At 39.3% G+C, this 121,896-nt stretch overlaps 1 protein-coding gene across 4 annotated transcripts; it reads right to left on the bottom strand.

The window, feature by feature from the left end:
- Nucleotides 1-1,116: 1,116 nt before the first annotated feature.
- Nucleotides 1,117-77,094, bottom strand: GK (glycerol kinase). 4 transcript variants are annotated; one of them, XM_070291475.1, is made up of 21 exons: nucleotides 76,465-77,094; nucleotides 64,575-64,648; nucleotides 62,106-62,212; nucleotides 54,521-54,598; nucleotides 47,102-47,185; nucleotides 43,280-43,356; nucleotides 40,612-40,749; nucleotides 38,427-38,536; nucleotides 37,483-37,549; nucleotides 34,573-34,608; nucleotides 34,130-34,197; nucleotides 27,984-28,026; nucleotides 27,185-27,265; nucleotides 13,103-13,181; nucleotides 11,791-11,887; nucleotides 10,928-11,012; nucleotides 9,714-9,834; nucleotides 9,462-9,605; nucleotides 7,161-7,241; nucleotides 4,092-4,178; nucleotides 1,117-2,268 (listed from the first exon to the last, which is right to left on the bottom strand). In XM_070291475.1, exons 1-21 carry the CDS (start codon nucleotides 76,855-76,857, stop codon nucleotides 2,258-2,260), a joined length of 2,061 nt encoding a protein of 686 aa, XP_070147576.1. In that variant the 5' UTR covers nucleotides 76,858-77,094; the 3' UTR covers nucleotides 1,117-2,257. The 4 variants fall into 4 exon arrangements, with proteins under 4 accessions (XP_070147576.1, XP_070147577.1, XP_070147578.1 ...); XM_070291476.1 differs by lacking the exon at nucleotides 4,092-4,178; XM_070291477.1 differs by lacking the exon at nucleotides 47,102-47,185 and having other exon boundaries at nucleotides 76,465-76,805.
- Between the last annotated feature and the right edge of the window lie 44,802 nt (nucleotides 77,095-121,896).

Below are 121,896 nucleotides of genomic sequence, written 5' to 3'. Positions count from 1 at the left end.
GGCATTTTCTGGATGCTGAGATGGGACAATGTAGTCTTTTTTGACAGAACAAGTAAGGTGCTCATCATCCCAGAAACTGCTTCTTCAACTGTTGGTTAATTCTTCAGTGTGTGCCTTATCAAGGGCTAACAGCTGAGCTGAACGTTTCCTGAACCATCTTTCTCAATTAACTTTGATCTAAGTTCTAGTCTGGAAATGAGAAATGCAAGTAAGAATGAGGGTCAATTTATTTTAAGTAAATTTATCATTAAATATCAACGTGTATCATTTCAAACATTTATAAATATCACAATTTATAGAAAATTAATGTAATCTTAAAATTATTGGAACAATGCTTTTCACAGTTATTTACATTAACTCAAACTACCTTTGTAGAAACAAACGATGTTTAAAAGTGTCCTTGCCACAAAGTAATAATTTCATAGTACCTTTCTATAACATTTATGTCACTAAAGTGGCAGCTGCACCAATAAAACCCAGAAGATTCAATAATTTACAAACAGCATAATCAGAACTGAAAACGCAAGCTACCATTCATTCCAAACAAAACAAAACCTTTTATATTAATATATATAAATATTTTTCCATTTTCATTACTGAAGAAAATAATTAGGAGGCAGTATTTTCTTGTTTGTAGTAAAAAAATTAATCTTAAGATTATTTTAAAATTGACATTGAGAAGCTAGATTAGGTAAGTTGTTATAATGCCTCACATTAAATTTTTTGAGAATTTCTTGGTTGTGGGTACAGCGAGAAGGAAATTCTTGGGTTTACTGGAAGCTTTTTCTATCAATTAAACCATTTTTCTGTTGTATTAATAATATGTCCATAAACAGAGATAACTACTTGTCATCTCAAATAGAAATTTTAATTGCCTATCAGCCATTTATAACACACTTAGATGGAAAGAGATTCTTGGCTTTTTTTTTTCTACTTAAGTTTGTAAACTTTTTTTGATATCCCCTCAAAAGGATCCTAAATAGATCTAAATATATGTCAAAGGAAAAGCAAACTTTATATGGACTCAGTGCTTGTATTTGAAAACAATATATGCTATACTATTCCACAGGTTTTTTTAAGCATATAAAAGTATGGTATAAGAAATTATAGTCACAATAAAGTACATTTTCTTTTATTCACATAGAACATATACTTAAATTTTAAATGTTGGCTCTTCAAGAAAGCCTCTCCTGGTAAATAATATGTATAACCGTTGCCCAAAAATGTATACAGCTGTTTTCCCCAAAATATTTATACACATAGTGGTCCACTTAAGACCAGCCCCATTAGAATCTACTGAATACAATGTGTTCTTAATTTATAAATGGGCTACCCTCAGTATATAAAATATAAACGCATGTATGTTACACATACAAAGTAAGGAATATAAAAAGGAGAGATGAAAAGAAAAGGAAGTGTTCTTCCCTATAAGATCCTGACAGAAACTCAGTGTAATTAGTGAGAACATGTACTCTTAATTTATAAATGGGCTACCCTCATTATACAAAATATAGAGGCATGTATGTTATACACAATGTAAAAAATATAAAAAAGAGAGATGAACAAAAAAAAAAAAGGAAAGTGTCCTTCCCTATAAGATCCAGATAGCAGCAATTCAGTATAATTAGTGAGACCATGTAAAATACATGAAGAATTTTCAGTTTTGGCAAATACTTTCTAGAAAAATGCCTAAGGAATGAGGGTACTAAATTTCTATATTAAGAATTTAGTAGAGGCTTCCATTTAAGCATTTAGTGAAGATGTTGTGGTCTCCCTAATAAGCAGAAAAGAGGACTTTGGGTAGGGGAGTCTGTTAAAAAGAAGCAAACAAAAAATCACAGATTTTTAGCCGATTAGTAATAGCCCCTTAATGAAGTGTGTGTAGTGCAGGAATCAAATCCTGGCCCATGAGAGTTTGAATATATGTGATAAAAAATTCCAATGAACAGGATCTGAATTCTTCTTAGATCTTACAGGGGATGAGGCAGGAAATGATTGCAAAAGAGGGGGTCAGCCCCAAAGGTGGCTGGTCCAATCTTAACTAGTGCTGTTAAAAAACACACCAAATGTTTCTATAGCATTCTTTCTGCTGCATTTTCTTTATTTCAAGCCACAGGTCTACTTGGAGGATCATGCAGCAAGTGGCTTATAAATAAAATCAGTCTATGAATAGTGTCATCACATTAAGAGACAGAATCACTGGACTCTCTCCATAGGTAAAGAGCTCGCATCTTTGGAATCCATGAGTTGGTAGTATTTACGGCATACCTAAAATGGGACAAAAATCATATATGTCAATAATAATATACATGCAATTTAGGAGTTAAAGCAATGAAGATGATTCAATAATTACTGAGCTAGAAATTCCATATGGTTCCTAAATATTGCTTCACAGGTAAAATGCAACAAATACAACTGGGCCAATTTCAAAATTAGCAAATGAACACTACTGCTAACTGTTTACCAAGACAAGTCATTCCAATTTTTCTCAAATCTCAGCATATGTTACCAAGAGAGATCCTAAAGATGGCAATCATATCTATTTTGGAAGTCTAGGAATTTGGACATTTACTGTATCCTTCAGCTTAGAGATATGTTATATATCCTATTTTTTCAAAGACTAAGCTTTTTCATTCTGTACTGGTATCAAAGGGAAACAGAAGGGAAAAAAATATCAATGAAAACATTCAGCTGCAATGCTATTTTCTTTCCTTTTCCAGACCAACATAATGCAGCCAAAAAACAACAAAACAAAAACAAAAACAAAAAACCTCAGGATAAAGAAAAAAATAGAACTTTTCCTAAAACAGAATTTTTAAAAATTTAAATTACAGTTCTTCTGGGGAATAATCAGACTCTTCCACCAAACATTCCTGAGAAGCAGAAAGAAAATAAGCATCTGCTAATTCTGTACAGATTTATGAATACAGAAGCCTTTTGTAGTGTATAAAGCACTAATACCAACATAAGGAATGGGTATTATGGAAGAAAAATATTTGAACAAATTTATTATAAACATGAAGAATACAGAAAATGGTAAATCTAATTTTAAATTCTCATGCACATAACTGAAATTTTATCATGATTTAAAAGATAATTTAATGTTCTATTAATGTAGATAATTTTTATTCCCTTTCTGCTAATGTAAATAACTTTTCATTCCATATTTATATATAGTGCTTTAGTGATGATGCCAATCTGATTAATGCTTGTCAGACTTCTAAAAACAGATGTTCTCCCATATCAATAAAAAATTTTTACATTTTAAACCCAGGTCATCTTGTAATTAATTAAGAGAAATAATTCAACTCCCTAATTAAGAAGATTTTTTAAGTGTTTCACTTTCTTGGCAACATATGAAATATGTCATTTCCATTTAGGCCACTAATTTGAAGAAAAACTGAACTATCATTAGCAACAACTTCCAAAAATGATTATTATATTTAAATTAATGCTGGTTATGCAGTGAGTTTTATAATGTACTGAGCAATTTTACTTTTATAAGAATATTCAGAATATGTGAAAATAATAATTCAGTTTGAATTTCACCGATTTATTTCAGCAATAATTTTTAAAAAATTTCAGTTCACCAATGTATTCTCTTAACTAAAATAAAAGTGACGATAACTTTTCCCCAGGTTTAGAGTTTTACAGAAACTCTGCTAACATACTCTGGCCAAAAGTCTTACCAGGATTGAAATATTAAGACTTCTGTAGCAGATTTTCATAAGTATGAAAAACAACTTAGGTACATTTGAAAGACAGTTCAATTGATTTCAAATACTATACATTTCATCTACCACTCTGAACATCCTTTCATTTAAGCATGAACAGTAGTACTTGTGCTTACTGCTGCACTTGCCAGCAGAATGTAGCCCCTCAAAGAAAATCATCTACTAAAAATCAAAGAGAATAAAAGCAGAGTCACAGTCCTTAATTCTGAATTAAATAGTCTATTAACTAGACCTTTAATAGATTTTCCAGGTTCCTAAGAACAGGAAGAAGGAAAAATACTGAAAACTTTCTGTTCATTTATACACAAAGACATTAATGCTAACTCATATAATTGTCTAATTTAAAGAGGAACTGACCTGAGAGGTACCTTGCTCCGATTAACATTACCACGCTACTCACTATAAAAAAGCCCAAGGGTAGACTACAGAAGATACTAGGGTCACCTGTTGTCATCCGAGTAGGAGGGAATTCCAGTCAAGCAAACCAAAAGAAAGACACATAATTACAATATTTGTGTTAAGAATCACATGATAGCAAAAAAAAGTTATAAAAATAGTATATTCATAAAAGCTAGCAAAGAGTTATTACTTTAAATCAAAACCAGAATCAAAATTGAGGGCTTATGACAGTTAACAAACAATACAGATAGCATGCCACAAATAGCAAGAACATAGAGCATATAGACCAACATAAACCTTCCACTGGCAAAGCCAAAGAAAGCTGAAGGAGAACTTTCTTTTTGGGAGGCTGCTGATTTTAGCTTTCTTGGTTCTTCCCCAAAAGATACTAAGTGAGCAATCCCATTCCCCATCCAGATTAAAATTATAGATCCTTTGGCTATCAGAGAAGAGTTATATTAGTCCAACTCATTAGCTTGAAAATAAATTTCAAACCCTATTGGTTTCATTTTCTTTTTTACACACAGTTGGTATAACAAAATGACCTGAAAATTAATGTTACTATATAATTTAAAAACTAAACTGTATTAATCTATATTTTAAAATATTGTCTGAGAACACAATTGTTTTGATATTTTCTAACCTGACTGAAAACATTTCCTTTAAAGAATAGCTAGAGAGATACAGACATAGGCTTTTCTTGAATTTAAACATTATGTATCTTGAACATTTAACACTTTTTGGAAAAAAATGTTATTTTGGTGGGTTTGGAGTACAAAGTCATGAAGTCATTATTTATCATAAGCTCTCTCCAAAAAATATTAAATCCCCAATCATTCCTATATTTTAAACATATTAAATGCATGTTAAAAATTCTTTACAGTCCATTCAAATATAGTTACAAACAAGAAAATAAATATGAATGCTTCAAAATTGGCAATATGCTTTGGAAATTAAGCTAACATAATATTCTTCCCATAAATTAAAACTATTTAAAGAGGATCAGAGGCCAGGTAGCAATTTGAATAGATTTATGAGATCATCGAAATAGGATTCTATCTGTACTATTATTACATAGCTTACATTGCTTGAGGAACAATCAGCATTTCACTAATTGATTGAATATTGTTATCTGGATCATTATACAGTTTTAGAGACTCTCAAAATGTTGTACATGAGTGCTTTTCATAAATCTGCTACAAATTGTTTTCACACTTTGCCTTAAATACAGTGCAGCCTAACTGAAACAAACACCAAGTTTGGAAAATCGAAAGCTCTCAAAAAATCAAATTATTTTATCATCAATTCTGAAGGCAGAAACAAAAAAATCATGTAATTTTCTTTTATCCACTTTTTCTTGGCATTTTAAGTTCCCTGACAGTAAGGTAAAGAAAACAGAAAATGATCAATTGGCTTTGTGGGAACTTGGCGATCAAAATTGTATCCTCAACTGCAAGTAAGGAAGAAGTATGTGTGGCATCGACATGGAGGCGGATATGGCAAGGGAGGGGAACAGGTTGAATTGTGCCATTTTATTTATTTATTTGGCCATCTAATCTTTTTTTGGCCATAAAATAAATAAAATACATTTTATTTATTTATTTTTTGGGAGCATGCGGGATCTTGTTCACTGACCAGAGATGAACCTGTGCCCCATGCATTGGAAGTGTGGAGTCTCAACCACTGGACTGCCAGGGAAGTTTCCGTGCCATTTAAAAAAATACAACTAGTCAACAAAATCAGAGAACTCATTTTCATCAGCTTTTAACTGAGGGTAACCAGAAAATAAATCAGGGTGCACAGCTGCTGCGTCCTTCAAAGCAACTAGCACTGTGCTACAAAGAATACCTATGATTGAGAAGTTTAACTATAAAAGGTCTCAAAACTGCAAACTGTCTTAGCAAGAAAGGCTTTGTCACCATCTTAGAAAGAAAGGTGGGTCTCAGAACAAAGGATTTAAAGACAATGGATATTAAGCCTAAAGCTTATTTAGGAGAATAAACAAAAGCTTCAAGTAGAAACAGGATGATCCCAGAAGCTTCTCTGAAAAGCTAGATACATTAAAAGTGGTTCTTGGGACTTCCCTGGTGATCCAGTGGCTAAGACTCTGGGCTTCTAATGAAGGGAGCCCGGGTTTGACCCCTAGACCGGGAACTAGATCTCCCATGCTGCAACTAAGCACCGGTGCAGCCAATAAATAAATAATTTTTTTAAAAAGTGGTTCTATACTCACTTTGGGGTTGGAAGGCAGGCTATATTTCATTTATAAACTCTTCTCTCTTAAATTATATGCTTCAAAATATTATTGGCCATTGTTTCATTCATTAAATTCCAAATCTTATATTTAGCAAAGGATTACAATATCAAGCCACATTAAAGGTATGTTAAAGGCTGTTTCAATATTAAAGGCAGCTCAGAGCTGTTTACAACTAAATATTTTATTTATGGTAGATACCTTCCCATCTAAGTGATTAAAAGCAAAAATTCTCTAATTTCTGCCAAGAGCATTTCCCAATTATGACATTTCTAATTTACTATGTTTGGTACTTTTCTTCCTCTGATTTCAATGAATTCTTGCAACATACACTCACTAAGGACTTGGGAGCAGTCTAGGAAGTAATGAAATGTATTCTGAAATCAATATAGCTTTTGGTCAGTTCAGGTCATGAAGACAGCCCCCCAAAAAGGCAAAGTCAGTCACGAAGAGGATAAAAAAAGTTTAGTTGATTTTTTTTTTCATTAGGAAGAAACTAGAAATACTTTTACTTTTAGAAAACTAAGTTATCAATCGAAGTACCAGAAATAAACTAATAAGGAAAGGTATGGCAGGACAGAGTTAAGCACATATATCAATCTGATAATTTACATTTTATGTTTAGAACTTTAAAGTGTTTTCAAAATGTTAAAAACTATGAGCATTATGATAATGCTATTCTTCAGAGCAGCCTTGCTAAGTATAAACAGATACTTAAAGAAGCTATTTAACATACTAGGACAAAGTGGCAATAACAATAAAAACATTTTTACCACTTTCTGAAGACTGAGTTGTAACCCAACCCATTGATTTCATCACAGCTTTCTTCCATGTAGAATAACGAATTTCACTTTCTAGAAATAGAAGGTAGGAAAACCATACATAAGAAAGGCAGTTTACTCAATGTTATGTGGCAGACTGGCTGGGAGGGGAGTCTGGGGGAGAATGGATCCATGTACATGTATGGAATAATCTACCAGGAGACCCCAGTTCGATTAATAATCTACCAGGAGACCCCAGTTCGATTCCTGGACTGGGAAGATCCACTGAAGAAGGGATAGGCCACCCACTCCAGTATTACTGGACTTCCCTGGTGGCTCAGATGATAAAGAATCCACCTGCAATGTGGGAGACCTGGGTTTGATCCCTGGGTTGGGAAGATCCCCTGGAGAAGGGAACGGCTACCCACTCCAGTATTCTGGCCTGGAGAATTCCATGAACTGTACATGTACAGTCCATGTGGTCACAAAGAGTTGGCCACGACTGAGTGACTTTCACTTTCACATGTATGGCTGAGTCACTTTGCTGTATACCTGGAACTATCAATAACAACTGTTAGTTACTATACTCCAATACAAAATAAGAAGTTTTTTAAAAAAGAAAGACAGTTTACTAAGATGTTCTAAGTATTATACTTATATTCACTCATCATTCTTGATAAATTGTTTCACTTATTAAACTGACGCTTGTTACACTGTATTTAACTGACATGGAGCTTTACCAGGACTCAGATCCCGGTATGGTTGCCAAAGACTGCCAGTGACTGCAGAGAGAAGCTTGTGTGGAAGTTGGGGGGAAATTTAGCCTGCTCTGCAAAATGAAAGGAGATGCAGAGACAGGCTATCTGTTAAGACCAGGTCATTCATAAGCAGGTGGTGATGAATTATAAAGGAGAATCCTATTTGATCTGTTTTCTCTTTGGAGGAGGGCAGAGGACCTTGGAAAGTGAAAGTCGCTCAGTTGTGTCTGACTCTTTGTGACCCCATGCACTGTAGCCTGCCAGGCTCCTCTGTCCATGGAATTCTCCAGGCAAGAATACTGGAGTGTGTAGCTGTTCCCTTCTCCAGGGGATCTTCCCAGCCCAGGGATCAAACCCAGGTGTCCCTCATTGCAGGCAGATTCTTTACCATCTGAACCACCACAAAATCCACTATGATGCCATTTTTTTTTACATATAAATTTATTAATTTTAATTGGAGGCTAATTACTTTACAATATTGTATTGGTTTTGCCGTACATCAACATAACCCTGTATGAGAGACAGCAAAAGAGACAGAGATGTATAGAACAGTCTTTTGGACTCTATGATGCCATTTAATACACAGCTTTTTAAAAAGGTTTAAAACCAAATTGAATACATAAAACCTGACTTTTGTACACAAACTTAATTACAGGTATTGGGGCTTCCCAGGTAGCACAGTGGTAAAGAATCTGCCTGCCAATGCAGGAGATGCAAGAGACACGGATTTGATCCCTGGGTCTGGAAGATCCCCTGGAGGAGGAACTGACAACCCACTCCAGTATTCTTGCCTGGAATAGTTCACGGACAGAGGAGCCTGGCGGGCTACAGTCTATTGGTCTGGCTTGTGGCTTAGTTTTGTTTGTTACAACAGTGAGTCAAATATTTAATGCTCATTGATTTAAATTGTTGCTGATTTTGTCAGGCAAGCCCTGCTGTGCTTAAAAGTTACCAGAATGGTCCTTAGCCAAGTAAATCCTGTCCTAAAACTGGTCATTGGCACTAAAGATGACCCAATGCAGACACAGTGGGTCAGTGGTCTATATATCTCCCTTGTCACTGTCAGCAAAGGTTACACTAACAGGCTATTAATAAAACTGATAATGTGGCAGTGTTATCCTCGTACATGAAGAGACTATAAACAGTAGAAGTGAATGGTAAAAAAGTGATTATAGAAATTTGTTTTTTTAAAAAATAGGGAACTATTTCTCTTATTCACATTCATTCAGATATGAAGCCAAATATGTTTAGCAGCTGAATATGAAATTACCTTCGCATTTGCAATCTTATTTCATTTCTTGATTTGTGACTAAACCACCAAACTCTCTCTCCCTTTTCACAGTACACCAATCTTCAGTCTTTACGAGTACCCTCACTGAAAAAGATAACTGTAGAGCACAGGGAACTATACTCAATATTATGTAATCACCTATATGGGAAAAGAATCTGAAAAACATAGTATATATAACTGAATCACTTTGCTGTACTGCTGGAACTAACACAACATTGTGTTAGAAATCAACTCCACTTCGATTAAAAAAATAAATAAAAGTACCCTCAGCGTTGATCTGAGGTTCAAATCGCTCCATTGTGACAGCCGACAAGTCCTCAGGCTCCAGACTCCAGACGCCAACCCCTTCTGCAGCCCCTGCAGCCATGGCAGCTCCCAGGGCAGTTGTCTCGGGCATGGATGGCTTCACTGAGGGGAGCGAACAACATCACTCTCTTAGCAGTGACATATGCCTGAAAAATCAGTTCTCCAGAAAAACATGACTCTTGGGGTTTGAAGGAATGAGGGCTTACTGACCTACTGGAATATACAGAATGTCTGCTTGTAACTGCATAAGGATTTTGTTGTTGGTCATTCCACCGTCTACCTGCAAATGGCTGAGTGGAATTCCACAGTCGCGGTTCATGGCGTCCAAAATCTGAAAGAAAAAAAAAATGCAATGAACATCATCAAAGTACCACACAGTAATATCCAGAAAATAGTCATCTTCTACTTAAAAACACACAAAAGCTCCCCAAAGCCTACAGAAGAAAAAAAGAGATTTCTTCTAGGTCCTCCTTGATTTGGTTACCACCAACCTTTTCTCTGGGGAACTTCCCTGGTGGCTCAGACGGTAAAGCATCTGCCTGCAATGTGGGAGACCTGGGTTCAATCCCTGGGTCAGGAAGATCCCCTGGAGAAGGAAATGGCAACCCACTCCAGTACTCTTGCCTGGAAAATTCCATGGATGGAGAAGCCTGGTAAGCTACAGTCCATGGGATTGCAAATGGTCAGACACGACTGAGCGACTTCACTTATTCACTTATAACCTTTTCTCTTACCACTCCTCTGCGCTCACCTCTATATCCAGGCAAGCCAGACAACTCTATTTTGCACCCTGATTTCCTGCCATGGTGCCTATGTTTGTGCTACTATTCAAATCCTTTACCTAATATGTGTTGCTCAACATCCCCTCAACTGTAAAATGCCCAGTGCCCAGCAGCTAACAGGAACTTAGACAGTAATGACAGCTGGGAAAAGAAAACAAACTTGCATTTATTACATTACTGTTTAGGCAGGCTTAACTAAATTTTTTTTTCTTTTGGCCTTACTGTGCAGCCCATAGGATCTTAGTTCCCTGACCTGGGATGGAACCCAGGCCCACTGCAGTGGAAACATGAAGTCTTAATCACTGGACTGCTAGGGAAAGTCCCCAGGCTTAATTTCTGATTATGCTGGGAAGATTGAAGGCAAGAGCAGAAGGGGGCGGCAGAGGATGAGATGGTTGGATGGCATCACTGACTCAATGGACATGAGTTTGAGCAAACTCTGGAGATGGTGAAGGATAGGGAAGCCTGGCGTGCTGCAGTCCATGGGGTCGCAAAGAGTCGGACATGACTTAGTGATTGAACAACAAGAACAAGCTTATAAAATTTTCATAAATTTCTGGCATATATAAATATATATATATATAATTTGTATAGGAATAATAAAGGTGGATTAAGTACAGGAAAAAGGCCCATATTGATTACCTCTCGAGTTTGGAAACAAACAGCTTCTAATGCAGCAAAAGCAATATGGCATTTATTGGTGAACTGAGTGAGCCCACAGATGATCCTAAAAATATACACAAAGATTTTTAAGATTAGAGCAGAATAAATGAGTCATTAATCGGGAATGTTCTAAATGTGGAAAGGTTGAATTTGGTACATAGAAGTGTATGGGGGGGAAAAGACATTAAAAAGCCAAAACTGGACACAAACATTAAGTAGCTGGCAAAATCCTTACAGTCTACAATGTTGCATCCAAATATGAAAAAGTTCATGATCTATCTGAATAGATGACAATAATATAAAACCAAATCAATACTCATCTAGATGATGGCCTTTTGATATATAACTTATAGGTGCCTTGATAAAAGATAATAATACTAACATGAATAGGAATATAGCCGGGGCTTATTGTCAGATGACATAACTTCATGGAATTTTTTCTAATATTTATTTATTGATTTGGCTGAACCAGGTCTTAGTTGTGCCAGGTGGGATCTAGAACCCAGGTGCCCTGAACTGGGAGGGAGGGCAGAGTTCCAGCCACTGAGCCACCAGGGAAGTCCCTGGAGTTCTTGTTTATGTCATGCCAAGGGGCACGCAGTGCAGTATCTTAGTTCCTCAACCAGGGATCGAATCCATGCCCCCTGCAGTGGAAGCGTGGAATCCTAGCCACTGGATAGCCAGGGAATTCCCAACTTCTAAAATTATACTTCCCAAGTATAAAAGGTTTCCTCCATACTTCAAAATCATTTGAAAATAGAAAACTATTAACCAATAAGTTCTTAGCTAATATAGTAAATAAATCAAGACTGACAAAAGCATACCTTATTTTCAATTCTTACCCTCTTGCACTAGGCTCCCAATAAGGTGCATACAGCCCCGAAAATGCTGGGACGAAATAGCAGCCATAAGAAGTACCTACTTCTTTAGCAAGTTTTTCTAATGTTGAAAACAAACAACAAAAACAAAAAAAACACACACACACAAAAAAAATCATTCCAATATATACTACTTCTTTCCAAAAACAAGCACACATGTTTAAAAAATTAGGACAGGACTTTTGGTTTCCTAATATGCAGTACAGCAAAATGTTGCTAATTGTAGCAGAATACGAGGAGCAACAAAAGCAAATTTCTCCACAAAATATAACCCAATCTGCATGTACACCCGTGGTGGATCCATGTCAATGTATGGCAAAACCAATACAGTATTGTAAAGTAAAATAAAGTAAAAATAAAAATTAAAAAAAAATATATATATATAACCCAATCCAAGAATGAAAGGAATTGGATTAGTTTTGTTAAGGTATTGTAGTTCATTTCCACTATTTTTTTTCCACTATTTTTTTAAAAAATATTTATTTTCTGATGTGCTGGGTCTTTGTTGCTGTGCACAAGCTTTCTCTAGTTGTAATGAGTGGGAGCTGCTCTCTAGACATGGGGCACAGGTTTCTCATCGCAGTGGCTTCTTTTTTTGTGGATCACGAACTCTAGGGCATGTGGCCTCAGTAGGAGTGGTATAGGGGCTTAGATGCCCCACGGCATGTGGGATCTTAGTTCCTGGACCAAGGATTGATCCTGTGTCCCCTGCATCGGCAGGCGGATTCTTAACTACTGGACCATCAGGGAAGTCCCCATTTCCACTATTTTTAAGGTTGCTGACTAGCAGATGAAGAAGTGGCCTTCACTGCATTCCTAATCAGAAATGCGTCCCTGATTGTCTCACCTTCAGGTGAAATGAAACAAGCAGAAGGAGAGTGGGTAGGGAGTTCAAAATAATTACCTATCGCTTGAAAATAGCCATAGTAATACTTAAATTATAGGTACTGGAGTTTTAATTCTCACTCTAATAAGAGTTAAAGCTCTTTCTTATCAGATAAATTTAACTGCAGATTCTGGCAATCTTCGGTGTTCAATTTTACACTTGGGTAATTTTTATGCCCTACCGTGCCTATTTATGAATAAGCACCACTAATTATGTCAATTTGTTGTTTTATAAATCTTCACAAAGAGTCTTTTATATATATATCAAACTCATAATAGGGATCCATATAGTTTAATGTCAAATACAGGGCAAAGCATTAACAGACTGCAAGGGTAAAATATTTACAATTTTCATTATTTAGATTCCAGCCCTTTGTTAGAACATACTCACCAATTTCCTCAGAGCTTTTTATAATTCCAAGATTGTCTCTAAGCCAGCGAATAACAGCACCAGCTATAGCTACTGAACCCTATGGGAAATAAGGAATCCAAGAGAGAATATATTAAATATGTTATCAGTATATAAAGTTCTTATTGAGCATATTCTCTGTGTATGATTCTACCAGATGGATACGATTCCAAAATTTCAACTTTGGGACTTCTACAAACGTCATAAACCAGGTCTTTCAATATAAACATGGTTTTATCTAAGTCATTGTAGAAATTTTTCATGAGGCAGAGAAGCGAGCCCTCCAGTAGATCTTGGACCTGTTCCCATAGATGGACATCACTGTGGTGAGCAATCTGTTTCTTGTACAATTGTTCTGTTGCTAAATGACAAAGGTATATTATCACCCGGAATACATTCCCATTGTAGCCACAGAGTTATTGGGAAATGTTATGCGAAGAGTTGACTCATTGGGAAAGACTCTGATGCTGGGAGGGATTGGGGGCAGGAGGAGAAGGGGACGACAGAGGATGAGATGGCTGGATGGCATCATGGACTCAATGGACATGAGTCTGAGTGAACTCTGGGAGATGGTGATGGACAGGGAGGCCTGGCGTGCTGCAATTCATGGGGTCGCAAAGAGTTGGACACGACTGAGCGACTGAATTGAACTGAACTGAACCCTGAAAGTTTTTTAAGCCCATTTCCCAAATTAAACAGTATATTAAATCTAGCAACCACACACAAAAATAGTCAGCAAAAGGCTAACTGCAAAGTAATTATTCTTAGATAACTAATGAGGACCTAACTGTATAGCACAGGGAACTCTACTCAATGCTCTGTGGTGACCTAAATGAGAAGGACATTTTTAAAAGAGCGGCTATACGTATAACTGATTCACCTTGCTATACAGCAGAAACTAACACAGCATTGTAAAGCAATTATACTCCAATAAAAATTAATTTAAAAAAATAATTATTCTTTATAACAAAATCACCAAGGGATGGAGTGGAGGGGGAATGCATGGCTGTGGCAATAAGGAAGAAAACATACAATTTGTAGTCAGATGAACCGGGTTTAAGGCTGAATTCTATTTTTTAATAGATACATAATTTTAGGTAAATTAGTTGGGCTTTCCAAGACTCCATTTATTCGCCTATATAAGGGTAATGACTATAATAATAGTTACCTAAAGAAATTACAAGGAGGCTTAACACAGGAAGTATACAGGAAAGTTATTACTGAATGTAAATATTAGTTTCACTAGTTAGGTGTTAAAAAAGCATATCAGCCAAATTCCATTGTCCGATGTATGGATAAATGTAGTAAACCTACACACTGGAAAATTATTTGACCATGAAAAAACATGAAATTCTGCTACAACATGCGTGAGTGTTGAAAACATTATGCTAAATGAAAGATCACATATTGTATAACTCAATTTATATGAAATGTCCACAATACACACATCCATAGGCACAAAGAGTTGATTAGTGCTTGCCTAGGGTTGAAGTGATAGAGTTAGTCTTTGGGGAAATAAAAATGTTCTCAATTTAGACTGTGGTGATGACTGCAAAACTCTGTGAACATACTAAAAACCACTGAATCATACACTTTAAAAGAGTGAATTGTGTGATATGGGAAGAACATCTCCATAAAGCTGTTTATAAAAAAAAAAAAAAAGATTCTGAGACCAAAAGAAGTATTAGCACAAACCACTAGGAGTTCCAAAAAAGGTTTTTTGGTTCTTATGTTTCATTCATACACATTTGTTCATCTTCCGTGTTTTTTTTCCATATAGATTATTAATGTAAATTACTTGATAGAGTCGCTCCAAACCAAAACATCAGATAATATAGTTAAGTATAGGAAACATAATTTTTTTTATACGTTGCTTGCCTCTCTACCCCTAGTAAATAGAATTGCAAATGGTCATCCCTTCTTGCCATCAGTTTTCAGGATGTAAACAAACTAGACGCTGAACATGTTGCTATTAATACATTCTACCATTCATGGCTGCTATGAGAACAAGTCACTATATTCTACTGAAAAGCTGGCAAAACACCAGTCGCTCTTTTTATACAGTGAATTTTCAGCTATGAAAATTATTTGAGGAACTGATTCGACATCTCTGTGAAGATAGAACCAGATTTTAAACGTGGGACAACGACAATTTAGTAAACACCTGACAAGGAACCCTAACCCAATGCCTCTCCTCAAAGAATACACTTCCTAACTTTGATATATTATATACTTAGGTAGGGAGTAGGACTATTAAGGAGAACTAAGTACATTTTTTGCTTTTGGAGACAATTCAACTCTGAAACATCCTTTGGAAGCAAACAATTCAGATATACTAGTTGCCAAAGACTAGAAAACACATAAGATTCTCTAGACCAGTGCTGTTAACAGAAATATAATGTGAGTTGCAGATATAATTTAACTTTTTTAGTTACCATAGTTAAAAAGGTTAGATTAATTGTAATATATTTTGTTTAACTCAATATATTAAAAATATTATCATTGCAACATTGAGATATGTTTATATATATATAATTCACTAAGTCTTTGAAATCAGGTATATATTTTCCACTTACAGCACATTTCAATTTGGACTAGCCACATTTCAAGTGTTCAATAGTCAGGTGTGGCTAGTGGCTACCATACTGGACAGCACAGTTCTAGATCTACATGGAAATACAGATGTTCTTTCTCCTTATACACTCAAAAAGACACTGGTCCTACATGGCACCTAACCAAGAAATGTGTATGTTTCCAATGGTTTTAGGTGAGTAAACAACAAATTTTAAAAAGCCATTGAGCTGGAAGTCTAGTGGAGTGGTCTTATGGCTATCAGCTAGTGGAACTTCATATTTTGGGAAATCAAATGTTGGTGTACCTCCTTTCCACTGATGAGGGCAATATGTTACATGCTCAGATAATTTTTTTTCAGAGGAAGCAATGTGGTTGTAATAAAAGGAAAATCAAGATTTTTCATTAAAGGTAACTGATTGAGAACATTATTGAGGACATTATTTAAAGCCACTGTCAAGCTTCCAGGAGAAAATTATTTTAAATTTGGTCATCGGGAGTATACAGGAGTGTTCTATTGTTGAACAAAGAAGTAGGTTTAATACGAAAAACACGTATCTGAAATAAGTATATAATTTTGGTATCATGATATAATACTTGGTATAGCTCTTTACAAATTAATAAAAATAAGAGAAACCTCCAAATTCACAAAAGATGTAGTCTGAATCCAAAGGCAGGAGATAAACTGGAAGGTGGTATAATGCTTTGAAGATGGGCAGGGAAAAGAGTACAGGAATGGAAACCTAAAATGATAGTTAGAAGGTGACTGTCTACTTGTGATCAAATAAGTTACTGTCAATTATATCATAAATATAAAGATTCAATACTTCAGCTCATCAACTACAAATATGAATCAACCCTTATCCTAAGTCACGATCCACTGGGAAAGCTACACAGAAGCCTAACTGAGGTTTTCTAAGAAAAACAAAAACATAATAGAAAAGAGAGGGCTTTTCCAGTGGCTCAGTGGTAAAGAATCCACCTGAAATACCGGAGACATGGGTTTAATCCCTGGGTCAGGAAGATCCCCTAGAGAAGTAAATGGCAACTCACTCCAGTATTCTTGCCTGGGAAAACCAATGGACAGAGAAGCCTAGCAGGCTAAGGTTCATAGGGTTGCAAAGAGTCAGATACAACTGAGTGATTGAGCATGCACAAAGAAAAACATAATAGAAATGAGGGGTAAAAAGAAGAAGTTCAATGATAACTGGACAAAAGAAATAAATTACTAAAAACTAGACAAACAGCCTGGAAAGTGAAAAGCTAAGGAAAAGGCTATGTGAAGATTAGATTAAAAATAATCAAGTAGCTCTGATATAATGTCATAGCAGGCAAACATACGTACCCTCAAAAGTTCCTTGAGATGAATGTTACTGCCATGAACAGTATTATAAAGTAGATTATTTTAGGATGTAGGATGTGTCTTACAATGCAATTATGGTTAAAATCAGTACATGTGGAGAAAAATTATGTAAAATTTAGGTTATCCTTAAATTGCTCAAAATCAACCATTAGGCACAGGAAACAGTTTTGTGTATGCTACAGTAATACACAACACTATATAATTTATACTGTACTTAATTTATATATGATAACAAATGCAAAAATCTAAGTACAGCATTTTTAATTGCAAAGAGAAGACAATAGGAGCAGAGAGGTGAATTGGGGAAGCATTTTTGAAATGTAATCTGTATCATTAATACTTTGGTAACCAGTTAGAGAATTAAAATTAAAAGCAATCATTTGTCAGAAAGTATACACCCGTGGCGGATTCATGTTGATGTATGGCAAAGCCAATACAATATTGTAAAGTAATTAGCCTCCAATTAAAATACATACATATACATATACATATATATATATAAAGAAAGTATACTTTCTAAGAAAGTACATTAGAAAAGTCCATAAACAATGTTTATAGGCCCCCATGATCCTCAACTACTGCTATTCATGCTCTTCCATGATCCTTTCCCTTTAAGCAAGGTGGGATCTATGACTTGCTTTTAACCAACAGGGCCTGTCAAAGGTGACAGGATGTATGTGGCAATATGTATGTGATTACGTTGCATAAGATTATCACACCCGTTTTCTGGACTCTCTCCCCGCCTTGTTGGTGTTAAGTCTTCACATAGGAAGGAACTGCAGGTGGCCTCTAGGAGCTGAGGACAGCCTCTTGCTGATTGCTGGTAAGAAACTGAAACCTCCAGTTCTACAACCATAAGAAACTAAATTTGGTCAATAACCTGAGTGAACCTAGAAACAGATGGAGTCTCAGATGAGACTGCAACCTCAGTCTACACCTTGTGCAATCTCAGTCTAAATCTTTACTGCAGCCCAGTTAGACCCTGAGTAGAAGATCCAGCTAAGCTTTGCACGGAATCCTGACCCAAGAAAACTGTAAGATAATAAATGGGTATGGTTTTAAGCTACTTGCATCAGTGGTAGGATTGTTATGCAGCAACAGTTAACTAATAAATAAGGTTTATACCTAAAATGAATATCTGGCTCAAGAGAGATGAAAAACTCCAAAAAAATAAAAATTTGACACCAAAATCACAAATCACATCAAAGAGATGAGAAAAGGGACATTTAAAGAAAACAACGGGTGGGGGGTGTTAGCCCCTATGAAAGATGGTATGGAGATTCCTTTAAAAACTAGGAATAAAACCATCATATGACCCAGCAATCCCAGTCCTAGGCATACGTCCTGAGTAAACGAAAACTAAAAAGGACACACATATCCCATTGTTCATTGCAGCAATATTTACAATAGCTAGAACATGGAAGCAACTTAGATATCCACTGACAGATGAATGGATAAAGAAGTTATGGTACATATACACAATGGAATATTACTCAGCCATAAAAAGGAACACATTTGAGTCAGTTTTAATGAGATGGATGAACCTAGAGCCTATTATACAGAGTGAAATAAGTCAGAAAGAGAAAGATAAATATCATATACTAACACATATACATATGGAATCTAGAAAGATGGTCTTGAAGCATTTATTTGCAAGGCAATAATGGAGGAACAGACATAGAGAACAGACTTATGGACACGGGGAGAAGGGGAGGAGAGGGTGAGATGTATGGAGAGAGTAACATGGAAACATAGATAGCCAATGGGAATTTGCTGTATGTCTCATAGAACTCAAACAGGGGCTCTGTGTCAACCTAGAGGGGTGGGAAGGGGAAGGAGATGGGAGGGTGGTTCAAGAGGGAGGGGACATATGTACACCTATGGCTGATTCATGTTGAGGTTTGACAGAAAACAAAATTCGGTAAAGCAATTATCCTTAATAAATTAAAAAAACACAATGGGGGTGTTATAAGGAACCCTCTTTGGAGCTCATGTTTAAATAGGCAAAAATGGCATAATATAGGATTTGGTATATAAAAAATACCTGTTGAGTGTCTACTATATGCCAGATTCTGGGATAGAGTGGTGAACAAGACAGGTAAGTCTTCTGACTGCAGGGAACTTATATCCTAGTGACAAAATACAGAACATGGAAGTCTCAAACCCATAGTATGCTCAAGTTCATAATCAGATCAAAGCTCCCCAAGAGCATTTTGTTTTGGGAAATAACATTTAGAAAAAGAAGATGAACGAGGAAGGGAGAAGCACAGCTTGGGGAAGATGGCACACAGATGGCAGAGGGAAGGCAGAACTACTCACTCTATTTTGGTAATTCTTGCTCAATTTTGTTTCAGTATCTTCCACCACTAAGGAAAATTTCCAACTAGCAACAGTAGGACAAATTTAATCAGTTTAATATGAGTTTAAAGTCTCGAAACAACTGAAGGATCATGTGTCCTACTTCCTTTTTACTAACAATGAAATAGGGACCCAGAGATGTTAACATTCTTAGTGATAAAATCCTATCAACAGAGATGGTTGAGTTTGCACTTTAAAAATCACCTGTGTCCGTAACAGAGGATAACAGGCAAAATATAAAAAGAGAAAAACAAAACAACACATGATAACTCAAGAAGAAAATAGCATCAGTGTGGACAGAAACAGAAATGCACAGCCAAATAGGGTTTGAGGCCACAGGCATGAAGGATTCTGGTTCATTGTTCTGTATGTGTCAGGCAGCAGGAGGGGCTGGAACTGACTCCTGCAGAGGCAAAGAATTCAGAGTGCTTCATGTAAGACCAGGAAGAGTGTCAGTGCTTGAAGCCAGGGGCTTGGTGGTGCTCTCCTGCTTGTGTAGGGGTGTTGGAAAACAAGCAGTTGTCTACCTGCTGACTCAGGCTATTGGCTTAATGGAAAATGAGACCAGAAGGGAAAATTTCAAAATACATGAAGAAATTCAGTATTAAAACATCAGACATAGTGTTCAGAAAACAGAACACCTACATGCAAAAGAATCAAACCAGACTACTTTCTCACACCATATATGAAAATAAGCTCCAAACAGATTTAAAATTTAAATGCAAGATCTGAAAGTATAAAACTTCTAGAAGAAAACACAGGCTGTATGCTCTTTGACCTCAGCAATATTCTTTTTGTACTGTCTTCTCAGGCGAGGGAAACAAAAGCAAAGATAAACTAAAAAGCTTTTGCACAATGAAGGAAGCTATCGACAAAATGAAAAGGCAGCCCACTGAATGGGAGAGAATATTTGCAAATGGGGTTAGTATACAAAATATACAAAGAACTCATATACCTCAATGTCAAAAACTATCTGATTAAAACATTGACAGAGGACCTAAATAGACATTTTTCCAAAGAAGACATATAGATAGTAAATAGCCCCATGGAAAGGTGCTCAACATCATGAATCATCAGGGAAATGAAAATCAAAATCACAATGCAATCTCCTCACACCTGTCATAATGGCTATTATCAATAAGACAAGAAATAACAAGCGTTGTGAAGGATATGGGGAAAAGGGAACCCTTGAGCCCTGGTGTCCACTTCTGAGTAATTTTTCAAAGAAAACAAAAACACTAGTTAGAAAAGATATATGCACCAGCACGTTCATTGCAGCATTATTTACAATAGCCAAGATATGAAAGCAACCTGAATATCTCTCGATAGATGAATACAATGGATACTTTTATAATATATAATGGAATATTACTCAGCCATAAAAAGGGGTGACATCTCGTGATCTGTGAAAATACGGGTGGACCTAGAGGGTACTTGCTAAGTGAAATAAGTCAGAGAAAGAAAATATAGCATGGTATCACTTGTATGTGGAATCCAAAAAATAAAACAAATGAACAAACAAAATAGAAATAGGCTCACAGAAACAGAGAACAAAATGTTGGTTGCCAGAGGGGAAGAGGGTAGGAGGATGAGTGAAAGAGATGAGGGAGATTAAGAGGTACAAGCTTCCAGTCATAAAATAAACAAGGCGTGGGACATCCCTGGTGGTCCAGTGGTTAAGACTCCATGCTTCTAGTGCAGGGGGTATAGGTTTGATCCCTGATTGAGAAGCTAAGATCCCACAAGTGGTGTGGCCAATAAATAAATTAATTAAAAAATAAACAATCACAGGGATATAATATACAGCAGTGGGAATATAGTCAATATATTATAATAATTTTGCATGGTGACAGATGCTAACTAGACTTATTGTGGTGATCATTTTGTAATGTATAAAAATACTGAGTCACTATGTTGTACACTTAAAACTAAGTTAAATGTAAATTAATTATACTTCTATTAAAATTTTATTAAATTAAAATATACAGACTTTTAGTAAATTAGATATTACTGCACATCATATGCTAGCTTAGAAGCATCACTTCTAGTAAAAATGTGTGGAAGGGGAAGAAATGACATCCGTCAACAAAACTTAACAGTTGGAACAGAATTCATTCCAGTCTGAGAAGTAAGTCTTTAAAATAAGTATGTGCTAAATATATTCAAAGGAGTGCATTAGAAGACTTCCCTGGTGGTCCAGGTTAGGACTCTGAGCTTCCACTGCAGGGGTACAGGTTCAATTCCTGGTTGGGAAACTAAGATCCCGCATGCCATGTAGCATGGCCAAAAAAGAAAAAAAGAAACAAAAGCCAAAGAGGTAAATTAAGGTATGATTTCCACAAAAATAAAATGAATTACAAACCAAAAGAAAGAGGGAAATAAAACAAAATCAGGTGAAAACTAACCAATTAAAGATTCTAGAAATGAAAGTACTGAGTGAGATTTAAAAAGGTAGTAGTTGAGATAAACCATAGAACAGACAAGAGAGAACAGGTAAATTATTGTTCTTATACACTGCTGGTGGTATTACATATGGTAATGAAAAAGAATGAAATAATAGCAGTGAATCTCACAAAGTGAATGTTGAGTGAAAGGGACCAAAGTTTGCATACTGTATTACTCAGTCTCACTCTTTTGTATTATTAACATATAAACTATGAAAAACATGCAAAACTAACTCTGGTGTTCAGGGTTGCACATTTAAGTGTTAGAACTATAAAGAAAATAAGAAAGTGGCTATAATAAAAAGCCAAGGCAGTGTTACCTTAGGGGAAAGGAAAGAAGCTGTGATTGGGAGTGGCACATAGTGGGTTCCTGGCAGTTCTCTGTTTTTTGACCCGGGTGAGGTTACATGGGTCTTCATCTTTAATATTTCTTTTTTCTGGCTGCACAGCATATGAAAACTTAGTTCCCTGACCAGGGATCAAACCCAAGCCCCTTGCAGTTAAAGTGTGGAGTCTTAATCACTGGACTGCCAGTGAAGTCCCACATGGGTCTTCTTTAATAATAATGTGTTAAGCTGTACAGTGATGGTTTATGTATTTTTCTCTACATATTTTACATTTCACAATTAAAATGTTTTTGTTTTGTTTGTTTTAAAGAGAAAATCTTGAAATGTAGATACTGAGAAACTCACCAGGGATACAGCACAGAGAAACAAACAGATTAAAAACATATAAAATGGCAGTTAAGAGACATGGAGGGTGGGTTGGAAAGTTCCAATATCCAGACAATAGCAAATCTAGAAGAGGATGGAGGCAATGGTAGAGAAGCAATATTTGAAGAGATAATTGCTGAGAATGTTTCAGAACTGAAGACAGACTTGTATCCAAGTACCTAACAGAATAAGTAAAAATAAATCTAAACTAAGGCATATTATAGTAAAATTATGGAATGTCAATGATAAGGATATAAAGTTTAAAAACTTTTATATCAGGGCAGCCAAGGTCTGATTGGCAGCAAAAAAATGGCCAAAAGGGATGTAGCTACAAAAACTGAGATTTTTTTATATCCACTCCAGAGAGAGGGCACAATAAAGAGAAACCTATAAAGAATAGGCTTACTACCCCAGATTCTATGAACTTTCAAAGGTTGTCCCTCAGCAAGAAAATCCTGGGGGTGGTGAATGGGGACATAAAAGGTCTGGGACCAAAGAAATGATACTGGACACAGAAATTGATAAATATGTCAATTAATATGATTTATGATGGACTGAAAATAGTATCAATTACTGTATGTTTAAGAAAAGGGGGAAATGAAAATTGTAAATTCCATAACATGACTGCTGGTGGAGGTGGTAAGTATAAAGCATTCAAGGTCCTCATCGTGGTTGGATGGTTATTAAAAATATTAAACAATTATAAACACTCTTGGAAAAATATATACTATTATTTTGAAAGTACTACTAAAAAACCCTCAAACAACAATTAGAAATGCCTTATGTTGCTTCCTAGTCAGCAGAGGCATAATGAAAGAAGACTAAAATCTAAGAGGGGTAGGCATAGTTTCTGTTTTCAAAGAGGGTACTTAAAAAAAAAATTATTTATTTATTTATTTTGGCCTCACCAGGTGGCTTGTGGGATCTTTGTTCCCTGACCGGGGATTAAAACTCTGCCCCTGGCAGTGAAAGCATGGAGTCCCAACCACTGGACCACCAGGGAATTCCCCACAGAGAGTACTTTTGAAAGTAAAGAAAGTTACTTTTTGACACCTCAGAGTGCAAAGCCTAGCCAAAGTCTGTCAAATTACAGAAACGAGTATTAAATACCTGCTTTATAAGCACTTTCCCCCAAAATGAAGCAGGGCAACTAGGTGGAATTTGCATGAATTCACTGAGAAAAAGTTATACCAACCTGGCTTGATTCTCTGCATTCTTTTTTGATTTTTAAAAAAATTTTACAAAATTTTTGTGAAAAGAATTAGAAAACATGGAAAAGAAATTGTGTTGTTAACAAACTAGTGTGTGTGTGTTATGGCTGAGCTGCTAGGTTAGCAGAAGGGTGTGACATATGGGGGATGCAGGGAGAAGAACACTAGACTGAGGAGACTGAAGCCCTGACTATTCAGATATATAAGGAAGGAGATGGTCCAGTGGGGCAGCCCAGGCATCTAGACTCTGATGTCCAATAATGTGGATTTGCATCAAACTACCTTGGCCAAATGACTCCAGTTTCACTTGCCTTCTTCACGCATGAAACAAGGGGATAGCAGGGTGTAGCGAAGCCTGTTGTCATCTAATCCACTGCTTCCCTCAGCTTTAAAATTCTATGAAACTAAAAAAAATTACATGAATCAAAAACAAAATCATATGGTAATATATATGCTGGTGCTCTGTGACCACACGGAGGGATACAGTGGGGAAGGAGGTGGGTTCAGGATGGAGGAGATGCATGTATACCTATGGCTGATTCATAGTGATGTATGGCAAAACCCATCACAGTATTGTAAAGTCATTATCCTCCAATTAAAATAAATAAATTAAAAAAAATCATAAAGCTAATGTGTTAAGTCTCCAGAAAAGACAAAACTGGAAGAGTAAGGGTGAAGAATGAAAAAGCATTCAGACTTGTGTCAGAATTGGCTGAAAAATCACTATCATGAAATTTAATAGGAAGAAACAAAGACCTCAATTTAGATGAACAAAAGATCGTCTCTGCAAATATTAATACAAAATGGCATAGACGTGGCTTGATAATTCATTCAAAAAGAGCTAGATATTTTAATATATGCTCTTGGAGCCAATGATATGGTGGGATGATTAGACTAAATGAATGAACTCACAGGCTAGAGTAGCAGAAACAGTGTTTATGGTCATGGAGGCACAAATCCCACAATGGGCATATTTCATTTTATTATTTTTTAAACACTTATTTGTTTGGCTGCACAGGGTCTTAGCTGCAGCATGTGGGATCTAGTTCCCTGACCAGAGATTAAACCTGGGCCTCTGGCATTGGAGCTTGGAGTCTTAACCACTGGACAACCAGGGAAGTCCCAGGAATACCTCATTTTACTGTGCTTTCCAGATACTAGGTTTGTTTGTTTGTTTCCCCCACAAACTGAAGGTTTGTGGCAACCCTGCACAGAGCAAGTCTACTGGTACCATTTTTCTAACATTTGCTCACTTTGTATCTCTGTGTCACATTTTGGTAATTCTAGAAATATTTCAAATTTTATTATTATATTTGTTAAGGTGATCTGTGATTAGTGATTTTTGGTGTTACTACTGTAATTGTTCTGGGGTGCCACAAATTGTTCCTATATAAGACGGCAAACTTATAAATGTATATGTTCTAATAGCTTCACTGACTGGCCATTCCCCATTTCTCTACTTCTCCTCAGACCTCCCTATTCCCCGAGATGTAACAATATTGAAATTAGGCGAATTAATAACCTTACAATGACCTCTAAATGCTCAAGTGAAAGAAGTGTCCCATGTCTCACTTTAAACCAAAAACTCAATAGAAATAATTAAACTAATGATGAAATAATATCTAAAGCTGAGACAGGCTGAAAGCTAGGCCTCTGGCACCAAATGGTTAGCCAAGTTGTGAATGCAAAGGAAAACCTGAAGTAAAGTAAAAGTGCTATTCCAGTGAACACATGAATGATAAAGAAGTGAAACAACTTTATTGCTGATATGGAGCAAGTCTGAGTGATCTGGATAGGAGATCAAATGAACCACAACATTCCCCTAAGCCAGAGCAAGGTCCTAACTCTCTTTAATTTTATGAAGGCCGGAAGAGGAGAGGAAGCTTCAGAAAAAAATCTGGAGCTAGCAGAGGTTGGTTCATGTAGTTTAAGAAAGGAAATTGTCTCTCTAACATAAAAGTGCAAGGTGAAGCAGCAAGTGGTGATATAGAAGCCACAGCAAGTTATTTAGAAGATCTAGCTAAGACCATTAATGAAGGTGGCTACTAAACAACACATTTTCAATGTAAACGAAATAGCCTTATATTGGAAGGAAAGACATCGGAGACTTTCACAGCTGGAGAGAAGAAGTCAATGTCTAACTTCAAAGCTTCAGAGAACAGGCTGTCTCTCTTGTTAGGGGCTAATGTAGCTGGTGACCTTAAGTTGAAGCCAATGTTTATTTACCACTCTGAAAATCCTAGGGTCCTTAAGAATTACAGTAAATCTACACTGTCTGTGCTCTATAAATGAAACAAGAAAGCTTAGATGACAGCACATCTGTTCACAACATGAAGTGCTGAATATTTTAAACCAGCTGTGGAAACATAATGCTCAGAAGAGGATTCCCTTCAAAATATGAAGGGAACTGACAATGTATCTGGTCACACAAGAGCTCTGATGGAGAGCTACAGTGAGATTCATGTTGTTTTCCTGCCTACTAATGCAACATATGGGCTTCCCTGATGGCTCACAGATAAAGAATCTGCCTGCCAATGCAAGAGATGTGTATTCGATCCCTGGGTTGGGAAGATACCCTGGAGAAGGACACGGCAACCCACTCCAGTATTCTTGCCTGGAGAATCCCATGGAGAGAGGAGTCTGGTGGGCTACAGTCCATGGGGTCATGAAGAATTGGACACGACTGAGCGACTAGACAACAACAATGCGTATACATTCTGTAGCCCATGAATCAAGGAGTAATTTGAATTTCAACTCTCACTGTTTTAAGAAAGACAACTTGTATGGCTATACTTGCCATAGACAGTGATTTCTCTGATGAATCTATCCTGGGCAAACTGTAATGAAAACCTACTAGAAAGGATTTAGCATTCTAGATGCCAAAAGAACATTTGTAATTCATGTGAAGAGGTCAAAATTACATTAACCAGTCCAACCAGAGTTTAGAAGAAGTTCACTCTATCCCTGATGGATGACTTTGAGAAGTTCAACACTATTTCTAGGAAGTAACTAAAAATAATGAGAACTAGAATTGGAAATGGAGCTTTTTTGTGACTGAATTGTTGCAATGTCATGATAAAACTATAGAGACTGAGAAGTTGCTTCTCATTCTTACAGATAACACTGTGATTTTCATTAGCTTTGAACGTCTGCTTCCCTGGTGGCTCAGACGGTAAAGTGTTTGCCTGCAATGTGGGAGACCCAGGTTTGATTCCTGGGTCAGGAAGATCCCCTGGAGAAGGAAATGGCAATCCATTCCAGCACTCTTGCCTGGAAAATCCCATGGACAGAGGAACCTGATAGGCTACAGTCCATGGGGTCACAAAGAGTCAGACACAACTGAGCGACTTCACTTTCACTTTGAATGTCTGTCATATTATCTATACTGATTGAAATGTACTTACTTCTAATGCATAATATACAGGTTTATCTCTGCCGAGTTTATAAGCCACTGTGGTCAGAAGGCCATGTTCAGAAAATACACACTGTAGAAAAGAGAAAAAGAGTTTATAGCCAGGAAAACAAAAAGACAGCATAAGATTTTTAAAGCAAAAATGATCTAGTTATAACTCAATAAACATAACAATTTAGAAAATATATCTTAAAAATCAATATTACCAGTTTTAAGAACAATACACTTGGCAGACTGGGATATATATATATATATATATATATATATATATACACACTACTATATATAAAACAGATAACTAATAAGGACAGGACACTCTACTCAACACTCTGGGTTGGGAAGATCTACATGGAATGACCTACATGGAAAAAGATCTTAAAAAAGTGGACATTCTTTGCTGTACACCTGAAACTACCACAACATTATAAATCAACTATTAACTCCAATAAAAATTATTTTAAAAAAGAATAATACACTCAAATAGTACAAAAAGTTTATCCCTTGTTGGAAATTGGACTTGAATTAAGAATCTGACAAGCTCCTAGTGAGATATTCTACTAACACAATTAAAAACACACATATAAAAGTTAAAGAACCTAAAATGGTTCTTACAAGAATGCTTAAAATGTAATGATACTCATCATTTTTATTGAGCTCTAAATTAAACCCTGATAAAAAATTTTTAAAAAGCTGCTGACTCAAAAGTTACTTAATAGCAAATTATGTTGAAGTATTATTTATATGAAGTTAAAGAAGACTTCCATGAATCTTTTAATTTGAAAAACACCAACCTTACGGCCTGTATTACATAGTAAGAAGCAGCCTGTTCCATACCTACAGTTAGGGGAAGAATGAACAGTAGGACAATTTTATTAAAAGTAAATGCTGAAATGTTAATAATACAATATTGACATTTAACATAGAACAATAAAAGAAATGAAATTTTTAGAAAAGTTTCAAAAGTTAACAAATATCACATACACTCTTGGAATAATGTTTTAAAGAACAGTCTAGGGATTTCCCTGTTGGCCCAGAGGTAAAGAATTCTCCTGCCAATGTAGAGAACACTGGTTTGATCCCTGGTCTGGGAAGACCCCACATGCCACAGGGCAACAAAGCCCATGTGCTACAACTACTTAGCCCACATGCCTCAAAGCCCGTGCTCTGCAACAAGAGAAGCCACCACCATGAGAAGCCCAAGCACCACTAGAATGTAGTCCCCACTTGCCACAACTAGAGAAAGCCTGCACAGCAACCAAGACCCAGCATGGCCAAAAGTTAACAAACAAATATTTTAAAAATATGTGCTTCCTTAAAAAAAAATGTCTAGAAGAAAATGTACTTAGTGGAATCCTAATGGAAAAACTCAACATTCAAAACACTAAGATCATGGCATCTAGTCCCATCACTTCATAGCAAATAGATGGGGAAAAAATGGAAACAGGGACAGACTTTATTTTCTTGGGCTCCAAAATCACTGCAGATGGTGACTGCAGCCATGAAATTACAAGATGTTGCTCCTTGGAAGAAAAGCTATGACAAATCTAGACAGCGTATTGAAAAGCAGAGATATCACTTTGCCTACAAAGGTCCATATGATCAAAGCCGTGGTTTTTCCAGTAGTCATGTAGGGATGTGAGAGTTGGACCATAAAGAAGGCTGAGGGCCAAAGAATTGATGCTTTCAAACTGTGGTGCTGGAGAAGACTCTTGAGAGTCCCTTGGACTGCAAGGAGACCAAACCAGTTAATCCTAAAGGAAATCAACTCTGAATATTCATTGGAAGGACCAGTGCTAAAGCTGAGGCTCCAATACTTTAGCCATCTGATGCAAAGAGCTGACTCATTGGAAAAGACCCTGATGCTGGGAAAGATTGAGGGCAGGAGAATGGGGCGGCAGAGGATGAGATGGTTGAATGGCATCACCAACTCAATGGACATAAGTTTGAGCAAGCTCCAGGAGCTGGTGATGGAAAGGGAAGCCTGACGTGCTGCAGTCCATGGGATCGCAAAGAGTCGGACATGACTGAGTGACTGAACAACAATGAAAAAATGCAAGTATAGTATTTGGAGTTTAGTCGTAACCCAGGTTCCTGTTTATATTAATAAAATAGCACTGAGTTACAATAAATCCTAAATTCTCTCACAGTTACATCTCTACTAATCCACGTATAGTGCCATTCAGCAATGGGGCAGGCCGGCCTAGCTCCATCATTAGGCAGCCGTAAACCTCTGGCATGGAGAGGGTGTAGGTCCAGCGTGGGGGAAAAGTGTAGCTGGACTTTGGCACAGGAGTAGCTAGGAGGGAAAAGCTATTGCTGGTCTATCTTCTCCCTTCCCTTCGCAGGATAGGGTGTTCTAACAGTGCTCAGAGAGTCAGAGCCAGCACGTAGCACAGCTGCCAGGGAAGAACTGAATTTACTTTGTGGCGGCCTTATCAGCAAAAGCTTTGGACTCTGCAACAAATCTGGCAGTTGGACATGCATGAGTGGTTCTGAATTGTGTGGAGCAGATAAGTGGTTCAAGCTGATATCAGCAAGGGTCTCATGGCAACACTTTTCAAATGAGTTGGCTATCATCCCTGGCTCACCACAGCTGTCCTAACTTGCCTGGGATTCCCTCCCCACAGGCCTTGCTGCTCTGCTCTGTGACTTTCATTAGCCCAGGTGGGAGAATGGGGATGGCTCAGCCCAGGGGTGCGCAGACAGATCCCAGCAGATGCTGCTATTAATATTAGTCAGTGCTAAGCCAACAGACCCCTCTGTGTTTGTCTTATGGAGCAAACAGAAAGGGGGCAATTTTTTTTTGAAAAACATCTTTCCAGGAACCACTGATGTGAAGAAGAATTCACCCAAGACCATCCATCTCTTTTGCTTGATTCAAGCATGATTGTGGGCTGCTTGATGACCAGCCAGCACATTCAGGGAGCACGGCATCCATCAGTATCTACCTCAGTTTTCAAAGATACCAGTCAAATAACACTAGGTTCAGGTAATAATACATTTATGAAGTCAAAACACATAAATCTCTATACCTTTTTACTTCTGTGATGCTGAAAAAGCTACATATTTTAAGTCAGTCTCCATGAATAAATATTCATAAAAGTGGAAGTTAATTATCTGTTCCACACTTTATAAAGGAGAAATCTGTACTGATTTAGTCCCCATATAAACACTATGTATACTGAACAGTAGTGTACAAGTCCTAAATTATGAAATTGACACAGAGGCTCAAGGTACTTCATAGAAGTAAATTCTTAAGTTCATGTACACTTAATAAGTAATTAATGAGCATTATCAACACATGAAGAGACTTCTTTGCTACATTTAGGCCACAGCAATTTTTTTGTGTGTGTGTGTGGTCGAACAGTATGTGGGATCTTAGTTCCCCAACCAAGGATAGAACCCATGCAGTAGAAACTCGAAGTCTTAACCACTGGACCACCAGGGAAGTCCCTAGGCTACCACTTTCAAAGCCATATATAGGCAATTATTTTCTTCTTAAATTTTATTTATTTTTTTCTTCCCAGTCATCAAAAATATATGGGTTTTTCAGCATTTATATGGTCTACCAATCCTTTCTCAAGATTCTACTGTGTTCAGACAGTGGGGGTGGTGGGGTGGGGGTGTGTGAGTGGTCCTAGTTGAATCTGTGGAAGAGGCAGGAGGCCTCTGCTACTACACTTAGAGCCTCTGGGAGAGAGGAGGCACTTAAAACACAAGCTTAAATTAAAAACACAAACGAACAAAATTCCCCAAAGTTGGAAAGATCCTATTAATCTAACAAACTGTCTACTTCACTCCTCCTTCCTGGATGGTTGCCTGTTTGCATAGCACATTCTGTCCTGCTGTCTCTATCTTCTACTTACCTGCATCTCTTCTGACCATTTGTAACCTGGCTTCCATCTTGAGCATTGTATTAAAGCTTCATTCTTGGAGGTCACCATCGAAGACCTGATTTCTATGTCCTTTTTGTTCTATTTTGCACTGCTGACCAGGCCCCTCTCTTAAAGAGAGACCCTGGTAGAGTCTTAAATAGAGACCCTGAATCTCCACATTAATGACTCACTACATTCTATTTGTCTGAATTCTCCATCCAGTCATCGCTTCCTTCTTCTAAATATCTCCTCTACCTATACACTTTTTCTTGGTAATTTCATCAATTCTTATTGCTTCAAAAATCACCTCTAAATATGGGAAACTCAAAATCTATACTTTTATACTACATTCATTCCCCATGACCATGTATGTATAATGTATAGCCTACCAGTATCACCAACGTATCCCAAACACAAAGTCTTGAACCCATTCCATACTTTGGCTACGTCTAACCACTGGGACCAGGTAACTAGACTCCATAACTGCTTCCTGTCTCGTGTTCCTCTGCAGTGCCATGGACATCCACCCATATCTCCATCTCAGTCCTCCTCATCCTTCTTAGTCTTTGTTGCTGTTACTGAGTTGCTGTAGCCGCCTCCATGTCCTCTCTGCCTCTAGTTTTTCCTTGCTTTATTTTTTTTAATTTAGTTGTTTATTTTTGGCTATGCTGGATCTTCACTGCTGAGCGGGCTTTATCTAGTTGCGGCAAGTGGGGGCTACTCTCTAGTTACAGTGCTAGGGCTTCTCATGGTGGTGGCTGCTCTTGTTGTAGAGCACAGGTCTAGGTGCAGGAGCTTCAGTAGTTGCAGTATGTGGGCTCAGTAGCTGTGGCTCCTCAGCGCTAGAGCACAAGCTCAGTAGCTGTGGCACAGGGGCTTAGTTGCTATGCGGCATGTGGGATCTTCTGGGATCAAGGATCGAACCGTGACTCCTGCACTGGCAGGCAGATTCTTTACCACAGAGCCACCAGGGAAGCCCTCTCCTTGCTTTAACCCAGGACTGCCATATCATTAATGAACAGCTCCAGTCATCTCTGAACAGCAGCCCCCAAACCTTCAGGAAGTATCCCATTGCCTTCCAGAAAAACAAACAAACAAACAAAAAACTCCTTACTCTGGAATTTAGGGTGTCACACCACCTTAGCCTTATTTCCCCACAATCACTTCCCTACCCAACTGTCCTCTACATTCTCTAAATAAAGTTTTCCATTTCCTTATTTGCATCTTAGTTCAGTGTTTCACGTGTTCACCAATACTGCTCAGTCTTTAAAACGTCTCACTGCTAACAATCTTTGTGATTTTTCTTCCCTCCCTTTGAAACCCAACAGCAGTACTTCCAAGTTTCTTATGGCACATAAGTTCTGATCTATACTATGATGAACTGTATATCTGTGATCTTTTCCTTCAGGAAGAGAAACATGAGCCAAAGATCTTAGAATTCTTCCCCTCTTTCAACCTGCAGGGGCTGCTGAGGTACTCAGACTGCCCTCCCTAACTTAAATCCCGCATTTCCGGAATTGGCTGATAATGCTTAAGAGGGAGGGGAGCATAAACAGAAACAAAATAAACTTTGTGCAACTTTACTGGGCACCTCCCATGTGCTCTACAGTGTCAGGTACCTGCCAAAGAGAGATAGCATCTGTTTTACTAGCATTAGGGTGCCAGGCAGAGGAGGAAAGAAGAGGGCAGTGGGGATAGCCTACTTCTCTATCATTTCTCTGACTCCTGACTTAGCTACCTGGAATCCAGAATTCAAAGAATATGTTTCTAGACCCACAGGATACCATGACCTGAGAAGAATTTTCCTATCTCTCCTCTCAGAAAAACTGTCACCCAAATGTCACACTTTTGCATGAGGACTTCTGACCCTACTAGAGTATAAGAACACTACATCTAAACTATAGAGACATTCCGTTACTGACAAAAAGGAGAATGTAAGCACTGAAGTTAACATTAATGAGAGAATTAGAAAACAGGACTTCCCTGGCAGTCTGGAGGTTAAGACTCCACACTGTCACTGCAGGGGGTGTGGGTTTGACCCCTGGTCGGGGAACTAAGATCCCACATACTGTGGGGTGTGGCCAAAAAAAGAATCCTCAAGATAAAAACCATTAAAGGTAGACAGCCTGCTGCCAGGGCTATGGAAATCTTTTCCACACAGGGGACAGTAAAGTATAAAGGTCAAGTGCCCTAAATTGAATCAGCTGGATTCGGATGCAAAGACTGCCTTCCTCACTTACTAGCTTAACTTCTCTGAGTATCTGTTTTTCTCATCCTAAAGTGGGAGTCATCTTATCACTCTTAAATATGGGGCTTGTTATAGACTACATGTGTGACTATTAAGAAGACGAGATGAGAAGAAAAATGCACAAAATCTCTACTTCTGTCATTCCTTCTGCTTTGTGTTGAGGCAGAAACTTCAAATGATGGGGAGAAAGCATAGTGCCAGAGAAATAACTTTGAAAAATCCCACAAAAATATGACTTTGAAATTAGTGAGAAAGTCTTGTGCAGGAACAATATGTTGAAAATTAGAGTTTCATCATGGCTTTCTTCCCTCTGCTCAGCCTCCCTCCAACAACCTCTGCAAAGGGCAAGAATACTTTATTTTTTATCATTTAAATTTTTTTAAAAAATTGTATTCATTTTGGCTGCCTGTATGGCATGTGGGATTGTCACATTTCCTGACTAGGGATCGAACCCATGCCTCCTACATTGGACATGTAGAGTCTTAACCACTGGACCACCAGGGAAGTCCGTCCCAAGGCAAAAGTACTTTAAACCAGCATTTAGTTTCTGTATGGGAAAGGTTTTGAATTTTATAAATTAAGATTTTCACAAGCTTCATCAGTGTGTTTACATATGCCATGGTTTGATTTACGTGAAGGAGATGAAGAAAAACAAATGGCAAAAAGTGTAAACATATATAACTGTATTGGCACTCTTGAACTATTAATTTTCAGTCTGGAGAAACTTCAAAAGCTTTTCCTCATTCCAAACACCAAAGGGAAAAACAAACAAACAAGACCCCGTTGGTTTGCAGGTCTGTTTCTTAAAACTCACGTGTTTTTGGCTTGTCCATCTTGGAAGCACATTTGTCCCACCAATGCAGCAGACTGGTCTCCCAAACACTGAAAGGATATATGACAATAAAGAATACTAAGATAATATTATCCATTTTCTTTTTAGGAGAGCCATAAGATTTATTTTTCCTTCTTCATTTAAGAAGGAGCAAACTGTCTTATATTCTTTGCATTACCTCCATTTGGCCATTGCCCTATGTGTTAATGCTCCAAACAGGGATAGGAAGGGAGAGTTAGAATTAATTTACTCAACAAAATTCTTAATAGCCCACATTGCATCCCGTCAAAACAAGAATTAGCCAATCCTTCTGCTCTTACTTATTTTCCATAGTTAAAGGAGGAACAGATTGATTAAGGCAAGCCAGAACATGAAAGGGGGTGGGGTAGGGAGGTGGTAGGGAGATGTTTGGTGATGAAACTTACCCCAGATATTGGCACACCTTCCAAGGCCCCAGCTTTCTAATGAAATTTTAAAAAAGGATTATGAATAATCACAAATTTGGCTCTAATAACATAACTGTAATAGAAATGAACACAAATAGCAACATGCCAGAGCATGTGGGCAGACAAGACAAAGCAAGTGTTTCAACTACATGAGTGGTTCAGAGAGAGAGATACTAGCAATATTCCTTGAAGAGACATGGACATGAAACACTGGACAGGGAGCCAGGAGTTGCAGGATCTACTCCCGGTTAGTTAGTTAGTTAGTCACCGAGCAGGCTGCTGAAACTTCTCTATACCTCAATTTATTCATCTATAAAATGGGCCTGAGCTTATATGAATGCCACAGACCATTAGTTCTTTGCTATTATTGCTGTTACTATGAACAGACTAACACATCCTTCACAGAGCTATCAAACTAGCATGGAACATGTTTATTTTGGAAGGCTGAACTTTACCAACTGTTCTTCCTACCCAAACTGCTCTTGATAAATAAGAAACAAGAGAGAGGTTCAGGTATGGGGCATTATTTGTTCATAGCCAACATCATTCTTCACGTTTTGATAAGCAAGAGTTAATTTGTGTCATGAATAGTGGTTTTGATTTTGAACCAGTATGGCTAGCACTCTAAGGAAAAAATGAGATTTAAGTGACTGACTGTGAACTTTACCAAATTTAATTTTGAAAAAAATACTTACACTAATACAAACCAACATGTATTGATATCAAGGAATTAGGGGAAAGGAATATGATCCCCAAAGTACTTGTGATGTATTGAATTGGCTTAAAAGTTCATTCGGGTTTTTCCATACCATCTTACAGAAAAACCTGAACAAACATTATGATGAACCTGATATTAGGAAGAGGACCAAACAAAAGCTTTCATCTGACCTTTCAGTCTGCCATTTCTCTGAGAGCTTTGGGTTCCCCCTCTGTGATAGTGAGGGGAAGAAGAGAAGCCACCTCACACAGCTATGGTTAGGAAATAAGAGCATGCATGTGGAAATCATTCACAAAATAGAAAATACCCACTAGATAGTGGGGCAATATTTTATTTCTTTTATGCTTTTGGGTTAATCCAAGACCTTTTATTTACTGTACATATTCTTGGACAATCTGAACCTGGCTTATAAGTGAAGTGAATCAGGAAACTTAGAGGCTGGATATGTAAGGTATTCAGATACTGTAAGAAGTCTTTGCTTACACTATTCAAGTTATTATCAAACTACCAGCAGAATCTACTATGTGCGGTCAGGCACGGAAAGCGCTCTTTTTTCTTTACAGGGAGGGGGTCCCTGGAGGATTCCTGGGAATATTCTCTGGTGAAGCATGCAGAAAAAGTGACAGTGCATTTCCAACTAACTGGTCTGAAAGGTTGGGCAAGATGTCATTTAAGAGACGTAGAGAACATCTAAAAACTATACCTCATTTTCCTATTATGCTACAGCCCAAAAGCACATCACAACTGTACTTTGTAATAGGGACTATCACAATTTCTCATTTCAGAAAACTATCTTAGTCTTTTATTTTGAAACATCATTCCTAGTTTTATGGAGGACTTAAAAAGAAACAAATAAGATTATGTTTTAATAATAACTAAAGCTTCATTAGAGCTTATAATAATTTGCAGGGTCATGGAAGAGTCTGGATTAATTTGCTGAGTAAATGGATTTCTGCTTATCTAAAACTAAATGGAAATGCACTGTATCTTTTCCAAATGAATGGGTAGCATCATTGGTGGGCAACCTACTCACCGGGCTATGAGAGATTTTCTATAGTCAGCAAGGGGGAGAGAGGGGGACAGAAGGATAATATTTTAAATGCAAGAGAAAACTAGGCCAGTTAAATGTTTTTTCAACCATTCTCTGAAACTGTTTCTCAAGAACAGTTTTTTTTTTCCTCTGACCCAAGTCAGTTTATAGGTAGCTATGAAATTATCAAAGCACTTTTAAACTGTAGATAAGCAATGATTATGCTTCCCTTAAAAAATGCCATGTTGCCTTAAAAGGCTTTATTATAAATGAAACACTTAAGACTTCTTGCTTAAGTTTTAACCAGAACACTCGGGTATTCTAGTGTATTAAGTCTATAAGTAGACTAATACTTTTTATGAAATGTCCAAACATTATTTTTTGGTAATTAATCTTAGACTTTTCTTAATTTTTACCATACATTCTAGATTTTTGAGCTTAAACACCAGTTCAAATCATCCTAGAGGTTTTCATTCCTGGTGTGTAATCAGAAATACTCAGCGATGCTATGTGTAATTTGTGCTTAGACTACTTCTTCTGTGGGTTTCAATGAAAGCAACAGTAAAAATGCCTATGATGAAAACCAGTTTAATTAACAATCACAAATCAGAACAGACTCTTTGCTTTCAGCTTCTCTGCTAAAGTTTTGTTCAGGCTGACAAAGAATCTAATATGAGACATGGTCTGGCCATTAAAGGAGATTCAACAGGAAAAAGAATGCCACTACAATGTGAAGAGACCTTCCTATAAATTAAAAGCAGGCAATGCAACTACTAAACAGTTATTTGGATTAAAAGAAGAAACTGGCTCAAATATTCCCTTATTACCTACCGCAGTTAGATTATCTCATCAATACTTCAAAATACTCAAAGAAAAGCCAATAAAGTTCATAGCATATAAAATTTTATATGTAGTTTGATATAAAGTATACATAAAACATAAATTGGCAAGAAGGACTCAAGAATTTGAAGTTATAAAACTATTTGACAATACTAAATTATTATTTTACATACTGCCAACATTCATAAAAAATTCATGGGTCTCAAAATATAAAACATAACACAACTGACTTTTGAATTCTGAATAGTAAGGTTTTTATTAAGATAAAAATTAAATTAAAAAAATTTCTTTTTCTTTTTACCATTAGGCCATAGATCTCTGAAGAACTCCGGACATTTGGAAGAATTTTCATTGGAATTTCAAAAAATCTAAAAAAAAAACCAGTAAAATAAGATTGGGTATATAATGCTATTTTAACTAAATATCTAGAAACATTTATATGAATTTAAAGGCATGCAAACAAAAATTAAAAACAGGCATATTTGAGAGTTGAGTTAAATGGGAAGAAATAAATAAGCCAGCAGTAGGCAACTCCGGTACTCTTGCCTGGAAAATCCCATGGACGGAGGAGCCTGGTGGGCTCCAGTCCATGGGGTCGCTAAGAGTCGGGCACGACTGAGCGACTTCACTTTCACTTTTCACTTTCATGCACTGGAGAAGGAAATGGCAACCCACTCCAGTGTTCTTGCCTGGAGAATCCCAGGGACCGGGGAGCCTGGTGGGCTGCCGTCTATGGGGTCGCACAGAGTCGGACACGACTGAAGCGACTTAGCAGCAGCAGCAGGCTTAGATATTTAACACTAACTTTACATAAAGAAATCAATACAAAAGCAAAAGTACACAAAAAACAAAGTACTTTTATAAAGGAACCTAATTTTCCTTGAAGAATCATTGAGACAATTACTTAATTTGGCCTATTTATTATATATGCAGTAATAGTCTCTTACAGGGAGCCCAGTCTTGTGCTCTGTGATGACCCAGAGGGGCAGGATGTGGTAGGGGAGGGAGGCTCAAGAGGGAACGTGTATATATACATATTTGCATTGTTGTATGCCAGAAACCAACACAACATTGTAAAGCGATTATCCTCCAATTAGAAAAAAAGAGTATACAACATAGACTTGTATATTGTAGTTAAATATCAACAAAGTTTGGTGCTCCACTGACAATCTGAAAAAAATTAAGATTTAGGTTATAGACAGGCAACAAATTGGAAAACTATCATGAGGGCAAAACACAACTCACTCGCAGAGCTCTTTATCCCATTCCAAAGAATGGATGTTGAAAAGCATCGTCCTGCTTGCATTCGTTACATCTGTACAATGGACACCTCCACTGGCTCCTCCTGTCAAGCTCTGGACAGAAGAACATGACATGTTAAATCTGTACTTATTTGCAGTTGAATTTCTACTTTGTCAAGAGCCAGAATCTGCTGCAGAGCCCATACAGCAAGAGAATGGAACGTTTTAACCTTTCAATTACTTCATCTTCTAGTGTTCCTTGGTGTCCAACGGAAATACAATGTAACAGAACCACATTGACCCACACATGTAATTGGATATTTTCTAGTTGCTACAATTAAAAAGCATAAAGAAGCAGATGAAATGAATAATACTGTAAGTTTTATTTAACTTAATATATTCAAAATATCCTTTCAACGTATGAAATTATTAGTAAGACATTTTACCTTTTTTTGTATTAACTCTTTGAAATGCAGTGTATATTTTACACTCATGCACATCTCAATTCAGACCCGCCACATTTCAAGTGCTCCATGGCCATATGTGGTCAAGTGGCCATCATAGTAGACAGCAGTTCTGGTTGATGGTTAATGAAAACAAAAAAATCAGCTTTGCTTTCATCCTTTTATCTTTGGAAGATGCAGAGTCTTATTAAATTTGATGTGCCTACCTCGTGGGATGTTATTGACCTGTGTTGCTCCTGTTCTTGCTATATGTGTGCGCACGTGTGTGTGTGTGTGTGTGTGTGTGTGCCCGTTTTGAAGTAACAATTCTCACCGGGCTGCACTGCACTGACCCAAGCACATATCCTGAAAGCAGAGCTTTAAACTCTCTAATGTTAATACCCTTGGACCTGAACTACAAGGACTGCTGCTTTCTTTTATGTAGAAGCAGTGAGGAGTAAGAAAGGAACAGAAGTGCAGTAATGGCATCATGTGGGAACAGGGGAGGAAGGGGACAGCTCAACGTGCTCCCTCGAGTGTCCTACAGCTCACAGTTCAACATACTGCCTTACTCTGGCTCCAGGCAATGGTGAGAACTATTGTCCGAATTATTTCAACTGTGATTAAAACATATGAAAACTGCTAGCCATGAACACAAAGCATAACGTGCCCTGGCCAAGACAGGGAGGGCTGGGGAAGGCACCACTTCCTGATAGAGGGTTTTGTCTGATCTGCTCTGTGGATCTGGCAAGCGACAAGAGAGGCAATGTTCCTTTAACATTCCCCTGAATGTTGGAAAAAAAATAATAATCCCACACTTACAGAAGTGTTTGCAAATGAAATTATATGTCTGGTATTTGCTTTAAAATTATCCATGGGGAGAAGGAGTGAGTATAGTGGGAACAACTTTGGCCATAGCCAATGACTGTAGCTGACTCATTATTTTAGAGGTTCATGACACTATTCCCTCCACGTTTTGGGTGTATTTGAAAATACCCTTGAAAATAACTGAGAATAAGAAAGGCAGGGAGATAAGGAGAGGGAGGGAAGAGAAGACATGTATGTGCCTGGGAAATGTTTGCTTCTACTCATTCATGTTCAATTTAGGCAAGAAGATTATACATCAGTAATTTCCACTATGATTTTTCATATTGTGGCCTAACTAAGTAATAGACACCTATGCAATGTTGAAAGCAAATGCTAAAAAGTAGTCCCAGGTGTATTACCATGTTAAATAGTAGAAAATAGAAGAGATAATTTCTTCTAAGAAATGGCTAGTGGAAAAGAAATACAGTTAACCCTTGTGCAACACAGGTTCAAACTGTGCTTTTATGTAGATTTTAAAAATAAAAACTATAGTATTACACAATCCGTAGATACAGACTGCTAACTATCTCTGGTGGGTCCTAGAGCCAGTCCCCTGCACGTACCAAAGGAGTGAATAATAGGCAAGGGATACAGGCGACTGAAATTTACTACTTGATAATTACCTAAATTAGTTATGCTAAAGGTAACAGACATGAGATATGGTTTTGGCAATCATCCTTCATTTTTACTGAAATAAGGCAAGAAAAAAATAAAAAGGAGGTAGCCAAAATTGCCTCTCAAATGGCAGCTGAAATTTTCTGCTGTTTCGTGAGTGGCTTTTCTTAATGATGCTGCCAACTAAAAAGTTTGAAACTCTCCATAGAAAAAAGATAAGCAATTTAAAAATGTTTTCCATACATACATGATTTTTAAACATACCCAAATAAGCCATGAATCAATGGTCCCAAAAAGAGCTCTATCTTCTTCAACAGCCTTTTGAACTTTTCTCACATTGTCAAGGAGCCAACGAAGCTTCACCGCACTGAAATAAGTGCTAAGTGGAAGGCCTGTCTTGGACTAAATACAGTTAAGACATTCAGCCAGGAAATGAAATTCTTAACAGCTTAAAATAAACCACCAAATCAAAAAGGTCAACAAATTATAAAATATGCAATGACCCTAAAGGCAATCTCAAAGTATTATGTATAAAAAACACTTTTCCTATCTCATGGCACAGGAAAGCATGTTCATGAACAAAAATCAGAGTGATATGTTTGCAGTTCAAAGAGCATCCATGTAGCAAGATAAAGAGAAAATTAAATGACACATACCCTGAAACCTAGATAGCTCAGCCACAGATGTTAACTTTTGTGATAAGTTAGTATTACACACAGAACCTAGTCCAAAACCCTGCCTTTTATTTTATATTCAGTGAAATTAATATTTAAAACTATTGAAAATCAGAGAGTGCAAGTTTATCAATTCATAAACTAATCACCACAATCAGAAGATTGTTTTAAGATAGATAAGACTTAACAAAAACAATATGTTTGTGTGCTAAAAATATAAGAAATACATAGTCAAACACACATACATATTTAAATAACATAAAATTGGTGGACAATAGAGCTCAAAGACACGCCAGATGAAAGCAACCCAAAGTTGTTCTATTTAAGAAAGTAGTTGCCAGTTGAAACACAGTGTTGTACACATGAAACTTATATGATTTTACAAACCAATGTCACTTCAATTAATTTTAAGTGTGTGTGAGTTTGCATAAATTCCACAAATACATTCAACAAAGGGAGGGTTAACTGAATAAAGGATAGAGGGTAAAAATGAAACACAGGTTTCCTTGAGAATGGATCCAGTCCACTCATTTTAGTTAGCATATTAAACACTATATTTAGAAGGGCTGGTGAAAGTGATTAAAAAACATACATCAAAATAATGCAACTATCTTTTCCTTCTTGATCCCCATTCTCATTTAGCAACTCACCTAACTGCAGGAAGTGATCCCTTTTCCTTCTCACCTCCCATGGATACGCATAGTAAAAAATCTCTAACTGTTTAACACTGTAATGCAACCTTGTAAGTTAAGAATCTTAGCTCACAGTTTACTTGAAAAGATCCATGCTCAAAAATTATAATAGAAATGACATATGGGCTTTAGAAACAATAGAAATAACATATGCTTCTTTCATTTGAGGAACCAAGGGTCATCCCACAAACCAAAGAGTATGGTAGCATATTAAAAAGCAGAGACATTACTTTGCCAACAAAGATCTGTCTAGTCAAAGCTATGGTTTTTCCAGTAGTCATGTAAGGATGTGAAAGTTGGACTATAAAGAAAGCTGAGCGCTAAAGAATCGATGCTTTTGAACTGTGGTGTTGGAGAAGATTCTTGAGAGTCCCTTGGACTGCAAGGAGATCCAACCAGTCCATCCTAAAGGAGATCACTCCTGGGTGTTCATTGGTAGGACTGATGTTGAAGTTGAAACCCCAATACTTTGGCCACCTGATGCAAAGAGCCAACTCATTTGAAAAGACCCTGATAATGGGAAAGATTAAAGGCAGGAGAAGGGGACAACAGAGGATGAGATGGTTGGATGGCATCACCGACTCAATAGACGTGAGTTTGGGTGGACTCTGAGAGTTGGTGATGGACAGGGAGGCCTGGCGTGCTGTGGTTCATGGGGTCGCAAAGAGTCGGACATGACCGAGTGACTGAACTGAACTGAACTGTGGCTCAGCCGGTAAAAAATCCGCCTGCAATGCAGGAGACCTGGGTTCAATCCCTGGGTTGGGAAGATCCCAGCCCAGAATGGAAAGGCTATCCACTCCAGTATTCTGGTCTGGAGAATTCCACGGATTGTATTAGTCCATGGGGTTGCAAAGAGTCAGACATGACTGAGTGACTTTCACTTTCACACTTTCACTTTCAGAATCAACAACCACAAGAAACTACCATTTAAGAGTCCCACTGACAAATATAAAGGGAATAAACCAAAAGCCCCAAACAAACAAACAAACCAAAAATCAAACAAACAAAAAACTCTGGAATTTCCTTTTGGATACTAGGAGAGCTTGACCTTGCTAACAAAAGTACCTCACCTGTTTTAAAACTTTTCTCCCCATTTGTCTGAAGAGAGATCTATATAAGGACCAAAAACTAGGCAATTTTTTGGCATCTTCATATGAAGAAAATTAGAAGAGGAATTCACGTAAAGGCTGGAGTGTCTTCTACTTTCGCTCCCTGAGTCCAGATGTCTAAAACCTCAAAAGCACCCAGAACTTTCTTTGATGGATGGTGAAAAAGCAAGAGAGAAGGATTTGGAAAGCATGTGGAATTACAGAAGCACTCCCTAGGAAGTATGGCTTAAGCCCACTGGGACACTTTATCATCCCCTCCAGCCTATTTATCTTGGAACGTTATTTCTCCAATTCACCACAGGGCAAGGAAGACAGGTAATTATCTGTAGAGAAATATTCTATAAATTGTATCAAATAACAATTGTGCAATAAGACAGAAAGCCTGGTGAAATCTCCAAGCATTTTTTCTGTTAAATGAGAATTTCAATAGCATATTTTTGAAGAGATCTCTTACCTTGACAAAGTTATTATTTCCTGGGATTCTTTTACTAAGACTCTCAACAGTAGACTGGGTTCTTAGGTCAAGCCACACTATAGATCAAAACACAATAATAAATATGAAAAGCTTGATTTAAAAAAAAAATCAGACCTTAATGAAATCACTATCAAGGATAGGAGACCGATTAGTTTCTATAAGCAATTAAAATGCTGTAGCTTACCAAAGACAGATATTAGAAAATTAGAAATGAATGGGCATATTGTTAGAAGAGAGGATAAATTTATGAGGGAGAATTTAAAGCTTTTATGCAAAATTATAGACCAAGTTAGGAGAATAATACATACCTTAGGGTGCTGATTTTGTATCCTTTTTATAGAAAAAGATGAAAAAACTGTTTTGGATATGGACTTTCTATGCATACACGAGTGCAGAAAAAAATATAAATGCAAGGCAGGCTAGTTGCCAGGGCAAAATGTACAGCTCAGGATGACTGTACTAGGTATAAAAGGCTGTACCTTGGAAAAACTGGGTAGCAATTTGTGACAAAGTAGAGAACCTGACACTATTATAGAGGGAAAAAATTAGATTCATTTGCTTATGTACAGAATGCTTATTTATATTAAACTCTTTCAAAGTAGACTAGAATCCAGAATCATTACACGAATCATTTAAAGGTCACCATTCTTTCTCCTTGCTAGATTATAAAGTAAACTCTCCATTTTAACAGATCAACCTTGTTTTTACTGAGTAACTATCACTCTCTTTCTGATCTCCCTAGTAGGAAGTTGTGTTCTGCTTTACGACAGAAGGCTTGAGAAAGAGAACGCATTAAAGGGTATACAAACCAATTGTGAAAGATAAACAATAGTATCATCTGAGCTTTATTTGTCAGATTTCAGTTCTGAGCCAAACTTTTGTAACTTTGAATATGTGAGTGCTCACTCGATATTTTTAGGCACTGACTATGCTCAGACGGCTCCTGAAAACAGTCTATTTAAAGGGCACCAGGAAGATCATGCATGCTTCTCTGCTACCTATGTGAGTGCTGGCCGTTACTGTCTAGTTTGGTTCACCCTTAACTATACTATGCCTTTCTCTTCATTTAAAAACCAGTTACTTCCTGTTGTGGATTTTAATCAATTCTTTTTAATTACTTAAAGCATTATTTCCCTTGAGGGCAGTCTGTGCTTGATTTTGATGGTGGCTACTTTGCAGGAGAATTGAATCAGGGACTTCAGGATACTATACTGCTGTGGTCCCCAATCTTTTTGGCACCAAGGACTGGTTTCGTGGAAGACAATTTGTTCCAGGACCAGGGATGGGGAGAGGGGTGATGATTCAAGTGCAGTAGAGTTTGAGCTCCTACGAGAATCTAATGCTGTTGTTGATCTGACGGAGGCAGTAATGTGAGGGATGGAGAGCAGCTGTAAATACAGGTGAAGCTTTGCTTGCTCGCTTGCCCTCCATTCACCTCCTGTTGTGTGGCCCAGTTCCTAACTGGTCACAGACTGTCACCAGTACTGATCCATGGCCTGGGGGTTGGGGACCCCTGCTATACCGGTTTCCAAAGTAAAAAACAAGGCTCTTCATCACCAAGGAAACAGGAGGCAAAGAGGAAGCCCATGGAAATACACAGCCAAGCAATGACCCCTGCTCTTTGCTGCCAGGCATCCATTCTTCCTGCTGCCGGGAGCTATCGCTTTGATTCTCTTTAGGAAACCACCCCTCCTTCAACCTTAGCCTGAGATTCCACCCTACCCTCGGCTCTAGAATCTTGTCCCCAGTGATTGGTTCAGGTGTAGTCAGATTAGCCTGCCTGAGATTTTTGTGCTTAGTCCACAACAGTCCCTGTTCTCAGCTCAGCTTGGGAGTGTGCAGCTGGGACCTGCTGTGCCCTGGAAGAGAGCTGAATCGGCCACATCTGGAGTGAACCTCAAAGAGACAGACTGGTGGGGGACCCAGGCGATACTGTCTGACTCAGGAATCAAACAGCACCTGAACAAAACTACTAAAAGAATTCCTGGTTTTTTCCCCTTATAACTTCATTTTAGTTGGGGCTGACTTTTCTATGACTTGCCCTGGGATGGATACAAGCCATTAGCAAAAGCATCATGGAGTCTCCAAGGTCTCCTGTGTCCAGGGAACATGGCAATCTATCCACTTTGTCCACAGAGGCAGTGGTGTGTGACTGTGACCCAAGGGGACCTTCCTCATAGGCAAGCAACCCTAGCAGGTGTTAACGGCTGGACCAGAGTAGTTGGGCAAAGTAGAGGCATTCTAGAGAAAGGTTTTACATCTGTGACAGGTAGAATTCACAAACACATCTCAATCCTCCATGTTTCAAACTACAGTGGGCTAGGGGTTTAAAAATCAATGTAACTTTGACTACCTATGCAAAAAAAAAAAATGAAATAAGATGGGTTAGGATGGAAAATGTCAACATTCACTGAACTCAGCAGGATAAATATTGACTTGTGAAACTTTGTTTTAGTTATGCTGGTTTGCTGAATCATGAGGTAAAATTTATTTTTTATCAAGGGAGACTGCTAGGCTTTAGGCTTTATTTGCTTACTGATCCAAAGCCTTCCAGATCAGCATTTTTCTATATTTTAATGGACATAAAAATTACTAGGGAGTTTAAAGATAAATCCCACTGCCAGAAATTCTAGGACAATAGGTCTAGGGAGGGGGCCCAGAAATTATACCTTTTAAATAGATGTCCTCTTTTTAAGAAACACTGCGAGATTCAACAGCAGTGGTTCTGATCCAGAAAGCACAGCTGAACCACCTGGAAAACTTTGAAATCACACATCCTGGTCCCTACATCAGAGGATTCTTATTTTATTTTTTTCCTTTTGTGGCCATGCTGCATGGCATGTGAGATCTCAGTTCCCCAACCAGGCAAATGAACCCACAGCCCTGCAGTGGAAATGTGGAGTCTTAACCACCAGGGAAGTCCCTGCATTGTAGGAATCTGGTTGCGAGTCCAGGCAAGGAGAGCCTGAGTCCTCCCACCTGTGTTATTCAATGGTCTGCTCAAGCTTGAGAACCTCTTTTTTAGGGCACGTTCTTTAGGACACTGAATCTGTTCCAATTGTTAATTTCAAAACAAAACTAGACACACACTGATGATCAAGTGGCTCTGTGATTCTATTGCTCTTGGACAAGGACTACTTAAGTTAACAGAGCACCATGCTCCTCATTTAAAAGCTTCAAAGTACCCACAGTACTGGTATCTGGTACCAGTATCTGGTATCCACAGAATGAACCCCTCATCGAAGAGAGTCAAAACACTAGAGGTGAAATCTACATTTTTGACTTTGCCGCCAACAAGCTATGTGACTCAAGCAAGTCTCATTTCCCTTTAGGGCCTGGGTTTTCAGAATATAAAATAAGGCAGTTTAGACTAGATGGTCTCAGAAATCCCTCTCCTTCCATTATCCCATGATCACGGAAGGCTGGCAGAATTTTTGTTTTTATAACTCGAGTCTAAAGTGATTAGAATACATGGAATGAATTAGTAAAACTGCCAAAGAGGAAAATGTCAGTGGTCGGTACACTACCAAGCAATACACAAATGCTTGAAATTAATTGAATTAAGAACAAAGGAAAATTAGAAAACTCATTAAAGGAGCTAAGATGGCAGAATTACATGAGCAGAATAAGAGACCAAAAGCCAAAGAGAAGATCCCGAGCAGGAGGACTAAGCCCCATGTGGAGGTAATTTCTGAGAACAATCAGAAGAGGTGCTAGATCCAGAACCAACAGCAGCAGTCAATTTTCCCCAACACATCTGAGTTGGAAGCTGGGGGCGAGCAAGAGCCAGAGCACCAATACCTGAGCAAGTGCCAGCAGCTGGAACTGAAGAGCCAGAGGGAACAACGGCAGCTGGATCTGAAGGACCAGGAGAAACTGGAGCAGCTGGAGCATTAGGAGAAATAATGGCAATTCATGCTAGAAATGGCCAGGTTCAAGATTTGTGTTCTCTTCCTGACCATTTAGGACATGGTGGCTCACATGGGCAAGTTCATCAATGAACAGTTTTCTACCCATTTGAGTGTAGAAAAAGATAAGGAAGAGACGTGGAGCAGAAGGGTAACAGGCTGTCCAGTCAGTCTCTGGTTCAATAGCACTTCCGGCTGGACAAAGATCAGGTCAATTCCTGCTTCTTGTTCAGATGACTCTTCCCTACCTGGCCACACAGTCTGTGTCCCAGTTAGGAAAGTGGCTCAGTTGGTTATTGACTGCTGACCTGACCGCAGAACTGGAATGCTGTGTGATGCAGTGAGTGCATCACGAGGGGATGTATGAGTGGAATGTTAAGGGAACTGCTAGTCTCTGCAGAAGTGGGCAGGGCACCCATAGGAAGACAAGTGGCTTTGGGAAGGCAGTGCCCCAGGAAAGCACTTCCCTGGAAGGGTGGCCGGAGGTACAGTCCACAGAAAGCAACAGCATGTCTAGAGGGAACAGGGAATTGCTCAGTCCCAAAGTGATTCAGATAAACATTGGAAGGAAAACAGAGTCCAGAACACCATACAGCCTGTTTCTAGAAAACACGTCCCTTACTTAGACTAAATAAACTGGATTTAAATGGTTCCCACCACCAAACGAATAGGTTCCAAAAACCCAACTTGGGTGACCTGGAATTTGTCTTTGTATTAAATGAAGTCATATCCAATATATGTCTCATTGATTTAGTTTGTTCTGAAAAACAAAGTTTTAAGAGTAAAGAAAAATGCAGTTGCCTCAAAGCCCATGGGTCAAGGTTAATTGAGTGATGTAGTAAAGAGTATAGGGGAAGAAATCTGTTTTAGAATATTTAGAAATTTGAATCAGTTTTAGTTAGTCATAACAATAGAAGGAAAATGTACCAAAGAGGGGGGAAAAAAACCACACTAGAGATCATCTAAATTATTTTCAGTTGACTAGAAGCAAAGGCAAATAATACAGCTCCTAGGGATGCATTGGAGAAGGAAATGGCAACCCACTGCAGTGTTCTTGCCTGGAGAATCCCAGGGACGGGCCAGCCTGGTGGGCTGCCGTCTATGGGGTCACACAGAGTCGGACACGACTGAAGCGACTTAGCAGCAGCAGTAGCAGCAGCAGGGATGGTTTGCTACTGGCCTGACAGTGAGATAAGGTAAGGCCACAGGTTATGGAAGAACTAAGCAAGGACTGCTGACAGTTAGTTACACTCAATGTTACTGGGTTGCTTTCCCCACAATGGACATTAAATCTAGGAAACCAGATTTAACTGCTATGTGTTATGGTAATTAGCCAAAAGTTAAGCTATAATAATTAAGCTGGGTATGAGGTCATTTGCAAAGGGGAAGAGACTGTCCCTCAGCTGATGACATTTTCTGAAATCAGGTGGGGGCCAAAAGAAAAATGGAGAGTTGGGGGAGGAGGCGGTGAATGAAAACATGTATGTCAAAATTTGGGGGCTGAAACCTATTTCAGCTTTTAGGTGCATAAATGTCAAGATGCCAATGGCTGATGTGAGTGCGTGTGACCCCAGGTAGGCTCTGCGATTCCCATAAGAAAGAACACCTGTTGTTTAAACCAGCCATTTCATCTGGCGTTCCTGGACTGAACAGGTCATCAGCCAATTCAGAATAGGCATCTGTGAGACCATGTGGCCATGTTCTGAACACTTACTGAAGCCTGATAGTCTGCTAGGCATTAAGTGTCCTATGTGTATTAATTCATTGATCCTCAAGCCTATGAGGGCTGCTATAATTTCTCCAGCTTAATCACTCAGGAAACAGGCACAGAATGGCAGGCAATAAGTGGAAAAGGCAGAATTTGAACCCAGAGTCTGAGTCCAGAATTAAATCTCTATGATATAGATGTAACCAAGAAGAAGTCATAGCTTTAAATAGAATATGAAAAAACATAGCTCCAAGTTGAATTCTAATTTCGTTTCTTTTTATTTAAACTGGCAGAGTTGAGGAATTCAAGCACCACAAAATATGGCAGTACTTCTTTACCCAGGATTGAAGGAGATGTAAGGCATTCAAAGAACAATGTAACAATAGACATGACAAAATGAAAAATAAGGGGATTGTGACAGAGTGGAATACTCCATATTTTAACAAAAAATAACAATCTGCTCCCTTCCCAAGAAAAACAATACAAAAAAACCCACACCTTTGTTGTTTAAGACCAAGTGTGCTTAGGAGTTTTAGGAGGTTTGCCAGCTATGGTTTTCTTTCATGTTGATATTCTGAAACATATCCCAGTTCCCAAAAAGATAAAAGAATTGAGCTCAAGGTTCCTTCAGATCTCAACAGATGACTAACCAGATTTAATCATTGGCCTGGGGTGAACTAATATGCAAAAATTTTTTAAAAAGGCAAAGAGAATGACCAATGTCTAAAACTGTCACTCTCTGCATAAAAAGTCATGTGTCACAGGAAACTTTCAATCCAGTACCTTAGAAAAAATGTTTGTAATACCATTTAAAGAAGGAATAATGGCTGAGAGACACATGATTTTTATTTCTGTAATATACTACAGGGCTCACATCAGTGACTGTGGCCTCCCTGGATATTAGTCCTTACTATGAATAATATTTTGACATTAAATCATGAATTGTGTTCAACAGAAAGCTACCATGATGAGGGTCCTGTTGCACTTGGCTTGCCGTGCATACCAAGCAACTTCAGTAGTGAGTGACGAAACTTAGCCAAGAAGTGGGGAAAGAGCTGGGCCATCGGAGTCAAGCCAGAATGTTTCCCTGGCAGCATCAGTGAAATGTGTATATGAATTTGCAAAAATATCAGTTGATTCAAGCCTTCCCCCACTCAACCTCTGAACTACCTGTGGAGCTTTGTGCTTCTTTATCGGTTTAGTCTGTGGTACATTTGTCAATCCAAACTTCCTTTTCAATACTATTAAGAAGACAGCAAAGCCTGTAGACCACTAAAAAAAAAAAAAAGGTGATTCTGGAAGAAAAAGGCTTAGAAAAATGGTGGGGAGAGGAGTGGAGGGAATTCTTTGGAAAATATTGATGAAGATAATGCTGAGAGGGAGAGAGAAAAGTTAGAGGGATGAGGAAAATGAAAGACAAGCAAGAGAAGGCAGAGGGCTGCTTCAGATCCAGGGCCACAAAGCTGCTGCAATCCATCTGTGAGACCATCACAGTAAATGGCTGCATCATGGCCCAGGGACTAGGAAGGAGGGATATGTTTTATCTCCACCTTGGGTACCATACCAATGTTCACCTCACCAATCACACAACTAACATAGAAACGCTAAGACAATATGAAGCTTCTGAAACAGACCATCTGTGCCTCAATGGATACCTTTGCATGTTTTTCTATCTCATAAGCATACCGTTACAAAAGATGTCAAATGACAAACACACCCTAATGACAAGGAAGAACAAATAGCCTTTCTTGGTCTTCAAGGTCTTCCCCAAGCCTATTTCATGTCCACTAACAGGACCCCGAATTTCTCCTCTCTGTTATTGTACAGGGGCTGAGTGAGTAGATTACCTATCAAGGACCCCATAAAAATGGTGACATAATAAAAAGCAATTAAAAAAAGAAGACTGGCCCTCTCTTGTGCTTGCCTATTACAAATACTGTTCATCGGTTATATAATTTACTAAGTAAACAGAAAAATGAAGAAGCACAGGATAGGCTTCGAGTGAGAAAAGGTTTACAAGAGGAAGGGACAAGGAAGGAAGAAAATATATAGATAGAGAAAGAGGGGAAAAGTGAAAAACCCACTGGCCATGATATAAACGAAGACAAAGAAGCTCAAAGACAAAGATATGTAAAAAGCTGATTCTGTTTCATGTTGTTTCAAGATAAAGCTGCTAAGGATTTCATATTGTGTTCATATTCTCAACTGAAAATTTGCATGGACATATACCACTTTAGTATTTCCTGGGTGGAAGAATATTAGAGGCAGCATTTATCCTTGCCATGACTTAGTGGCATCTCCTCCCAGCTAATTACTCTCTGACCTCCTTTTCTATTCTCTTTCCTTGTCTAGCCTCCAAATTTCTACACCTAGCCTTCTGTGTCACCAAGGCAAGCATAGTAACTGCCTGGTTTGTCACTATTTGCCTAGGGGTCATCACAGAACCTGTCTACAGAAAGGCACTTAAACTTCAGTTGCACAAATTAATGTAACCTTCATTCTTATGGTGAATTCATCTATAATAAACTGAGACTATATTAACAACTTTTTTTTTTTTGGATGCACCACAAAGCATGCAGTGCCTTCAAGTTCCCTGTCTTAGTTCCCTGACCAGGGATCAAACCTGCACCCCTTGCATTGGAAGCACAGAGTCTTACCCACTGGACCACCAGGGAAGTTCCTGTTATCAACTTTTAAGTCTACATTTTGAAAGAGCTCTTTATAACAGAGCCACAATTCTAATTGTCCAGAAATGAGCTTTAATTCCAAGTCCCATATTCAGCTTGGCCAAGAGAGGAAGTCATTTTTCTCTCATGTTGGCACTCTTTAAATATTACTTAATTTCCTTCTGTTTTCTCAGGCTAAAAATCTTATAGCCCTGTTTTATTTTTGCCTCATGTTTATGCCCTATTCAATTTCCAAACATACCAGTTGTATCTTTCCTCTGAAAGGTCTGGCCAATTTGTCTCTCCAGTCTTACTGTTCTAATCCCATCAGCTCATTAGCAGTTTCAATTAACTCCTTTGCTAGATTTTACTGAAGAGAGTAATCTTGTCCTTTTTAATATAATTACTTACATGGTAGGATTTCAATGCTTCCTATTTGTTCTTGCTTCCTGGTTCTATTTCTTTTTCTTTCTTTCCTGCCTTCTTTTTAAAAGTCATTCTATTTTCCCTCTTCAGTATACATTATTTAGTCTTTCACTGCTTAGCCTAGAGACCACAACATGCATCCTTGACAGTACTGGGACCACAAGACACTTTAATCTCATCTACTACATATTCCTTTCATGTACTATTGTTGCCATGTAGTATTTAAAATTTTAATATATTTTGAACATCATAATACATTATTTCATACAGTCAAAATTCAGTTAGAATGACCTACGTATTTTCTCTTTCTTGGCCTCTGTATTCCTCCTTGCATTGCCTAGTTTCCACCTGAGAACATTTTTTTCCTTTTACCAGAAAAAAACTAGTTTTTCTTTCAGTAGGGGTTTGCTTGTACTGATTTTTCTAAGTTTTGGTTTGTCGTTGCCTTTATATTTTACCTTCATTTCTTAAGGATATTTTCACTAAATATAGGATTCTAGGTGGATATTATTTTCTTTCAGCACTTCAAAGATTTCATTCCACTGTACTCTGTTTCCATTGAGAAATCAGCTAGAAGTTTTAGTGTTGCTCTCTTCAAAGTCACGTCCTCTGGCTACTTTAAAATTCTTTTTATCTTTAGGTCTCAGCCTATGTTTGTGTATGGCTTTCTGTGTATATATCTTGCCTGGGGATTCATAGTGCTTCTTGAATTGGTGGCATATTTTTCAACAGTTTTGAAAAACTTTTCTCTCTCTCTCACTTTCCTTTTCTTCTGGGTTCCCAATTAAAAATATGTTGAACCTTCTTATCTTACTCTATATTTCTCTTAGATACTTTTCTACATTTTCTAAACCTTTGTGTGTCTGTGCCTCAGCTGTGTCTAATATGATGCAAAACTCATCAATGAAGTTTAATACCATTATAAAATTTCTATCCTTAAATTTCTAATTGTTTGCTAAGATTATCAATCTTCCCCATGAATTTCTTGAACATGCAGGTCATGGTTAAAGTCTGATAACTCTAATATTAGGATTTCCTATGGGTCTGTTTGCAATGTCAGTTGTTTCTTTTGGTTTTCAGTCATTCTTATTTTGAACGCCTGCTATTTTTTAAATAGAAAATTAGAAATTGTAGAAGAAAAAGGAACGAATAAATAAGCACATCACAAAAAGTCTTCCTGGTAAAACATTTACTGAAATCCTTCACTATAAGTATAACTTCAACTAACCTAGTTGCATTATTTTAATATGACAACTCGAAGTCCAAAGCTGCATTTCTACAATTCAAAGTTTAGGGTTTAACAAGAACTTTCTGGTTTCTGTGAGTAGGCCCTTCCTTTCATGAGGGGGAAAACAAAAAGTAAAACCCTATAGGGTACCCTAAAAGGTATAAAAAGTTGGCTAACATTTGTCTGTGAAAGAATACTCTCCTAGTCACTAAAATTGCAATATCCTCCTTATATTCAAAATGAGCTGCTCATGAGAATGAGAAGAAAATAAAGATTCAAAAGAGGTACTTTGTCTAATTGGACCTTTGGCTACAATTCTTTCACCTTTTCTTTGCATCTTTAGTTTTTTATCACAAGTACAGAAGACATACTAAATATTTTCTTGTAACACCTTAATTTCTTAAACACCTTAATTTTTTATAAAGATTCTTTCCAAAGGATTCAAGCTACTCTTACAAAACACTTTTAAAGCACATTTTCTGCTTGAACGTCACTTTTTCCAATCTATACTAAAGTTAACTTCAAAGTAAAAATTGCTCACTCCATAAATCATTCCATCTCTGACAACCTCTGTCTCCACTCCCCAACCCACAACCTGTTACTTTATTGACCAAAGAATGGTGCTTTTCTATTTGTGACAGAACGATGCCTTTTAGTGACTATATATTTAGAACAAAATCTTCCTTTTAGTAAGTGAGAGTGTCATTCAGTGCTCAATTGTCATATGCTGCTAAGAGTGAGACTAAAATATACATGGTTATTTCCACTGAATAAAGCATGATATCTAATGGTGGTATGTTTGAGATTCAGCCTTTCCACCCTGTGGACATAACCACATTTATAGCAGAAGGAGCTAAAATGATGAGATTGTTTTCATAAGCTCAGTAGAGTCGATTCAGGTGCCTATATGGGAAGAACAAGTACACAAGTACTTTACAGAGAGGTGGACATGGGACTGGGAACATGTGTAATCTTGAGTTTTGAGGGGAGGAGGAGGTAAAATCTCTTTTAGGTGTCATAAACAGCAGGGATCACGAAAAGTTCTAGCCATACTGATTCATTTATCTAATACAAATTATCAGGAAGGGGAGAGCAAAAGAAAGAGTTAATTCAACATGGGAATAACTATCTGAAATTGGTAAATATATAACAACCCATTTCTTAGAAGACTCTTTGAGATTATAGGAAACATGACTACATGCTTTTTGAGCCAGATGTTTTAGCATGACCACATCTGCAAGTAGAAAAAGGCCTTGCATTTGACATCCACGCACAACAGCTTACCTACAGCATTGTAGAGAGGTTCTCCAGTTAACTTGTCCCAGACTACAGTGGTTTCCCTCTGGTTACTGACACCAATAGCTTGCAAGAGAAAATTAAACAGAAAAGAATTAAAAAAAAAAACAAGCAAAAAATCTGAGGATAGTTCTCTTTTTTTTATATATAGGCACAAGTAAACATAACAATGTGGGGGAAAAAAAGACATTTGAAACATTAGTAGTGGTATTGAGTTGATTTTCTTCAAATGGCCCCAGGAAAAACAAACCTCCAAGTCAAGCTTCTTTTTCTTTCTTACAGACTCCTTCCCTCTTTACTATCAGCACACCATGACAGAGACCCAGATCAATAGTGAAAAGAAAGACTCCCAGGTTGGCTTATAAAAAGGGAACGCAATAACTTCCCCAGTTTACAACACCCTATTTATTATGCTGAGGCGACCAACAATAACCTCATTCATTTATTTACTAACTGCTACAAGAAATTTCCCTCTGTGTGCACACACACATCTGCATTTTAAAAAAACAGCCACCAATAGAATCCTTCATGCTGGGTAAACTCATATTATGTTTAGTTAGAAATTCAATTTTTTTCATGTATTTTAATAATAGTTTACGAGACATAGAGTTTGAATCAGGCATAAGTACAATATGTGATGGCAATTACCTCATACTAACCTATATACAACTCAAGGGCTATAGTTACAGTAAGTTACTCTAAGTAAAATACCATTCCATACCATTTTATTCAGTTTAGCTTGATTCAGCTAAATTGGAGGTTTTCAGACTTGGCTGTACATTAGAATCAACTGCAGAGCTTTTATAGAATTCTAGTGCCCAGGGCCTGGAGCAAACATTTTCATTTAACTACCTGGGGTAGCATCGGAACATTGGTATATTTTTCTTAATACTCCCCACATGTATAGAGTTGCATATGCTGGGCTAAAGGGCTCTTTCAGAATTTAACCTTAAAGGCAATATAATCAACCCATCTTATGCTCAAATCTCTGGAATTGCCTGTTACGAGACCATTCAGACACCTTCTAGTGAAAAGATACTACCTTTCACGAGGCAAACCAATCTATGCCACACAGCTTTTCTATTTGAAAAAAATCCTTTTCCTCGTCGTTTCTGCCTGTCGATCTTTGCCACACTCTTTGGAGATACAAGAATAAGGTGACTCCTTCCACAGGTCAGCCTTTCACACTTGAAGCAGTTCTTCTGTCCCTCCAGGCTTCTCTTCCCTTGCCGAGGCTGAACAATCCAATTTCAATCCACTGCCCTGACCTCCATACGGCATGGTGTAAAGTCCCTTCACCATCTCCCCTAGGAATATGCAACTATCTGTCCAAATTACTCACACTGTACCCCAGAATAAACATACTAGCAACGTTCTGACCAGCAGAGATCTGAAGGGGACCAGCAGCTCCCTTGTTTTAAATCACCTTCATCCAACGCAGAGTTACTCATTGTAACACCTTGCCTAGACGTACAAAGATGAATGAGATTCCATTACCAGGAAACTTAGAGGCACAGGGTGAAAGGAATAGATTTGGGGGTGATTTTATTTTTTTTAACAAAAGGAAGATAAAAATGTTTGCAGGGATACAGGAAGAGAAAGAAGAATATGGGGGTAGGGGAGGAAGGGGTCTGGAAATGAATGGGACACCGTCCTGATTCTTACAGTAACAGAGGGGATGAGATTAATACCCAGGGAGGAGCTTCACTAGGTCAGAAGCTTATTCGCTGCCCTTGTGATGGAGGGAAGGGGGCAAGAGATACAGACATTAAGAACAGGGACAGGAAGTTGAGGAATTTAGATGCCAGAACCGCGACTTTCTCTATGAAGTAGCATACAAGGCGATCTGCTAAAACGGGGATTGTGCAATTGGGCACTATTCAATAGAGCTCAGGCTCCAAAGCCAGACTTCCTCTGCTTTCTAGCAGTGTAACCCTGGGTCTCAGTTTTATCTTCTGTAAAATGGACATCACCAGTAACTCCCACCTTGAAAGTGCAAGTGTTAGTCACTCAGTCTGTCTGACTCTTGCAACCCCATGGACTGTAGCCCTCCAGGCTCTTCTGTCCATGAAACTTCCCAGGCAAGAATACTTGGAGTGGGTTGCCATTCTCTTCTCCAGGGGATTTTCCTGACCCAGGGATCGAACCTGGGTCTCCTGCATTGCAGGCAGATTCTTCACTGTCTGAGTCACCAGGCAAGCCTTACCAGGTTCCAAAAAGGGAAACTTGAATTGATGCCTATTGAAACAGTGCCTGAGAGGACACACGTATATCCATGGCCAGTTCATGTGGCAGAAACCAGCACAAGATTGTAAAGCAATTACCCGCCAATTAAAAATAAATAAATAAATAAAAAACAGTGCCTGGCACACAATATCTACTCCATACATGTTACTTACGGCTGCCGTTCAGTGTCATCATTGCTATGCAGACACTGGAGTGTCAGTCGCAAGGAATGGGACTGAACGAAGTAGGACACTCAAAGGTAGAGGAATTCCCTAGCAGCACTGTGGGCACAGCAGAGGCTAGAGACCTCAGCGGGACCTTGGCAATGGTTGTTAAGGTGAACTTCACAATGAGGACCATCAGGAATTCATGCTCTACTAAACTCTCCTGTTCTTCCCCACTGCATTAATTAACGGTTAACTAGTTGTCTGTTTCCTGAGTTGCAATCCTGGAGTTTCTATTCTACGCCCTTCAGGCTACCCTTCTTTTTTGGTTCATTCCCTGGTGGTTCAGATGGTAAAGCATCTGCCTACATTGCGGGAGACCCAGGTTTGATCCCTGGGTCGGGAAGATCCCCTGGAGAAGGAAATGGCAACCCACTCCAGCACTCTTGCCTGGCAAATCCCATGGATGGAGGATCGTGGTAGACTACAGTTCATTGGGTCGCAAAAAGTCAGACACGACTGAGCAACTTCACTTTTTACTTTCTTTCACCTGGTATTTAGAACATCTAGAACTATTGCCATCTGAGTCATCAGTCACAAGTTCCACTCTGACCACTTCTTTCCCCTCTCTCTCAGTTTGGTTCCTTCGTGCCAAGCAAAAGTGCTTTTATTGCAGACAAAGTCCAGAGAACCAGCTTTCTCAGGACTCTTCCACACAAACACATCTGGCACTGGTTTCTCTGATATAGGTCTCTGAACTTCTGAACTTCTTTCACAAGCTGATTACTTGCCATTTTTACCCTAAAATGCTCTAGGTTTTCTATGCTCCTGAAAGAAACTTTTATTGACTGCACAGGTACTTATCTTAATAGTTTCCAATTTTAATTCCTTCTTTTTCAGAATAACATGTTTAGGTTTCATAATTTGCCACCCTAGTCAAGCTACAATAAGAGCATATGACATACAAGTCTTTTAGCTATAGATATTATAATCATTGGCATATATAAAACCCCATGTATAAAAAAACAAAAACAAACAAACAAACAAAACACCCAATGTATTACTCTTGTATCTGGCAGATACTTTTTTAGGATTTTGTTTTCCTCAACACTGAGTATAGCTATAAAATTAACTAGTTAAATGCTACATTTAAAATCGGGTTAAATTTTGCTTAAGATTGCCTGTGAAAAGTTATAACTGCAGTTAAGAAAATATAATGAGGAAAAAGCCGTTGGAAATAGTCCAGAATATTATAATTGTTGTCTTCATAGAATTATAGATGACATGCATCCTTATTTAAAAATAAGTTATAATTTATAATTGGAACACATTTCTGGAAAAAAAAATGAAAAACACACATAGTAAAAGAAAATGGCTCCAAGGTAAAGAGTATGCCTGCCAGTGCAGGAGACACTGGGTCAGGACTATCCCCTGGAGGAGAAAATGGCAGCCCACTCCAGTATTCTTGACTGGAGAATCCCATGGACAGAGGAGCCTAGCGGGCTATGTCCATGGGGTCGCATAGAGTCAGATACAACTGAGTGCACACACACAAGATAATACAATCCCTAGAGGAAGGCTCCGGGACTACTGGAAGTTCCATGTAGGAAGCAGTATAAAGCTTTTTAAGAAAGTACCATCTGGAAGATGTGTGCTTATGGCAAGTTGTAACAATTTCAAATGATAGCTGGCAACTGCTGAGAAGTGCTTTGGGACCAAGAATACCTTTTCTGAGAGGCGATTTCCTTGTTTTGCAAGAACTACTATCTAATCATTTAGGATTTGATGCTCTCAACTTTGTAACAGTGTATTTTGTGTTCTGTTTGTACCTCCTGACAGAGGATGAATGAGAGAGATTATCTGGTTTTGTCACTCTGTATACTTTTTATTTACATTTTTTATTGGGGTATAGCCAGTTAACAATGTTGAGCTAAGTTTCAGGTGAACAGCAAAGGGACTCAGCCATAGATATACCTGTATGCATTCTCCCCCAAACTCCCCTCCCCTCCAGGCTGTCACAGAACATTGAGCAGAGTTCCCTGTGCTATAAGTACATCCTTGTTGGTTATCTCTTTTAAATACACCAGTGTGTATATGTCCGTCCCACACTCCCTAACTATCCCTTCCACCTATCCTTCCCCTTGGCAACCATGAGTTCGTTTTCTAAGTCTGTGAGTCTCTTTCTGTTTTGCAAGGAACTCTACTTGCACCATTTCTTTTTAGACTCCATATATAAGGGATGTCATACAATATTTCTCTTTCTCTGTCTTACTTCCTTCACTATGACAATCTCTATGTCCACCCATGTTGCTGCAAATGGCATTATTTCAGTCTTTCTAATGGCTAGTCAGTCTGCATACTTTGTATTTCCTTCAGTCCAGTGACAGGCAAACAGAGCTGCCCAGCTCTCTAAGCCAAGAAGGAAAGCAGCAGCCTATTCGCTTGTCTTGGGCTCCTGTGAGCTGTTAAACTGGAAGGTGAACTCTGATTTTAGAGACCTTGTTTGTAGGGACCTGAAATCAACACACTTTGGCTGATGAGGACGACTAAAACCAATGAAACTGGAGTTTGTAAAAGAAATACAACCAGCTATGATGAACTCAGTGATTGCCAGGTAAGTGATCAATGAGTCACTCTTTAGTAGGGAAAAAAAAATCATTTATTTGCCACACTAGAACTCAAAACTCAAGCCATTTTGAGGTTAACATCTGTGTGGCTCAGGAAAGAGAGGACTGGACCAGGAGACAGGGCGGCTGAGCATGCATGTTATCCACCACTAAAGAGCTCCACAACCTGTGATGGCTTCCTGCCCCCTCATCCGCAACTAGGTTCGGGTGATGGAAAATCCTTTACATCACGAGGCTTCTGTGACCTAGAGCTCTAGCCAAAGCTTGGCCCTTGACAGTGCCCATTCAAGAAATTATCTGGGAACAAAATTTTTTTAGCACAATCGGCCTGATATGGATGGGCTTGTGGAATGTTCTCTTCCTCAGCCATAGGCTGAGAGTTGTTGAGAAGGAAGTGCTGGGTCACTTTGGTTAGGGTATAAGTTTCACAGTGGCCAGACACGAAGGCGCAGAGAGCAGGGAGCTATGTGTTCAGTGCTCTTGCAGACAGTGCGAGTGGAAGACAATTCACTTGGACTGCAGTTATGTGTCATCTTCAGGAACACCACAAAAACAAGAGAAAAAAGAACCACCTGAGTAGGTCCAGAAGGCTAACACACTGCAGCCTGCCTCACCTGTACGGGAGGTAGAATGAGGTCAAAATCATGGCCAGTGGCTCTGGAGTCTACATCCTGAACATGGCGTTCAGCCACCTAGATGATTAACGTCACTGGTAATGGGTATTTTGACAACAGGGTGTGCTGCTGAATGCCTCATATGTTTACACTGTTTAGACTGTGAAAGCTGCGAGGACAATTCAAGAAAACTGACCAACAATCAGTTTCACATGCAACTCATCTAAAACTTGGTGAATGCAACTCTAAAAGAAGTGTGAAGCTCTTCCCTTAGATGTAGGAATAAAATGAGGGTAGGATATTAAAAAAACTGTTAACCTATATCAAACTGCCCGTGGGTATTTCTTGTAAAAATCTGCAGTAACAGAAATATCACTGTTAACAGTATCCTATGAATTTGTAATGGGATTGACATGTTTCTCCCATTTGACAGCTGTACAACCCTATTTGTGCTCCACTGTGTCCCAAGGGCACTTAGCACGTTGTAGGCATTCTGAGTTTGCTGAATGACTAGTTTTGATTGTGCTTAGTCTTTTTTTGAAATGACTTTTATTTAGGGAAATAAGGGAAACTCTGGGGGGAAAAAATCAATGTTTCAACTTGGGAGTACAAGTCAATTTAAGAACCAAGATGACATGACTTAAGGAACCACCACCAACAACAACTAATTATTCCCTCTACCTAGAGACAAATTAGCCAAGGAAGAAACAGAATAGCCCTTGAATGATGAGCTAGAAACATTTGAACTCTAAGGAGATGGCAATAACCACATTATGCTTTCACCCTTTACACTAGCAGCACATCAATTTTAGATGTCTGGGTTATTTTTTCCTCCCTGTATGAATGGAGCAAAGTCAAACATAGGCAGACATTCTATTAAAACTACTAGGAATGCACAGAGGCATCTATAATAATCTCACACTCTCAATTATTTTAGGGAAACTTCATACATGAAGTGTTTTGATTTCAAATAATCTCTGTCCACTCCAAGCTGTTCCTATTCTTTCTCTCCTCAGTAAAGAGCATCTCTATAACCATCCAAGAGCTCCAGGAAAAAAAAAATCAAGTCTCAACTGTGACCCATCTCTCCCCCTCACCCCAGTACTCTCTCTGCTCCCCTGACATCCAATTCATCAGCAAGGTCTGGCCCTTTCTCCTCACTTTCACTACAACCACTGTTGATCAAGTCATCGTCCTTTCTCTCTCAGGACTTCCAGAGTGGTCTCCACACTGGTCTCCTTGAGTCCACACTTATACCTTTCCTATCCACTCTCCACGCAGCAGTCAGGGAGTTGTTTCTAAACTGCAAGTCAGACCCTGTTATCCTCTATCAGCTCACTTAAAGCCTTCTCATGGCTCCTTGTGACACTAAGAACAACATCCAAACTCCTAACTGACCAACAAGACCCTATCCACTTTCCAGATTTCAATTCCTACTGAAAGCCTTTCTCAGGTTGTAAGAAACAACACTTCTTTTACGTTGTTTTTGACATGCTGGCCTTCTTTCTGATCCAGGAATTGGCCAAGCTTATACCCACTCAGGGCCTTTGCAGATGCTACTTTCTTTTCCTCACACACTCTTCCCCCAGATATTTGTATGGCTGGCCTCCGAGACATCAGAAAAAGTGTCACCTCCTCAGAGAGGCCTTCTCTGGCCTTCTAATCTAAAGGAAGCCTTTCTCCGTATACTCTACCATATCACTGGGTTTTATTTTCTGCATGGAACTTATCCATATCTGAAATTAGCTAATATTTCTCTGCTCTTCTTGGTGGTCTCAAATGCACCAAAAGCAAAGAGAAAAGGGGCCTAATCTTCCTATTTATTGTTGTATCCTCAGTTCTTGAAGAAATGCTTGCCATTGCACAGGCACTTGAGTATGTGCTGAATGAATGAATGAATTTAATTGAGATAATCACAGAGAGAGTAAAACATTAAAAATACCTTTTATGTTGGAAATATCAATATTGAGCTGCCCGAGTTTCTCACACGTTTTCTCTATACACTCATAGACAGACTGCAGAATTTCCTTAGGGTCCTGCTCCACCCATCTTCAAACAAAAGAAAGTATTTTGGTTAGTCCACAAACAAGCAAGACAGATATAATTTATTACTCTAGAGATGTTCACTTATGAGGGTGTGGCTGCATAAACTGAAGAAAATCAGATAAGCAAAGCATATCCAATATTCTAAAGAAAGGACTTAAAGAAGGGCCAATTTCCCTTACATTTTTATTATTCTTCATACAGTAATTAACCATTTCAAAGGAGGTAATACTAGGCCACAAACAGCAGATATTCTACCGGTTTTAAAATCATTTTTTCAAATCCAGTAAGAAATAAGTTCCCCTATTCTTTATATCTTGTAGGTCTGATGAAATCCGATAGTATTCACATTTCACTAGTCATTAGTCATTTTTAAACAGACTAAATACAGATATTATTCTTTGGACACACTAACTGATTTCCTTGCTTATATATTTGTTTGTTTATTTATTTATGAAGCACAACAAATTCTGAAGTCAAATAAGTATATTAATCACTTTTGTCATCATTTTTCCTAAAATGTTATGTTAGAAAGTAGGGAAAAAAATTTTTAATTCCTTCCAAGAACTATGTCATGTAGACAAGTGACTGGTCCAAGTTTTCAGACCAAATCCCAGGGCAATTGTACGTAAGGTACAAGAACCACAGAAGGATGAATGGCTCATAATAAATGAGAATGGTGAATATCTGGGAAAAACAAATGGCATACCTTATCTATGGAAAAGTAGAAATGACACAAGTTAAAAGAATCCTACGCTACAATCTGGAAGTAGCAAGGGAATGCCAAATGCCTTTCTTTTCAGCCTTCCTCCAGGTCTGCCCAGCTTTCCCCCAGGCCTGCCCAGCTTTCCCAAGCTATGAATTCTGTCTCTAAATTTTCTCTTTCCAAAAACCCAATCTCCTTCCACATATTTCTAATTTCTATCCCTCCAAGACTAACTATCCTCTCTCTTAAACTGCAATGGGATCAGGTATATGGACAGTCATTCCAATGCTAGTAACATGTCAATAACTTTTATTATTAAACAAAGGAATTTCCTGAAACAGAGGAGAACATTTTTAATGGAAAATCTGGTAAGGCACTGCTTTGTTTTCCTCTTTCTTAAATTGAAGTAAACTTTACAATATAATGAACAGATCTAAAGCACACACATTTGTTGAGTTTCAACAAATGCATATACCAATCTAACCCACATCCAGATATAGAATATTTCCATTGTACCAGAAAAGTTCTTTCATGCGTTCAAGTCAATCACACACTCACAGGCAACCACTTTCGGGACTCCTATCATCCTAATCAGTTCAGCATCTTTTTAAATTTTAGATAGTCATATAGGATGTAGTCTCCTTTGCCCAGCTTTTTTTCATTTTCCATGATATCAGAGATTCAACCATGTTGTTGCATGTATCAGGCCACTGTTTTAAACCTGCCGAACAGTATTCCATTGTTATTGTTTACTGCTGAATAGTATATTCATTGTTTACTGATGGCAAACATTTGAGGGGTTTCCAATTTTATTATGAACAAAGCTACTATAAGCATTCATGTAGATAAGCCTTTCTATAGGCATATGCTTTCACTTCTCTTGGATGAATTCCTAAGAGTGGAATGCAGCAGATATATGATTTACTTGATAAGAAACTGCCACATAGTTTTTAAAAGTGGTTGTATCATAAATATCAAATTTTGAACACTGTACAGTACATGTATATGTACTATATAGAGCATATATATTATTAATACAATTACTACATATGAACATTATTTCCCAAAAGGATGATTTAGTAGCAGATGTTAAGATATATGAATTAAAAAAAAAAACAACTCGTTTCTTTGTTTAAGGAAAAGACCTTCATGTGCAAATCAGGAGAGAAGCAGCTTGACAATAATGAAGACATAAAACTAAATGACTTCAAAGTCAATGTGGAATTTCTGACATCTAATCTACCTTTGCTTTATTACCTTACTACTCCTTTTCTGTCCCTGAATTTCTAAGCCATCAGTCACATTTTTGCTGACCTACCAAGTTAGTGCTTCTTTTTCAATATATTTATTTATTTATTTATTTACTCTTTTTGCTAAGCCAAGTCTGAGTTATGGCACATGGGCTCAGTTGCTCCTTGGCAAGTTAGATCTTAGTTCCCTGACCAGGGATAGAAACCAAGTTCCCTGCACTACAAGGCAGATTCTTAACCATTGGAGCATCTGGGAAGTCCCAAGTTACTGCTTCTTTTCTTGACTAATACCTATTCCTTGTCTTCTCAGGAGGGTGTTTGGTCAAGCTTACTTTACAGAGACATAGGGCAGGTGGGTTGAGATGGACTAATAAATATGAGGTATCTTTACATATTAAATTAGGAAACATACCCTTCTCTTGGAAACTCTTGTTTTATTTCCACTTGATGATGACTAAGTAGTTCAGCTGTTTTTGAATTGAAAACCTGAAAAATATATTGCAAGAGTAGAGTAAAAAATGCAGGTAGACAGCAAAGATGTTCAAAAGTTATTCGGCAACTGAAGTTCTTATTCACTGATAGAAAAAGCATTTCAGAGGAAATGCCTGACAATGCTCTCTTCAGATAGAATCATGCAAGTTACAAGGTAGCTTCAGAAATAACTTCTTTTTAAATAAATGAAAATCTGTTAAAGCTGAAGAGGCAATTCTTCATTCTTTAAAAAAATGGTTCCAGATGTAGGAAATTTAATACATCAACCAGTGAATAGTATGGATTTCTTTTAGAGATTAGGAAAACCAAAAATAAAAGAGCTGGATCAGTGCTGATAGTGATAGCGTCAGGTTCCATTCTGCATCCATCTTGCATGTAGAAACAGGAATCATAGACGCCCAGGCAGGAAAGCAGCCTGTGTAAATTCTTTTGAAGGAAAGTGTAACAATGCATCTCACTCTTACGAGAGCCAAGGAGAGTCATTATCAGAAAGGAGAGAAGAGGACCGACCGTGGCATCAAGCTGAGTGCTCTCTGTGACATGAATTGGTGACTCTTGATTATAAAACATTAAAACTCGTGGAGGAAAGCTACCAAAAAATAAGTGCAGTACTAGCCTCTGCAATTTTAACACCATTAAAATAACGCTTCCTGAAAACCTAACAACTTCTTTTCCAAGTATTATTTTTCACCTGGGTATATCTATATTTAAGTATCACATGACTTAGTCTTTCAGAGTTAAGAGTTCATATTTTAATTAAAATTAACTTCCCCAATCACTTTAATTGCAGCAGTAAAGTCACCTCCAATTAAGAAAATGTTTCCAGGCCTACGTTTCCTGTGGGAGAAAATTCCTCGCTGAAGACAGACTCAGAAAGACAAAGTAGTAAGGGGAAACACATGGTGAGTCTTGTTGCTGTTCGCCTCCCTACTCCCCACACACATCATCTTTTGGGGAGGAAGTGATAAACATAATGAAAGCAAGAAGGCAAATTCTCAAGTCCTCTGAGGAGATAAAATATCTCACAAGTCAAAGGTTAACCTGACACATCATAAATAAAAGGCATTTGGCAGAAACCGGTATAATATACCAGTAATTTACAACTTTAGCATTAGTGTAAGTTTCTAGGATGTCCATTCCATTTGTCCCATTTTATTTTCTAAAGTTTCTCTAGGGCCTGGAATAGTGCCTGGCCTAAGGTCGGTAATTAATAAATATTTGTTGAATATCTAAAACACTGTGGTCTATCAGGTACTTATTAGGAGATACATTATTAAATAAAATGGGAAATGGTTATATGGCATAAACTCTTAATAGGAAGCCATAGTTGTATGTTTCCTCATATTACTCCTGTTCTCAAAGTCTGCTGTTGCTGCTGCTGCTGCTGCTGCGCCACTTCAGTTGTGTCCGACTCTGTGTGACCCCACAGACAGCAGCCCGCCAGGCTCCCCTGTCCCTGGGATTCTCCAGGCAAGAACACTGGAATGGGTTGCCATTTCCTTCTCCAATCCGTGAAAGTGAAAAGTGAAAGTGAAGTCACTCAGTTGCGTCCGACTCATAGTGACCCCATGGACTGCAGCCTACCAGGCTCCTTCATCCATGGGATTTTCTAGGCAAGAGTACTGGAGTGGGGTGCCATTGCCTTCTCTGTCCCAAAGTCTACAAGTCCCCAAAGGACCCTGGAACAAGAAACAAGAGAGGTGGGATGGGAAGGGGGAGGGAGGCTTAAGAGGGAGGGGATACACATGTAATTATGGCTGATTCGAGTTGTTGTACAGCAGAAATCAACACAATATTGCAGAACAATTATCCTCCAATTAAAAAATTTTTAAAAATAAGGTGTGCCTTTTTGGTGGATGGATTCATAAAAGACTTTGACAGTGGACCTAGGGAGCTATGAATGGAGTAGGCTTCCTCTTCCATCACCCCCTAGTTTTAAGTAGGCTAATGTCAGGACCCTTATGCACACACACACAAATGGGTTTAAAGGTTGTTGAAATAGGCACAGAAAAGGGAAGTAATTTGGAAAATCCTATGTGGCATATTAGAGCGTGATGTCTGATCACAGAACATGTAGATGTAAGAGGATGAAGTCTGGACCTCTCTACTTCTTTAGAGCTCTGACTCTGAGGGGAAAATGGACATCACCTTTAGGTGTTTAGGATCTGACCTTGTGCATCACTCCCCGGTATAGGGGGCACGTTTTAGATTTACTATTTTAGAATCTGCAACTTGCTTCATGGATCATCATCCAACAAAAATATAATGCAAGTCACAAATGCAAGCCACATATAATTCATAACATAATTTTGTAATTTAAAATTTTCTCACAAAAAAAGTTAAAAAAAAAAGCTGGTAAAATTAATCTTATTAACATTTTTAAACCAATATATCTAAAATCATTTCAACAGGTGATCAATACAAAATTGATTAGCTTGTCTACTTTTTTAGTACTAAGTCTTTGTAATCTGGTATAGACTTTATACTTCTGGTCCAACTCAATTCAGACTAACCACATTCAAAGTGATCGATAGCCACCTGAGACCAGTGGCTGCCATATTGGACAGTAAAGTTGTGGAGTAGTGCTTTTCTCATATACCTAGTTCATGTGAGGAACTGTAATGAAGCCTCCTGATTATCCATTTGTCTGCAGGTGAACAAGTATCCAAAGTGAGCTAAGGATGTTTCCATAAGACTCTATGGCTGGTGGGTGAAAGTGAAGTCGCTCAGTTGTGTCCGACTCTTTGTGACCCTGTGGACAGTAGCCTGCACCAGGCTCCTCCATCCATGGGATTTTGTAGGCAAGAGTACTGGAGTGGGTTGTCATTTCCTTCTCCAGGGAATCTTCCCGACCCAGGGATCGAACCCAGTTCTTCTGCATTGTAGACAGACACTTTACCATCTGAGCCACCAGGGAAGTAGGTAACTCCAATGACAACACATTGCTGCTGCTAAATCGCTTCAGTGGTGTCCGACTCCGTGCGACCCCATAGACGGCAGCCCACCAGGCTCCCCTGTCCCTGGGATTCTCCAGGCAAGAACACTGGAGTGGGTTGCCATTTCCTTCTCCAATGCATGAAAGTGAAAAGTGAAAGTGAAGTCGCTCAGTTGTGTCCAACTCTTTGCGATCCCATGGACTGCAGCCTACCAGGCTCCTCTGTCCATGGGATTTTCCCAGCAAGAGTACTGGAGTGGGGTGCCACTGCCTTCTCCGGACAACACATTACCCAGGAGCAAAAATGCTAGTCTGTTCTTTTCAGGTAGATTTCAAAAGCCACTGTCACTGAAAGATGGCAATGGCTATACAATTTGCTTTATAAAATGAGTAGCATGGTCATTCATGTAAAAACTGTTAGATGGCAAGGGAGAAACACCCCTGAGATACAGATGCTCCTCATCTTTTCACCCTTTTCAAGTTTGAAACTCAGTTTAAAGATCAGTCCAAACTGCAGACGCAAAATGACACAGAACAGAAACTCTCTTTTAAAAAATTCATGTTAAGAGAATTTATTTAAAGGAATACACAAAAGTTTATGGGATCTGGAAGAGATCTGAGCCAGTGTTCAGCGTCCTCCCCACATCTCTGGGACCCTTCAGAAGCCGGGAGGGAGGGAAGGACAGAGCGTTTTAACTCAGTCTCTGGACCACACCCTACCTTAGATTTCATATTTTACTGACTTCAGCTTCCAGATTTAAACTCTTCTAGAAGTGCACTTAACCATGGAGTTCCAAGGCAGAAAGCAAAATGACAATACAAGCTGAGACCCATTGACCTAATGGAATGGTCTCTTACTTACCAAGTGAGCTCTGAGAGATGGGATAGGACTGACAAACAGGGCTAAGCTCTAGGTTTTCTAAATACCAGAGCTTTTCCAGTACAAAATCATACTGGGACTAATTATGATGTTTTCATCCATTAAGTGACAGCAAATATGAAGAGGTTTTCTAACATAGGGCTGCCTATGCTATCAAGAGGAGGAAGGACATCCAACCCAAACTTGGGGGGAGTTGGAGAAGGGCTCTCAGAAGATGTAATTTGCAGATGAAGACTGGGAACAGTGGGAAAGGTAGGCTGAGGCAGGCAAAGCAGCTGAGGATGTGTGTGTGCAGTGATCCATGTAAGATGCCTAGAGGTGTCTTGGCAGCTGTGGGTACTGAATGAAGTGCATTGCTGAGATATTCAGTTTAGGAGGTATAAGTATTTAGATGCCTCAAGGGGCTTGGATAGGGAGGAATGACAAAAAAGGAGGAATATTCAAGGATGACAGGTTACAGGTTCCAAGTTAAGAGCAGGCAGTGTTTTGCTATATTCAAATGGATAACCAACAAGGACCTACTTACAGAACAGGGCACTGTGCTCAATGCTATGTGGCAGCCTGGATGAGAGGGTAGTTTGGGCGAGAGTGGATACATGTATATGTGTGGCTGAGTCCCTTTGCTGTTCACCTGAAACTATTACAACATTGTTAATTGGCTATACCTCAATATAAAATAAAAAGTTACAAAAAAAAAAAAGAGTAGGCAATGTTACAAAACAAAGGTATGGGAAGGAGCAGTAATTACAGTATGGAAAGGAGTAAAGAGATTGCCAATTTCATTCTAAACAACCTCTGTTGGAGTGAAGACACCAGCAGTCAGTTGCTAATGTTTGAGGACACAGCTAAGAGAAAGAGATCCATTAAGGGCAGAAACTTGGAACTAGTGGATAAATAAGTCCTGGAGAGCTGATGCACAGTAGAGTAATTAGAGTCAATGGTAATGTACCAGAAACTTCAAAGTTGCTAAGAGACCCGATCTTAATGGTTTCCACCAAAAAAAATGAGTGAGAATTATGTGACAAGGCAGAGCTACGGAGATAATGCTACGGTGGTAATCATATGGCAATATACAAATATATCAAACCACACAGTGTTCATCTTAAACTTATACAACCTTCTGTGTCAACCATATGTCTATTAAAAAAGAGAGAGAGTTTTAGAACTGCATGTGAGCCAGAAAAGCAGTTGAGAGCGTCATGCTTGATGTCATATGGGGGCAAAAAGCACAGGCCTGGGGGTCAAGTTCAGCCCTGTCCATATCAGTTTTTTGGTTATGTCTTTTTGTCTTTTTTCTGGCCATGCAGCACAGCATGTGGGGTCTTCCTTGACCAAGAACAGAGACTGAACAGGTGTCCCCTGCAGTGGGAGCATGGAGTCTTAACCACTGGCGGGCGTGCTAAGTAGCTTCAGTTGTGTCAGACTCTTTGGGACCCCATGGACTGTAGCCCCTCCAGGCTCCTCTGTTTATGGGGATTCTCTGGGCAAGAATACTAGAGTGGGTTGCCATGCCTTCCTCTAGGGGATCTTCCTGACCTAGGGATAGAACCTGTGTCTCTTACGTCTCCTACATTGGCAGACAGGTTCTTTACCGCTAGTGCCGCCTGGGAAGACCTTAACTCCTGGACCACCACGGAAGTCCCATGACAGCTGTCTGACTTTAACTTTTCTAAATTGCTAATTTTTCCATCTGCAAAGGACTAAGTAATGTATGAAAAGTATTTCATACAGGGCGAGCCCATAACATGTATCCAAAAGATGTTACCACTACTGCTATCAGTGCTACTATTTTGATTACTGTTCCTATTATTACTACTACCACCAGCACAGCAGATAGGTGATAAAGAGTTCAGATTTAAAAAAACAATCACCAGTTCTGTATTCATCTCTAAGCGCAAATCACGTCTCAGTTCCAGAGTTTGTTTTTGGTGGGGGAGGGCAATGAAAACTTGAAGAAGCAAGTTCAGGTAGGAAAAGAAAAGTTCAGCATAGTGCTGGCACAGAGTAGAAACCCAAAAGATGTTACCACTACTGCTGTTGCTACTATTGCTGCCACTTACTACTACTATTTCTATTATAAGCAGGAGAGTTAGAAGTCATCAGTCTATATTCACCACTGTGCCTAAATTATGATCAATTTCCAGATTTGGAAGAGGGGGACATTTAAAAACCGAAAAGAAGGAAAATTACTTCTATAAGAACTGTTTAAAAAGAACTTTCTGAAACAATGCCCACCTTTTCTGTCTCAGCCAAAGGGGAGTAGTGGAGACACGAAATACAGTCCTTACTAAGTAACTGTCTTTCAGGCTTGCCTCACCCACCCTGTGACTAACTCAAGCATCCCATCATAAACATGCATTCACCTCCCTCCCCACGTGATTTCCCCACTAGCCTACTCATGCCACACTCTACTGGGTAAGTAAGACATTTTTCAGGAATGCAAACTCCCTCTCTAAAACACCATGATATTATGTAAATCTGTAGCATCTAAAATAAAAATACTAGCTATGAACATGTTACACTGCAAACTTGACCACAAATGGCATCATGGCATCTTCCTAAAGCCAAAGTGAGGTTATATTCAATAGCATATATTTATACATACCTCTAATATAACTATAGTTGTTAAATCCAACTTTTCCCAAGACCCCACAAGTTTTCCCTTTCTAGTTTTTCAGTCCAAGAGTTCTAGACAACACATCAAGCCCTGGAGGCCTCTCTCTGCTGGTGTCTATTCAAGTAACAAGCACCTCTGTTGCTGCTGTTGTTTAGTTGCTAAGTTGTGTCCAACACTTTGCAAACCTATGGACTCTATGTAGCCCACCAGGCTCCTCTATACATGGGATTCTCTAGGCAAGAAGCCTCGAGTGGGTTGCCATTTCCTCCTCCAGGGATCTTCCTGACCCATGGATCGAACCCATGTCTCTTGTGTCTCCTGCACTGGCAGGCGGATTCTTTACCACTGAGCCACCAGGGAAGTCCAAGGAACACCTATCAGATGCCAAACGTTGTATTAAGCTTTGGAGAAGCGGAAAAAAAGATAGCTCTCTGCTCCTCATGGAAGTCCAAACTGAAGGCTCTAAACATTTATGTTTATGAGACAAGAGGACAAGAGAGGGTGGCAGCCCTCTGATGAGATGTTCTTACCATTTCTGTAATGTGATGGGCAAGAAAACCGAGTGGGGTTTGGAAAACACAGTTACATTTATTATAAGAGGGGTCTCATTCCAGCTGTGGGCCAAATTCATTTGACCAAATTCACTGTTCATTAGTTCCTGTCCCCTAATGGGTGATTAATATTTATGCGTTGAATACATAAACGAAAGAAAGCGGAAACCCATCCCTTAACCTTGAGATCTCTAAGTATGATGAGACAACCGGGGCCAAGGCAATGTTTCCTGCCAAAATAAGCATGGAGCTACAATTCAAGTCATTCTTCACAGATGCTGGCTATTGGAACAAAATGGTTATGCAACCATTATCCACGGTGACTACACCTAAGCCCTGCCCAGGCCCCACTTAATCTGAGTCACAAGATGATCAAAACCAGCAGTACTTATTCAAAGGCAACCTTTTTTAAAAAAAACAGTGAAACCAGTGTGTAAGTCTGTTTTACTTGGTGAAGATTCATCTGTGACCATAATCAGAACTGGTAAGTGCCCAGCCTCCTATCTTCCCTCCACAGTCAGTCTTCCACATCCACAGTTCCGTTTCTATAGATTTGAGCAACTGCAGATCCAAAGTGTTTTCTAAAAAAAATTCCAGAAAGTTCCAAAAAGCAAAACATGAAGTTACCCTGTGCCTGTCACCTATGTGCATGGCATCTACACTGTATTTACAACTCTTTACACAGTATTTACATTGTGTTAGATGTAAGCATCTAGAGAGGATTTAAAGCATAAGGGAGGATGTGCCTAGATTATATGCAAGTGATATGCTACTTCATTATATAAGGGATATGAGCATCCTACGATTTTAGTATCCATGGGGGACCTGGAACCAATCCCCTGGATACGGAGAAACAACTGTACTCAGAAAACTGGGGAACCTACTGAAGGCAGGAGGATTTAGGACGATAGGCTTCTGACTGGGAGAAACCTGGATTTGAATCCCAGTTCCATCAGTCACTCTGCAACCTTGGGCACATTCCCCAACATGTTCTAATCACCTGTGTAAAGGAGCTCAATAATACTACCTACATCACAGCTGTTATGAGGATTAAATGAGATAATGCTGGGAAAGTCCTCAATAAGTACCTGACACATCACAGGTACAACACAATCCAAGCCTTTGTTTTTTTAATGTATTTTTAATTGGAGGATGATTGCTTTACAATGTTGTGTTGGTTTCTGCCATAGATCAACACCAATCAGCCATCAATATACACACATCCCCTGCCTCTTGAGCTACCCTCCCACCTCCTACCCCATTTTACCCTTCTAGGTGCAGTCTTTTTTTTAACAGTCAATCTAATGGGGAAACAACAAAGCTACCAAATTAAAGAAGGAAGTTGACTGTTTCAGCTGAAGCTTTTGTCTTATAAAGAAATGGCCCCTCCTTTAAACCTGTTACACTAATTCTCTTTCCAAGAAGTTCCTACTCTGCAATCTGGGTAAACCCTTGCCAAGCCCAGCTCACTTTCCTATCAGACAAGTTGGAAATTTTCTTTTGGTGCAAAACATATGCCTAGGGTCCCCAGGTTAAGTCTTTGACTACTAGAGGAAGAAATGAACACATTCTAAATTTGCAGTTCTACTACTAAAAGAGAAGCAATTAAGTAATCAGACATACCCGAGTCAGAGAGCTTTAAGATTTTTTGACAAGATAAAAAGGAGAATCCGAATTCAAATTCAGTTGACCTATAAAAATCTTTTCAAGAAATATGTGTAAAGCACTCCCTGGAGAGAAGACAGGTGTTCATTTGTCATGTTGACCAAGATATTTTAAGGAATACAAAGATGAACAAGTCTCCAAAAGGAGGTTCCTGCTTTAAGTCAGCAGATATATAACAACACAAAGTAAAGCTGATAAGAGCTATTAACAGAGACATAAAAAGAATGCTCTAGGAAGGGGGAGAAATTCTGAGTAAGGGTTTGAGCAAAGACTTCCACCAAGAGATGGTAACTGAGCCACTATTTGGAGGTAGAACAGAATTTCAAGGAGCAGATATGGGAAAATGGGGGGGAGGCATTTCCCTTGGATGAGAGAACGTGAATAAACACATCTTGTGTCCCTTATGGGAGAAAAAATGTAACTGGCATAGAAAAAGGGACAGGGAAGCTCAGTGAGGTGATTGGTCCTGTGAACACTGAATGAGACACGCAAATACAATGAATAATGGCCAGGAAACTATTTTAATACTTTTCACTTTATAAGCTTCCTTATGACAGTTCTTATTTGTTGTATTCTTTCCTGAGAAGAAGATAAGCAATTATTTCCGAGTCATAATTACGACGTGGAACAATATGACTGGTACAACCCCTGGGGATCACTTTGTGACTGTAGCACTTGTTCAGCAAATCTATTATCTGAATTTTGCAGACAGTGGTTTAGCAACTTCTTTCCTTATAACCAAGGGAGAAAAAAAAAAATCCCTTTCTAAACCATTGCCAGATTTTTCTCTACTTCACCCAGAATCTCTTTACACAGGTAGTCTTCTGTCTACCTCTGAAGCTTTCTTGAAGAGTTGTTTCTCAAGGAGCAGGAAACTTTACTGATCAACTTTTAAACATCACTCTGTAAGCAGGATGGGAGCCTTTTGAATGTGCACCTTAGCTTACTCATTGATATCAAGCCACAGTAAACAGCAGCCGACTTCTTAAAGGCTCCTGCTATTCATGTCAATCGCTGAACAACCGACTGTGATAATATAAAGTTGATTCATTCCTTCCCCACCAACTCGGAAAGACAACCCTCGGGCAACAGAATCTGAGGGGCCAGGAACAACCTGCAGTAGATAAAGAAGACTGCTGGGCTACATGCATGGCAACAGTGTTAGTCGCTAAGCTGTGTCCGACTCTGCAACCCCATGGACTGTAGCACTTACCAGCCTCCTCCGTCCATGGGATTCTCCAGGCAAGAATACATTCCCTTCTCCAGGGGATCTCCCCGACCCAGGGATTGAACCTGGGTCTCCCACATTGTAGGCAGATTCTTTACCATCTGAGCCTCCAGGGAAGCCCCATGTACAGCAACACTGACAAGTCAAAAGGAAGACCAGCACGGTCAGGCTGGCAACTCAAAAGGCAGCCTACAGAGTTAGGAAATATTTTACCCACTTTCAGAGAGGGCAAAGGCTGTATAAACTTGGGAACAACTGCCATGTTTGGTTTGGCCCCTACAGTCTGTTAGCAGCTAGTTGCCAACGTTTAAGGACAGGAAGATTTCACTGAAAACGCTTGACTACCAATTTTTCTTAAAGAATCTGAAGCTTGTGCAACATGAGGCGAGTGTTCCTGCCTGGCAGCTAGAGGCTGTCCTTTTAGCCTGAGTCCGATCTCCAGCCTTCCTCCTCCCTCTACCTGTCTGTCCCCTGCAGGCATTTGTGTGGGCAAATCTTGAATGTGGCTTCAAAACTCAACCCACAGTTAGTCAACACACATGTCTTAATAGTCTTTCTTAGTTTGGGAAGATGGTAGTGATGACTGCATACTTTATTAATCAAATCTAGTTAGGTGAACTTTCTTATGATTCAGGGTTACTTTATAAATGTTTATATGAAAATAAGACAAAGTAAAACCTGCCCTGTCGATCAAAAGATAAACAATGTAAGAAACAGGAGAATTAGGTCTTGGCAGCTCAAACCAGTGTAAGTCACTAAATAAGAACCAAGCTAAAACTGGACTGAAAGCTTCTGACTTTAGACAAGAGAGATGAGTATCAAAATGAAGGTACAGATGCAGGTTTTAGTCAAGTGGTCAACTAAATAGAGTTCTGAAAAAAATATGTAAAAGGTATATACAATGTATACATACATATACATACTAAAGAAGACATGAAAACATGAATTGAGAGAAAGAAGTGAAGAGGGAGCTAAGCAATCATTAAATATTTATATCAACTTGCCAGGTTAGTCAAATGTCCATTGAAAGAATGAGCTCTTAACCAACAACAGTTTACTTCAATTACTTTTAAATGATCTTACTTAACTCAGTACTAGCAGTACCAGATTACTTTAAGAGCAAGTTTCCTAATGGCCCCAAACAAATCAATCAGCAGAGAGTCATTTAAATAGCACTCCATTATGGCAAAACTCTGCTGTCACACATGGCAAATAAAAAGAGAAACAATTTCCCTGTCACTTTATGTTGTGAAGTGCCGAGAGGACAGTCATCTTTGTAACAGGCAAAGTATCGGAACTGAAATTTACGAAGCTTCGAAACGAAATCAAGATTCCGCTAAAAGCAGTGTAGTGTGACTTTTCCCTAACGTGTTATGCCACTCGCCAGCCCCTGAGCATTCTACCTTCTGCAATGTCTGTGGGAGACGATGACAAGGCATCATCACGCAAATACTATATTTGTTTGCTCCACAGACTCTGTGTTAGGCTCCCACAGCCGTGACACAGCTTCCCCCCATCCAAGGACGTCCTGAGCCGGGCAGGCCAAATGCTTCTGGGGAAGACTGCAGCAGCGGTCAGTGTGGCCACCTGTCCCCGGCGGCAGGCGGGCCGCTCTGCACGGATGCTCGATGAGTCCTAGCTCCCTTCGGGGGAGGAATCCCCCCATCAGTAGGCGGCCGCGCTCCACCACCGAGGCCAGGGGGCTACTCAGCTCAGCCGCGGGGGTCGCGAGAGGCCGCGTTGCCCCAGGCCCGGGCGGGGCGGCTCCAGCGTGGCAAGTCCCACTACGGAGCTCTTGGCCTCCTCCTCTTGCCCCGTAGCTGGGGCCCCGGGCCGTGGGAAGAACGGGATGGGGACGCGACACCCAGCCCTGGCGTTCCAAGGCTCTCGCCCCGGTTCAGCACCTTCTCAAGTGGCACCCACCCCGGGCTCACCAGAAAGCGCGTCGAGCTGGTGCCCTGGTCCACTGCTCCCACCAAGGGCCCCAAAACTGCTTTCTTCGAGGATGCCATGAAACCAGCTTTGGGTCGGCAGGCGGTCTGGACCCGTTTCCCTGGTGACGGCGACGGGCGGGGAAGGGGCGTGCGGCTAGCCTGGAGGGCCTGCAGGCTGGCGGCAGTAGATGGCTCGGACCGCGCTTCGAGCGGCCCCTTTACCGGCGCGGAGCCTTCTCGCCCCGCCCCTCCGGCCCAGGCCCCGCCCGCACCCGCGTTCCCCACGACTTCGGGGGCGGAGCGAAGTGGGGGGGCGCTGTCTGCCAGGCCGGCCAATGACCGAAAGCGGAAAGAGAAGGAACGTTCAGACAGTCTGAGGGAGTGTGACGTCATGGGGCGGGGCCTGGGCGCGGCGGAGGCGGTGTCCCGCGCGGCAGGTCACATGGGCCCGGCGAGCCGGCCGCCGAGCCTGCTTGCAGCAGGGCCTCAGGGGGAAGCTGGTGCTGCCCATTGCAGGGAGCATCACTGGCCCGCAGAAAGGGCACAGGCCCACCTACGCCCCGGGGCTTCGGCTCTCGGATGGGTTCCAAAATGCGGAACTGCTTGCTCCTGTGGTGGGCTGTGCAGAGCACGGCGTGAGTCACTCTTTGGAATGACCCCGCCGGGCCTTCCCGCGCTTCCGATGCCCCGCCCACTTACCCGTTCCTCGTCCCACTTAAGAATAATCTCCTTCACTGGGGCTGACCCTAGGTAGTGTCACCTTCAGGGGCAGCGCGAATCCTGCGCCTCTGGAGGTTTTTTAGGGATAAGGAACTCAGAAGTTCTTTCGGTTTAGCGTATAAGGAAAGCGCTCACAAATCAACCTCCTCAGGTCATCAATTGACTATGCAGAAAGTCCCGGGGCCCCTCCCTGTCCTGATGCGCCCTTGCTCCTCGCTTGACCTCCGTCTGGTGTCCTCTCCCTTACCCGCTATTTCCTCTCCCTCCGTTAAATGCTGTGGACAGCAGAAGGAAAGGAAAGGGGCCTGCTCATTTGACCTTGAATTTACTTTGCCGGGTTCTTTGGGATACTGTTTTTCAGGAATTTTCAAACTCTGGACCGAGACCTACTATGAGAAATAGCTAACAAAACAACCCCAGGCATATGTTGGAGTGTGTGTGTGTGTACACGCGCGTGCATTTATATTTATATAGTTACATGTTATATATATTTTATATATCGTTACATATATTCTAAATGTTTCCAAAACAATATTTATCTTTCTATGCATTCTGTATATTTGTTATTCTATTGCATATCATCTTGTTAAAATGCTGGTTGAAAACATCACTAAATTGATTTTGTAAACCAGCATGCTCTATCAATTTCAAAAGCATTGTACTATTCCTACTCACATTTTCCACCCCATTTCCTCAGTGTTCCTCTCAGTGTTCTGAAACATCATTTCTGTTTTTTCCCCTTTTGCCTTACTCTCCACCACATCACTTATTAATCTCCTGTGTTTACAGTTTTCTCACTCTTGCTCTGGAAGCAAATTTTCCTATACTCTGTTTAGAAAATCAAATTCTAGTGTTCCAGATGAGGCCTACTTCTGGAGATGCTGGACTTGGTAAGTACTGATAAACTGACTTGCTTTAGGAGTGCAGATGAAACAGTATTTCTGAATTTCCTGGAAGAGGAAAAGACACAGACAGGCATACCGGCAAATGTAAAGGAATTAAGCCAACTTGCCCCAGATGGAAAACCCTGAAAAATGTTAATTGACTGATACGGATAAAGATTTCCTTGACTCTAACAGGCAGTAAAAAGAAAGTCACCAAACCTACCACATTGATCCATTAAAGAAAAATCCCTGAGCATGTGTGAACTTTCACACACTTTTGACTCTCAGATTCTAACAGGACAGCAAATCATTTGTTCAGCAGTATCGTGTGATCAGAATTCAGACGTTTCAGAAAAAGTAGGACTAGATGTACTCGAGAGATTCTGAAACTTATTGATCTTGTGGTTCCCATGATAGTCTGTGTGTTCCACATTGTCATTCCTTTACCAAAACAGAACTTATGTCTTTGAGGAAAAGTGACTTATGCACGTCTTATCCTGGATAGAATCTAAACTTTGAACCCTTCTTATCTTTAACATAGGCATTCAGAACATCTGCCAGTGTTCCAGAAACTCAAGATACTTATCGAACCCTTACTGTAACGTAACTCACGATTCCTTAAAGACAAATATCCCCATTCTTATGTTGGTTCGATTGTAATTCTTGAACCACCTCGTGGCTTTTGCCTGTATAAGCCCTTTACTCTTTCTCTTCCCCAGAAGAGAACCTGAATCTGTGTCTCTGGAAATGAAATTCCTAAGACTCCAACAAAGCTCTTTGTTTTGCAGGCCTTGATATTGATGATTGATACCAAGGGTATCAGTGAGTCTTAACTGGGAGAATCCATCTCAGCCTTACCTCAATGGCACACCTTAAATATTTATTCTGACTCTCAGAAACTTATTTATTCTCATCTTTTTGGAATCATCCCTGTTTGCATACTGTTTCTTATCCCTTTAAACCCCAGCTATAGTCTGGAAACTTAAATCTATTATGAAAGTGAAGTCACTCAGTCACATCCGACTCTTTGCGACCCCATGGACTGTAGCCTACCAGGCTCCTCTCTCCATGGGATTCTCCAGGCAAGAATACTGGAGTGGGTTGCCATTTCCTTCTCCAGGGGATTGAACCCGGGTCTCCCGCATGGCAGGCAGACGCTTTAACCTCTGAGCCACCAGGGAATAGATTTATATATAAATATAGATTTATATATAGATTTTTAATATAGATTTATACATAAATCTATTATATATAAATCTAAAAATCAACCAATATATATTCTGATTCCATTTGTCATACTATGAGAAAAAGTTGGAAATAACTGGTGATGAAAAATTAATTAAGGGACTTCTCAGGCAGTTCAGCAGTTAAGACTATGCGCCTAATGCAGGGGGTGCAGGTTCAATCCCAGGGGGTGCAGGTTCAATCCCTGGTCAGGGAACTAAGATCCCACATGCCATGCAGCATGCCCCCTCCCCCCAAAAGAAACTAATCAAAAGTCGATTTAAGAAAGAAATGAAAAAATTTTTTGAGCCAACCTGAGGATTATAGCCAAGGAGACCACCTTTTAGAAAGCTCTAAGGACTGTCAGAAGACAGAGCACAGTTATGTTTTTGAGACTAAAGGTGATATGTCAAATGATATATTGACATGTCTACACAATCTAGATCTGCATGTAGAAAGGGTCATCTAGTAGTGGGTCATCCTGACTGTTTACAAAGTTAGGAAGGAATGATATCTCCTAAGGAGGTCTGTGATGCAGATGCACAATACACACTAAAGGGGACAGAGGAAATCAAAACAGGCAGAGAATAATATCATGTTTAAATTTTTCTTTTCTTGCCATAAAATGCCACAAAATGAATTTAATCTCATCATAACATTGGTTCACGTGAGGCCCAGAGTGCATAAGTGACTTGTCTGAGACCTTCAGTGGTAGAACCAAGGCCAGAATTTCCACCTCCTGACACAAGCAGAGTGCCCTTTGATGGCAACCTGAGGAAAATTAGGAAGAGAAATGGATAAAAAGGAAGAAGATAGGATGCTGGTCCACCTTGATCTCCCCAACACCCACTGAGATTTGTAGGCAAAGTGATAGAAGAAACACTGGTTTGGAAAACTAAGGACCTTGGTTTGAAGTTGACCCTGGCATTTAACACTTAATCTTCCTGAACTTGAGTATCTCATTGCCTCCCATGGCTTTCTTTTGCTTATCTGTAAAATGGGGAAAATATCTCTGACATGGGTAGGTTAATGTGAGACTTAAGTAACACAGTATCTGTGAAAACACTCTACAAGTAGCACATTTAGTACACACTAAAGGGGACAGAGGAAACCCAAATGGGCAGAGAATAATATCATGTTTAGATTTTTCTTGTCTTGCCATAAAATGCCATAAAATGAATTTAATCTCATCATAACAGTTTACAGTTCATCATGAAAAGCAAGATGGAAGCTTAGTAGTAGGTGTATTTCTATCAAAGAAATCCAGAGGTAAAGACCAAGGTCCCTCATGCGAATGGTTTAAGTAGCTTGAGTCATCGAAAGCTCATTGTGAAATATCTCTGACTGGTACAGCAAGGAATCAGTGTTAACTCCACCCCTCCCCCCAAGAGTTTCTGGGTGTTTCACTTATATTTCTCCTCTAGTTTTTCTTGTTCTTATTAATTTACAAAGAATTTATATAAGCAGAAAGGCCACATTTCCTTAGAGAATTTTTCTCTTTTTGTCCAGTAACACTTCTTGGTCTTTTCATATTTGCCCGACTTATTTTTCTAGTCTAGTCTATTATTTTTTGTTTGTTTCTCACTGCCTCTTTGATCAGGTCTTTATTCAAAATCAGCTGTCCAAAATGATTTGATAGTTTAGTCTATTTGGAAAGTTAGCTTTTCCTTAATCTCTCCTGGTTATTCTAATGATTACTTGGATATGGAGTGACAGATATACAAAAAAATAAGTATAACCTGGAAAGGATTATAATTAATAGGAGCAGTCCTCCTATATTTTATGGGACTGGAACAATTTAGGCAGATACATGAAGTGCTGTGCCCAAGGTAGCAAAGGAAGTTAAAGATAGATTCAAAATTTAAATATACTTGATAATAACAGCCAGATTGAGGGCCTTCCCCTCCTGCTATGTGAACTGGACAATCTCCTCGCAGGCATGTTAACAATCTAAGTATAACATCACTTTGCCGACAAAGATCCGTATAGTCAAAGCCGTGTTTTTTTCCAGTAGTCATGTATGGATGTGAGAGTTGGACCATAAAGAAGGCTGAACATTGAAGAATTGATGCTTTCGAACTCTGGCGCTGGAGAAGACTACTGAAAGTTCCTTGGATAGCACGGAGATCAAACCAGTCATCCTAAAGGAAATCAACCCTGAATATTCATTCAAAAGACTGATGGTGAAGTTCCAATACTTGGGCTACCTGATTTGAAGAGCTGACTCATTGGAAAAGACCCTGATGCTGGGAAAGATTGAGGGCAGGAGGAGAAGGGGGTGACAGACGATGGATGGTTGGATGGCATCATCGAATCAATGCAGACTCCAGGAGATAGTGAAAGACAGGGAAGCCTGGCATACTGCCGTCCAGGGGGTCACAAAGAGCCGGACAAAACTGAGTGATTGAACAACAATAACAAACTCCCTAGCATTATATATCATTTTGTGCAATGTTACCGTTATAATAGATATGGTGATCATTCTCAAACTTTACCTACATTAGAACCACCTAGCAGCGGTCCCCAACCTTTCTGGCACCAGGGACTGGTTTCATGAATGATAATTTTTCCACAGACCAGGATGGAGTTTGGTTTCAGGATGATTCAAGCCCATTACATTTATTGTGCACTTTCTTTCTTTTATTATTACATCAGCTCCACCTCAGATCATCAGGCATTAGATCCCAGAGGTTGGGAATCCCTGATATAGGGGACTTGTTAAAACCTGGGCCCATAACCTCAGAATTCCTGGTTAAGTAGATGAGGTCTGAAAATCTGCATTTCTAACAAGCTCCTGGGTGATGCTCCTACTGCTGGTACAAGGAGCACACTTTGAGAGCCACTGTGCCATGCATATGCTAGAATATCTATTTTTCTGGGATTTGGCAAAACTGTGAGGTATGAGAAATTTGTCTTCTGACTTGTATAGAACTCTTTTGTCCCAAATCTTAGTTCTCTGTTAACAATCAAATAATCCACTTAGAATACTGGTAGTAAAGGTCAGAGGCAGAGATTCTCAAACATTAGTCTGTGTCAGAATCACCTAAGGGCACTTATTAAGGATGCAGATTCCTGACCCCCTCAAATACAATGTACAAGGCTCCCTGGTACCAGGGATTTTCTCCTGATCAGTATTATATCCCTAGGTGTGGGTGTTCTATAAGTGACTGTTGAATGAATAAATCAATCTATCAATATGATAGACTGTTAAATAAGTGGCTCCTAATGAATTGTGACTTTTGATAATAATGTCCTTGTGTTGTACCTTCCCACATTTTGGCGGGGGAGGGGGGTGGCTATTTTAAAGTTTTGTTATAGACTTTGCTACTGGATACAAATAAAGGCATACAACTGTCATAGGTGTGATGGGCAGTATGTACAAAGTCTAAGCTGTAAAAAAGCATTTTAAAATATAGACTGGTGTTTTGGAATACACTGTGTCAGAGGCTGCCCATATTAATGTTTTTGGTATAAAATGGTAACATTTCCCTTGATAAGCAGACAAAACCTAACCACTACCTTATAGACATTTCCATCTCCTGTAACTACTCTACTCTCACTTACCCAAATTAGTCACAACTCACTTCTGTCCCTTCACAGGTACAGAGGACACTGGGCTTGGGCCATGTGACTTTCATGATTAATGGGATGTTAGAAAACATGATGCAGGAAGAGACTTGAATAAGTCTTTGTACAAGAAACATATGCCCTCTTGAAACTGAGCCACCATGCTGTTAAGAAAACCAAAACTAGCTAATGAGAAGCCACATGAAGGAAAACTATGGCGTTTTTGTTGACCAACACCAGCTTCCAGATACATGAATGAAACCATCTTGGATATATCAGCCCCAGCAGAGATCCCAGATGATTGCAGCTACTAAATGAGGGACCAAGCTGAATGAGTGACCTTAGCCAATATCACCCAGAGCTCATTCATAGAGAGTTATGAGAGATAATAAATGGTTGCTGTTTTTAGGCACTTGGTTTTAGAGCACCAGAGAAATGATATGATGAGTACATTTTGGTGTCATCTCTATTCCTCACAGAATTTAATTCTTGGTCTTATTTGCTTATAACCAAGACACTGGATCTTTTGGAAAAGTCAAAATATGAACATCCAGAAACTTTCTCGTTTTCCAAAACCTTTGAACTAATGCAAGTTGAGCTGTCAATTGAAAATCTGTTTAACCTCCAATTAAAATAAATAAATTTATATTAAAAATATTTAAAAAAAAAGAAAACCTGTTCCTGATAAGGTTCTGGACAAGGGTGATACCTGGAATGCCTTTGAAACCTTGGTTTGATCTGTTAAACGCAAGTGGTGCTTAAGGTGGGACCATGACACTTTGCTTGCTTTGATTTCCTTCTCCTAGCATCTGTTTGGCTCTCTAGGCTCACATTCTCTCATATCCCTCATGCTTTCTCTTTCATGTGCGTGTTTGCCTTTTCCTCTGCATATGCTCACCTCCAGGCCTCCAGTGGCTAACAGAAGACAAAGATGTATGCTCCTTTTTATTTTCTGCTTTTGGCTACTATATAAAAAGATGGAATTTTCTATGTGGAAAATGCTTAAAGAGATGGGAATACCTGACCTGCCTCCTGAGAAATCTGTATGCAGGTCAGGAAGCAACAGTTAGAACTGGACATGGAACAACAGACTGGTTCCAAATAGGAAAAGGAGTATGTCAAGGCTGTATATTGTCACCCTGCTTATTTAACTTATATGTGGAGTACATCATGAGAAACACTGGGCTGGAAGAAGCACAAGCTGGAATCAAGATTGCCAGGAGAAATATCAATAACCTCAGATATGCAGATGACACCACCCTTATGGCAGAAAGTGAAGAGGAGCTAAAAAGCCTCTTGATGAAAGTGAAAGAGGAGAGTGAAAAAGTTGGCTTAAAACTCAACATTCAGAAAACTAAGATCATGGCATCTGGTCCCATCACTTCATGGCAAATAGATGGGGAAACAGTGGAAACAGTGACAGACTTTATTTTGGGGGAGCTCCAGAATTACTGCAGATGGTGACTGCAGCCATTAAATTAAAAGAGAATTGCCCCTTGGGAAAAACGCTATGACCAACCTAGACAGCATATTAAAAAGAAGAGACATTACTTTTCCAACAAAGGTCCATCTAGTCAAAGCTATGGTTTTTCCAGTGGTCAAGTATGGATATGAGAGTTGGACTATAAAGAAAGCTGAGTGCCGAAGAATTGATGCTTTTGAACTGTGGTATTGGAGAAGACTCTTGAGAGTCCCTTGGACTGCAAGGAGATCAAACCAGTCAATCCTGAAGGAAATCAGTCCTGAATATTCATTGGAAGGACTGATGTTGAAGCTGAAACTCCAATCCTTTGGCCACCTGATCCAAAGAACTGACTCATTGGAGAAGACCTGATGCTGGGAAAGACTGAAGGCAGGAGGAGAAGGGGACGACAGAAGATGAGATGGTTGGATGGCATCACCGACTCAATGGACATGAGTTTGAGCAAGCTCCAGGAGTTGGTGATGGACAGGGAAGCCTGGTGTGCTGCAGTTCATGGGGTCACAAACAGTCAGACATTACTGAGTGACTGAACTAAACTGATATAAAGATGGAAAAAATATGAATAATGACAAAAATGAGCTCAATGGCATATATCCACTATTGATACTATGTATAAAATAGATAACTAATGAGAACCTACTGTATAGCGCAGGGAATGCTACTCAGTGCTCTGTGGTGACCCAAATGGGAAGGAAATGCAAAAAAGAGTGGTTATATGTATATGTATGGCTGATTCACTTTGTTCTACAGTAGATACTAACATAACATTGTAAAACAGCGGCACTCTAATAAAAATTAATTTTAAAAAAGTGAAGTCAGTGTAATCACAATTATGTTCAATATTGTGTTCAATTATGATTAGAAATTATGCATTACATTTATGATCATGGGGCAATGGCTTTTCAAAGTGCTCCATTCACACATTCATATCAAATAAAGAAAATTACTTTTGTGCCTTTCTGAAAAGTCCCATAGTAGGCATGGGACTACATGTTTGGATGAAGGAATTCACCAGTCTCAGTGAGATTACAATCACTCAATTGCTGATTCTTTGACAAAAATGTGTGCTCTTGAAAAGAAAAGGTAATTTTACAGTTTGTTTGTCTAAGCTCCCTATTTAAACTTGACTAGGGAAAAAACGGAGGAAAACCTCATTTATCACTCAGTAAGGGCATGTAAGAAAAGAGGAACAATGATGTTAATTGAAGTATATTCATTGTTCTTTTAATGGGAAACTCTATTTTTGAAATATTCCACTAAAGTCATCTGTGTCTTTCGGGAAATTTATATGAAAAGAAACATATGTATGTATGTATGTATTTAAATTGTTTTTGGCCTCACCCCTTGGCATGTGGGATCCTTGTTCCCTAACCAGGGATTCCTATACCCCTTGCATTAGAAGCAAGGAGTCTTAACTACTGGACCACCAGGGAAGTCCCTGGATTTATTTTTTTAATTAAAGCATTGGAAATATCTTTTCAGATTATCTAGCTCAACTGAACTTATTAGAGTAGGAGAAAATAAAGGCAAGAATCTAAGTTGCTTGTCCAAAGTCACTCAAACATATGAGGTTGGTTACCAAGTGCTGAGATGCACATGTGTGTCTTATATGTGTCTGCTCAGTCGTGTCCGACTCTGTGTGACCCCATGGACTAAAGCCCACCAGGCTCCTCTGTCCATGGGATTCTCCAGGCAAGAATACTGGAGTGGGTTGCCATTCCTTTCTCCAATGAATTTATTACTATTCATGAAAAAAGAACTCAGAGTATAAGCCAACCTACAAGGAATCAATAGTACTCCCAAAATACTGAAAACATATAAACATTATATATATAAATGATTAATCATTAAAAAAAAATTGTGGCCTCTCTTCAGAGTCATTCTACCATACTTTTTGTTCTCCATTCTCCCAAGGCCCCATTTCTCACCATTACACAAAACCAAAGCCTTCATCTCTATCACCAATCTCTCTACTTATAGAATGAGAAACACCAGATGCTGGCGAGGATGTGGGGCAGTGGGAACTTTCATTCACTGCTAGTGGGACTGCAAAATAGTACAGCCACTTTGGAAGACAGAATGGCACTTTCTTACAAAACTAAACATACTCTTACCACTGGACTCAGCAATTGTACTCCTTAGTATTTACCCAGAAGAGCTGAAAACTTTTATCTACACAAAAACCTGCAGCAGATGTTTATAGCAGTTTTATTCATAACTGCCAAAACTTGGAAGCCATCAAGATGTCCTTCAGTAGGTGAATGGATAAGTGAACTATGGTACACGCAGACAGGAGAATCTTATTCAGTGCTCAAAAGGAAATGAGCTATCAAGCCATGAAGAGACATGGAAGGGTCATAAATGGACATGAGATGGATGAAACTGGAGCCAATTATACAGAGTGAAGTAAGCCAGAAAGAAAAACACCAATACAGTATACTAACAAATATATATGGAATTTAGGAAGATGGCAATGACGACCCTGTATGCAAGTCAGGAAAAAAGACACAGATGGGTATAACGGACTTTTGGTCTCAGAGGGAGAGGGAGAGGGTGGGATGATTTGGGAGAATGGGAATTCTAACATGTATACTATCATGTAAGAATTGAATCGCCAGTCCATGTCTGACGTAGGGTGCAGCATGCTTGGGGCTGGTACATGGGGATGACCCAGAGAGATGTTGTGGGGAGGGAGGTGGGAGGGGGGGTCATGTTTGGGAACGCATGTAAGAATTAAAGATTTTAAAATTAAAAAAAAAATAAAATAAAAAAAAATAAAAAAAAAATAAACTTGTAAAACTGCAAAAAAAAAAATAAATAAATGGACATTGCTAAGTGAGAGCAAGCAATATGATTTCAAGTATAGGACAATCTGGAAAAGGCAAAACTATGGAGACAGTAAAAAGATCAGTGCTGGCCAGGGGCGGGTGGGGTGGGGATGTGTGGGGATGAATAGGTAGAGTACAGAAGATTTTTAGGTTGGTATAACTACTCTGTATTGATACTATAATGGTAGGTACATGTCATTATACATTTGTCTAAACCCACAGAATGTAAACATTAAGAGCAAATCCTACTGTAAACTATGGACTGTGGGTGATAATGATGGGCCAATGTAGGTTCATCAGTTGTAACAAATGTAGCATTCTGGTAGTGGATGTTGATAATGGGGGAGGCTGTGGGTATGGGGACAGTGGCCATATAGGAATTCTCTATCCTTCCTGTTCAATTTTGTTGTGAATTCAAAACTGCTCTAAAAAAATCTCTTTTAAAGAAACTAGAAATACTTCTAATAGATATGGATGGTTCTGTCCCTACTTATCCTCCTCAGCTGACTATACACTACTGGGCATTTATTACTTTGTTTGAGAAATCACCACCTTTTCCCTCCCATTGCCATTTCGATTCTCTGGTCTTGACCTCCTTTACTACTTTATTTATTGCTGCACCACATAGCTTGTAGGGTCTTAGTTACCCAACCAAGGATTGAACCCATGCCCCTGCAGTGGGAGCTTGGAGTCCTAACCACTGGACTGCCAGGGAATTCCTTCAGTCTCCTTTACTTTCAACCACATTGCTTGCACTGGTGTATTTTCTTGCTTATGATAAAATGAATTTTTTAGAATTCCCTTTAGTTGTATTTTAATGCTGTTGTTCAGTCGCTAAGTTGTGTCTGAGTCTTTTGCAACCCCATGGGCTATAGCCTGCCAGGCTCCTCTGTCCATGGGATTTCCCAGGCAAGAATACTGTAGTGGGTTGCCATTTCCTTTTTCCATGTATTTTAATAAGGTTATGAATTTAATACTTTTTTTTTTAAACTAAGGCTATTTTAAATATTTTGTGAAAACTGGCACAAGATGGAGTCACTAAATTCTGGAGGACAGAAGGGTTTTTTTCCTTCTTTTAAGAACAGTTGGTCCCGAAATCCTTGCTGTTCAGGAGAATTTCAAGAATATTTTATACTTCCATTTTCAAATATACCTCAACTTCTCTCCCCTTTATGCCCTTTCCCCTGGTTGCTGGTTCATGACACTAAAGTCCACAGATGGAAATTCTTTCTTTGTAGTTTATGTCTGGCTGCCTGGAAATGATGGTGATGTCACAATCTTTGGTTAGGCAATCTAGCAAGAGGAACCTGGTTAAAGGGAAGATAACTTCTATCTGTAAATTAGTATTTGTACAATGAGAAAACCATCAGTTTCTCAGGTCAGTACTTCGTCTTCTTTTGAATGAGGAGATAGGACATCTCTGCTCATTAAAGAGAACTTGCTTTGCTGTAATGCCAATGTTCAGATCCTTGGAAATGCCTGCCTATTCTGCAGGTGACGGAGTCCACATTGCTTCATCCTTTAGACATTGCCAGTCAACAAATCTCACAGATAGGGACACCCAGACTGGCATATGTGTTCAGAAATAGAGAACAGAGTGATCACTTCGAACTCATGATTCACAGCTACGTGGTTACAAAGTTTAAAGGAACAAGCCCCTTTTCAAGTGAGGGTCTGGTGCCTTCTTTGGTACCCTCAGTGAAGTGTTTTGCAGTAGAATAGCTTTTCCTTCTATAATTGTGTTTATTATGTGGGAACCTTCTCTGCTAACAAATATAAGAGAGCTTGTGACATGGCTTGCATTCAGGAAAGACTATTTTCAATCTTTTGGTTTTCCCCGTTTAATTCTACTGATACTCTTTTTTTCTAAAGAAGAAAAGGCAGATCATAGATTCCAATCAGAGTGAAAATACTCAGATACTTGTATATTTTATAACTATTTTTCTTTCTTTTTTGAAAAAATTGAGGTATAACTGACAACATATTAGTTTCAAGTGTATAACACAACTATTCAACACCTGCAGACACTGTAACATGATCTCCACAGTAAGTCTAGTCACCATCCATCACCATAAAAAGTTACTAAAATAATGTTTTTCTTGTGATGAGAACTTTCAAGATCCAGGCTCCTGGCAACCTTCAAACACGTGGAACAGTGCCACTGACTGTTGTCACCATCCTGCCCACCATCCCCATGATCTATGCTTTTTACAACTGGCAGTCTGTACTTGAGACCCCCTTTACCCATTTCACCCACCCCCAAACCTTCCTCACTCCTGGCAACCACCATGCTGTTCTCCACATCCATGAGTTTTGTCTTGTTTCTGTTCTGTTTTACAGATACCACAAGTGAGTAACATCATATGGTATTTGTCTTTATCTGTCTCACTTATTTCACTTAGGATAATGCCTTCAAGATTCATTCACATTATCACAAATGGCAAGATTTCTTTTTCTTTTTTTGGCCATGCCTTGTGGGATCTTAGTTCCTTGACCAGGGGGGAAACTTGTGCCCCCTGCAATAGAAGCATGGACTCTTAACCACTGGATCTCCAGGGAAGTCTCTACATTTAATTTTTTTTTTTCATGGCTACTTAGATGAGTGTTTCTGTGGCTTTAGAGTCACACAAGTCTCTGAGTCAAAGTCTTGTTATGCAGGACAAGTTGTAGCAAATTGGAGGTTCTCTTAGACTCACCCCTTTAAAAATACCACTTTCCTGGCCTTTGGCCCTTGCTCACAGGCCCTTCTTTAGCAGTAGTCCCTTCTTCTTCCCTCCCCACTGTAGCTTGTTGTGTGTGCTGCAATAATGGCTTCCAATGTGTTCACTCCTTCTGTCTCCAAGCCCTTGCTTAGTCTCCATCACCCTAGGTCTACACTTGACCAGGCGACTTGCTTTGGCTAAGGGCGCAATAGGAACTATGACGAGCGGACACTTAAAACAAGCTTCTTCATTTGGGCCAGGGCTCCTTTGCTTGAAACTTCTCTGGTGGTCAAGTGGTTAAGACTCCATGCTTCCAATGAGGGGGCACAGGTTCAATCCCTGGTCAGGGAACTATCATTTCACATGTCATGTGGTGCAGCCAAAAAGAAAAAAAAGGGGGGGAGAAAGAAAAACCAGCCTAACAATCACTGGGGATGTGAATGAGGCTATCCCAGAATGTCCAGCCAGCCTAGACCGCAAGAGCCATCACAAATGTCCCGGTCATCACAAATAATCCACAGAACTGTGAGCTAACTAAAATCTTTTGTTATTCTCAGCCCCTAAATTTCAAGATAGTTTGTTTTGCAGCAAAAGCTATGTGATGCACAGTCTCAGTTTGATTTTCTATCATATGAGGGAATACTGATCATACAACTTGTTATTCACCTTTCCTCTTTTTCCATTTTGGACAATATCTTAGTCCAGTTCTTTAGTTCCAAGGAACACAATCCACTTAAGTTAGCTAAAAATAAAACTCTGTGTGTATATATGTGTGAGTGTGTGCGCAGGTGCACAAGTAAATATGCTAAGTGGGAGATTAAGTGATGGTTTTAATGACAAAACAGACAACTTTTTATACACAAGACCTGCAGCTCAATCAGGCCTTATGTATGCTGGTGACGAGAAGCCTCTGAGAACTGAGTCTACTCTAATTTTCATTTTTTTGGCCTCTCTGTGACTCTTCTCTGAAACTCTTTGAGCATCTGCTCTGTTTTCCTACTTAAAGATCACCTTTCTCTGTTTATTCATCAAGTGGTACAGGGCTCCAAATGACACCTCAGCCTCCATGTATAGAAGACTCCATTGCTTTTTTTTTTTTTTTTAAGATTTCTTCTGATGTGGACCATTTTAAAAGTCTTTATTGAATCTGTTACAATATTGCTTCTGTTTTATGTTTTGGACTTTTGGCCAGGAGGCATGTGGGATCTTAGTTCCCCAGCCAGGGATCAAACCTGCACACCCCTGCACTGGAAGGCAAAGTCTTAATCACTGGACCATCAGGGAAGTCCCTCTATTGCTTACTCATTGCAATCTTTTACAAACTCTTAAAAATTTAATTGACCCTCGACTTCTGTGGTGGTCCAGTGGTTAAGAATCCACCTGCCAGTGCAGGGGACACAGGTTCGACCCCTGGCCTGGGAAGATCCCACATGTTGAGGATCAACTAAACCCATGTGCCACAACTACTGAGCCTGCCCTTTAGAGCTTGGGAACCACAACTACTGAGCCCACGTGCCCTGGAGCCCATGCTCCTCAACAAGGCAAGCCACCACAATGAGAACCCCATGGACCACAACTGGAGAACAAGCCCTGCTCATCACAACTAGAAAAATCCTATGGGTAGCAACAAAGACCCAGCACAACTAAAAAATTATTTTTTAATTGACTCAATTCATTTGCCTTCTGCTTATGAGTCAGCTTCCCGTTAATCAAGTCATCACCCTGATCCAGTCACTGTGGCGACAGGGGACAGATAGGTTGGGCAAGAACTCTTGTGCATCTACTGGTGGACTTGGGTTCTGCTGATCTAGGCTGGGCTGGGCTACGTGCCCCTCCTTCAGGCTGTGGTAGCCTGGGTCGCCCTTTTTTGCACTGCTGGTTGTGTATTGTGTGTGCAAAGTTGTTTCAGTCATGTCCAAGTTTTTGCAACCCTATGGACTGTAGCCTGTGGGCCCCTCTGTCCATAGGATTCTCCAGGCAAGAATACTGGAGTGGGTTACCATGCCCTTCTTCAGGGGATCTTGCCAACCCAGGGATCGAAACTGCGTCTCTTGTGTCTCTGGCATTTGCAGGCAGGTTCTTTACCGCTAGCGCCACCTGGAAAGCCTGGTTGTGTATTAGATAGGCTCTGTTCCACATATACTCCTTCCTTCTTTGCTTCAGTGAGATAGCTTGTTCTGAGGCATGTTTATCTCCTGGAGAGGGCAAAAGTGCAGGAGAACAAATGGAAATGTGCAAGGCTTATTAAGGCTAGGCTCAAAACTGTCACACTGGTACTTCCATCCAGATATCATTTATCAAAGCAAGTTACATGACCAAGCCCAAGGTCAAGGGGCAGGGAAATCCACTCCACTCATGATAAGACCATGACAAGTGTCTGTTTGCAGGGAGGGCTGAAGAACTGGAGTCAGCAAGGCAATCGGATACATCTTCCCCCTTCCACACCTTTGAGATGCTCATCATTGGACCAACAGAGATGGCAGCGTTGGTGACTAATGGTGAAGAGTGGGAAGACATAGGTCCAGGGGTTAGAGGAACTAGTCTATAGGAATGGCTTCTAAAATTGTTAGCAGTCAAAATGACACAGTTTAAAGGGACATGGTAGATATGGGCTTACTCTGGATCAATACTATTATCCCAGGAGATCCAATGTGTTACCATAGTTGCAATCTCCAGGCCACAGCATGACCCTACTGGAGAGGGCCAGCCAAGTTGTTCAGGGTGGAGCCCTTTTCCCTGGAATGAGAAAACTGCTGTGCACATCAGGAAAGCAACACAGATATATACAGTCATATAGCTGACTGATACAGAAGAGGTCAGAGCTGAAGTGGCAGCATGACAGCAAGCACTGGCCCAAGGCTAATAGCACAAGACTACTTCAGGCCCCGGGCTTCCCAGGTGACTCAGTGGTAAAGAATCCCCCTGCCAATGCAGCAGACATGGGTTGGATCCCTGGTCTGGGAAGATCCCCTGAAGAAGGAAATAGCAACCCACTCCAGTATCCTTGCCTGCAAAATCCACGGACAGGAGAGCCTGGCTGGCTACAGACCATGGGGTTGCAAAGAGTTGGACATGACTGAGTGACTGAGCATGCACTTCAGGCCCCAGAAGATTTACTTTGGTCAGGCTTGGCTAGCGCCAGAGATGAAGTTATTGAAGTCCCGAGGGCCTGGCAAGGAAAAAAAATGGACTAATTCTGCTAGCTCACAATGTTTTTTCTGTCTTGTAAACCCTCTGCCTCCAGTGCCCAGCCTGCTATACAGCTTGTCTAAATGATTCAGTTGGCAGGTATCATGTTCCACCTTATCTGTTTCTTACTTGTCATGTGTGGATTGTGTGGAAAATCACATGACTGTTTAAAATGATAAAAATCAGAGCAGGCCTATGTCCATGTAGTTGGTTCTGATTTTTTAAGGAACAGAAATTAGGGTAACAAAGTCAGAAGATCCAGTAGGTGTAAACAGGTGGTAGGAAGAAGAGGCAATAAAAACCAGAAATCATTAGTCAGGGTTCACTCTGATAGGCCCAGAAGAGGCTCCCAATACCAGCGAGTTCCTAATGGTGAAAAGAGCCTGTGCCCTGACTATGTGTTAGGAGAAATGGGGGAGAAGCCTGTTTTGAGCCCTTAGGGGAAGAAATGGACATTGGCCAAGCAGCAGAGGGAACTCTTTAAAACTTCCTCATCTCCGAATTCAGAGTAAGCTCCTGTTCATTTCTGCAGTCTCATTCCCCACAACTTCCCCATCTGTACTCTACCCACTGCCAATGAGCATGCTTTCTGTTTCTCAAAGATGTCCTGCTCTTTCCCTGTTCTGTGCCTCTGACCGGGCTGTTCTCACCATCTAGGATGCTGTCTTTCCAACTTTTGCTGATCAAGTTATTCTCACCCTGTGATATCTACTATCTCTAATTCTACTTCTTCCATGAAGTGGATTCCTTAAGCAAATGTGACCCATTCTCACTTTAGCTCCCACAGGACATCTCACAGTCTGCCTTTTATTATTATTTTACTTGTACATGTTTTAGCCATCCTTTCTCTTGCCTTCCCTCTGTATTCAGTTCAGTTCAGTCGCTCAGTCATGTCCGACTCTTTGCGACCCCATGAACTGCAGCACGCCAGGCCTCCCCGTCCATCACCAACTCCCAGAGTCCACCCAAACCCATGTCTGTTGAGTCGGTGATGCTGTTCAACCATCTCATCCTCTGTCATCCCCTTCTCCTCCTGCCCTCAATCTTTCCCAGCATCAGGGTCTTTTCAAATGAGTCAGCTCTTCGCATCAGGTGGCCAAAGTACTGGAGTTTCAGCTTCAACATGAACATTCCAATGAACATTCAGGACTGATCTCCTTTAGGATGGACTGGTTGGATCTCCTTGCAGTCCAAGGGACTCTCAAGAGTCTTCTCCAACACCACAGTTCAAAAGCATCAATTCTTCTGTGCTCAGCTTTCTTTATAGTCCAACTCTCACATCCATACATGACCACTGGAAAAACCATAGCCTTGACTAGACAGACCTTTGTTGGCAATGTCTTTGCTTTTGAATATGCTATCTAGGTTGGGCATAACTTTCCTTCCAAGGAGTAAGCGTCTTTTAATTTCATGGTTGCAGTCACCATCTGCAGTGACTTTGGAGCCCCCCAAAATAAAGTTGGCCACTGTTTCCCCATCTATTTGCCATGAACTGATGGGATCAGATGTCGTGATCTTAGTTTTCTGAATGTTGAGCTTTAAGCCAAATTTTCACTCTCCTCTTTCACTTTCATCAAGAGGCTCTTTAGTTCTTCTTCACTTTCTGCTGTAAGGGTGGTATCATCTGCATATTTGAGGTTATTGATATTTCTCCCGGCAATCTTGATTCCAGCTTGTGCTTCTTCCAGCCCAGTGTTTCTCATGATGTACTCTGCATATAAGTTAAATAAGCAGGGTGACAATATACAGCCTTGACGTACTCCTTTTCCTATTTGGAACCAGTCTGTTGTTCCATGTCCAGTTCTAACTGTTGCTTCCTGACCTGCATACAGATTTCTCAAGAGGCAGGTCAAGTGGTCTGGTATGCCCTTCTCTTTCAGAATTTTCCACAGTTGATTGTGATCCACACAGTCAAAGGCCCTCTGTATTAGTTATCTGTTATTGTTGTTGTTGTTCAGTCACTAAGTCCTGTCCCCATGGACCACAGCATGCCAGGCTTCCTTGTTCTTCATTATCTCCCGGAGTTTGCTAAAACTTAATCCCACCGAGTCGGTGATGCCATCCAGCCATCTCATTCTCTTCTGTGCCCTCCTCCTCCTCCCTTAAATCTTTCCCAGCATCAAGGTCTTTTCTAATGAGTCAGCTCTTTGCATCAGGTGGCCAAAATACTGGAGCTTCAGCTTCATCATTAGTCCTTCCAATGAATATTCGGGGTTGATTTCTTTTAACATTGACTGGTTTGATCTCCTTGCAGTTCAAGGGACTCTTAAGAGTCTTCTCCAGCACCATCCTCTATTTTATCAGGACCTATAAAGATGCTTGTTCTCAAAGTCTCTGCCCTCAAAAGACTCTAGTTTGTCTAGAGGGAGATATAAACAGATGACTGGGGATTGAACATATGGTAAAGATTAAACAGAAGGGGGAGTGAGTTCTATGCATCCTGTAAGAAGGGAACGCTAACCAGACTTCAGGAGTCAGAATGCAGAGGGTAAAGGGCAGAAGTCATTCAAGCAGAGTTGGCAGCATATGCAGAGACCCTGGGATTGTTCACAAATTTCTGTAAGAAGCAGTGCATTAAATATTTATATTTAGATCTTAGAAAATTAATAACCCAAATGTATCAATTATATAAAAACTTTCTTATTTGTCACTTCTTCTGGCAACCTTCAATAAGCTATCAGTTACTGCAATTTATAAATGAGGAAACCAGGCCCAGGGTTCAAAAGATCAACCTGGAGTCAATCAAATTCAAAGTAGCAGAGTAAGGGTGACAACACAGATCTTCTGATGCCAGGGTCATGCTCTTTCCTCTACATTCTGCCTCTCAGATCCAGCTCCTCTTGAAAGGAGAGAACTGGGCAAAAGGTCAAGGAGAGGCTAGAGGATAAATGACATAACTTTCATGGTCTGAGCCCAAGACTAACTCTGCTTAATAAAGTATAGAAAATCCAGTGCTGGTAGTGGGTAGACCAGAGTGCCTTTTAATCTCTTCCTATGGACTCCTCTGCTTTCAATGGTTGGCACTGCTTGTCACACTGGTAATAAGAAGGATGGTGGTGAAGGATGACCTCTAACCTACTTAAAGAACTGATATGCAAGCGGTGATGGTAGCCAACAAGAATGTCATAACATTCAAGTGTAAAGAATTACTTGATAGTGGCACAAATCACCTGACTGAAATTCTAACGTCAGTACAAATGACATCTCAATGGTGAACTTTTTTTTCTTAATAAGATACTATTATAACTCCAAGTTTCCACTTAAAAATATACATGTGCATATACATGTATATATGTGTATACATTCATAATATTTAAGTGGCGTAATATAGGTAAAATCTAAAGAGATTGCTGTAATTCCCCAAATTCTGGTCTCTACAGAGATCAGCACTGCCACCCTCTGTAAAAGGTGGAAACTGCAATTATCTAATAATGATACTGTATCCTTAAATGTCAATTGTTTCCCTTATTAATAGCCTTGAATGATGGAATATCTGTGTTGGATAAAACCTTGGCGATCACACCTCATTTTCTACATTACAAACTAGATTCAGGGAAATTTGATGATTCTCTTGGGCAACATTTCTTTGGGATTTTCATATATGTGATGCCATTTCATCACTGAAATCTCGAAAAGTAGAACAAATGGTATTCAATTTTACAGATGGGAAAAAAGAGCTCAGAGAGTCTAAGCCTTGCTTATGAGCACAAGAGTAATAAATGACTATGCCAGCATTTTTGTGCTTTTCCCTGTACCAGGTGACCCTTCATGAATTTCAATTGATCTGAAGGAAATGACAGTTATGGAATAACATTAATTAAAAATTGGCATTTTACTGTTTTCTGATGCAAGGTAATAAGGAGGTAGAAAGTGTTCTATATTGGAATCTGAGACATTTCTAGCAGCTACTGGCCAAGTAACCTTTGGACTAACTTCTTACATGTGTTCATCTCCTAAGTCACAAGTCTGGAATTTGACCTGTCTCTCAGCATTAGTATGAAGCTCAAATGAGCTAATTGCTGGGAAAATGCTATAAACTAGAAAATTTTAACTGATTATATGGTGATTCCTGACAGACTTGATTATATGGTGATTCCCGACAGACTTAACAGAACTTGATTATCTGTAAACTTTTAATGGAAAAACATTCTAACCAATGTTTTCATATAAAAAAAGACAACTGTAGGATTTGCTCTCAGAGTTTTAGATGATTGTCACAATTTTCTGGTGCTATCTTAAGTAGAGAAAACAGAACTATGAAGTAGAACAGATATAAAAAATAGACTAATAACATTTTAAGATGGCAATATATGGCAACTCAAGTGACACAAAGTAATAAAAATGAATTATTAATAAGTGTGCTGAAGAAAATGGACAGCAATATGAAGAAAAATTAACTTATAGTGATATTTATATCATATCCTAAATATATTTCAAATTAGTTGATTAAATATTAAACAGCCATGTGAACAATACTGAGACAGAAAAACTTCCAACATTCAACTTTCAAGCAGAAGGTGGATTTTTTTTTTTTTGGATTCACTTTTTTTTTTTTAACTTTATTTTACTTTACAATACTGTATTGGTTTTGCCATACATTGACATGAATCCACCACGGGTGTATAAGAAAATCTCTGCAAAACATCTCTGCAGTTCCTGAAACCCAGAATAAATTAATCTTTATCAATAAAAAAAAATTAAACAGCCATCTATTAACAGAGCTAGAAGAAAATAGAATCATAAATCTTAAATTAATTGCAAAAGGGAGATAATTTCTTGATAATTAAACTCAGAAATATCTATGATAAAATGCATTAAATAAGAAATGAAAAGTTTTCCCACAAAAATGAATAATAAAATGAAAACAACTGAGTGAGAAAGATATTTGTACTTGATATGCAGAAGTAAGAATTTCTGACCCAAAATATGTACATAAGAGAGATACTGATTTATAAAGGCAATAGCTACTTTCCAATGCAAGCAGGGTCAAAGAATATGAATGTACAGTTACATAAGAGGAAATATATGTAGTAATCAAATCTTATTCATTTATTTATTTAATTTTTGGTTGCACTACATCTTTGTTGTGGCAAGCGGGCTTAGCTGCTCCGTGGCATGGGGGATCTTAGTTCCCTGACCAGGAATCGAACCAACATTCCCTGCATTGGAAAGTAGATTCTTACTCACCAGACCACCAGGGAAGTCCCTCAAACATTATTCAAAAGTTAAGCTCCCAGAAGAATTTAAAATTTTGTGAATTAGAGCAACTCTAAGGTGTCATTGTAACTATAATTCACAAAAATCAATTTAAACAGGTCATTGTTTGACAGGGGTGTAGGGGAAAATGCTAATCTTATACAGTACCGACAGAATTTAGGCAATCTTTTCCAAGGAAGTACTTCAAAAGTACATCTTTTACAAAGACATTTACGTTTACATCTCATATTATAGTCAAAACTTGGAAGTTTCTGAAATACCACTGTGTAGAAATTACTAGGCCTATTGTGATCTGTTTGGGCAACAGATTAATAGTCCCATTAGAAATGATAAGTGTTTGATCCATATAAATATATGAAAATAAATATATATAACATAATTCTGTATAAAACAAATCAACAATGTACAGACATTGATATCAATCTTATAAAATTCACAGTATAAGCAGTAGGGTTGGAAGGGACCCTGCTGCTCAGTAACAAATAATTTTAAATGAAGTTTTCCCTTCTCATGTAATTATTTGGTTCAACTTTATTTTATACCATGTATAAACATAAAAATATGAAAATACAGTTTAAAAATCAGAGATAAATATAATTCTTCTATGGGGCTGTGGATTATTATTATCTTAAGAATTTGGGGGACATCCTTTGCAGTCTAGTGTTTAAGACTCTGTGCTCCCAATGCAGGGGACATGCATTTGATCCTGGGTCAGGGAACTAAGTCCCCACAATGCCATGTGGCATGGCCCCCCCATTTTTCCCACATCTACAAATTGCGGTTTATTTACTGCTATCAGCTGAATTTTGTGTCTCCCAAAATTCATTTGTTGAAATCTAATCCCCAGTGTGACAGTGTTTGGAGGTGTGGCCTCTGGGAGATCAGGCCATGAGGGGATAGCCCTTATGAAAGTGCCTAATGAGCTCCTGTGTCCCTTCTGCTGTGTTAGGTTATAGTAAGAAGACAGCTCTAGAAACTAGGAAGCAGGCTCTAACCAGACACTGAATCTACTGGTGCTTTAATCCTGGACTTTCCAGCCTCCAGAACTGTGAGAAACAAATATTCTCTGTTCATAAGCCACTCAGTCTACGGTATTTTGTTATAGCTGCCCACACGGGCTAAGACATTTATTATTTATACTTGTGATACCCGTTGATCTTTTTTCCTTTTATCAATTCAGTTTGTAGACTTGGAACTAAATATACTCTTAAGAGATTATCTAGGTCAATCTTCTCATTTTGAGATTGAGGACATTGAGGCCCAGGGAGATTATGGGACTCCTCAAAGTGACAGAACTTGACAGTTACAAATTAATATTCAGTTTATATACAAGCATTCCTTATTTTCTCATAAACAGATTCGTCATACCTCCAAATGAGCATGTTATCTGTCAGAGTAACTCAGTGTCAAAAGTATTATTACCTCAACCTTGCACATAATTAAAGAAATGAAATTCAAAATAATAAAATGCAACGTATCTCTTATAAGATTAATAATAAATTTGAAACATATTATATTTAGTGATGGTGGGGGCTTCCCAGGAGCTCAGTGGTAAAGAACTTGCCTGCCAATGCAGGAGATACAGGATCACTCCCTGGGCCGGGAAGATTTCCTGAAGGAGGCATAGAAGAGAAGTCAAGGTGCTGCCAAGGCTGTCCTCCGTCTGGGGGAATCCAGGGGAGAATCCTTTTTCTTGCCTTTTCCAGCTTCTCAAGATTGTTCATATTCCTTGACTCTGGCCATCTTCAAAGTCAGAAATGGCCAGTTCAGTCTTTCTCATATTGCATCACTCCTGACACTCTCCTTCTTCCATATTTGAGGACCCTTATGATTACACATAAGGGAAGCTATGGGCTTCCCTCAAAGCTCACTTGGTAAAGAATCTGCCTGCTATGCAGGAGACCCTGGTTCGATTTCTGGGTTGGGAAGATCCCCCGGAGAAGGGATAGGCTACCCACTTCAGTATTCTGGCCTGGAGAATTCCATGGACTGTATAGTCCATGGGGTTGCAAAGAGTCAGACACGACTGAGCGCTTTTCGCTTATGATTACACATGGGTTTCCCAGGTGGCACGGTGGTAAAAGGAAAAAAATCTGCCTGTTAAGCAGGAGACGCGGGAGATGAAGGTTCAATTCCTGGGTCAGAAGATCCCCTGGAGTAGGAAATGGTAACCCACTCCAGTATTCTTGCCTGGGAAATGCCATTGACAGAGGAGCCTGGTGGCTTAGAGTCCCTTGGGTCACAAAGAGTTAGACACGACTGGGCAACTAAACAGAACCAGTATAATTACACTGGGCTCACTGAATAATCTAGGAAAAATTTCCTATCATTAGGTCAGGTGATTAGCAACCTTAATTCAATCTGCAACCATAAATCCCCTTTGCCATGAGATTAGAACATGGGATTATTCAAGGGATTAGAAAATGGACATTTAGGGGAGGACCTTTATTCAGCTTATCATAAAACATGAGGACCATGGCCACTCTGGGACTATAGAGGGATGCTCCCAACATGAGCCAGAGGGGCTGGAATGCTAATAATTTATAGAAGCTGAATGTGGTTTTATATTCTCACACTGACAGTACCTCTGTCAAGTGTAGCCTGAAGGAAAACTTGTTATGCTAGTTTGGTACTTGAGCTGAATGTGGTAAGCAAACAGGACTGCCAAGTGTTTAATTCCTTTATTGTTTCTCTCTTCCTTTTATTTTGAGAGTATTTGTTGGCCCTATATCTGCATCTGTGCTTTTGCCCTTTTGTGGAGTCCTTTACCGACCAACACAACCACATTCTATTGTGAATGTGTCCACGTTACTGTGTCCTTACCATACTTCTTGAGAAAGTTCCACCACTCACGAAAGCCCTTGCAAAAACACACGTATCAACATCACTCTTCACTGACAAAAGATATGTTAGTAATATTTATTTGAGGTGCACATACATGACATGCCCACAGACACACATACACAAAATTTACTCTAGAGGTTTAGGTGGGAAAAGAAAAGGAAAATATAATTTAACTTGAAACAGAAACCCCATGCAAAATTCAGGAGTAAAAGGTAGTCTGGGGCTAATAAGATAAATTGCTTCTGTAAATAGAATCATACTGTTTAGGAACATTATTTATTTTAAATTAAATTAAAGTAAATTATTTTTATTGGCATATAGTTGCTTTACACTGCTGTCAGTTTCTGCTGTATAGCAAAGTGAATCAGCCACATGTATATATTCATTGTTGTTCAGTTGCTACGTTGTGTCCAACTAAGTCTCTAAGTTGTGCCCAACTCTTTAAGACCTCATGGACTACAGCACGCAGGGTTCCCATACACACACACACATACACACACACACACACACACGTATATATGTGTACATATTTCCCCTCCCTTTTGGATTCCCTTCCCATGTAGGTCACCACAGAGCACTGAGTGGAGTTCCCTGTGCTATACAGTCGGTTCTCATTAGTTATTAATATCTACGTTATACATAGTATCAATAGTGTATATATGTCAATCCCAGTTTCCCAATTCGTCTCACCCAGGAACATCAATTTCTTTTCTAAGGTCCCAGGTGCACATTTTTGTCAACAATTGTATATAATTCCGCCCCCTGCCCCAAGCTTAATCTTTCCTTCTGATGTTGTGGCATTAGTAGTATCCAACTCAGAATTTGAAAAAGAGGTTGAAAAAAACCACCATCTGAAATGGAGGCAACATGTATCAAAATGGGGGAGATTAATCACGGACACGAGTGATCTACCTAGAGAGGTGTAAGGGTTAGGAAGGTTAGGAGAGAACTAAACTGGAACTTAAGTGGACGTCTTTGAAATCCCAGTTCTGTTAAGTTTTACTCTTTAAAGTGGAGATAAGGGCGCCCCTGGTGGTGCAGTGGATAAGTACCTGCCTGCCAACACAGGAAACACAGGTTTGTACCCTGGTCTGAGAAGATCCCACATGCTGTGGGGCAACTAAGCCCAGGCGCCACAACTACTGAAGCCCACGAGCCCTAGAGCCTGAGCTCCGCAACAAGAGAAACCACCGCAGTGAGAGGCCCCAGCTAGAGAGCTGCTAGAGAGTAGCCCCCGCTCTCCACGACTAGAGAAAAGCCCACGCAGCAATGAAGCCCCCATGCAGCCAAAAATAATAAATAAATACAATTTAAAAATAAAGTGGAGATAACATGCTGGCTAGTTGCATTTCAGAGGGATGGACAAAACTTCAAGGCTGAGTGGCTGTCCAAATAGAATCCCTCATGGTTGGCAAAAGACGGGATTAGAGTCTCCTGTTTGGGAGGGCATTTCCTGAATTTGCTCTGAATTTGTATTAGGTAAAGGTGTGGGGCTGTAGCAGCTTCTCAGCACATATTCACTTGTAATATTCTTTTCACCCTGGTATAAAAGTGAAAACTACTAGGAACCAGGTGACTGGTCTCCACAGTGGTTGGTTTCCAAGGAGATCATGTCAGGAGAATGGGGCTTGAGGAGGGGTTGGAATGAGAGGCAGAGTAGAAGTTACACATGGCTTTAGGCATGTCAATCCAGGGAAAGTCATCTGAGAGACACACAACTACTGTGTCATTTTCAAGGCAAGACATAAAGCGCTTCTTTCATCTGCATGGGGCTCTTCATGTAATGTGGCTGTGTGTGTTGTGTTGGGAGGATTAATAGGAAGCACACCCTTGCCTTTCTTCAAGCAGGCCTATGGGAACATTCTTGTCAGCCCTGCCTCTCTCCTATCTCCTCCCACTCTACCCACCAAGAGTAAAGACGAGAAGCACAAAGCCCACTTCAAACCACGCTTACTAAAAAGCCAAGTACCCTTGTGTGGTTAGCATACGTTATTTAAGTATGTTGCTGCTGCTGATGACATATCCTGAAAAGGTTATGTAAACTGCTTGTGAAACACACAGCAGAGAAAGATAATATCTTCGTAATTATTTTTTTTTTTGGCCATGCCATGTAGCATTTGGGAATCACAGTTCCCTGACTAGGGATTGAACCCATGCCCCCTGCATTGGAAGCAAGGAGTCTTAACCACTATGCCACCAGGGAAGTTCCAGAAAGGTAATATGGCAATCATTCATAAGTTGTATATCTTTTTTCCCCCACCTCCATACCTCAAAGAATGACTGTATATCAACTTGCCCATTGACTTTAGAATTCATAACAAGGGGCAAATCAAGTGACAGACAAAAGAGTTTTCATTTTGCTAAAATCTAAAGAAGCTTGACCTTACGATTTTATAAAGCTTTATTTCCTGAGTTAATGGAAAAAATCTTTAGCAGTAAAATTTAATGGTGCTATGCCTTTTTCTTTTCCAAAAAAAGGTTTATGTCATAGCTTATCTTTCCTGTCTGTGCATCCTTCTTAGCAATTTTAAGCTTGCACTGTGCTTATCCTGACTATAGATCCTTTCAGCAAGGAACAAGACATTGAGAAATCACAAATCATTGCTTTGCTTACATTTCTAGTGTAAGAGTTGAATATTTGTTTTAAATAAGATACTATTATTTTCAGCTGCCTTTTTTTTTTTTAAAGGCCACGCCATGTGGCATGTGGGATCTTAGTTCCCCAACCAGGGCTTGAACCTGTGCCCCATGCATTGTAAGCATGGAGTCTTAACCACTGGGCTGCCAGGGAAGTCCCTCAGTCACCTCTTTTAATGAAAGTCATTTAGTGAAGCCACTTCAAAGTTATGAGAATGAGGAATTTCTGTGCCTATTTCTTATTTCATTTAATAGCAGGAATCAAAGTTTAGTCAATGCTCTAACTTGCAAAAATCTCTAATAAAGAACTAAATGTTTTGTGTATTTAGTCTTTGTCAGGCAATATTTAAAGAATTTATGAATTGTTCTTCGGAAATTAAGAGGTACAGAAGACTAAGTGGAGGGTGGGAAAGTCCAAAAACTTAGTTTTAAGGGCATAGCTTATTAACTGCCTAACCTTGAGCAATGGATTGATCTGACTTACCTCTCTGATTTGAATTATATGAACTGCACATGAATTGAGGGACTTTTAGCTGTAAAACCCTAACATGGAATGATTAGTATACTAATTAGGTCCTGAGCCCAAGGATTCCGGAATCAGACTGCCTGGGTTCAAATCCCAGCTCATTTGTCTACTGCACTGTGACCTAGAGTAAATTACTTAACCTCTCTGTGCATCACTTCATTATCTATAAAATATGGATGAAAATAACACCTACCTCATAGAGTTGTTTCGATGATTAAAGGACATAGTATATGAAGATCACATAGAAACTAGTATGTAAGTGTTAGCTATTATACTAAGGCTAGTTTTAATGTATACATTGGTTAACGATCATTCACAGAATAATCTGCCACAATACCATTCTTGAATTGGTTTGATTACCAAGAAGAAAAAGAGAAAAAGAAAAAACTCCTTATGGATGACAACCAAAACGATATACCCACCCAGCTTACTGTCTACAATCATTAATGTGACTGTATTCCTCCATACTCCACTGTCTTCATCACCATAATTTACTATCTCAGCAGACTCTTGCCCAAGAAGGTAATATTTGCAAATAACTTTATTGCCTATTCTGGGAACTTTCTGAAAGACACACTACACACCCAGACTTTTAATTCCTTGCCCTGAAAATTCTCACCTTCCTGTGTCCACCAATCCTAAAATCATGATATTGTATATCACAATTCTTACCTAATCCTAAACCAAGACTCCTCACTGAAATGCCTTCCTTAATCCAGAATTCCAAATCTCATAAATATCCTGGTTTTCCCCTCCTCAATGACTATTCTGTCAAGTTTGCTCTCTTTTACTGCACTAAGAATAATTCAGCTACGTCTTGTCAATAAGACATCTTGGTGATACTTATGGGGAGCCAGTATTGCATATGATGAATTCTGGAACTGGAATCAGAAGATGTGAATTGAAGTCACAGCTCTGCCAGATGGACAAGCCACTAATTTTCAGATGCACACATACATTAACACATATAATATTATAAAAGTGCCCACTCTAGTATTTGGTAATGAATACTTGAGCTTTCCTGGTGGCTCAGTGGTAAAGAACCCATCTGCCATTGCAGAAGTTGCAGGTTCGATCCCTGGGTTGGGAAGATCCCCTGGAGAAGGAAATGGCAACTCACTCCAGTATTTTTGCCTGGAAAATCCCATGGACAGAGGAGCCTGGTGGGCTACAGTCAGTGGGGTCACAAAGAGTTGGATGTGACTTAGCGACTAAACAACAACAAAGAATACTTAATGTTTTTTATGTTACTGTTCCTTTTTGATTGCCAGCAGGGAAATGACTACAGTGTTAGTCTGTTCAAGCCATTCTCTCTAGTAAATGCTCCTGCGCTGCTAGTAAACCACCTTATACATACAGCCAGTGAGAGCTGAAGAGCCTGGAGGATGAGGTCTTCTGAGTGGAAGGAACACAGAACCCAAAGCAAATACTGAACTGTTCTTACCTGCAGAGAGCTAGTGCGTGTGTGCATGCTCAGTCGTGTCCAACTCTTAGGAGCCTGGCAGGCTACCATCCATGCGATTGCAAAGAGAGCTAGTAGCTGACTCTCAAACTTTATGGGTGGGACTTCTCTGGTAGTCCAGTGGTTAAGACTCCGCCTTGCAATGCAGGGGATGTGGATTCGATTCCTGGGTCGGGGAAGTAAAAGCCCGCAAGTTGCAGAGCAATTGGCACCTACTGAGTCCACGCGCTCCAGTGCCCATGAGCCACGAATAGAGAGTCCACGTGCTGCAACTACTAAGCCCATATGCCATTAGAGAGTCGTGTGCCGCAACAAAGATCCTGCATGCTGCAACTAAGACCCAATGCAGCCAAATAAATAATATATAAATTAATGAAACTATTTTAAATACCTTATGGGTGGAGGGCTGAGGAGGACTAGCCCACACAGCTTCCTGTTCCCCAGAACCTGGTGGCTCTGTGGGAGGTGTGCTGTGTGGACACTTCTTAGGCCTTCATCACCTTGCTCACAGATTCCTCTGCTCCTCCTTTCTCACTTCCTGCACCAGTTACTGAAAAACTGACTCTAAGGTCTGCCTGCTGTGGGAAAATGGGTTTGGACCTTTAAACTCTTCTTCCTTTGTCAGCTGCACAATGTTCAGCTTTGTCAGTAGAAGGTGCTGGAGAGACACTGGGGCAGGGGTGGGGGGGGACGGATTCTACGTCATGGTCTGATGTGCTTGCTCAGCAAGCTCCTAAAGGATACTGGGTATCCCCAGTGAGGGTAACTTCTCCAGCATCCAGCACCCACAGTGCACTAGAGCCAGCAGCCTTCAGGGTCCAGAAACTTCCCTTGGTGCCCACTTTGAGTGGTTTTATAGCAGAGTGCCTCCCATGAGACACCTCCCTGTTACCAGCTTCCCAGGAACCCTGGAATATAGAATTTCCCCAGCAAGTTACAGATAGAGGGTTTCTATAAAGTTCTGCTGGCGTGACCACACAATGACTTCTCTGTCATCCAGTGAGTCATGGTCATGACTTCTCTGCAAGTTCTGGATTGGGTCTAGGAGTGGTAGCTGCTTCTACTTCTTTTTCTAGATTCTGTAAAGTTCTCTATACCTTTCACCGAGCAATCCCTCATTCCCCCAACTTCCTGTGATATTTAACAGGCCTTCTAAAATTTTTTTATTAGGCATTTTAATTTCTTACTCTCTGAAATGCCTCTTTGCATTCTTTGCTCATTAAAAAAACTATTTAAGTATGACTGACATTCAAAAAGCTGTAGATAATTAATGTATACAACTTGATGAGTCTAGAGGTTTTATACATCCATGAAATCATTATCACAATGTATTTTAAATGAATAACAACTTCAATCACATATAACATTTCTACACATTTACTCCTCTTCCTTTATGTTACTAATACCAGTATTGACTTCTTTTTATATTATATATCTACAAACAGTGGGGAAAGGAAATGGCAACTGACTCCAGTATTCTTGCCTGGAGAATCACATGGACAGAGGAACCTGGTGGGTTACAGTCCATGGGGTCGCAAAGTGTTTTACATGACTGAAGCTGAAACTCCAATACTTTGGTCACCTGCTGTGAAGAACTGACTCATTTGAAAAGACCCTGATGCTGGGAAAGATTAAAGGCAGGAGGAGAAGGGAATGACAGAGGATGAGATGGTTGGATGGCATCACTGACTCAATGGATGTGAGTTTGCCACATCTATTTAAAGGCCAAGGAAAGATAAAACTTTCCAGACAAACAAAAACAGAGAATTGTTCACCACTAGACGCTTACTCCTTGGAGGAAAAGTTATGACCAACCTAGATAGACCAACCTAGATATTCAAAGGCAGAGACATTACTTTGCCAACTAAGGTCCATCTAGTCAAGGCTATGGTTTTTCCAGTGGTCATGTATGGATGTGAGAGTTGGACCGTGAAGAAGGCTGAGTGCCAAAGAATTGATGCTTTTGAACTGTGGTGTTGGAGAAGACTCTTGAGAGTCCCTTGGACTGCAAGGAGATCCAACTGGTCCATTCTGAAGGAGATCAGCCCTGGGATTTCTTTGGAAGAAATGATGCTAAAGCTGAAACTCCAGTACTTTGGCTACCTCATGCGAAGAGTTGACTCATTGGAAAAGACTCTGATGCTGGGAGGGATTGGGGCAGGAGGAGAAGAGGATGACAGAGGATGAGATGGCTGGATGGCATCACGGACTCGATGGACATGAGTCTGAGTGAACTCCGGGAGTTGGTGATGGACAGGGAGGCCTGGCGTGCTGCGATTCATGGGGTCGCAAAGTGTCAAACACAACTGAGCGACTGAACTGAACTGAACTGAGACATGCTTTACAAGAAGTGCTAATGGGAGTTCTATAAATTGAAATGAAAGGGCACTGAACAGCAACACAGAAGCATAGAAATGTATACATTTCTCCTCTATTCATGGAGTTCTCCAGGCAAGAATACTGGAGTGGGTTGCCATTTCCTTTTCCAGGGGATCTTCCTGGCCCAGGGATTGAACCCAGGTTTCCTGCATTGGAGGCAGATTCTTTACCATCTGAGCCACCAGGGAAGCCCAATAGGCAAATACATAATAATGTAATACTGTAATAGTGGTACATAGGACACATTTGACCCTGGCATAAACATTAAAGACAAAGGCATTAAGAGTAAATATAAGCACAAAAATTTGTTAGTTTAGTTGCTCCACAGCATGTGGGATCTTCCTCAGATCAGGGATTGAACCCATGTCTCTGCACTGGCAGGCGAATTCTTTACCACTGAGCCACAGGGAAGCCTTTTCCCTGACTTTTAAAGGAGAGTTTTGCCAGGTATAGTTAATATTACCGACTCATAGTATTTTTCTTTGAGCACTTTGAATATATCATCCCATTCTTCCCTGGACTGCAAGGTTTTTGCTGAGAAATCTGCTGCTAGTTTTATGGGGGTCCCTTTGTATGTAATGAGTCACTTTTCTCTTGCTGCTTTCAGGATTCTCATTATCTCTAACTTTTGACAATTTATAGGCATAAATTTCTAAGATATTGTGGGTTTGGTTCTAGACCACCACAATAAAGTGAATATCACAATGAAGTGAGTCACAGTTGTTTTAGTTTTCCAGTAAAAGCTATGTTTACATATAAAAGCTACTAGAATTGATGAATGAATTCAGCAAGATAGCAGGATACAAGATCAGCATATAGAATTCTGTTGTATTTCTTTCCACTAACAATGAAATATCAAAATGGGAATGTCAAAAACAATCCCTTTTAAAATCACATAAAGAAAGACTTAGAAATAAAACTGACCAAGGAGGTCAATGACTTATATGCTGAGAACTATAAAACACAGATAAAGGAAACTGAAGATGATTTTAAGAAAAAGGAAAGATATCCAATGCTCTTGGATTGGAAGAATTAATATTGCCCAAATAGCCATACTACCCAAAGCAATCTACAGATTTAATGTGATCACTATCAAAAACCTCCCAGACTTCTCAGTACTACAAAGCTGCAGTAATCAAAACAGTATGGTATTAGCAAAAAAACAGACATATGGATCAATGGAATAGAATAGAAGGCCCAGAAATAAAGCCTCATCCCTTCAGTCAATTGATCTTTAACAAATGAAGTAAGAGTATATGAGAAAAGATAGTCTCGTCAGCAAGTGGTAATTGGGAAAGTTGGACTGCTGGATGTAAATCAATGAATTTAGAACATATTCTCACACCATATACAAAAATAAACCCAAAATGGCTTAAGGCCTTAAATAGAAGACACGACGCCATAAAACTCCTAAAGGAGAACATAGATAAAACATTCTCCAAAAGAAATCATATCAATGTTTTCTCAGGTCAGTCTCCCAAGGCAATAAAAATAAGAGCAAAAGTAAACAAATGGGACCTAATCAAACTTCAAAGCTTTAGCACAACAAAGGAAGCCATCAACACAATGAAAAGGCAATCTATGGACTGGGAAAAAATATTTGCAAATGATGTCTCAATTTTCAAAATATACAAACAACTCATACAACTAAAAAAAAAAACACACACAAAAAAAACAGGCAGAAGACCTAAATAGACATTTCTCTAAAGATGACATACAGATACCCACTAGGCACATGAAAAGATGCTCAACATTGCTAGTCATTAGAGAAATGCAAATCAAAACTACAATTAGGTATCATCTCACACCAGTCAGAATAGTCATCATTAAAAAGTCTACATATAACAAATGCTTGAGAGGGTGTGGAAAAAAGGGAACCCTCCTAGACTGTTGGGGGGATCGTAAATAGATGCAGCCACTGTGGAAAAGAGTAAGGAGTTTCCTTAAAAAACTAAAAATAGAGTTACCATATGATCTAGTAATCCCACTCCTGGGCATATATCTGGAAACTCTAATTCAAAAAGATACATGCACCCCAGTACTATGTACAATAGCCAAGACATAGAAGCAACCTAAATGTCCATTGACAGATGAATGGATAAAGAAAATGGAGTTTACACACACTCACACTGGAATACTACACAGCCATAAAAAGAATGAAATGATTTCATTTACAGCAACAGGGATGGACCTAGAGATTGTCATACTAAGTGAAGTAAGTCAGAAAGAGAAAAACAAATACCACATGATATTGTTGTTGCTGTTGTTCAGTCACTGAGTCGTGTCTGACTCTTTGAGACCCCATGGACTGTAGCCTTCCAGGATCCTCTGTCCATGGGATTTCCCAGACAAGACTACTGGAGTGGGTTGCCATTCCCTTCTCCAGAGGATTTTCCTGACCCAAGGATTGAACCTAATGAATATATCATTTACATATGATATTACTTACATGTAATATCATATGTAAAATTTAAAACACGATACAAATAAACTTGTTTGCAGAACAGAAACAGACTCATAGACAGTAAACAAACTTATGGTTACCAAAGGGGAAAATGGGAAGGGATAAATTAAAAGTTTAGACAAATGGATAAGAAAGTTGTGGTACATACACACAATGGAATATTACTCAGCCATTAAACAGAATGTATTTGAATCAGTTCTAATGAGGTGGATGAAACTGGAGCCTATTATACATAGTGAAGTAAGTCAGAAAGAAAAACACCAATACAGTTTATTAATGCATATATATGGAATTTAGAAAGATGGTAATGACAACCCTATATGTGAGAGAGCAAAAGAGACACAGATATAAAGAACAGACTTTTGGACTCTGTGGGAGAAGTCAAGGGTGGGATGATTTGAGAAAATAGCATTGAAACATGTATATTACCGTATGTGAAATAGATCGCCAGTCTAGGTTTGATGCATGAAACAGGGCACTCAAAGCCAGTGCACTGGGACAACCCAGAGGGATGGGGTGGGGAGGGAGGGGGGGAGAGGGGTTCGGGATGGGGGACACGTGTACACCCGTGGCTGATTCATGTCAATGTATGGCAAAAACCACCAAAATACTGTAAAGTAATTAGCCTCCAATTAAATTAATTTAAAAACAAACAAAAATGTCTAGGATTAGCAGATACAAACTACTGTATATAAGATAAACAACAAGGTACTACTGTTTAGCACAGGGAACTATATTCAATCTCTTGCAACAAACCATAATAGAAAAGATCATGAAAAAGAATATAAACACATACAGAGACATATATATCTGAATCACTTCGCTGTACACTAACACAGCATTATAAATCAGCTATACTTCAATTTTAAAAAACGTTGTGAGAATTACCTGGTGGTCCAGTGGTTATGACTCTGCTTCTACTGCGGGGAGCAGGGGTTTGATCCCTGGCCAGGAACTAGATCCCACATGCTGCAACTAAGAGTTCACATGCCATGAAAGGATCTCATGTGCTGCAATCAAGATTGAAGATCTCACATGCTGCAACCAAGACCTGGTATAGTTCAATAAATAAATAAAAATTAAGAAAAAAGGATCATTGATCAGAGATCACCATAACAAATAGTAACACAGTCTGAAATATTGTTACAATGATCAAAATGTGACACTGAGACACAAAGTGAGCAAATGCTATTGGAAAATGCACTGGTAGACATGCTCTACGCAAGGTTGTCATAAACCTTCAATTTGTCTTAAAAAAATAAAAGCAATGTCTGTAAAGTACAATGAAGCAAAGTAAATTAAAACAACGTATGCCTGTAATGATCATGTGCAGCAGTATAGACCTCTTTAGGTTCAACCTGTTTGAAGTCTTTGGGTTTCATGAATCCAGATGTCCATTTTCCTCCCCAGATTTGGGAAGTTTTCAGTCATTATTTCTTTTAATAAGCTTTCTGCCCCTTTCTCTTTATCTTCTCTTTCTGGGATTTGCACGATGCCTGTGTTGACATGAGGGCTGAGATCTCCTATTCCACTCTCTTGCTGATGTCACTTCTTATTAGTAATTCTTTATATGGCAAACTTTCTTTGTGGACATTTTCTTTCCTGATTTGACTCAGACTAATATGCTTTCCAAAGCATTTCTCTCTCTTTATTCTTTTCAAAAATATTTATTTTTATTCATTTATTTATCTGGCTGTGCCAGATATCTTAACTGCAGCACGTGGGATCTAGTTCCCTGACAGGGATCAAACCCAGGCCTCCTGCATTGGGAGTACTGAGTCTTAACCAATAGACCACCATGGAAGTCCCTCTCTTTTTATTCTTTTCCTGTGGTGTAAAGGGTAGGGCAGGAGATGAAGCCTTTTCCTAAGTATTTGCCAGATTCCCCAATATCAATAATTACATCATACCACCCATTAGTCTCTTCTGCAGCTTTGCAGATTTTGAAGCTTTAAGTACTTCTATTTTCAGTATGCCTTTCTTTTCTTTCTAGTTACCACGGCTCTAAGGCAGATATGCTCAGACTCTGGTAGTCTCTATTGGGGGAAAGAGGTCCTAGAGAAGGGGAACATGAAGAATGACGAGCTCCGGTTGATCTTCTAGCAAATTTAAAATCAAACACATCCTGCCATCACAAAAATTAATTTTCTTCCCAAAGTCTGTCTATAAGAGACAAAAGACAAAGGCCTATAAGAGAAATTCAGTTTTCTCTCTAATATACACTTGACTTTTATTTATTGGGAAGTAACATTTTATTAGCTTAAAAGAACATTTGCCTTCTCTCAGCTCTAATTTACGTTACAAACTATGCCATATAATTTGAGATTAACTGGTCACAGTGACTGCAATCTCTTTCCTCCTTGAAATGGGTATGTGTGTTTATGTGTCTTCTAAATTTTAAATTAAAAAAACCCTTCAACTTAAGGAATAAAACAGGTTACTAACAAAATATATTTAGAAATAATTTATAAAATGAGAATGATTAGCATTTGTTTCTAAAATTGCTTCCTCTTTTCTTGGTTGGTTGAAGTTATTTTTACATTCTTTTAAGCCACAAGGCAGCTGTTCTTTGACCATGCCTCTCATTCTGTTAATTGCTTCTGAGTCTTTTGCACTGATGCCAAAGCATCAACTGTAACTGAACATCTTTTGGAATACAACAAGCTAATTTACTGCAGAAGATTTTTATATTATTTTTAATAGCGTCATGAAGCTATCACTGACATATAATGAAGTTCACATATTTAAAGTATATAGTTTGATGTGTTTTGACATATGTACATACTCATGAATTCATTACCACATGATGCATTTTTGTTACTATTGATTAATTTATATATTTTAGAGTTTTATGCAAACGGAATCATGCAGTATGTACTCAATTCTGTTTGGCTTTTTTTTAACACAGAAGATTACTTTGAGATTCATCAATGCTGTATGTATCACTAGTGCATTCCTTTTTATTGTTTACTGATACATCACAATCTTTTAATTCATTTACTTTTTTACGGACATTCAGGATATTGGGCTTTACTGGTGGCTCAGACAGTTAGGAATCCACCTGCAATTCAGGAGACCTCAGTTTGATCCCTGAGTCAGGAAGATTCCCTTGAGAAGGGAATGGCTACCCGCTCTAGTATTCTTGCCTGGAAAATCCCATGAACAGAGGAGCCTCACAGGTTCCATAGGGTTGCAAAAGAGTTGGACATGACTGAGCAAATAAGCATGCACACAAGGATATTTCTAGTTTTTGGTTATTACAAGTATAACTGTAAAGTATGACATCTGTATACAAGTACTTGTGTGGATATATGCATTTATTCCTCTTTAATTAGGCAAATAACAAAGAGTGGAATAGTTGGATCATATGGCTGGTATATGTTTAACTCTTTGATAAAATGCAAAAATGTCCTCTGAAATGACTGTACCATTTTACATCACCACTAGAAATGTATGAAAGCTCAAGTTGCTCCACATCCTCACCAAAACTTGGTGTGGTCAGCCATTTTAATTTTGGACATTCTAACAAGTATTTAGTATAAGTGCATTATAATTTTAATTTGCATTTCCTTGAACTAATGATGTTGACCATCTGTTTATGTGCTTATCTGACAACAATTTATCTTCTTTGATGTAGTATTTATTCAATTTTTTGACTACTTTTTGAATATTTAAAAATTTTAATTGGAAGATAATTAATTTACTATGTTGTATTGGTTTATGTCATACAACATCGTCAATCAGCCATAAGCATACATACACCTTTTTTGAATTTTAAAAAAGCTTTATTGGAATATAGTTGCTTTATAATGTTGTGTTAGCTTCTGCTGTACAGAAAAGTAAATCAGCTATGTGTATATATATCTCCCCTATTTTTTTGGACTCTCTTTCCATTTCTTCCCATTTTGGACTTTCTACTCAGACCACTGAGTAGAGATTCCTGTGCTATACAGTAGTTATCTATTTTATATAGAGTATCAGTACTGTATGTATGTCAATCCCAGCTTTCCAATTCATTTCATCCTCCCTTACCTCCTTGGTATCCATAAGTTTGTTCTCTACATCTATGCCTCTATCAATCTATACTCATGAAATTAATTAATTTTTAAAATTATATATACAAGTGAGATCATATGGTACTTACCTTTTTCTGTCTTATTTATTTCACCTAGCACAATGCCCTTAAGGTCTATCCATGCAATTACAAGTGGCAAGACCTCATTCTTTTTTATGGCTCAATAATATTCCATTGTATACACATACCACACTTTCTTTATTCATTTGTCCAATGATGGACATTTAGACAGTTTCCATATTTAGCTACTGTAAAAAATGCTGCAATGATCATAGGGGTGTATGTATCTTTTAAAATTAGTACCCAGAAGCACTTTAGACAAATACCCAGAAGTGGAATTGCTGGATCATATGGTAGCTATATTTTTAATTTTCAAAGAAAATTAGTGGCTGCATCAATTTATATTCCCACCAAGTATACAAGGCTTTGCTTTTCTTCACATCTTCGACAATATTATGTATTTTTCTTGTCTTTTTGGTAACAGCCACTCTAACAGGTGTAAGGTGATATCTCACTGTAGTTTTGATTTGCATTTGGCATAATCCTTCTTTACTGTGGAAATCATTTACTTATTCATTGAGCATATGAAAGTATACGAAGATCTATGTCACAAATTAGAATCTAGCTGACATCTTTAAGTTTTGTAGTGTACCAAAATTTAGACAGAATAAATCTATTTGGATGTGGCATTTACCCCCACATTAAGTGTATGGGTTCAGAACTCATCGTATAAATGGCACTGCTTAAGTTGTGCAGTGTACTCAATAATATATGCAGTAAGTCTAATTTCATAAGGCCATCAATAACCTCCACATTGACTATATGAACAATCCAGAATGATCTGTGACATAAACTAGGATGCAGTTGTCAGTTCTTGAATAGTACAGTATATACAACTATAAGTAGATAAGTCTAAACTCACAATGATCATCACATACTTCCACATAGCATACGAGAAATCCAGAAATAGGTATGGAATTTACCAGACAGTAAATGGCAATTCTTCAGTTGCACAGTGTACTCAAATGTATAATTTGCCTTTGTGTGGCCATCACTGACCTCCATATTGAGCATATGAGGAGATTAGAAAGATTCACGGCAAAGACTAGCATACAACTACATTTTTGCAGTGCACTCAATGTACACGGGACAATCTAACTACATATGGAAACACTTCCACATATTAACATATGAAATATATGTTTGAGCATATGAAAAATACAGAAAGACTCATGGCATAGACTGTAATATGAAGAGAATCCTTTAAGTTGTGGAGTACACCCACATTTATTTTCATGAGATCATTACTAATGCCACACTGACCACATGAGGAGTCCAGAAAGGTACATGGTATATACTGAAATGTAAATTACACCAGTTGAGTTGTGCAGTGCATCTGTGAGTACTTACCTCCATTTTGAGCATATCAGGAGTCCAGGAAGAAACGTGGCATGGACTGTGATGTGAATGGCATCCTCTGGGTGAGTAGTGTTCACAATCGAATATAGAGTAAGTCTTCTTTTCTGAGGCCATCTCTTGCCTCTACACTCAACACATGCAGTCCAGAAAGATCTATGGAATAGAGTAGAACATGAATGGCCCCTCTTCAGCTGTGCACTGCACCCAACCATACATGCAGTGTCTACTTTCACGTGGTTGTCACTTACCTTCACATTGAGTAGTAGAAATTAAGAAAGGTCCATGGCACAGACTATATGACTGGTGCCTTTTGATTAGCATTGTCCTATCAAACATACGTAGGCTAAGTCTACTTTAATGTGATACTCACTAATTCACATTCACATATTGGTTGCCTGAATAATTTATGGTGGAGGCCATAATAAAAATAGCATCCGTTCAGCTGTTCACAGTTACACAGTAATGTGTAACTGGTAGATCTCTTCCCAGTATCTATCCCATTCTTTTTTCTCCCATGAATTTCAAAATTCTGATTCCCTGAATTTTAGTCTGGTAAATAAATACCAAAATATTTCTCATCCTCCAATGTAACTGTGGTTATATAATTAAATCATATACCATGTGTATAATAGATGTGTTACTTCCCCAAAGTGTCTTTAAAGTAAAGTACATGCTCTTCTTCTTTTTCCCCTCTTTCTGCAAACTTTAATGAAACTGTGATAGTTGAAGCTAAAGCAGTCATCATGGGACATGAGGCAGAAGCTATGTATTGAGGATGCTGCTGCTGCTACTGCTAAGCCGCTTCAGTTGTGTCTGACTCTGTGCGACCCCAGAGTTGGCAGCCCACCAGGCTCCCCCGTCCCTGGGATTCTCCAGGCAAGAACACTGGAGTGGGTTGCCATTTCCTTCTCCAATGCATGAAAGTGAAAAGTGTAAGTGAAGTCGCTCAGTCGTGTCTGACTCCTAGCAACCCCATGGACTGCAGCCTACCAGGCTCCTCCATCCATGGGATTTGCCAGGCAAGAGTACTGGAGTGGGTGCCATTGCCTTCTCCGATGTATTGAGGATAGAGGCGCAAAAAAACTCTAATGGGATTGGACCCATAATGACTGTAGAGTCAACTCTACCAGCTTGGGACTGCTACATCTGACTGCTCACTTGAAAGCTATCTTGCTTAAATGATTGTTAATTTAGAATATGAGTCACACACAGCCGTTCAAAATCCAGTGATGGTTAATTTTATGCATCAACTGGGCTAGGCTATGATGCCCAGTTACTTGGCCAAAACCAGTTCAGATGCTGCTATAAAGTTACTTTTCAGATATAATTATCATTTAAATAAGCAGACTTTGAGTGAAGCAGGTTACTCTCCATAATGTGGCTGGGCCTTATCCAATCAGTTGAGAGCCTTAAGAGAAAAGAGTGAGGTCTACCTGAGAAGAAGGAATTCTGCCTCCAGATGACTTTTGGACTCAATATGTCAAATTTTTGCTGGATTTTTCAGCTTGTCAGGTTGCTCTAAAGATTTAGGACTTTCCAGCCCCTGCAATCATATGAGGAAATTCCTTAAAATATGAGGAAATCCTTTCTGTGTCTCTATCTGTCTCTATTTATTCTGTTTCTCTGGAGAGCCCTGGCTAACACACCAACAAACTAGTTTCCCATATGTTTCAGTTTAGCCTATAGATTTTATAGGATGATGAAAAATTTAAAAATTACCAAAGGTAGAAACCAGCTATAAGCCAACAGTGTGCCTTTTGGGCAAGCCACTTTATACTTCCAAAATTAGGTCCAAATATGTAATAATTAGGTAATAACACTCACTCCACTTTTATCACAGAGGACAAACATGTGAGAACAAAATAGTTGTGTTTGTCTGGCAACCAAAGCATTTACAAAAGCACTCTTAAATACTGGAAATAAACATATAAAAATTGTAAGCAAGTATAAGATAATTATTTCTGACACCTAAAACAAATTATTTATCAACTTCAAAATGAAACAACTTATGAAACAGTTAAAAGAACAGACTTTTCAGCTTGAAAAGAAAGATTACTCCATTTTCAAGAGCTTCAAATAAAATTTCAGATGTATGTTTGTAAAATGCCATTCATGACTAGGATATTTCATCTGGTTATTGGGTTGAGTACAATGTGAAATTGGTATCTCAGTGCTCATGCACCCAATTACCCACCATCAGGATTTTAAAGGGGTTTTAGAGGGCCTATCAAAGTTGTATACCAAGAGGCAAGCCTTTCATATCTCTACCTGTGTAGCTGGATATTATTAATAGCATCAGGAATTCACTAGCTTGTGGAGTATTTCTTGTCCTTGGGCTTCCTTGGTGGCTCAGATGGTAAAGAATCTGCCTGCAATGTGGGACCCAGGTTCAATCCCTGGTCAGGGAACTAGATCCCATATGCCACAACAAAGATTTCACATATCACAATGAGGATCAAAGATCTTGCATGCTGCAACTAAGACCAGGCACAGCCAAATAAATAGATACTAAAAACAAAACAAAAAGAGCTTCTCTTTCTTGATGTATTCCATGTACATAATGACTAATATTTGGGGTTTTGCCTCATTATCATGGTGGTGAACTCAAACTCCTTCTGTTATGAGGATTTGATTATAATAAATCTCTGTCTCAATCCTCCCTAATACACACCAACTATTCTTCTGTTAATCCCTACAGTTTCTTCACAGAAAGATCTTCCTAGTTCCTAACACTCTTCCTCCCTAGGCCACTATGCCATCCCTGAACAACTGATCATGCCCTCATCATACTAAAGCTTTTATTCTCTGGCATATGTCCTTCTCTAGCACCCCTCATGGGTCTATATATTTTTCTTACCTATACGTATAGTCAAAGCTATGGTTTTTCCAGTAGTCATGTATGGATATGAGAGCTGGACCATAAAGAAGGCTGGGCACTGAAGAATTGATGCTTTTGAACTGTGGTGTTAGAGAAGACTTTTCAGAGTCCCTTGGACTGCAAGGAGATCAAACCAGTCAATCCTAAAGGAAATCAGTCCTGAGTGTTCATTGGAAGGACTGATGCTGAAGCTGAAGCTGAAGCTCCAATACTTTGGCCACCTAATGTGAGGAACTGACTCATTGGAAAAGACCCTGATGCTGGAAAAGATTGAAGGCAGGAGGAGAAGGGGACGACAGAGGATGAGATGGTTGGATGGCATCACTGACTCAATGGACATGAGTTTGAGCAAGCTCCAGGAGATGATGAAGGACAGAAGCCTGGTGTGCTGCAGTCCATGGGGTCACAAAGAGTAGGACACAACTGAGTAACTGAACAACAACAATACATATTCGTAATATCTTCTAGGCAGAATTACTTTTACAGGGGAAATCTGTGTGTGAGCTTGCTTAATTTTAGGTATAATTGTCACTTGTGTTCTTCAGGCCATTCTTGCCATGAGAAAAAGGTCAAAGGCCATTCCTTAGAAAGTGGTATTTGGAACAAGACTGTAAGAATTTTTAAAATTAAGTGCTGGGGGGAGGAAAAGGTTATATAGAGATACTGTACAAAAGTGTAAACAATTCCCTAGGCACCTAATTATTTTCTCTGGAGGTAACTAAAATTCCCAGTTTCACATGAATTCTTCCAGAGATGTTCTAGCATTTAACACACACACACACACACACACACACACACACACACAAGCATACTGTACACGCATTATATAAGCCTTCTTTTTCACTTAACAATGTATCTTGAAGACAGTTTTGTATCAGTACACATATAGCAGCTTCATTCTTTTAAATAGATGCATTATTCTCTATTATATTGGTGAACCATATTTATACATCCAATTCCTTACTGGGGAACACTTGGCCAATTTCCCATCTCTTGCTATAATAAAAAATGCTGCAATGGATATCCTCATACATACATCATTTTACACACATGTGAAGATATCACTCTGATAAATAAGAATAAAATTGCCCAGTCAGAGGATTTGTGCAATTACATTTTTTATAGATATTTGTGACCATTCTTCTAAAGGGCAAATGGAATCACTTTTTAGTTTCAATTTATATTTCTCTGATTAAAGTGAAGCTGAACATCTTCTCTCAGCAAATTTTACAAGGACTTCATGTCGACTGCTTCATCTGATACCCAGATGCAGCCTGAACAAATCCTCCACTGCTCTAGAATACCCTCCTCTCGTCCATGTCCACTTAGGGAAATGTGTAGAGGCTGGGGGCTATTAAGCTGAAGGGTCCCTGAGTAGTGAGACCCTAAACGGTACAGTATCACCACTGTTTCTGTCCTCTGCTTCTGATTTCCTCTCTTCTCATCTATTGATGTTTATCTCAGTTTTTTCCATCCAAGAGTTATAGCATTTTTGGCCCCTTGTGGATGGAGGCCACTAGAAGTCCCTTCTGCTCATCTTGGCTGGCCAGGATTTTGGGGTTCTCTGTGTTGGTCGGTCAGGGAAGCAGAACGACTAGACTTTTTACATACACACAAATAGGCTTTGAAGACGAGATATAATTTGCATATTAAACATTATCTGTATATGATACATTATATATAGTCTAGATTTGTTGTAAAGATTTGGCCTCGCCCAGTTGTGGGAGCCAATTTAAAAAATCTACATGAGGCTGTTGAAGCTGGAGACTGAAGGCTTCAGTGAGGCAGTTGGGAAGGGAAAGGAAACCAACGTGAAATAGGAAGGAACAAGAATAAGCTGGAAGCTGTGAGGCTGAGCTGGAACCTAGGAAAATGGACTAGACTGTCAGTCTCTACACCTTTAAGCCTCTAACTAGGATGATGGGAGTATCCCGAAGGAGAAGCTGGTACATTTTTTTTTAATTAGAGTATAGTTGCTTTACAATGTTGTGTTGGTTTCTTCTACAGCAAAAACATATATCTAGCTCTGTGCGTGTATATATATATCCCCTACCTCTTGGACCTCCCTTCCACCCCACCTCCTGCCATACATCAAGGTCATAACAGAGTACCGAGCTGCTGGGCATCTACCCTGAGAAAACAATTCAGAATGACACAAGTACCCCAATGTTCACAACAGCACTATTCACAGTAGCAAAGACATGGAAGCAACCTCAGTGTCCAATGACAGATGAATGGATAGAGAAGATGTACCACAATGGAAGCTGGTACCTCTTGTACAGAGTTACACACACACACGCTTGGAGAGAGACGCTGGAGGGGCATGTGACAGAGGCTGGAAGGGGTGTATACAGGAGCTGAGTCCATGTGCCACAACCACTGAAGCCCACAAGCCCTAGAGCTTGTGCTCCACAACAAGAGAAGCCATGGCAATGAGAAGCCTGTGCACAGCAATGAAGAGTAGCCCTTGCTCACTGCAACTAGAGAAAAGGCCATGCAGCAATGAAGACCCAGCACAAACAAAAATAAATATGAATAAAAGAAAACCTAAAAAATCTGGGCTTCCCTGGTAGCTCAGTTAGTAAAGAATCTGCCTGCAATGTAGGAGATACTAGTTCAATCCCTGGGTTGGGAAGATCCCCTGGAGAAGGGATAGACTACCCACTCCAGTGTTCTTGGCCTTCCCTGGTGGCTCAGATGGTAAAGAATCCACCTGCAGTGCGGGAGACCTGGGTTCTATCCCTGGATTGGGAAGATCGCCTGGAGAAGGGAACGGCTACCCAATCCACTATTGTTGCCTGGAGAATTCCATGGACAGAGGAGCCTGGCAGGCACCAGTTCATGGGGTTACAAAAAGTTGGACATGACTGAGTGACTTTCACTTTCACTTAAAAAATCTTACTCAAGGTTTTTGGCCATAACTCATTACTGTGG

The sequence above is a fragment of the Ovis canadensis genome, chromosome X, assembly GCF_042477335.2.
Source record: "Ovis canadensis isolate MfBH-ARS-UI-01 breed Bighorn chromosome X, ARS-UI_OviCan_v2, whole genome shotgun sequence".
NCBI classification, from domain to species: domain Eukaryota; kingdom Metazoa; phylum Chordata; class Mammalia; order Artiodactyla; family Bovidae; genus Ovis; species Ovis canadensis.
Note: the sequence above shows the minus strand (reverse complement) of the source record. Positions and strands in the feature narration are given on the sequence as shown.

What these genes read in the sequence shown, in the direction of transcription:
- GK (XM_070291475.1), bottom strand. Translation starts at nt 76,857, where the DNA reads ATGACGTCACACTCCCTCAGACTGTCTGAACGTTCCTTCTCTTTCCGC. An exon ending in ACCTCTCTACAATGCTGTAG is followed by an intron (nt 47,186 to 54,520) that starts GTAAGCTGTTGT and finishes CTAATGCTCCAG; the next exon opens with CTGCTCCAGTTTCTCCTGGT. An exon ending in CATTCTGTATATTCCAGTAG is followed by an intron (nt 9,606 to 9,713) that starts GTCAGTAAGCCC and finishes CGCTCCCCTCAG; the next exon opens with TGAAGCCATCCATGCCCGAG.